At 39.1% G+C, this 139,437-nt stretch overlaps 15 protein-coding genes across 33 annotated transcripts in view; 8 read left to right on the top strand and 7 right to left on the bottom strand.

Annotated features, from left to right (window-relative positions):
- LOC116267911 (tRNA wybutosine-synthesizing protein 2/3/4) overlaps window positions 1–6,334 on the top strand; it is a 10,728-nt gene extending 4,394 nt beyond the window's left edge. Inside the window, exons 5-11 of the mRNA XM_031649846.2 lie at window positions 1–198; window positions 328–457; window positions 2,307–2,542; window positions 2,681–2,816; window positions 4,470–4,546; window positions 5,423–5,529; window positions 5,870–6,334. The exon at window positions 1–198 is cut by the window's left edge and continues 1,020 nt beyond it. Coding sequence (XP_031505706.1) covers window positions 1–198; window positions 328–457; window positions 2,307–2,542; window positions 2,681–2,816; window positions 4,470–4,546; window positions 5,423–5,529; window positions 5,870–5,976 — 991 coding nt within the window. The 3' untranslated portion in view covers window positions 5,977–6,334. The remainder of the gene's footprint in view (window positions 199–327; window positions 458–2,306; window positions 2,543–2,680; window positions 2,817–4,469; window positions 4,547–5,422; window positions 5,530–5,869) is intronic.
- A 5,630-nt stretch (window positions 6,335–11,964) lies between these two features.
- On the top strand, window positions 11,965–13,947 carry LOC116246339 (peroxidase 42). The gene is made up of 4 exons (XM_031618170.2): window positions 11,965–12,257; window positions 12,370–12,558; window positions 12,988–13,153; window positions 13,265–13,947. The coding sequence occupies exons 1-4, from the start codon at window positions 12,027–12,029 to the stop codon at window positions 13,675–13,677; spliced, it is 999 nt and encodes a 332-aa protein (XP_031474030.1). The 5' UTR covers window positions 11,965–12,026; the 3' UTR covers window positions 13,678–13,947.
- A 1,298-nt stretch (window positions 13,948–15,245) lies between these two features.
- Window positions 15,246–25,980, top strand: LOC116246282 (membrane-bound O-acyltransferase gup1). Of its 7 annotated transcripts, none has more exons than XM_031618071.2 (20): window positions 15,252–15,642; window positions 15,773–15,975; window positions 16,090–16,160; window positions 17,515–17,696; window positions 17,789–17,837; window positions 18,717–18,820; window positions 18,917–18,981; window positions 19,360–19,427; window positions 19,571–19,684; window positions 19,850–19,974; window positions 20,055–20,106; window positions 21,297–21,359; window positions 21,960–22,069; window positions 22,161–22,253; window positions 22,528–22,609; window positions 23,670–23,747; window positions 24,904–24,979; window positions 25,053–25,102; window positions 25,211–25,282; window positions 25,385–25,980. In XM_031618071.2, exons 2-19 carry the CDS (start codon window positions 15,864–15,866, stop codon window positions 25,250–25,252), a joined length of 1,536 nt encoding a protein of 511 aa, XP_031473931.1. In that variant the 5' UTR covers window positions 15,252–15,642; window positions 15,773–15,863; the 3' UTR covers window positions 25,253–25,282; window positions 25,385–25,980. The 7 variants fall into 7 exon arrangements, with proteins under 7 accessions (XP_031473935.1, XP_031473933.1, XP_031473932.1 ...); XM_050075644.1 differs by having other exon boundaries at window positions 15,252–15,691; XM_031618075.2 differs by having other exon boundaries at window positions 15,246–15,975; window positions 16,099–16,160.
- Window positions 25,981–29,160: 3,180 nt separating this feature from the next.
- LOC116257957 (pentatricopeptide repeat-containing protein At4g20090) lies at window positions 29,161–32,321 on the top strand. Its single transcript, XM_031634987.2, has 2 exons — window positions 29,161–29,246; window positions 29,884–32,321. Exon 2 carries the CDS (start codon window positions 30,302–30,304, stop codon window positions 32,222–32,224), a length of 1,923 nt encoding a protein of 640 aa, XP_031490847.1. The 5' UTR covers window positions 29,161–29,246; window positions 29,884–30,301; the 3' UTR covers window positions 32,225–32,321.
- Window positions 32,322–35,657: 3,336 nt separating this feature from the next.
- Window positions 35,658–37,997, bottom strand: LOC116257974 (protein FAR1-RELATED SEQUENCE 6-like). 2 transcript variants are annotated; one of them, XM_050080631.1, is made up of 2 exons: window positions 37,791–37,997; window positions 35,658–36,785 (listed from the first exon to the last, which is right to left on the bottom strand). In XM_050080631.1, the coding sequence occupies exons 1-2, from the start codon at window positions 37,870–37,872 to the stop codon at window positions 35,839–35,841; spliced, it is 1,029 nt and encodes a 342-aa protein (XP_049936588.1). In that variant the 5' UTR covers window positions 37,873–37,997; the 3' UTR covers window positions 35,658–35,838. The 2 variants fall into 2 exon arrangements, with proteins under 2 accessions (XP_049936588.1, XP_031490879.1); XM_031635019.2 differs by having other exon boundaries at window positions 37,726–37,927.
- Window positions 37,998–39,762: 1,765 nt separating this feature from the next.
- On the bottom strand, window positions 39,763–45,200 carry LOC116257969 (calcium-dependent protein kinase 2-like). Its single transcript, XM_031635005.2, has 8 exons — window positions 43,626–45,200; window positions 41,803–41,946; window positions 41,543–41,695; window positions 41,338–41,450; window positions 40,685–40,852; window positions 40,484–40,611; window positions 40,249–40,348; window positions 39,763–40,175 (listed from the first exon to the last, which is right to left on the bottom strand). The coding sequence occupies exons 1-8, from the start codon at window positions 44,395–44,397 to the stop codon at window positions 40,092–40,094; spliced, it is 1,662 nt and encodes a 553-aa protein (XP_031490865.1). The 5' UTR covers window positions 44,398–45,200; the 3' UTR covers window positions 39,763–40,091.
- Window positions 45,201–52,955: 7,755 nt separating this feature from the next.
- Window positions 52,956–57,152, bottom strand: LOC116266203 (uncharacterized). 2 transcript variants are annotated; one of them, XM_031647330.2, is made up of 4 exons: window positions 57,032–57,152; window positions 55,156–56,421; window positions 54,834–55,064; window positions 52,956–53,406 (listed from the first exon to the last, which is right to left on the bottom strand). In XM_031647330.2, exons 2-3 carry the CDS (start codon window positions 56,417–56,419, stop codon window positions 55,045–55,047), a joined length of 1,284 nt encoding a protein of 427 aa, XP_031503190.1. In that variant the 5' UTR covers window positions 56,420–56,421; window positions 57,032–57,152; the 3' UTR covers window positions 52,956–53,406; window positions 54,834–55,044. The 2 variants fall into 2 exon arrangements, with proteins under 2 accessions (XP_031503190.1, XP_031503182.1); XM_031647322.2 differs by having other exon boundaries at window positions 56,952–57,116.
- A 5,443-nt stretch (window positions 57,153–62,595) lies between these two features.
- LOC116252833 (NEP1-interacting protein 2-like) lies at window positions 62,596–66,838 on the top strand. Of its 2 annotated transcripts, none has more exons than XM_031627402.2 (5): window positions 62,596–63,129; window positions 64,128–64,279; window positions 65,065–65,148; window positions 66,143–66,322; window positions 66,418–66,838. In XM_031627402.2, exons 1-5 carry the CDS (start codon window positions 63,048–63,050, stop codon window positions 66,541–66,543), a joined length of 624 nt encoding a protein of 207 aa, XP_031483262.1. In that variant the 5' UTR covers window positions 62,596–63,047; the 3' UTR covers window positions 66,544–66,838. The 2 variants fall into 2 exon arrangements, with proteins under 2 accessions (XP_031483262.1, XP_031483271.1); XM_031627411.2 differs by having other exon boundaries at window positions 62,599–63,129; window positions 66,155–66,322; window positions 66,418–66,837.
- Window positions 66,839–74,659: 7,821 nt separating this feature from the next.
- Window positions 74,660–78,770, top strand: LOC116251313 (NEP1-interacting protein 2-like). Its single transcript, XM_031625505.2, has 5 exons — window positions 74,660–75,071; window positions 75,944–76,095; window positions 76,597–76,680; window positions 77,468–77,635; window positions 78,068–78,770. Exons 1-5 carry the CDS (start codon window positions 74,966–74,968, stop codon window positions 78,191–78,193), a joined length of 636 nt encoding a protein of 211 aa, XP_031481365.1. The 5' UTR covers window positions 74,660–74,965; the 3' UTR covers window positions 78,194–78,770.
- A 1,383-nt stretch (window positions 78,771–80,153) lies between these two features.
- LOC116247371 (reactive Intermediate Deaminase A, chloroplastic) lies at window positions 80,154–83,736 on the top strand. The gene is made up of 6 exons (XM_031619540.2): window positions 80,154–80,464; window positions 80,940–81,055; window positions 81,170–81,214; window positions 81,794–81,867; window positions 81,944–81,993; window positions 83,462–83,736. The coding sequence occupies exons 1-6, from the start codon at window positions 80,260–80,262 to the stop codon at window positions 83,554–83,556; spliced, it is 585 nt and encodes a 194-aa protein (XP_031475400.1). The 5' UTR covers window positions 80,154–80,259; the 3' UTR covers window positions 83,557–83,736.
- A 2,598-nt stretch (window positions 83,737–86,334) lies between these two features.
- LOC116267394 (uncharacterized) lies at window positions 86,335–89,310 on the bottom strand. Of its 3 annotated transcripts, none has more exons than XM_031649080.2 (7): window positions 88,827–89,310; window positions 88,561–88,659; window positions 88,234–88,363; window positions 87,997–88,068; window positions 87,637–87,706; window positions 87,434–87,528; window positions 86,337–86,635 (listed from the first exon to the last, which is right to left on the bottom strand). In XM_031649080.2, exons 1-7 carry the CDS (start codon window positions 88,867–88,869, stop codon window positions 86,608–86,610), a joined length of 537 nt encoding a protein of 178 aa, XP_031504940.1. In that variant the 5' UTR covers window positions 88,870–89,310; the 3' UTR covers window positions 86,337–86,607. The 3 variants fall into 3 exon arrangements, with proteins under 3 accessions (XP_031504957.1, XP_031504940.1, XP_031504948.1); XM_031649088.2 differs by having other exon boundaries at window positions 86,340–86,635; window positions 87,441–87,528; XM_031649097.2 differs by lacking the exon at window positions 88,561–88,659 and having other exon boundaries at window positions 86,335–86,635.
- Window positions 89,311–92,343: 3,033 nt separating this feature from the next.
- LOC116248336 (uncharacterized) lies at window positions 92,344–106,551 on the bottom strand. Of its 7 annotated transcripts, XM_031621088.2 has the most exons (12): window positions 101,000–101,285; window positions 100,665–100,800; window positions 100,429–100,500; window positions 100,103–100,169; window positions 99,918–99,994; window positions 98,652–98,767; window positions 94,294–94,407; window positions 93,958–94,093; window positions 93,722–93,793; window positions 93,401–93,461; window positions 93,220–93,293; window positions 92,347–92,715 (listed from the first exon to the last, which is right to left on the bottom strand). In XM_031621088.2, exons 6-11 carry the CDS (start codon window positions 98,734–98,736, stop codon window positions 93,249–93,251), a joined length of 513 nt encoding a protein of 170 aa, XP_031476948.1. In that variant the 5' UTR covers window positions 98,737–98,767; window positions 99,918–99,994; window positions 100,103–100,169; window positions 100,429–100,500; window positions 100,665–100,800; window positions 101,000–101,285; the 3' UTR covers window positions 92,347–92,715; window positions 93,220–93,248. The 7 variants fall into 7 exon arrangements, with proteins under 7 accessions (XP_031476936.1, XP_031476948.1, XP_049931608.1 ...); XM_050075651.1 differs by having other exon boundaries at window positions 100,103–100,500; window positions 101,000–101,287; XM_031621076.2 differs by lacking the exons at window positions 98,652–98,767; window positions 99,918–99,994; window positions 100,103–100,169; ... (1 more) ...; window positions 100,665–100,800; window positions 101,000–101,285 and adding an exon at window positions 94,578–95,278 and having other exon boundaries at window positions 92,344–92,715.
- Window positions 106,552–107,691: 1,140 nt separating this feature from the next.
- Window positions 107,692–110,653, bottom strand: LOC116246402 (uncharacterized). The gene is made up of 7 exons (XM_031618269.2): window positions 110,537–110,653; window positions 110,347–110,433; window positions 109,813–109,936; window positions 109,646–109,717; window positions 109,107–109,167; window positions 108,789–109,005; window positions 107,692–107,802 (listed from the first exon to the last, which is right to left on the bottom strand). The coding sequence occupies exons 1-7, from the start codon at window positions 110,568–110,570 to the stop codon at window positions 107,771–107,773; spliced, it is 627 nt and encodes a 208-aa protein (XP_031474129.2). The 5' UTR covers window positions 110,571–110,653; the 3' UTR covers window positions 107,692–107,770.
- A 2,566-nt stretch (window positions 110,654–113,219) lies between these two features.
- On the bottom strand, window positions 113,220–116,252 carry LOC116246464 (formin-like protein 7). Of its 2 annotated transcripts, none has more exons than XM_031618354.1 (8): window positions 116,093–116,252; window positions 115,834–115,941; window positions 115,451–115,577; window positions 115,273–115,341; window positions 115,112–115,157; window positions 114,554–114,977; window positions 113,907–113,945; window positions 113,220–113,813 (listed from the first exon to the last, which is right to left on the bottom strand). In XM_031618354.1, exons 1-8 carry the CDS (start codon window positions 116,133–116,135, stop codon window positions 113,521–113,523), a joined length of 1,149 nt encoding a protein of 382 aa, XP_031474214.1. In that variant the 5' UTR covers window positions 116,136–116,252; the 3' UTR covers window positions 113,220–113,520. The 2 variants fall into 2 exon arrangements, with proteins under 2 accessions (XP_031474214.1, XP_031474215.1); XM_031618355.1 differs by having other exon boundaries at window positions 113,220–113,810.
- Window positions 116,253–135,770: 19,518 nt separating this feature from the next.
- Window positions 135,771–136,394, top strand: LOC116267835 (uncharacterized). Its single transcript, XM_031649793.1, has one exon. It carries the CDS (start codon window positions 135,771–135,773, stop codon window positions 136,392–136,394), a length of 624 nt encoding a protein of 207 aa, XP_031505653.1.
- Window positions 136,395–139,437: the final 3,043 nt, after the last annotated feature.

Here is a 139,437-nt window from a genome sequence, read left to right as displayed (position 1 = left end):
GGGTTTTTCACTTGATGGGGCTTCTTTACCTGAGCTGCAGAATCTTCTGCTAGCTTGTGGTGCTTCTTTGGTAGAGGATGACATTGCGCTGATGAGAAGGCAACCAAGGTCCCCACAGAAGATACTGAGGGAAGCAGTAATGTCATTGATACACCAGAAAGGCTTGCCTACAAACCTTCTAGAACAGTTGCCAAGTAGGTGTGCACTTTTTATTTTCTTTCTAAATCTTTCTTGCTGTGGTTTGGACACTTTCACATACGTGATTTAGTTGGTTTTGTTCTTGATACCAGCTGACAAGAAAACTCGTAACTAAACATTGTGATCCAGGTGGGAGCGGCTTGGTAATATAGTTGTACTTCCATCCTTGGCTTTTAATCACAAGATCTGGGATTCTGTTAGTGCTGAGCTTTGGCCCATAGTTGCAAGTTCTCTAGGTGCTGTGCGCCTTGCTCGTCAGGTTTCTATTTCTATATGATCTCTTTTGTTGTCCTTCCTTAGAGGCAAGATTTTGTGGATTATAGTGGTCAGTTGCTCTTGTTGCGTAGTCATATATACAAACAAATAGAAACACAACAGAACAATATTGACAGACATATGTTTGTGTATGTTTATAATTTTGTTCATGTATATTATGCATAACTATGCAATGAAGTAGACACTTCCGAAGTATGTCAATACACATTCATGTGTAGTTTTTTGCTTTCATAGGAAAGTCTATGTAGTAACCTTGTCTATGATGATTTGCTGACTATGGTCGACGTGGTTCTACTAATGTCTTTCAACACTAAGTTGTATCTTTTCGTTCTATATGAGCCTGAAGGTGCACTTGCGATCTGTTTGTATTGCAGGGAATATGAATTCCTGATTGACAGTATCAGAACAAGCAATAGCACATGCAATAACACTTTCTGCTTAATTGTCAGAACTGATTTTGGTCAAGAATCTGGAGCTTGTATGAGTAGAAAGACTGGATTCATGGTTTTATCTTTCAATTTGACTGCATTTAGGCAGATTCTTCACTAATGAAACATAAACAAATATATGCTTGTATGTATTAGGTTATACAGCTGGATGTTTTTATTTCGCTTGATTACTTAATTTACCTTACCTTTTGTCGTTACTTGTTTGGATGAGTCGTTAAGGAATTAACACATGATGTTCTCAAACTATATGTAGATTATGATCTGAGAAGCAAATGCTTCTGGTTTTTTTGGAAGTGCATCCAGCTTCTAGTGTTGTGGTGCATTGCTAGGAATTCATTTAGGTAGTGTTTGATGGCCAGAAACATATTTCTGGAAACAAGTTTCCAGAAATATGTTTCTGGAATTGGTTTTCTAGAAATAAAATTCTAGATTTTCAAATGTGTGTTGTGTTTGATAACTTAGAATTATTTTTCTGGAATTAAATTTCTGCGTTTGATTGCAAGAAAGGAAGAATCGATGGAAATGGGAAAGAAGCGGCCTCCTTCCCTTCTTCCGCCTCCGCCCCTTTCTTCCTCCTCCCTCCTTCCCTTCTTCCGCCTCCGCCCCTTTCTTCCTCCTCCCTCCTTCCCTTCTTCCGCCTCCGCCTCCTTTCCTCCTCCCTCCTTCCCCTTTCCTCCTCCCCTCCTCCTCCTCCTCCTCCTTCGGCCTCTGCCTCCTTCCCTTTCTTCCTCATCCCCTCTTCCTCCTCCCTCCTTCCCCCTTTCCTCCTCCCTCTGTTCTTCCCCTCTTTCTCCTCCCTCTGTTCTTCCCCTTTCCTCCTCCCTCCGTTCTTCCCCTTTCCTCCTCCCCTCTTTCGCTTCCCTCCTTCCCCTTTCCTCCTCCCTCCTTCCACTATCCCTCCTTCCCCTCTTCCTCCTCCCTCCTTCCCCTCTCCTCCTTCCGTTCTTCCTCCTCCCTCCTTCCCCTCTCCTCCTTCCGTTCTTCCCCTTTCCTTCCCTCTTTCTCCTCCCTCCTCCTTCCTCCTTCCGTTCTTCCCCTTTCCTCCTCCCCTCTTTCTCCTCCCTCCTTCCCCTCTCCTCACGTCCGCCTCCTTCCCTCCCCCCCTCCTTCCACGATCGAGCCCAACGGCTCCAAAAAAAATTCCGGAAATATGTTTCCACCCCTCCGGGTGGAAACATGGGTGGAAACATATTTCCGGAAATATGTTTCCGGTTTTCATGTTAACGGTAAAAAAAAAATTCTATGTTTGATAAACAAGAAATGTTTTGAAAATTTGAAATATGTTTCCACTGCTACAGTAAAATACCTGCCCATCAAACACTACCTTAAGATTTTAGGCAATTGAAAAATCCCATTTTTACAATCCTTTCTAATGATATGCAGGGGAAAGTTGCAGCAACTGGAACAAGAGATAGTACCTTAGAGATCCTGGTGGGTGCCAATGGCTGGGTCGATCATCATGAGAATGGAATATTCTATTCTTTTGATTCAACACAATGTATGTTTTCATGGGGAAATTTGTCAGAAAAGCTTCGCATGTCTAAGTTAGACTGCAGGAATGAAATCATTGTTGATTTGTTTGCTGGAATTGGATATTTTGTGCTGCCTTTCCTGGTGAAGTAAGCATCATGTTTGTTGACATTATGGCCTTTCATGTTGTCATTTTCTCTTTGCAATCATTTCAGTTATCTACTTTTCCTTATTTATAAGGAATTTTGCGTGCTTTGGGTACTACTGACAACTTGCTTCTCAACTAGAGCTGGTGCAAAACTGGTTTATGCATGTGAATGGAACCCTCATGCTTTGAATGCTCTGCGGAAGAATGTTGCAGCAAATTTTGTTTCAGACAGATGTATAATCCTTGATGGAGATAACCGTATTGTGGCACCACAAGTAGGCAAATCAATCCTCTTCCAAACATTAATATCGTTGATTGAGCTGCTAAATCATTGTAAATTCTTAACCTAGGCAAGGCATGGCATCATAGCAATGTGAAATTATTCTTGATTATTTGGTAAAGTTTAGTTTTCAAAGTTTCCATTCTGTCTTTTATGATATTTGTAGACATCCAGGAGTGCCCTATAAGCACCTTCCCTGTTTTGCTGGTTTCCAAAAATGAAACATACACATGTCTTGCTTATTTGGTCATGCTGGAAAAAGTTCCTTTGAACAATTAAACTTAACATGATATGGAAGAAAATAATGGGGAAGGATCTGTTCTTCATGGCTGTGAAGGTCCTTGAGCAGTCAGATTCCTAGGGATCTAAGAATGGCACTAGATTTGGTTTCCAAAAATGAAACATACACATGTCTTGCTTATTTGGTCATGCTTCCAAAAATGAAACATACACTTGTCTTGCTTATTTGGTCATGCTGGAAAAAGTTCCTTTGAACAATTAAACTTAACATGATATGGAAGAAAATAATGGAGAAGGATCTGTTCTTCATGGCTGTGAAGGTCCTTGAGCAGTCAGATTCGTAAGGATCGAAGAATGGCACTAGATTTGGTACTTACTTTCTGAAATTGTTTTACTAGCATGCTTGAAGGCCTGCCTTTGTGCTTAGAATTTTCATGTGTTTGGGAATCCCAATGCAAAGTCCACTGGGGCATTAGTCCCCTTCCTTTGCTTGTTAGTGACAAACACTCCGTACAACTTTACAGAGAACCAATTGGGATTTTATGGGGATGGGAATCATGAGATAGGCATTTGGTAATTACACTACTAGTTCTGGACCTATGTCACATAGGTACGGGTACGGGTGTTGGTACGGGTATGGAGAAGCGGGTACAGGTACGGCGTTTTTGCCAACCTTGGTACGGCGGTACAGCGAGAGTTATATATTTTTAATTAATTATATACATGAAATCAGCAAAAAAGGTAACATAAATATAAGAAATTGATGCCATTTTTTGCTGTAGATATGTTGTGCGAAGGTAAGGAAGAAGGAGGAAGAGGCGTCAAGCGAAAATAGGTTCATTTAAAGTGACATAGGTATTATGTATGAGAAAGAAGGAGGAAGTGCTGTACCGCCCTACCGGTACCGCTGTACCGGGGCCATCCCCACGTACCACTGAGAGTCTGAGACATTGTTCCGGACAAAATAACATTGTCCATGCATTGGGAGAACTAGTAGAGACCCCACTTGTACAGAGTTGCAGCATTTCTGAAAGGAAAACTGACTTTGTTAACAGTAGGCTATGGAGATAGGCTACTGTACTTTCCATGGACATAATTGTGCATCTTCTGATCCAAGCTTCAAAGTTAGAAACAATAGTGTGCACATACACAAACACACACATACACACACAAATACACAAACATACACTTGCTAGCAGCTAATACATGAGATAGTTTGTCATAACATGATGTAACAAGAGAATCTATATTTGGCAGTAACAGATTCTCTTGTTCCATCATGTTATGGCAGACTACTTCATGTATTAGCTGCTTGCAAGTGTGTACTTTGCAGTTTGCACAAATGCATTAGCAGTCAGGCTATACATGCATCAGCCAGATTAACTGTTAAAGTATGTATTGCTCTCAGGGTGTTGCTGATCGTGTCTGCCTTGGTTTGCTCCCAACCAGTGAGGATAGTTGGCCTACTGCTGTTCGAGCTTTAAAGTAATTCGACTGACTTAAGATGCCTTTGATTCCTGACACAACACTGCATGCTTTGGATACTGTTCTATTTCCAGTTTGGATGTGTTTAGTTCATTTTGTTTTTAATACCTTCATGGCTTCTTCTTCTTCTCTCTCTCTCTCTCTCTGTCTGTCTGTGTCTCTGTCTCTCTTTTGATACTGTTCCATTTCCAGTTTGGCTGTGTTTTGTTGGTTTTGTTTTTGATATCTTCATGGCCCCTCTCTCTCTCTCCCCCCCCCCCTTTCCACCCTGTCATATATATGTATGTATGTATTTATATTGCTTGTTTATATGGTGCATGTAGGCATACTGATGTCTATCAATTATTTATTTATATTAATTCAGTATTCTTTTGCACATTATCATGACATAAATGATGCTGAAAATGGCACCACAGCAGGAATTTTGAGAGCTCCACATGGTTCAATATTGAAATCATAGCACTTAAAGTTTATTCAACTACTTGATCATTATCTTTTACAAAAACTTGGACAAACATTGGATTCTGATAATTCAAGAATTAACTCCTATTGATTTGAGTATGTAAATCATCTGCATCCAGTTAAATATTCTAGAGAAACATGAAAAAAAAGAAAGAGAAGTCGTATGCTACTGTATACACCAGTCTCATGCTCTATGTAGATATAAAGGGCTAAAAATTTTGTTACTGTTGATTGTCATGATTGAAACATAAAGGAAAAAAATCTTTGAGGCAGTTGTCAGTATTACCAGTTTTCGTTGTGAATATTACTTTTACCTTTGGTGTAGCTCTGAAATGGCTCACTGTCTTAAATTACATTAGTATTTAGTACAATACTCACATGCTTCTCTATTTTTTGTGGAAATTTGGCCGGTAGGCCTCAGGGTGGTGTACTGCATGTGCATGGAAATGTGAAGGACTCAGAAGAGGATTCGTGGTCACTCTATGTGGTTCAGTCAATACAGGAAATTGCAAAATCTGAAGGTACGATTATCCTTGGGTTTTAATTTTAAAAATAATTTTGCTGTTGGCTCCTGAGATTTACATATTCTCGAATCACTCAGCATTCTCATAATCACTGGGACTTATGTTCATTGGTTTGGTCGTTTCTTTCTCCTGCTGCTGGTCATTGTTGTTACATTCCTATTCTGGACAAGTTGTTATCTGACTATGACTTCATGATTTATACATGTTAGACCCAATGCTGCCGTAGCAGCTGATTTATCGTCTCACAACTTGATGCTGTCATGGCAATTGCATTCGTCTTGTTTGAACTTGCCTTCTCATAAACGTCCAGTTCATAGTATGTTCATCTTTCTTTCAGGCCGTCAGTGGCAGGTACAGCTGGAACATTTAGAACGTGTAAAATGGTATGCTCCACATATACGCCATCTTGTTGCAGACATAAAGTGTAGCCTGGCTTTGTGCTGAGGGGGGCTATACCTCTCAATCTGAACTGGCTCAAGGCTCAAGAGGAAACTGAAGCTGAGGTTGAACTAGCATGTCAAGCTTGTTCCGAAACAACCGATTTTTCACTGTCATGGTCATCTTACTGTGCGAAAATGTGTCTGTTCTTATGCCCTAAGAAGGTTGTCTGCTGTACTTAAGGTCCATATAATCTGTTGGGAACGTCTCTCTGTTGGAAGATTAATTGAAGATTTTGAATCTTCCATTTTGGGTAGGTTGCACATTTAGGAGTAGCTGGATAATGGAATGTTATCAAATTAGAATATGAAAAATGTATTTATGTGGTTTCCTCAATAATGAAATGTTTAGTAGATTAATGGTACTTGCACTTATTCCATAGTGGCATTGTAATTTTGCTTCTCTTATCATGCAGCTACATGAGACATGGTGCTCGAAATTGGCGTGCAAACAATTGAGAATTTTCGGCTATAAGATGGAGCCAGTAAGTATGGACTGGAGGTCTAAAAATGGCCTAGCTTTTTGTCAGCCTTTTTTTTTTTTTTTTCCTCCAGCGAGGGACCGATATCAGCTGGCAGCACCAAATTTGACAACGTTATAGGGCGTTGGTAACAGGAACGCTGTATTCTGTGGAGTGTTCTATGAATTTGTTGAAAAAAAAAACGGGAGCATTCATGAAACACTGTGTTCCAAAAAATGTAACGTTTTGTTACCGAACGCTCTTTGGGGCTGTTTGGTGAAGTGTAACTGCTCTATGAATCTACCAAAAAATTGGGACAGATTTATAAAACACCTAAAAAAATGTTCATTAATCTATCCCAAATTTTGTGGTATATTCTCATTATCAAACGGCCCCTTGGGGTACATAGCTTGGTGAGGCTAGGATGCTGAGGAGGAAATTATTTTTCTTTTAAATTTTACTTTTCTTACTGCTCCGGATCTTAGACCAACCTGAACCTCTTGATCCATCAACATTTGTGTCGATTTAATTCGAGGATACTAATTAAAACATCTAAGCACATTTTAAGGTCACGGCCCGATAGCTTGGGTCTTGGCCCGGGTTCGGCTCGTTTAAAAATAAAAAACAAATTTTTAATCATAAAATATTTTTAAAATATAAAATATATTTATTAATAATAAATATATATTATTAAAACAAAAAAAATTAAAAAAATATATTTTTTAAACTTAAACAGGCTGGCCTATCAGTCTCGGGCCCGGCCCAGGCCCGAAAAATTTTGGCCCAAGCCTAGGCCCAACCGGGCTGGCTCGACATCCACCCTTATTTGGATTCATTGTCTCCACATTTTTAGTTAGATTTGGATGTTGATCTTTATCTTTGGATTTGGATATGTCGTGTGGGCATTTCTGACTTGTGATTTGACCCCTGGGTCCTATGACTTAATACTTTATTAGTGTCATTATTGTCAGTCTATATCAGCCGATACACATTGCCCATACAGTTATAATAATGTTCTTTGCATCAATTTGAAAATATTTTTCAATTCACAAGAAAAAAAGAGAGAGGATAAAATAGGGCAATACAGGCCTATATGGCGGATCGGTGATCAAACTGCATGGTTAAGATATGAGGAACCAGCTTGACTAGAGGACGTTTGAACGAAAAGGAAGTGAAAACGTCAAACTTGAGAGAGCACGACTTTTTTTAGCGTGAGAAGTTATCCGAGACGGAGGCACCTTGGGTAATTTTTCCAGACATTCTAGAGTGCTTTCAGAGGTCGTTTGTCACCGGTCATTGAATAAACCTGTAACATAATATTATTGTATGAGCTAGAATCACTGGACGATAACAATAAATGGGTGCTGACATTCCCTTCAGTCTGTCTTTAAACGGTTCAAAAGCCAACATTTTATGCATATAAAAACCAAGAGCGGCCCCAAGTGGAGAGAAAACTGGGGTCATGCTTGCCTTTCTCGTTGAGTTCCTTTTTTTTTTTTTTTTCTTCATAGATAAGCAAGTTGTTCTTACGAAACATTCTTATTAATATATTTCAAAAAAGTGTTCTTACCATTTGTTTCAAATGGGCGGATCGATCAGTATCGAAACTTGGAGCATCTGTTTCATCCCACATTTTAACGAGTATTAAATCTAACTATTTTGTAACGTTAATTGCATGAATATGGCTACAAAACCATGAATAGGGAAGTCACATGAACAAAAATTCTATACCTATTTATTCAATCAAAATCATGCTGATCTTATGAGTGTCAACATATAATTTGATGTTAGATTGGAATCGGAATCCAAATATTTGAAATCAGTGAGAATCATATTTCGAAGTGTTCGGATTTCAACCAGATATAAGATCCTAACGTAATCCAATTACAAGCAAACATTTGCTTTTTGCATCCCCCCACATTAGGGTCCAACTCCGAGTCAGATCGATCCGGATCTGGATTCATCCAGGACCCGACTCTTGGACTTAAAATGAAGCGGCCAAGTTGCGCAAGACACGTGTACGGTTGATGCTAAAGGCGATGAATCTAATGGTTGAGATGGGCGGAACTCCGCGTTCGATGGGGTTCGGCAATCTGTCGTATTCTTTAGTTGGCTCACGTGATTCTGTAGTCAATGACGAAAATGGCCTCCAGGAAGTCAAGGTAAAATCTCGCCACTTTGACGATATTAGCCCTCTCTTTTCACTCGAAGTCGTCGAGCACGCGGCCCCTGTCTTTTCGGAACAAGATGGAGATGGACGGCCTAGACACTTCACCTGCCACGTGGAAGGCTAGAAGATGCCAAAAGAATTCTGAGAGCAGGGTTAACCGTGGTTAAGTTAAGGATGGGGATGAGCGATGACGTGGACGGTTGCATGATTTTCCTTGGGTGTCAGAGTCAGAGCTGTCGGTGGTCACACCGATCGTGGAAGCCAACCAAGCTCGGCTCGGCTCGGCTCGGCTCGGCTCTGCTCTGGCGGAGGCAGAGTTCAAATGAATGGGTTGGGACCCATTATGTTGTGTTGCCGTCTTTGGGTAGGTAGCTACTGCAAGGTGAAATATGTAGACATCTGATATATCAATACAGCTCTTGATTTGAATGCAACAAAAAGAAAAAGAAAAAAGAAAGAATGATAAAGAGAGAATGATCTTGAATGTAAGAAGAACAAAGAAAAAGAAAAAAGAGAAAAGAAAAAAAACTTCGAATGTAAATAATTATAAGAAATCTATATAAGACTATGTAAAAGCAAATAAACAATCCACCTCTATTAAGAGGGATCTGAAACCCCTATTTCTTTCCTTATGCCTATAAGTTCAAGATCGGTTTAGAGCATGAAATACAGTCGGTGTACCATTTGTCACCAACAAATACACTTAATTGCTTTTCAACGAAATTTTTTGTTTGATTATGATCTTAGCGTTTGTGGGCACTCTACAACTACCACTTAGCCGACATTATATGAATTCCTTGCGGACAATAATAGATGTGGCTTTATCCATGGTAGATAGAGTTGGTCTTGTTGCCTTTCATCTTTATTGGCCTTGGGTACAGGCACTTGGGTAGCCAGAACACGTGTTATCTGAACTTGAGTCGAACAGACGCGAAAATTAAGTGAGTTTCTTATCAACTCCAATTAATTGATCGAACAGCGAGAGAAATGCTCGGTGCTGCATTGTGTGGACATGATGTTCTGTTTCTCACATCAAACGCCCTCCCTTCTGAAAAATGCCAAAGGCCTGCTGACACCCTTATCACCCACAATAATGGCATCTATCTAATTGGTCCTCTCAATGGTCACGGTGGTCTCCACCAATAGTCTGGTTGCCTAAACAAAAACACAGTTTGGCCTTCTTGGATTTTAGACGCTCCTTCCCAGTTTGAAAGAGCAAAATCTAGTGATCTATTGCGTCAGCTTGTTCAAATCAAGTTGATTCTCGACAGTGGATCTAGAATATTGGTCATGTCGTCTAGTGAGTGGTAGGGCCATGGGGCTGTACATGAGCCCGAGTCGAGCTCGACTTGATTTCATACCTTCCTCGGCTCGAGCTCGAGTTGTATAAGGTCGGCTCGAGCTCGATTGATAGACTGAGTGGCAGCTCAGGCTGAACTCATTTAAGTTTGTTTACCAACTTTCCATTTAACTTGGTCTCTTTCCTTTGTTATATAAACCTAGATTATTCGAGTTTAATCGAATAGAGTTCATGTAACTCGAACTCGACTCATTTATAAGCTTGATTTTCAGTTAAACTTGAACTCAACTCGTTTAACCGAGCCAGTTTAAGGAAGAGAGTCTCTTTATACAGCCCTAGGTAGGTAGGGTTGCATGAGGTGGAGTCTCTTTCGTGTCCTATGTTCATTAATGTGATCAATGGCATCCAAAGTGCTGTTCCTGATGTTCTGTCGACCGTCACAGTTCGTCCGGCGCCATTCCCGTGCCTCCTAAAATGGCCTTTCAAGCCCCATAACCATTGCTTCGGTTCCGTTTCCGTCAACTCATCCTCTGTGGTTTACGTGTCATTGGTATTTTGGTGTCCTCTAAGCGAGGAATCCAGTCATACAACACTTGAATGAAATTGAGTAATTCAGTCGTATTGCGTTTGCAATCTCACCCTGTTTTAAGGACCAAGTTAATCTTTTCTTTCTGTGGTTCCTATTTTGTGATGTTTTGAAATAGACATGACGTTCGAAATGTCATTTGTCACAATAACTATAGTAATGAGAGAGAAATTTCATACACTAATGTAGAACCATAGAAAAATTATGTCAAATGACATTGAAATGCCATTTAGCAAAGTTGCCACATTAAAAAAAAATCTTGCGGACTACTATAAATGGAGAGAGAGACTGAACAATATGAATGGTAACAATATGTTCATAATATGAATGGTAACAATATGTTCATGTTTCATGTATCTACCTAAAAAAATGAGGTATATTCATGAAACACTTTTTAAAATGTTTGATGCATGAAATAATAACATAATGTTTTTATTCGCAAACGGCCTCTAAGGTCTCAAGTTGACAGAATATAATGTAGGAGTTCTGTCATTTTTTTTGGCTTTTTATCGTGTTTGAATGTGAATTGCAACCTTGCTGAGCACTGAACAACCGCTGTTGGGGCCTTGCAGTCGGCCATCCATTGCATCGGCAATGGATGGCATTCATCCAAAACATAAACGGTCGCCGAACTCTACAAGAGCAGTCTCCTGTTCCCCGTTCTTACAAGAGATGGGTTACAGCCCATTCAAGGGAATAAGGTTCACCTAAGGACTAGTTTGGCAATTGAAACAGTTAACAACTTGATCCCAGATACCAAAGCTTTATATTCACGCAAAGATATGATTAAAGAAAGAAAACTATGAATATAAAACCATAAACAAGCAGATGAAGACGGCAGTGGAGTGCAACTACAGCCGGTTAATAGGACGGCAGTGGAGTGCAACTACAGCCGGTTAATAGAAGATATTATTTCTTCCGCAACTTACAAACTTCACCAACTTCAAGTTTGTATCATCAATTAGGAAACAAAACTGTACAAATTTAAGCCGTACCTATTGGCCTAAATATTGGCTTGGCATGTGCAGTTGAGGATCATTTATGGAGTAAGCCGATCGAGCCTTCTTCTTCAGCTCAAGTAGGTCTCAGTAGCCGCAGAGGGAAAATAGTGCAGTGATGCTGACAAGAAAAGGACATCGTTTTCCGCTGAGGAGGAATCTCGTTTTCTCTGTAACTTAAAAAATGAGCCTCATATTTCTGAATTATTTGATGTGAACTCAACTTCAAGCGACCACTACAGATAAGGATCGTAGATGGTGTTTTGCCAAGTTGAAAGTATTTGTTCATTTCTTCAGCGGATGTTACGGTCATTTACTCACTTGCTGTCTCAGTTTTTAACCTAAGGGGAAATGGTTGGATTCCATTGAACTCGACCTGAGGATAAAATTCCATAAAAGATGGATGGGTATTGAAACTTTCCTTTTCTTTATATTTTAATGCCCATGTGCTCCCTTTAACATCCTTTCTCTTTATTTAAGAGGGGAGGGTGAACACTTCTGAGCACCCCAACATCTTGGCACTGTGAATTGGAGTAGCCAAGATGGGTTGTAGGGTACTCTTCTTTCTCTGCTTCCTCTTCATCGTTTCCACCCTTTCGCCATCATCACTCAGCCTTGCAGATGGGGACTCAGGCCTGGTCATGAACTTCTACAAGGATTCCTGCCCTCAGGCAGAGGAGATCATCACCGAGCAGGTCAAGCTGCTGTATAAGCGCCACAAGAACACTGCGTTCTCATGGCTGAGGAACATTTTCCATGACTGTGCTGTTCAGGTGATTCTGCTTTTTCTTCTTTCTTCTCTGTTTTCGTAGCATTGCTTCTCTGCATGTTGATGAAGCTGATGGTTTTCTGTTTTTCTTTGGTTGGTGGGTTTGTGGCATGTAGTCATGTGATGCCTCCCTGCTGTTGGACTCAACAAGGAGGACTCTTTCAGAGAAAGAGGCAGACAAGAGCTTCGGAATGAGAAACTTCAGGTACATTGAGGACATTAAGGCAGCAGTAGAGAGGGAGTGCCCCGGTGTGGTGTCTTGTGCTGATATCTTGGTCTTGTCTGGAAGAGATGGGATTGTGGCGGTAATACAAGCTCTATTCATTTTTTCACTATTAATGTTACCCTTTTTGCTCTATATTAGATGTTAAGTGCCCAATCTTTCAGTTCACCATTATCTTATTTTTCTTAAACCTTTTCTTAAAGTTCTGGTGTTTTCAGCAGCATCACCATTTCGTAGGCCGGGTTGCTGTCAAAGTCTTTTCTTGTTCATCTTCCTGTTTGGTTTTTCTCATCTTCTGAGGTCAAATGAAATTTCATTTCCGATCTGCGCCTAAGCTTGGCTATTCTTAATCATTTTCCAAATGATGATATTATCACTTTCTCTATGTAGATCCCTGCTTTTTTGTGCATGGCTTCAGTAGACTAGTTACTGTACATACTGTAGAGTAAGAATCTAAATTACCAATGACGATTTGTCTGAATCTGACAAACTTGTTGGCTTTCTCCCTTAGTTGGGTGGACCTTACATCCCTCTCAAAACAGGAAGGAGAGACGGTAGAAAGAGCAGGGTCGATGTGTTGGACGAGTACCTTCCTGAGCACAATGATAGCATTTCTTCTGTGCTTGAGAAGTTTCAGGCCATTGGCATCGACACCCCTGGGGTTGTCGCCCTACTTGGTACGTTTTCACACATTACACTTAGCAGCAGACCAAATTCAAAGAGAGAAAAAGGAAACAAGCTCACCCATTTTCCATGACCACTAATCTTCCATCTCTTGTCTTGTGCAGGTGCTCACAGTGTAGGGAGGACACACTGTGTGAAACTGGTTGACAGGCTCTACCCTGAGGTTGATCCAAGGCTGAACCCAGACCATGTCCCTCACATGCTCAAGAAGTGCCCTGACCAAATTCCAAACCCGAAGGCTGTACAGTATGTAAGAAACGACAGAGGAACACCCATGAAGTTAGACAACAACTATTACAGAAACATTCTGGACAACAAGGGTCTGATGCTCGTTGATCACCAACTTGCTCATGACAAGAGGACCAAGCCCTATGTGAAGAAGATGGCGAAGAGCCAGGACTACTTCTTCCAGGAATTCTCAAGGGCAATCACAATCCTTTCTGAGAACAACCCTCTCACTGGCAGCAAGGGGGAGATCAGAAGGCAATGCAACTTGGCCAACAAGCATCATGATTAGAACCTCCATGAAAGTGATCACGAGAAAAAGGAAAAGAAGGTGTTGGTGTTGCGTGCTCTTTGTTTTTGTTTTCTTTTTCCCTTTCTTAGTGAGAAAGTGCTGTGGCAGTGGGATATGATGGGGGTGGTTGTTGATGATGATGATGTCCTGTGCATTATGCATGATGATGATGTAGTAGTAGTTTTTGTGAATGATGTGGCATGGCCCAGCTTTGCTTTCCCATGTACTGCTTCACATAATAATACATAGATGGGCGTCCTCTCGTGACCATGTACAGCCATGCATCTCTTTCTCATGCTCTGTGATCTCAAAATTTGGGCCAACAAGACGAACGATGCGGGACGTTCCATGCATAGGGAACAGAAGCCATGAATTTCAACGGCAAATTCAAGAAATAAGTGCGACGATTAAACAAATGGCTTCATAATTCAATGGCCAGAATCGAAGATATTTTTTTCGTATCAATTATTTCATGAGTAGGCATAAAAATAATCCCCAAGAAATTTCGCAACCAAGTTAACTGTGACGTACGCAACTGTGCGTCCTGCTTCTCGCCAGAGTTGTATGGTTTTGAGTTCAAACACGAGGATACTAATGAACCCCGGCTACCTTCAGACCGTGCCGGGCTGGTTAGGCTCATATCTCTGAAAGCCATGCCAAAATCAAATTATGTGAATCTAAGGTGCTCTTTTTTTGTGATGATATATGGATCCAAGTTGTGTTCACAATATAAATAGCAGGTATTTGTTTCAAATCGAGATTGACAGTGGTATATCACCTAAAAGAGCCCCATAAAAATTATTTATTTTATATTGATACATTCAAATTTTTACTTACTTATATATAGTGGTGTCTTTAAACATACTATGTTTTTTGTGTTTAGGGAGTAGCGCAGCTGTTCAATTGGTGGGCCGGTGAAAGTCTAATTGTTAGTTCAATGCTTGATGAACTAGATGTGTGATACTCTAATTAATGAATGTACTATTCTTTACCTAAATCTCAAAGCAACCATAAACCACGACCTTCATTCCGTGTCCTCAAAAGAGACTAATGTTCTTGAATTAGTGCCCCCTCAACCTAAGTTTCTTGGCTCCACACATGGATTCAAATGCTGCCAATGAAGCATGGATCGGTGGTTTGACGAGCCTTGTAGTTTATGGTCTTCAAACATGAGATTTAAAATCCTTGTTAAAAAAACATGAATGTAACTGCTGCTGCACAATGAATGGAGTCAATTGGCGCTAACTTGCTCGAAAAAGCTTGAGTGAAACTTATGACCAAAATGTCAAACTAAGTCGAGTTCGAGTTAATTGGGCTCATTTAAACTCAGTTTAATTCAACTACTGACCAATTCGTCGTAATTGAATTAATTAAACGAGCGAACAAGTTAAATGATTTAAACTAAATGAGACAAGTAAACATAAACGCGTTATAGGATTTAAGCAAGTCGAGCTTGAGCTTGTTGATACTGTTGAATTGATTTTGAGCCTATGGAACTCAGACTCGAGTTGTTACCGTGTTACCTGAAGTGGGCGAAGTTTAGCACGGTGGTGCCACCAGTGGACTCTACGTCTAGAAGGACACAAAATTTTGAGGTTTCGTTTGTTTCTACCACTTTCTCGTGGAAATGCTGGACTTTCCCAGGAAAATAGCTGTTTTTTCCCAGGCCGTGTGCTGAAGCTAAATTCTTCCCGAAGGCAGGTCATTTTGATGAGAGAGTAGGGTTACAGTTTCCTACGTTCCAACTATATTCCCTCCGTGAATATTAGGAACAATAGTAATAGGTGTTGTTCGTCAAAGCAGATCATTTCCGTCCTGCAGCATTGTTCGTCAAAGCATTCTCAATTTCTTACTCGTCTGTAGCGACGTATTCCGTTGGGGATAGGCAGGAGAAGACCCGGTCCGCCGGAAGCCGCTTCAGATTGGATTCATAACCTTGCGCCAACCATTTGATGAAATGTCAAGGCAGGCATCGAGTCCCTTTTTCAATCTTGTCCTGAGCCCCATGGATTTGGTAATGACAGATCCGAATGCAATCCAACTCGTTGGCAGAGGTAACTGATTTCTCTTGCTCCATTTTCTTGAATCTGGTCAGAACCGATTCATCGAAACTTGGGAAGGTAAGGTGTAACCAGCGGAGGAATTGAGAACGAACGAACACGAAGATTTCATAATTTGGAGAGAAGATGGCAATTGACGGTTGGGTTTCTTGGAAGTTCGTGGAACCGACGGGCCTTGTACTCTATGCTGTTGCGTTCTACATAGTGATCATCCAACGGTCGTTGAGACTCTCTCATGGTGGGTCCCTTCCCTTCCTACCCTGTTCTTTATCCTTTATTTCTTAGTTGAGCATACTGGCTACTTTAATGGTCTTTCCCATTCTCGTTGTGACTTCATCTTAGTTTTTGTCAGATTATACAGATTATTCGAGCTCAAGAAGACTTGTTGGTCTTCGAGAAGGATGGATGGGACATCGATTGAATGTACTTCAACTACCCTTCTTTCTTCCTTGTTTTTCTTTTTGGTTCTTTCCGTTCTTTTTGTGAGTCAGAGGATATCTGAATGTCATGGAATAGGGTAAAAGAAAGGCACGAGACCTTAAGTTTAACTCGTTACATGTCTGGACTTCGTTTTCTTTGCTTGAAAGATGAATAGTTTGATTTGGGCTGTGCCTCTTATGTATTTTATAAGGATATAGGTCAAGAATAACGCTATCGAAAATGTGGGTTACTCAGAATAGATGGTTGCTCCATAATTAGGATGCTGATTTCTTGTTCGTTGCTCGATATTTATGCGTGGAGGAACGGAGCTATGGTGTGCTCCAGACATCATATGACTGCATGCTGATGTAAAGATGAGTTGCTACCTTGCAGTTCTTACATGCTGACGAGTATTTCAACTTGCAAATTTATACCCTTCCTGTTTGACATCAAATGTCATTTAAATCTAAGGAAGATATGTATAATTGAATAATCTGGAAACGTTGGACAAGTAAAATAAAGAACTTTGGGTGTTGATTGATTTGCAAAGTTCCAGAATGTGTTTCTCTTTCAAGTTTCAACCTTGTTGTCTACTATGTCACATGGGCACGAGTGCGGGTTCGGGTGGGGTTGCGGGTATGGGTGCAGATAAAATTCAAAATCATGGGTACACAGGTACGGCTGGCCTTACATAATACACACACACACACACACACTGACACAAAAAATATGGAAAAAGACATTCATTAATATTACAATCCAATACAATGCATATAATTATATTGTAATGTATTGAATATATAAATTCTATGTTGTATATTGAACATATAATTACAGATACAACAATACACGGGTGAGCCTGTGCCCCTGAAGTGTCGGAGGCATGTCCGTACCCGCACCCGTGTTCAGGCGAGTCGACATCGACACTTCAGGTGCACAGGTGCACCTGTGTATCAGAGGTTGTCTGTGTCTATCTCATCTTCCTCTTGGACAGCTTTGCACTTATGCCATCTGCATCAATGTAATCGATGCCCTGGCACTGAGACATGTACCAAACATAGGAATGGGTTTGATTGAACTATCACAAGTTATCATTGTCTCTAAGGCTCTAAGCATATCAGTAGAAGGTCAAACTTGAAACTGAATGTTATGGAACTGCCAGAATTATCTGTCTCTGAGCATATCACTGATTCACTAGAAGTTCAAACTCCAGAATGAATGTTACATGCTAATATGTGAAAAAACTAAAGGCATGTTGGTAGGCTGTCTTCTGCTGTTCTTTCATGAAATTGTCGAACTTGGCTAGGTTGTATGCACTTTAAGTTAGTAAATTTACCTAAGTTCATTACTTTTGTAGGACCTTTCTGATAGCCAATGGAGGAATTTTCGTGAGAATTTGGCTATTCTTACAATTGTATTTGGAGTGTTTACGCTTCTGGCATATCTCTTGAGAAAGAAGCTGCACCTAAAATGGAGAGGCATGTCAATTGTTTGGCTCTTACTCTCCTTGAGTTATATATCTTATCTACATGGTGCTTGGTATGAAGTTACTTTTGTGGTACTTGTCTTCAAGTAAGTTCTCATTTTCTTGTTACTCATAATTGGTCTAAACTTTCTTTGTCAATTTGCAGTGTCATATTTATCCTTGCTATTGCAACATTGAACTTCTTGTTGGTAAAGGTGTGTTAGTCTCTTCCATTGTAGGGACAGCTTTTTTATTCTTCTGCAGTTGAATGGTGAAGTTACCAATAAAAGGATGTGAAAAATAGATGAAGAGGGCAACAATGCCATCTTAAAATGTAAATTTTTTGATGGCTTTCACAAAAAGGAGGTTCTGATGTACTTATTTGAGGTTTTCTATTGTGGCCAAAATCTTCATGTTATGGCCTCAAATTTTTGGTGGTGTGTGTTTCTTTTTCAATCGATTTATATAATTACAAGTTTTTGGAAAAGCTCTTAATCTTCCATATGGGTGCATCATACTTAAATATTACTTATGTCATGAGATTGTTATCTACAAATTTGGTGTGCTTAACTATGTTTCTTGTACATTATAGCGTATCAATTGCATAAGTTTTATAGGTGGACAGATTCAGATTAAACCTTAGTATTTCAAACTTTTGAATTTTGACATTGCAATACAGATAAAACTTTAAAAAGTATGATGCTACACATCTTCCTCCTACTCTTTTGTCTGCTTGCAAATAATATATTCTTATTTTTGTCCTAAATGAGAATCTATGACCCACCATTTTTTACTCCTTTCCATCTTCACCAAGTCAGCAATAATATCATTACTTAAAAAGTAAACTAGGATATTTTATTTTTCAGCTGATTTCAAACGTTTATAAAGAAAAGAATGTCATAGTGATTTTGGACTTTGTAATTTCTCTAGAATACACCATTAGTATATCACTAGATTTTCGTGTATCAATTAGCTAGTAAACAAATTAATCTAGCCAAGGAAGTGCCCCACCTTCCCTTCCCATCTTTGAAACAAAAAAAAAAAAAAGCTTAGGATTTAATTTTCTAATTAGTTAACTTTGTTCTTTTTTGCAGATATTTTTGAAATCTGTGTACTTTTCATTTGTAATTTGGTCATTCAACATTTTGGTTCTTCTTTGTAATCGCGTTTACGAAGGATATTCATTTTCCTGGTTTGGGTAAGTCAACTGAAGCCTTTATATTCCTATCTTTTAGTTTCCATGAGTGGATTTTGTTTTACTGGACCAATTATATATTGCAATGAATTTTGTCAGAGAAGGTTTGGCATTCTTGGATGGCTATCGTGGTACATTCAGGTGGCAAATTTGCTTCAATCTTGGTAATCCATTCATCTCTTCAGAATAATTATATGTTCCTCTATTCACTTTACGATTTGTATATCTTGTAACGGCATGTGTCTGTATGTCACTTTCCATCACCATGACACTGTTCTTGCTGTTCTGTTGGGTACAAATTTACATTTTATGCTCATTCATATTTTCTAGTTTGTTACAGTTCTGTGGGAAATACCTCTCTTCCAATCAGTATCATTTGTTTTCCAAAAAAATGTCTGTTTTCATTTTAAGAAGGAAAATTTGATACATGTGCATGTAAGTGTCTGTGTATCATAATGAACGTATCTCTTGATCAATGTAATGAAAAAATTATTAAACTTAAACTTTTTGTGTGTATTTTCATTTTTATATAATTATTGCAGTGATCTTGCGAATGATCAGCTTTGCATACGATCATTACTGGGCTCACACTAGTTGTGTTGATCAAAAGGTAAATGTCAATGTTATATTCGGTACTTCTGTCTTACTCTTGCTGCCTTAAAAGATATGCAAATATGCTGATCTACTTAGATTCCTTTTACTTGGCTGGATATGTTTAACTTCTAAGTCTTCTTCTTTTCTGTTATATAATAGGAGAAGAGTGTCTATGGAGAGAGATTCTCATTCGAGACATATCTATGTTATTTGATATATGCACCCCTCTACATTGCTGGTCCGATTATAAGCTTCAATTCTTTCTCGTCACAGGTTGTTTGTGATCCTTTTTTTCTATCGTTGTCTCTAAATATCTCAATATCATGTATTGATCCGTTCAGAAGATGGTGCAGTTTGGTTCTTTTTGAGACTTAATGTAAAAGTCATTGAATAGACCATCTCTTTGATTTTTAAACCAATGCTCCATTTTCTTGGCAGTTGGATGTCCCTAACAAGAATTATTCAGCTGGCAGAGTGGCTTGGTACTGTATCCGTTGGATACTCAGTCTGTTCCTTATGGAGTTGATGACACATTTTTTCTATTACAATGCCTTTGCAATTAGGTAATATCTGGATTCAATGATGAACTTCTTCTCTTCATTATTGATAAAAACTTAAGTCATTTTCTTTTTGTAATCTTCAGTGGCTTGTGGACGTACCTCTCACCATTGGAAGTTTTCATTGTTGGATATGGGGTAAGTAGATCTCTGTTGTATAAATGATTTTGTATATCTAGGTTCCAGAGGACCAAACAGCAAAGTCCCTGATGCATGGAGACTTTTGTTAGCTTAAGTGCTAGGCATGATGGGGATTTCATGTTTTATCACTTCTATTTGATAATGCATGCTAAATACAAAGAATTCATTGAATAAACGATTATGTGTAAATAATTGTTATCTTGTGAACACTAAGATACTTGTTTGTTATTTTACGTTTTGTGAGCTTTATAGCAGCTGACATCTTAAGATCAACATAAGGGGCAATACATATTTTAAAACCCAGGGCTCAACTCAGAGTTGATTGACACGTGACTTGCCCAGTTAACTTGGTGACTGCTGTGGTTTTGACAAATTCATTTTTCACAGTGTATATATATATATATATATATATATATATATATATATATATATATGTATGTATATATGTATGTATATGTATAATGTGTAAATGACTTTGGCAATGCTTGTCTTGTGAATGTGGTTTCTATATTGTTCCTTTCTTCTGTCAATACAAACATTTTGATGGAACGTGAGAATGCATAAATAGTGTTAGAGCACGACTGTTGTAACCTACCAGATCATTTAAAACTGTGCCTCTCTCAGCCTTGTTTCCAATTTCCTGTCTGACTTTATATGAAAAGCGATTCATTAAAGAATGCCAAAGTTGGGTTTGATGCCACTTTCTGAAGACTAGGAACTTGAAAGTTGAAATATATGGCAAGAGCAAACTTGTACAATATGGCTGCTACATGGTACAATGAAATACAGGAGCCATGCTACATGACAATCTTGATTACACACCTTTCTAACATGGATTATCTTAGCATATGGCCTGGTAGCTGATATAATGAACGTGGTGTGTGAGACGGAACACCTTCTAGAGCATGTAAAGATGTTCACATTTTACCTTTCTGGATTTGATGACTTTGTTTTAATTGACTGCCTACTTTCGTTGCTTATTAAGCTGTTGAGTTTTTTTTTCCGCTTATATTTTTGTGTTTTCAATTTTCTCCTTTCAATTTTTTATTTTAAAGAGCCTCTTCTGTAAGTTGAAACATGTAGACATAGCAATCAAATGCCCGTGTGTATCTATTTGATAATCACTTTTGTGCTTTTTCTGCACCATGTTTGCATTGCTGATTTGTCTGTTTCTACTCACAATGCAGGTCTTGAACTTCATGTGGTTGAAATTCTTTCTTATTTGGCGCTATTTCCGATTTTGGGCATTGGTATGATTAACACTACTGTTTTATGCCTTTTACAGTATCTTGTACAGTAATATGCTTACTTCTGTTGGGGGGAAATGCCGTGATCATGCATTTGACCATTCCATCAACCCACTTAAATGCAAATATGGGTGACTTGGTGAAACAAAGTGGTTGTGAAGCATGTTTATTTTCATGGCATTGCAGGGTCCTGATAGGGAAATACTCATAGTACATGAATAAGCATGTCCTATATAGAATGCTTACTTTCGCATCCAATGTGCATGTTGAAGTCGGAAACAACTCCATCAAATTTGTCCCCATTGAGCGCTGATACTCCTTTCTGCACCTTCTCTGTCTTGCTTTGTGAGTAATATTATTAATATTGCATTCACACACACACGTTATGCAACCCACATGCAACAATGGTGCACATGCATGCAGCCACAGCACACACACACACACACACGCACATACACACACACACACATCATATGAAGATGATAGGATATTTGTGGATGCAGAACATCGGTCTAACTATAAGCTTTATGTTTTATGTTTTGACTTTAACAAATAAACCTTAAAGCTCCTAATAACTAATCCAATTATTTTTCTTGATTGCAGGTAGGAGGCATTGAAGCTCCTGAGAATATGCCTAGGTGTATCAATAACTGCTACAGTTTGGAAACATTTTGGAAATCTTGGCATGCATCTTTTAATAAATGGCTAGTTAGGTGCAAACCTATATCTCTGGTTATTAAGATTCTAGTCTCTGTCATTTTAAAGTATCCTTATAATTCATGTTGACATATTTTAACTTTGTAGATATATGTACATTCCCCTTGGTGGATCAAAAAGAAAGTTGCTGAATGTGTGGGTTATTTTCACATTTGTTGCAATATGGCATGACCTGGAATGGTAGGTTTTTTTAGTTGTTACCAATCCCCATGTCAAAATTTCATGCTTTGTCCTTTCTTTTATATGTTTATTGTGCTTCTGAAATCAATGTACCATTTATGAACCTACACAACTAAAGTGTGTGTATCAGGAAATTCATCGGATGCTGTTGTTAGGTGACATCAGCATCCACATGCTGTGAAATATAGAAGAATTTGTGGTGCTTTGTCCATTTTGAATTGAAACATTTTCTGATATTGCTTTGTTGTTTGCTTGGCTTTTCATTTCTTGCCAGGAAGCTGATTTCTTGGGCATGGTTAACGTGTCTGTTTTTTGTGCCTGAGATCATAGCAAAGTCAGTGCTGAATTCTTTCCAGGTAGACATTTTTTTCTTCACCTTTCGTTCTATTTGTGTGGCTTATTCTTTCCTCTGAATTTGACATACCAACCAATATTAGTTAGTTATTTCTTGGCAAGGAATATCTTATATTTTAGTAGATTTTTTGATGTAAGACAAATGCAGATCGGCAGTAAACTTTAGCAACCTTTTTGTTGCAAAAATATAAACAGTAAAATTTTCTCTAAATAATGAAAGAAATAATAAAAGTTTCTCTATGTAACGATTTCTGTTGAAACATCATAATGTTGTCATGCTTCTAGTTATTGTACTGACATCATGTTAATGTTATGCAACTCTGCACTTTTAGAGGTTGTTACAAGGTTTAATGTTGCAGTGTTTTCAGCATGTTTGTCATATTGGGAACTGTTCATAGTATAGCAGATTGGCCTATATAGTTAGACTTGAATGTATGAAAAATAACAGTTGAGCATATCAGAGAACAAAAAAAATCATGTAAATAGGACTGTGTTATAGGATCAACCATATTTACCTGATATAAGTTCATATCTTATATCATATGTGAGAAGATACACTACCTAAGTGCATAGCCAGAAAACATAAGAAAGATATCCTGCATGTCTTTGCAGAATGTATAGGGTTGTTGAGTAGATTAAATTCATTCTCAGAATAGGATCTGTTAAAAGATTAAAGAAATTAGGGAGAATGGAGAAGATAATAAACCAACAGCAGTGGGCAAAGGAATAAATGTTTTCAGGATGAGCAGCTGTCAAACCTTCTGGTATCCTACAACCTGTATTAAAAGGTCAACAGCGTGTAAAAGAATTGCCCCACATAAATGAGTTTTATATGATCAATCCAGTACGTCCGGTTAGCTCAGCTAAGAAGAAAATGTCCTTAGAACATTTTATTGATGATTTATTTCAGTTTATGATGTTATTTCCTGAAACGGTGATGTGACTACATTTATAAGTCTGCAGTTGAATGCTTTGTTTTCTCAGTTGGACTTCTTATTTTTCCCTTGGTTTAAAATGCAAGTTTTCTTGAAGGCTAATTGTGCTTATTTCTGCAACTGTTAGCCAAGGGATGCTTTTGGCCAGTTCATCCTACGAGAAATCAGTGCAATTTGTGGTGCTGTTACAATTTCTTGCCTTATGGTATGCCTTCTCATGTGATGCTTTACTGGAAATGTACTTTCAAAAGATTATGAAGTTGCTACTGTAAACAAGGAAATATTTAGGTAGCGTGGCAAGTTCTGATAGTTTTTTCATCAATCAATTATTCTTGTGGAAGCATGCCTGGTTAAATTTGTCCAGTAAATTGTCTTTATCAAATCTCTTCGTCATATGTCCTTGAGCAATCACAATCATAATTTCTGGAATGTCTGGAATTTAAATTTTTAACTGATATACAAGCAGGTCTTTCAAGCCTTGGACAATTTAGTGCATTTGGACTATCTAGCTTAAAACTTTTTAACTTTTGGGATGCAAAAACCTCCTTTTAAGATAAATTATTCAAAACCTTGAGATTTAGACAATTAGCAATATGCTCCTCCAAAATTAAGGGTGGGCATCGGGCCGGGCCGGTGAGCCCGGGTCTCGGCCCGGCCCGGCCCATTTAAAATTTAAAAATAAAATTTTAATTATATTTTTTAAATATAAAATATATTTATTAATAATAAATATATATTATTAAAACAAAAAAATAAAAAAAATCATTTTTTTAATCTAAACAGGCCGGGCCGGTCTATTGGGCCAGGGCCAGGTTTTTCCATGCCCAGGCCCGGCGGCGGCCCGGCCCGACGCCCACCCTTATTTATGATCCACGGTTGGATTGCTCTATCCTTGTTATATTATAATAATGAACCAATCAATATTTAGATTAAAAAGTCAAGAAGCTTTTTTTTTTAGTGATGCGGATTAAGTTGATTAGTTGATATATGACGCCATAGAGCAGGCAAGACAGCCTGGATGTTCCCCTCTCTGGTCTCCTTGCTCTTGTGGTGTATTCATGATTATAGATGACCTTAAGTATGGTATACTTCGTTTGTAAGCAAGGTCAACTTTGTACTTAATTTTGGAGGAGCATATTGCTAATTGTCTGCAAAAAAAGATATGAGGAAAAAGGGCTTGTTTTATTTTGACATTTTGTATTTTCTTCTACTGTTGAAATTTTATGTCACTGATACCCAGAAATTCCTATTGGTAGTGCTCTCAATTGTCCCAGTAATGTTTCCATTATTATGATTTATAAGAGATGTCTAAAGACTGTAGTTCAACTTTGGCCTTTCCGCTGAACTGCTGAAAATTGTAGATTGCAAACCTCGTTGGTTATGTCATTGGGCCATCTGGAGTGGACTGGTTGATTTCTAGAATGCTGAGGAAAGATGGTATGGCAACTTACTTTCTTAATTTCATTAAGTGGATGCAGCATTAACTCATATTATGCTCATCATTTTGCAGGGCTGCCTACAGTTTTTGGCATTTTCCTGTCATTTTACGTAGGGACAAAGGTATGATCTATGGCTTTCGTGCGATTGCGTAAATGTTACAGTTTCTCTTGCCATCATACGCATGACTTTCAGCTATTTTTATTTCTCAACATGCTTGTCCTTTTGCAGCTTATGTTCTATATCCGTGATGCAAGGAGTAACCATCCATGAATATGGTAGGACAAGATGCTTGCTAACACGGTATCTTTGCTTTTGAAACCACACATAATTTCTTTGTTATGTACGTGACTGTTCTTTAGTTTTAAATCTAAGTCTTGGCTGTTTTGTTTATTTTTCGGTCAGTCAAAATGGAAGAATGTTTTCAGTTAATTCTTCTGTGGCGCGAAGTAGAAGTTTCCGCTGTGACAGATTTTTTAGATGCATGCAACTATGTCTATGATCTTATGGAAGGCTGTGACAGCATGTGGGGATCTACCAGAGCTATGGGAGCTTGAGGCACAATTGCGGTTGGTATAGTTTCTTTATCTCCAAGGAAAACTTCATAATAGCAACTGAGAGATGAAAACCAAAAGCGGGGAGGAGAGCTTTTGACTCATGACAATCGATGCCATCCTTTATTTTGTTGGAATAAGACAGCTGATAGTGGGACTCCATCATGCAGCTTAAAGAAATCAGAGTGATTCAAACTTTATTGCGGCATTAGTTGTAGATATGTTTTGTAAGAGCATGCTTTTATAAACAACAGGTGCAACTTCTGTCTTTGTTGGACATGTTGCCTGTTTCTTGTGGAATGTCGTCAACGTTATTCACTTTCTTGACAAGATTGTAATCGGGCAGCAACTTGACAAGGAAAACGATCATTTCTTTTTCCTTTTGAAGTACTTTAGACTACCTGCCCAGCTTATTAGCAATTGCAAACCTGCGGTCTTAGTTGTTAATTGATACTTTGTTTAATCAGCGTAAACATAATTTTCGATTCTAATTCAGAGAAGGGAATGACTTCCTTGTCGAGTAATAAATGCAAAACCAATCAAGGAGCAGGAAAACCTTGTTCTTAAAATTGACTTGAATAGGCCAATTAGAATTGGACTCGATACAGATCAATTCAATTGCGTTGCCATCTCTATGGCTTCACATGTCATGTTTTGTTACACTATTTTTTTTATTATCCTCAATAATTTTTTCTTACTTTTCAAACAAATGTTCGCCTTCTGATGTTGGAAGATACAAATATATTACGATGAATTTATACGGAATCGAAAGTGATTTTGCAATGGTTTTGTTTGACCGATCCATTGAACAGTCCTGCTACCTTATTCGGTCCAGAACCAATTCTAATATCACTAAGTAAAAGCTTACAATGCTTTGCAGTAAATGAAGGAAAAATAATAAGAGAGAGAGAGAGAGAGAGAGAGAGAGAGAGAGAGAGAGAGAGAGAGAGAGAGAGAGGCGTTATTTTCACATGCAACTAATAGTTTAATAGCACAATCAAACCGTTAGGCTTTGCCAATTACAACCCACCGGGTTCTTTTTTGTAGATTGTGATATGCAGAGAGAAACAGCAACACAGATGCACACATCGTGCTTCGCAACAGTTTGGTAAGTGATTTGCTGAAATTTTTAGATAAAAGTTATCCCACGATGCTCGTAACATTCTTTTGAAGATCCTTGCCACTTGGCTGTCCACATTAAGGCTGAGACTGATCATCATATTTTGCAACGCTAGGGGCTTTATGATATCCAAGTGCAGTCTGGTAAAGCCAAGCACAAAGCAGTTGGATTATGGTAAACAGAAGATGGAAAATGTTGGTTTGGTGCACATGGAGGGAAGGCAGTGTAACGAGCAAAGTGGCCAACAAGGACTGGAAAGTGTGAAGCTCTGGCTGCATCATAACCACATGAGAGTCGTGATTTATGACCCACTGGATTGTGGATCGGCATATGTTGCGCCGTAGAAATAACGTTCAGAGGGTTACAAGAATACCGATATCGAAAAGTGGAGACAGAGGAGCTTGAAGGATGAATTTATGGCTTATGTGTATCTTGAATTTTAGTGATCAGGACTCTTCGTCTTTCTGAAGTCGTTTTCATTGCTGAAGTCCTTCTACGCCATTGTCATCCTGTGTAGAATCATTGATGCAGTCATGCGTGTCCTGACATTCATTCTCAACAACATCATAATCCATAATTCTATCTATATCCGTTGGCATCTCACCCCTACACATCTAATTTACAATTGTATGATCTTCTTCCATTGTTTTAACTGCATTGATAGGAGCATGTTGCTTCCTGGAATCTGGGGCCATGTGCATTTTTTTCTTGTAATGTTCAACGTCAGCAATCTTCGCCTCTGTTTTCTGTCTGTTGATCATTTTAGCAGCGACAAGACCTAGAAAAGTTTTATAATTAATATTTAATACCATTAAGACAAAGACACATAATGAACATTGTACAAGTAATATACTGCAGGGACAGAAAAATTCATTTAAGACAGTTCCAACATTTGCTTTCACGTTTTTCATCATAGCGGTCGTTGGCATGAATGGTGCTGTTAACAAGCTACTTACCCAATGAGTTACGGAGGAAGAAAGACTCTCCATTTTTTGCAATTGAGCTTGCCATAAAGATATACGCTACAAACTTCTGCAACGCTAAGTTCGTTTCTGTTTTCATCACTTTGTCTTGCATTAGTTGATCCATCGGGTGGATGATTCGGAGGAAGTATAGAACTGGCACCCCATCGAAAAGTTTGGCAATTTTTGGCAAGGGAAGTTGACTCTTTGACATGAGTTTCCCAAGATTGTTGCATTCAATAGAGTATAGACAAAGGAAAAGCACCAATCAAGCCACTCTCAGAGTGGAGTTCTACCATCTCAGGTTTACCAGATGCACTTGGTGCAGGGCAAGTATCCTTTGCTTCTTCCTCCTGTCTTCCTACTGGTAAAAAAGATGGAACCTGGATTCGGGAGAAAACGGCACTTTCTAGTTTCTTCAAAACCAGGAAAAAAATGCGTAGGCATTTCGTATGAATGCTAGATGAAGAGAAGAAGCTATTGGATTTCACCCAACGATGCACACGCTCATATTTACGCCATGGCAAAAGAAAGTTTTTTGAACGACCTGTTGGAAATAAAAAGTGCCATTAAAGCAATTCAAGGAATGCAGTATGAGGGAGGGAATGAAGGGAGAGGATCAACTGAATATGGGTAGAGAGATTTGTTTCAGTATTCGAAGTATGAAATGAAAATATATTAATTATGTACTTAGAGAGTGGTAATTATGTTTTCATTTCGTCCGTAGAATGGCTAGTCTTACATTCTAAAAGAGTTACCTTTATTAAAGAATGTACATATACACTCAAATTTTTAAAGCAAATCAGTTCTGAATCTATCCTGAGTTTCTCCCACCTATAACTTGATTTCATGATAAGCCACACTGAGGTATTTGGATAAATTAATGAACCAGCTTGGTCTTTTTCAGTACATAATCAGATGACCCGGATGGGTTTGCAGCAAGTATCAAGTTAAATTCATGCTGAAGCCATGCCCATGATATCAAATTTCAGGAATATTGGAAAATGTGATGCAGGTTTTGAGAAGAAAGTTTGGCCGAAGGAGTGTAATTGGAGTGACTGGTAGGCAATTAGTCTCTGTTTTGAGTGTGTGCATATTTATCTTATATGTGAAGAGAAGGGGTGATATCTTAAAGTGCATTACTAAAATGCATTACTAATTTTAAAATGTATCAAATTTAAAGTTAATTGGATTTTGTGCAAATTTAGTTGGTTCGTGTAGCATGCTCAATTTTGATTTCTAACTAGAATGGGTTTCAAACCTGTTAAGCCCAATAAGAGGTGGGGATTGGGCCGGCCCTAAATAAATAAAATATAATATATAAAAAATATAATGTAACATATAAATATAGTGAATTATAATATATATATATATATATATTCAATTAAATTGATATTTTAAATAAATTATCGAGTCGAACCCCAACTCCAAGCCTCAATCAAACCGGGCACCGGGTACCCTACCCATCGGTACCTGGGCCAGTGCCCACCTTACTGCTACCCGATCCGTTTACATTCCCTCCCCGGTCTCCCCGCTTCTACCTCCTCTTCCTCTTCTTCTTTGCCCTCCAATCTCTCCATTTCGATGGGCTACTCCGGGCTGTTTGCCGTCGTCTACTCGTCTTCCGGAAGGTTCTCTCTCTCTCTCTCTCTCTTCTTTTTTTCACGTTTGTTCATACTGTTTGAACTTTTGGAGACCCCCTATTCTACAACTCTGTATCTCTTTCATGCATGTTGGACAAAGATCATGTTTTTTCATTTGATGTCAACCATCGGACTATCATGTCGGAATCGCGAGAGTTGCTTTATGTTCTCTTGAGAAAAAGTACCACAGCCCAAGTTTCTTTCGTCATTTCTAGGAACGGCATGTTTCACCAGGGTGACTTAACGATTGGCTTTTTAGCAAACCCTCCAAACCGATAACTGAGCACCTTCATCGGCAAGCTGTTTGCTTGACGAGCTCTGAATTTGAAGCGGAAGGCGATATTTTCATAAGTCTAGGCGTGCTCGTGTCATTACAGGACCTGCTAGTGTCCTACACAGATTTTTGAATTTATGTTCTTTCCTTTCTCTTTCTGGTGGTGCCTTGCAATCTTTTATTTTCCTTACGTGCTTCTTGTTTAAGTAGTTGGAAACAATAAAAGAACGGTGAATCCGGCTTTTTGAGTTCTTCCTACTATGTGGAGTCATATTTGTCGTAGGGTTGTTTCCTTTGTGAATTGTGTGATGGACATAATTTGCGTTTCTTTAATTCTTTTATTCTTTACAGTGGCAAAAATGCATATAGTGCGGACTGGATAAACCAAGAATTTTTTCACTGGCTTCATGTACAATTCTCATTTAGGAGTACTCTGGTTAGGTAGGACATCAAGAAGCCGTCCTGTCATGTCTAGTATCAATATCCTGTCCGACCGAGAGAGGGAGAAAACATTGCTATCTTCCTCTAGTGCAGCCTCAAGGACTCAGCAGTATCAGCAAAAATGGGGAGGGGGAGATGGAGTCTCTGCAAGCCTTTTTATTCATTGTCGGTAATCATGCAGCAAGGAAGCTTTCCAGTATTATCCTTTCTTCACTGCACAGTTTTTTTCGTGACAGAATAGAAAACCTGATTTAGAAGAACTGTCCTAAGCGACTTCATCCTCCTAAAGAGCCGAGAAGCACAACCTCACGTTGGAAGAAGAATTCCTATGTGGATATTGATAACAAGGAACAATAGCTTGTCTCATGCGTTGAAGCGCTGGTGTTCCTCCCTTTCCCGGCATTCCCTGTCTTGGTTCTCATCACATCTGTCAGAAAACTTTGAAAGGAATGAGGAACATGAAAGTCAAATTGCATATGATATTTTTAAGGCTTCCCCTAGATGGGGCTCTTACACAAGAGGGGATTCTTCCTACTATCTGATTGTTGAGAAGTATGCGAGTTCAGGAGATTTCATTTCATTAGGGCAGGTTTTTGATCGCATGAAGAAGGAGAATCGTGTTTTCTCAGAGAAGATCTTCATACTTGTTTTCAGAGCGTATGGGCATGCTCACCTTCCCAATGAAGCCATCTATTTATTCAATTCAATGTATCATAAATACAAGTGCAGACCAACCATACGATCATTCAACTCAGTTCTGAATGTCATTGTAAAATCAGGTCTGTTCGAGCAGGCATACCAGTTTTATTGCCGGTGCTTGAGAAACGGTTTTTCACCAAATGTGCTTACTTTTAATCTGGTTATTAAAGCTTTGTGTAAAAAGGGTTCAACTGACTTGGCTATCGAGTTATTTAGGGAGATGCCTGTCAGGAAATGCAAGCCTGATGCATTTACATACAGTACATTGATGGATGGATTGTGCAAAGAGGATAGGATAGAGGAGGCGATTGCATTGTTGGATGAAATGCAGGTGGAGGGTTGCTTTCCTACATCAGTCAACTATAATGTGCTTATCAATGGTCTTTGCAAAAATGGTGATTTGAACAGGGCATCCAATCTTATTGAAAATATGCTGCTTAAAGGGTGTGTTCCAAATGAGGTCACTTATAATACACTTGTCCATGGTCTATGCATTCAGGGGAAGATAGAGAAAGCGGTTCACCTGTTGCAAAAGATGGTTTCAAGCAACTATGTGCCTAATATCGTGACTTATAGCACAATAGTGAATGGTCTTGTGAAGATTAGGAGGTCTATGGATGCACTACATATTTTGTCGCTCATGCTGGAGAAGGGATGCCAACCAAATGTATTTACGTACTCAGTCCTTGTTAGTGGATTGTTTAAGGAGGGCAATGCAGAAGAAGCATTGAAATTGTGGAGGGTGATGATGGATCAAGGATGCAATCCAAATGTCGTTCTGTACAGCACTCTAATTGATGGGCTCTGTAGGGAAGGTAAACTGTTTGAAGCTAAGGGGGTTTTGATGGAGATGACAGAAAATGGTTGTCCACCTAATGTTACGACATATAGCTCATTAATACAAGGGTGTTTTAAGACTGGGAACAGCGAGGAAGCAAATCTTTTATGGAAGGAAATGATGGCAAATGGTTGTTCTCCTAATGCTGTTAGTTACAGCATACTGATTGATGGTCTCTGTGGGGAAGGAAAGATAGATGAGGCACTTACAGTGTGGAAATACATGATTGATGATGGAGTTAAGCTGGATGTTGTTGCATATGGTACGCTTATGCATGGCCTTTGCAGTGGTGGTCGGGTTGAAGAGGCTCTCAAACTACTAAATCAAATGCTATGTGAAGGTTGTGGACCGGATGTCGTTACTTATAATATCTTGTTTAATGCTTTGTGCAAACAAAACAAACTACCCCATGCTATCAACTTGCTAAATGCAATGATCGACAGAGGTGTCGACCCAGACATGGTTACATGTAATACCTTCCTGCGGAGTCTCTGGAATGTTGAAGCACTAAATGTTGCTTCCAAGTTTATGGATGAACTAATCTGTAAATTATATTATAGAGGAAGGTTGATCGCTGCTAGTAAAGTACTAGAAATAATGTTGCAAAAAGTGCTTGTTCCAAATGCTCATACATGGGAGATAATACAGGGCATTTGCAAGCATAAAAGAGTGCAAATTGCCATTGATAGGTGTTGGAAAGAACTTTTTGCTTGATTCTTTCCATGTAATCCATTATTTGTTGTCAAATAGTTTGGCTTCATAATTCATTGTGATATCTGATTCATTGTCTCTTCTGAGATATCCGATATTTGATTCAAATTTTTAATATATTTGTCATATTTTATGACTTGGATCTTTTTATTCCTCCTGCGTGAGTTTTTTATTTAGTCAGTTAACTCACTTCTTTTACGTTCTCCCTAGCTGTGATAGAATCAGGTGACTGGGGCAGTGTAGTCTTTAGTTGAGATACGTGCATCCACTTCTTATAAGCACATCGCTGTGCTAATGATTTGCATGCTTTCCGTTCTTCGGGCAGTTTACTCGTTTGCTTTTTATTATTTATCTTGTGAAGGATCCTTGTGCCTTCGCCTCTGTATGTGTATGCATCTGGGTTTGGCTGTTTGTTGCGTCTGTGTACTTGGATGTATTCTTTCTAGTACTTAGTTCTAGTCTTCTAGGCTTTTGAACTAAAATGAACACAAATTCGTGTTCTCGAAATTTGTGCACTTGCTGCTGCTCTGACCTGTTTATGAAAATATATCGTTTCGTCAATATATTATCTAGGCTGGTGCAATGTTGAGAAGGTTGACTCCAAATACTATCACGACATGTTGCAGAGAATATTCACATATTTCCTCTAAAGAATACGATTTGGCCATCATCGCTGGTATGATATTGAGGGAATTGTCAAAATTTCAGGGAATGTTTAATTTTTAAATTGTATCATTTTCTCGGACATCTCCAAACTAAGTCCCTTTTCTTAGCTTGTATTGTTATTCTGGCATTTGCATTTATTTTATATGCACCAATTTTTCTCCAAAAAAACGTGGCAATCTTGAGATAACGGGAAAAATTCCTAATTCCAGATTTCTTCGAAACCGAACGTGAAGTTAATCGGGTTTAAACAAAGTTCTCTCTGTGTGTGTCCATGTGAGGATATAGAAAGGTGTTAACTTTTTTTTCTGTTAGGAAGGCGAAGGAAATAACTTACAAAATGACTACAAAGCAGACGTGATAAACCCAAAACCCCTGTCCACATCAAGTTGACGACCATTGATGAGAGAGGCAATATCACATAAAATCCACTTGGCAAGCCTCAGAGGGTCCACCCTAATGCCTCGATTAAAAAAAAGTCGTTACAAGCGCACAAAACCAACCTCCCACCAGGTGGTAGAAAGCCAAATTTGTCACCGTAAGCGGCCAACCTTGGAAAATTGGCAGCATGCCAGCCCGAAGAGGACTTCTTGAGTGATGAATGCGGCCGAGGAGCGATCGCAGGAGAATGCCCGAGGAACTGCTAGAGGTGCTGCATGATAGGACATTGCCAGAAGAGATGCTCAATGGTTTTCTTCCTCGTTGCATCAGATTACTTGTTCGGAGAACAGCCCAATCAGCTGTCTGGCCAAAAGTTGTGGTCTCAAAACTTGATGAAAGAGCAAAGGATCTGATTTTCTTTATAGGCGTGAAAATTAGCCACCGGAGGTTGCAGTTGATACAATTAAGGGTGCGTTGAGTCAATAACTGGACGAACATCCACATCAAAGCAGATTTTATACCCAAACATCTCAACTGGCATAAGGGGGTGGCTCTCAATTCAACGGGCATTCACACATCTTAGCTTGATTGCAGCAAAAGCAAGGTTCTGATGAAATAATCAATAGAAATACATCAACTGCCCCCTGACTGGCTCTGCATTATCGAGTGGTTGTTGTCATGGAAGGTGTTTGAGTTGCTATTTAAAAAATACAACTGATTTGTTTATGGCAACTTTAGAGATTTGTTCACCGAAGCCGCCAACCTTGCAGGAGCAAATTGTATTAAAAGAACTCGCAATAGTTTGCATGTTTTCGTCAGCCTCTTGGCATGTACTTGTAACAGTGCTGAGAATCAGCTGGTCTTTTAAAAGAGAAGAAATATGACGCGTACACTAGCAAGGATCTGTTCAACACCAGCCAGTCTAGTGAAAAGAGAAAACTGTTTGCATCAGAAAGTACCATTGAAATTTTGAGATTTCCATTTTTGGGCTGCTTTTTACTCTTCGAAGAATGCTTAATGTTGATGGACGTGGAGTGACTGTAAACATTATGATGATGGACAGGGTCACACTATGATGATGGGCATGGTGTGACACTGTAAACATTGTTCAACATGCTGTTTCTTTTATGAAGCAGAGCAAGAAGGGCAATCTCAACGTGCTCTCCCGCGTTTTCAACTGCCTCCACAGAGTATGAAATATCTTAAAAAAGGTACCACAGTTTTTAAAAATTTAATAATTAATATCAAGTTATCAACATTCAACACAGTATTTCGCAGTTGCTGGAGTGAGAATGAATTTGCTTCTAATCTTGCACGTTTCAGACATGTTTTCATTTAATTTGCTTAAAGGTTACCTCGTCTCCATCTGTAAGTTCGTCATTTTAGTGCATACGCAATTGTACCGTGCAGGTAAATAGAAAAAAGCTATTCTAGGCTGCAAAGATAAAAACAGCGAAAGTTATTTCCATTGGAATTTAGGAAAGCCACAATTTGCATAACCTTTGTGCAGATACTTAAACGATTTCCACATTTTTCGTGTTGCAACAGAACTAAAACTGAATCAACTGAAGCTGAAAGAAAATTTCATGTCTACATCCATCTGAACAAGAAAAAAAAAATGAAACAAAGTAGAGCTCAACATCAATAACACTAACAAAGATGAGCAGTTGGGAGACCTTTTTGGAGGTTGAGTCAGAGTCTAGGGAGTGTGATAAAGGATAGCTTAGTTAGAATGCCACTGACAATGTTCAGATGAACTAAGTGCAAAAGCCAGAGGACTCAAGACAAGAACCAGAAAGACTGGAAGGACTTTGTATGTGAATAGTATTCCAAAAAAAGGAGCATAAAGTGGACGACGACTAAATGTGATACCTCAGTACTGTTGGGTACCACGCAAACCTCTGTTCCTCATATTGTTCTGTTCATGTTAGATGATTAAACACCACGTTAAAAAAAAAGGAATGAAGATTCGTTCATTAACAGTGCTAGATGGAGTACCAAAATCATAAGTGTAGCGCTCAAAGAACAATATTCAGAAAGCCAAATAAAAACACTTTCATTATAAAAGGCAGGATCCATGTCAGAACTGCTTTGGATCGTATGAGATTTTGACACATCACTATAAATGGCTGATACCTCAACAATTTTTGTCGATATTTTCATCATGGCTTGTGAATTTTATCTTCACACTCCAGTTTCTTTAATGAGGTAACCTAAGGTGTGTGTCAGTAGTAGTTATTGTTACATCCTGATAAACTTGGAAGCCACGACGTATCCTTTGTGTCTGTGCTAAGTGAGAGAGGCTATCGGAGACTTTTAAAAAGGAGTAACGTAAGAGAGTAACTCAATCGCAGTCATTACGAGGGTGCAAACTAATATTTGAGAATCAAACTCAAGAATAATAATCAAGATTCAGATGTAATGGAGAAAGCTTACATTTCTTAAAAATTTCATTACAAAGAAGGAGAAGAACATTAAGGACCAGGAGAAAGAAAAAAAAAGAAAAAGAAAAAAAGAAGTGTTGAGACACAAAAAATAGAACCCCTACAACAAGACAGTACAACTGAAAAATTTCAGCCAACCTTAACCTCTATGACCTTAGGTCTTTTAGGTTCAGGAGGAGGAATTTTGGCTACTGTTATAGTGACTACAGCATCTCTACAAACGGCTGAGATGGAATCGACATTAGCATTGGCAGGAAGTGTGAATCTCCTCATGAACTTCCCCACCCGCTCGATTCTAATAAATTTGGCTTCTGGATCCTCCCTCTCGTTCTTCTTCCTCTCCCCACATACACTGAGAATATTGTTATCCTCAACCTGCACCTTGATGTCATCTGATTTAAGTCCAGGCATGTCAATGATGTAGATGTACGAACCAGGTAACTCCTTGATATCAGCAGGTGTGCACACCGTGCCCTCTGCCTCTCGTAAATAGGAAATAGGTTGAATATCCAAAAGTTTATTCATCTCACTGGGGATGTTGTTCATGTGATTCTGGGTGGACAGAGGTTGACAAACAAGCCTCTTTTTTAACTTCCTCCTGACTCCAGAGCTTATGCACCGGTTGGGTCTATATAGATCTACGCTTGAAGGGACGAGCTCGTGATTGTGATCAAGTACAACTTCGGTCACTTTCCACTTCATGGTGTCCATTCTCTTAACTCTCATTTCTGCTTTGCAATCTGTCAATGAAGTCCCTCTTTCAAATTGAGTGTTCTTGTTCTCATGTTTACTACCGGCTTTAGAACATGAATACAATATTGCAGACAACTCATCACTACGTCCCCTCTTCCACGAGCGTTTTATTTTGGTAGAGAACCCTTTATGTCTAGCATATTGATCGTAAAACAGTCTTGCAGCTTCATGTGTTTCAAACTGCATTCCCACTTCAGGCGTTATACTGGTGTCCACTGCATCACCATGACGAACTGTACTTTTACCAGGTTCACTTTCGTTACAAGCTCCTATGGACTTTCCGGTGGAGCAGTTCTCCTCCATCCCTGAGTTGCAGATACAACCTAGAGAAGGTCATAAACGAAGAAATAGTTCCGCTGTTAGCATGCAGGAAAGCGTCTAGAAGTCATTCAACCAAAAAACTGACACAGCATGTAAATACATTGAGCAACATAGCAGCACTAAAGCATATCGTTCATCACTACTTTTTGTAAATAAGGAAAACCATAAACTCAGGTTTCACTTGTAGAACTAGGCACATGCGGGTATGTATGGCATCAAATTGTTCTTCAAACATAAATGCACATCAGCGACATCGCCACCAAGACTCATCACAGCTACATGGAACCTGTTTTGCACGTCCTGTTTCTCTATTTTTCTAGCATTATGCATCATAAACCGTCCTTCATAAAGCACAATCACATCTAAAATCAAAATCTAAGAATTCATGCTCGACGAACAACATATTCGCTTTCTGTCGGGTGCAAATTAAAAATTTCTAGCCAAGCAAAAGCAATTATCTCCCAGAACCCCAACCAAGTGACCCAGAATCTCGTTAACCTTCTAGAAATGCTTAAACATGACTCCATTCTGCTCAATTTTTTCATTCATTCTGTTGCAATACCACAATGCAGGTAGGCCTAGTTAGATTCGGGGAAATCCAAATCCCCTTCTCAACATAATTCCTTTTTTCCTCGTGGAAAGAATCAAATTCCCTATGATTTCTTAAGGGGAAAAGCTAGTTTTACCTCTTCTGATTCCTCAATTTGCTTCCCGAAAATCCAGCCGATCTTAGAGGTCTAATGGGACATGATTCAAACTAAGAAAAGAACCGACCAACATAAATTGGACCCACACTGTTGCGGTGTGCTTCTCCGCTCTAATTTAAACGAAACCCACAGGGTCTACGTTGGTGTTGACTTCAAAGATGATTCAGCTTAGGTGATCGTTGGGTTGGGATTGGGTGGGTGTGGGGAGCGAGAGAGAGAGAGAGAGAGAGAGCACCTTGTAGATTATTGCAGAACACCACTCTCGATTTAATCCATGGCGGAGGATCTTCTCGTGCTTACCTACAGAGAGAGAATCAGAGACAGCGAGAGATGCAGAGACTTCTTGGTCTTCCCTTTTCACCTCTTCGCAAGTCGCAACCATCAATCTTTCATTAACGTCCCCGTACTTTTGTTTGTAATACTCGGATAGCACCTGATTCTTCCCTGTTTAGACTTTGATGGTCAATCTTCACAGCTTGTGGTTCGTCACTCGCGTCTCCACTCTCCCGGCTCATCGACTTCAATTTAGAAACGGTCAGGCTGTCTCTTGAACAGTCGTGAGTTCGAATTTCGTAGGTGCCAACTCTTTTTACAAACGGAATTAAGGGTAGACAAAAGAAGGGGCCACAACGTCACTTAGACCTCAAACAAAGCATTTGATTAGAAATGTTTGTTTTTGAAATATATTGTGATTATGCGTAAATTGAACGACCAAACACTGAAAAGGTTTTAAAAGAAAAATATAATATTTTAAAAATATCTATTGCAAAAACATCATGTTTTCCTTATCAGACGTCCTTTAATGACATGCAAACAGAACACAAGTTTCTTACTTGGACTCTTGGAGTGAGCTACTGAATTTCCTGACTAGAGGAGGAGTTATCATGTTGTCTCAATTTTTAAATGATAAATATTGTTTAGTCTTTTTTTTTTTTTGCTCATAACATTGGGCAGTAAAATTTGGGACCGGTAAAATATCTGGTAACGATTTCCTCGTCAGAATATTATTAATCGTCCGTCATTCTAATATGTTAACTTTAATTGTCGACATGTGAGTTGATCTGATCATTGTGATTCAAGTGGTTTGGTTCTTTGCTGCCCACTCTTATCTTGTTCTCTGGGTCTTTCAATTCGTGAGCGAAATGCTTTCACAAATCTAACAATATAAACAAATGTTAAATGCCAATTGCGTAGGACAAAAAGAAACTCTAAACTGAATTTTGTGAAAGTTCTAGTGAATACCGAAAATTGTCAGACAAAAAAAAAAACCGTGAATCTATTTTTACGAAGGTTTCAGCATCAACGGCCCTGACAGAAGCTCATAAAGACAATTGAAACCTTAAGAACCAAATTGCTTCTTACATTTAATGATCCATACGAATCAACTACTAGTATCATGGTTATTCTTTTGTTTTGGTTGCAGAATCGATGGCTCCCTCAGCGACCAACCGCTTATAGAAGGTCTGATATGCATGCCGCATTCACATTTACCTTCCTTGGCAGTGAAAGAAGCCACATTTAGAGATGGTTTGAAGATGGATAAACAGTTCACTGATTTGTCAGCGTTGGCATCGAGCGTTTCAATCTCCGCTTCTGACAATTGACAACGCCATTGTGCTGTTCTAACCTTGCTGCAGGTATTGAATTCTTCATGTCATTCAAGTTGAATGCCTTGAGAAAAATCACCTGCCGCAAAGGGATCCATCATTCAGCAAAGTTGTTTCCAAGCACCTGATGTTCAGGCAGACTTTCTTATAGAGTAATAAAGCAAGGGTCCTACATGGACAGACACTCAGAAGAAGACATGGTAAACAGGCACCTCTAGGTGTTCAAGTCCGAGGCGTTCAAGACAATTTGGTGATTTCTGTTGCATTTTGAAAAAAATAAAAACGCACCTTCGAATATAAAGTCACAAAGAACAGAGTAATTCCATAGACCAAACGTATTTTACGGGAAATGTGCTTCTTCTTTCAGCTGTTTCAAGGTATGGCAACACGAAAGAATTTTTCCATGAGAAACTTCCTTTGCTTCATAGAAAAGGGCAACAGATAGCTCAAGAATTGCTGAACTAGACCATTCTGAACATGGCAGATAATAAACTACCAAGTCCTTCGATATTGATTTCTTTATAGCTTTCAATGCTTGTTCGTGGAAATGCTATTCATGGAATCCAAAAACAAAAATATTGAAGCATCACACAAGTTGGTCCAGCCATCCAGGTCTCAACTGCCGGAGCAATATTTGAGCGAGCAAACTGTTGAATACAACGACATAAACTCATTCACACCATTCAAATAAAACGAACAGCCAAAAAAGAATACAAAGGAATGTTCTGAATACAGGCACCGTTGAAACTGCCAGTGCAACATCTTGCTTCAGATCCAGATGTACAATACCGAGAGGATTACACAGCTTAATCTCCATAACATGAAAAATGTTTGACTAATGGAACAACACCAGGATATCCATGTCTTGGATTGCATCAAGCAAAGCTGCCCATGAGTGTAGTACTGAGTCAATTGTGATCTTCAGGAAAAGATAAGCGGAAAGCAACTCAGGCATCTTATTTCCAACAACTCCAGCAACCTGCACATCCTCAAATTAGAAAAGTTTGCCTGCAATATTTTCCTGAGCACCTCCACTTCTCATCATTGTAGAAAATTCTTCATAGTTGATTCTTCCATCCTGAAAATAATAAGATAATCATAAGTCGGGTAGCAATTGTCAGAAAATAAATTTTCAATATAAGAGAGCTTACATTATCCGTGTCCACCTCTGCTATTATTTCCTTTATAGTTGCCTCATCCCCCATACCATAGTCCTTCATGGCAAGTTCCAGTTCATCTTTTGTTATATACCTTTTAAGGGGGACAAAGGAACAAATAAGCATCCATAAAAGAATAAATAGAACAATGGCACCATCATACTTCCAGTTAGAGAGACAAATATGCAGTTAGAATTTCACCAACTCTGGAGGAGTGCACTCAACTTACCCACTCTTATCTTTGTCAAAATATTCAAAAGCTTTGAACAAATTCTCTTCCCTTTCTAGTTTGTGCCGATGCATTGTGGCAGTGATGAATTCAATGTAATCAATAGACCCATTCCCATCTACGTCAGCCTGACAGAAAGCAAGTTGAATAAGCATAGGCATTAGACAAACATATCACTGCACAGGATATTTTGCATCTTACTGCATCCATGAGTTGCCTGACTTCTGCCTCTGACAGCCTTGATCCTAGACGTGCTAGTCCAGATTTCAGCTCTTCATAAGTAATTGTGCCACTTTTATCAGTATCCATGTTAGTAAACATTGCTTTCAATCCTTTAATTTCCTCTTCCGACATATTTTCAGCAATTACCTGGGGGAAAGATCAAGCAAGTCCATCACTAATGCAATCTGAAATGTAGCAGATAATTATCTCTGCATCCTCAACCAAACAAGTGGGAAGTTGTTTCATATATTTTCAACTTGACAAGGTAGTTTGAGACAAATATGAAGTTATCATCTCGGACCAGCTGAAACTAAATCACCGTTCCCATTAAGATTTAAGAAGATGTTCTATCTCATCGCTAAAGCAAGCATGACTGGAGAATTACAGGTTTGATATATACGTCAAAAACAAACACAAACTTCCTGAATGATATATCTCAGTTTCATGTGACCCCTAAAGCTGGAGAGGTTCAGGAGTTACTTTCGAGCCAAGCTGGGTTGGAAGAGTACTGGATTATGCCAAGGGGAACTCCGTGGTTAATGAACTACTAATGCAAAACCATACTAAACATATACCAATGCCTGCAATACTATTGCAAAGGATTGCTGAAGAAAACTCAGACAGCACACTACCTTTAATGCAAGTTTCTTTAGCTTGTTCATTGCTCGGAATTGCTTCATCCTGGAAAGGACTGCACTATCTATAGGTTTGTCAGATGCTCCTCCTTCTTTAATCCAGGGATGTTCTGGTTCATTAGTCATAAAGAACATCAGAATTCCAATCAATATGCTTCAAAGTGTTGAAAATGGATTTCAGAAGTTATTAGTTATTACCCACCAAGGACTTGTGCTGAAGTAATCCGCCTTTTAGGATCCTGAGTCAACATTCTTCTAACCAAGTCTTTGGCACTGTTTGATATGGATGGCCAAGGTTGACTTTCAAAGTCAATATTTCCTTGCAGGATGGCATCAAATATGCCCTTCTCCGTTTCTGCAAATCAATTGTTCATACAATGGAAAGAAATATAGTGAGCAATCATCAGAAAAACATTTTCCCACTCATTGTCAAGCTATAGTTCACCACTTTTTCGTCCTTACCAGCCCAAAATGGAGGCACACCACTAAGCAAAATATACAATATTACTCCTGCACTCCAAATATCTATTTCTTTTCCATAATGTCGCCGAAGGACTTCTGGAGCAACATAATAAGCACTCCCAACAATATCTCTGTATACTCTTCCTGCAAGGGATTCAAAAAGGACCCGTCAGAAGACACTGGAATAAAGTCATATAGCTCACATGTTTTAAACAGATGTTCTCATTCCAATGTCATGTATGTCGTATATTGATTTTGTTCTAACAATTCCCTTTAAGGAATGGTCATTCCAGGGATAAGTCATATTTACTGAAAAATGCCACTTTGAGAATTGTACAGCATTAATGGGTAAAGACTCATTTATGAGAGAGCCATACTGTCACTTCAATTGAAGACTTTGTTCTCAGTCTTGCATGATACCGATTTTCGTAAAGATTGCCAGTTAATTCACTTGCACACTCAGGAACTGGAAAATATCTAAGGAGATGATCCCTCAAAAAATGAGATCAACAACACTAATCTCCACTTAGCTGGTTCTCTTTGTAGTTTTATGTGTGAGTAAGAGGACAGTAACCTATTGTCCATGGATAGAGTCTTAGAGTGTTGGTTAAAACATAAAGCGATTGAGGACATTAATAATTGACTAAAACAGGCCTCAGTACACAAATGGTGTCGGAGGCACCAGTTCACTTCTTGACTTCTTAGTTCTTGCTTGCTTTTCTCAAGCGAAAATGTCTCCAGACCTAGGTTATCTACATATCCAGGCTCTTAGAAAGTGAGAGCCAGATATCGTTGACGACAAGCACAGTATAGCTTTTTCCTTGATATTGGTCAACAATTTCAAGAGAACATGCCAATTGCCATATTAGGTTCTTCCAGCATATCAGCTTATCGTGGTAACTTCCAGGCTTTACACAGAAAAAACCATCACTCTCGCCAATATTTTTTTCCTGACTAAATGATGAGGGTTTCTTGCCACCATCACCAGCCTCAAATCCTCTAACATGCTGTAGAATCAATAACAGATAGAATTTTGATGTCCACACCGTGTTGCTGGAAAGATAAAGCGCCAACTTAGAAAAGTATCAACTAAATCCATCGACATAAGTAGCCACATAATAACATCGAATAGCATCTGCCTATCCAAAAAATGTGAAAATATTGCCACATTTCTCTCCTTATTTCAGTAATCCATCCGAACATAACACTTAATTAGATTAGTTAGCTACAAAAGTAGTTCAATATTCAAGCCAAGTCTACTTCTTCTCCAAGTGAGAGGAAAGATACAAGCAGTAAAACATCATAAAAGTACTAAAGCCCATCCATGACTACATAAAAAAGAAAGGCCATTGACTATCATGGTTAGACCAAGACAACGGGAAACTGCATGCGAGTTACTTGTGGATACTGCTATATGTGGATACAACAATACGAAACAGAAGTTACCAACTTTTTGCTGTACATACACTATTATGCGGAAAACAGACAGCAAGTAAATCATTCAAATTGTGATTAAAGAAAACCAGTGGAAAACACATGAATACAGATCCATTATCTCATCAACTTCCATAATATAATAAGAATTCTGGAGATGACCAAGAGGCAGCATTTATATGCAGCAATGTATCCTCTGAGAGAATCAGCTCAGTGGACATAAAAGGAAACCAAACTTAGTAATCCAAGCAGAAAACTTTTCAGCAGACCATCCAGCTTCAGGAAGAACTTAAATTCAGAGGAGGTTCAACTAAAAGGAGATGTACCCAAATGCATATATAGTCCCTGTACCTAAAAAAGAAATAACGACACCATGTTCAGATGCATACCCTCCTCGATGAAAACCGATAGCCCAAAATCCGTGGCCTTCAACATCGAATTTTCATCCTTGCTTGCCAGCAAGAAGTTCTCAGGCTTGAGATCCCTATGCATTACACCCATGAAATGGCAAATGTGAACAACATTCACAATTGCCCTGCAAATTGAAGCGGCTGCCAGCTCAGAGTAATGGCCTTTCGCAATGATCCTGTCGAAGAGTTCCCCACCAGCACATAACTCCATCACAAGATGCACAGAATGCCTATCCTCATACGCACCCTTGAATTCTACAATATTGGGCTGACCAGAAAGGTGCTGCAATATCTGAATCTCACGCTTGATATCCTCCTTATCATTTTTATTGACAAGCTTCCTCTTCGATATGGACTTACAAGCATAAGATTTCCCAGTTGAGATCTCAGTACAGAGATAGGTGACACCAAACTGACCCCTCCCCAACTCCTTCCCCAAACTGTACAAGGACTTCACTTCAGTGAAAGGCTTACCCAGTATAGTATCTGCATAAGGAGCAGCCCTTGGCTCCAGAGTACCGGGCGGAGGCAACGGTGAAGGTGACAACACTGGCCTTGCTGGCGGAGGAACTGGCACCTGGACCGGCTGTGTCACCGGCCTTTCGGGCACGGGAATCTTAGGTTGGCTTGGGACTGCAGACTGATAATATTGGGGATGACCTGTGCCTCTGTGGACTACTTCCTTCCTTGCCATTCCGTCTTGCATTCCATTGGTACCTGAAGTTCCATGTTTACTGCAACAGAGACCCATCTCCAACACCCAGTCTTCTTAATCCCCACAAAGCAAATCTCAAGTGCCAGAAAGGAAGCAAAAAAGAGAACCCAGATCGGATTTGGTAGGAAAGAAGTGAATCCTGGACTCTGAAGAAAGATAGCCAAGGTATCTTCCGTGTCAAAGAAGGCAGCCAGATTTGAACAAGGGAACCTAATAAGGACTTTGATGGAAAGTAGGCTTCTTCTAGCGTTTGACTGGGAAAACTGATCACTGAAAAGGTGGTCTCTGATTCGCTTAGCAAGAGAATTGTATTACCTCAATATACACCAAATCTCTGTGAGTTCTTCGCCCTCCCTTCCCTGTTCCAAATCTAAGCAGTGGTAAAACAATAAACCAAGAGCCAAAGGTGAGAGACGGAACCGAATTAGAGCTAAAGTCCTACCATGGTGGGGGGCTGATGCTTGAGATGGTGATCAGATGTTTTGGCTAAAAAGGAAGTTCTATCAAGTCAGTATCTGAAGGTGGTGCGTAGAAGAGGGATGACGGAGGGACCCTGCCTTTTCAGGGACAGAGGGGCACCACCACCAATATGTTCTTCTCAAGCCAGGAAGGAGCCAAGAAGAAGCAGAAAAAGGGAGGATTCCTCGCTCATGCATACTGAACTTAGAAGGGAAGGGTGTCATGACTCATGAATCGCAGACTTTTTTTTTTTTCCCTCGAATGGTTATAGAAGATTAATCCAGGAGAAGTCAAATACGCGGTTGCAGTCGCCTGCAAGATAAGGATCGACCCCTCTCTCCTGCATGAGAAATGAGAATCTACTGGCATAAAATAGCAGATTTCCTCAAACCGAGGGCATTTTCTTGGTCGAGGACAAAGAAAGTCTCCGGATTTTAAATGCCCACATAGCCTTCCCCTCATTTACGCGCTTTATTTTGATTGATCTTAATTCATAAAAATTAGCCTTGATTCAGTTGCTCCGATGGTGACAGATTTTTACTACCAGCCGCAGAATAAGGTGTTACATTAAAGCTTATGATTTAAACAATTAAAGTTGTACTACTGTATATTGTCCTTTCAAATTGAAAACTATCAGCCATTTACATTAGTACTAAAAAAATCATGGTAAGAATGAGTTCTCATTTGGCCGTCTTTTATATTATATATATAAGAAATTTAATTTTGATAACCATCAAATCAAATGATCCTCTATATTTCTAGAGAGACGAGAGAGATGAGATGAAAATTGGCTACTCATCATTGTCGCGGTTGCTAGTTGTAATAATATATCGTCTGTGGCCGTTATTTGTTGGTATATTGCATAAATCAACCGGAAAAATTGTATACGAGAAGCCTTCAACAGAAAAAAAGAAGGAACTCTTTTTCTTTGTAATAAAGAATATTTGTGTTCGTTTATATTTTCATAACAGGTATCTCACGGACAGATTTTTTATCACTTGTTTAGGACTGCCTGATAAAATTGAGACCATCAAAATAATTGTCATAATTTGTTTTTATATATATATATATATATATAATTGTGTATAAAATGTTGTCGGATGGTTAAAAATTAAAAACTTGTAATTAATCAAATTAATTTTATATAAATATTAGTAATTATTTATGATACAACAATGGTTCATGGTGCTCTTAACGATTGATTCTTAACTTTTAACCACATAACAACATCCATAAAAAATCGCGTGTACTCTACGATGGGTAGGATACTTTGAACAATTAGGTCGAGAGTTTAGTTCTGGGATATAACATAATATTCTTGGATGTCGGCCGATCGAGTCATTGTCTTGGTAGGTCCCGTTTGATTGAGAGATTCTCAATTGATCAGGCCCGATTTGAGACTTTTCTTCAACCTAATCGGTATATATCCAAAGCCCAGTTTGGCCTTCCCCCTTGATCCTAGTAATACTAAGTTTGTGTCAAGCTCGACAGCTCTGCCCAAGTGGGTTCGATGAATGTTGTTAACACGACTTCAGTTTATTGAAACTCAAATGGGTTGACATAGTGGGTTTAAACTCAGGCAGTTGAGTCTCGACACAGTCGAGTCGATTGAGTTTCGGAGGTGAATGAAAAATGGTTAATCTCACCATTGGAGTGAAAACCGAAGCCTTTCCTTTTCTCCATCCCTCAAAGTCCAATGCCGCTTTCGGTGTTTTGAGATGATTAGTTGATGCGGCCAGCGAGAATGGAACCAGGGACTAGTTTTAAAAGCTAAATAAACATATAGGAAAAACTGGAACTGAACTTATCCAAACGCATTTAAATAATTGCTTCCGTGTGAAGACAAGAGAGGTGCGCCTTCCAGAAAACATCCACCTCTTTGCAAAGGCTGCCATTGCAGGAGCTGGTCAGGGTCAACGGGTCTGGATTTTGGATATTCGAATCTCTTTGCTTCCAGAATTGCATCTCAAAGAAGTCACCTCTCAGAGATAAAGATGACTGGCATGGTGGTGTGAAATTTCATTGTGTAATCTTTTTTTTTTTTTTAAGGAGAACTTATCTGCTTTGAATTCATTTGGTCGGATTTGGTAAGATGCTTTCTTACTAAATTTGGATCTAAGCCTGATATAAAAATTCAGTATGTGGGATTTGGGGACAAATGGGTTAGATGTAATAGATTACCAATCAGGTTTTAGATTCATTTAGTCGAATTTGGTTAGAAGCTTTACAACCGAGTTTGGATCTGAGCCAGATATCCGATTGATATCCAATAAAAATACAAACCAAGTGTATATAAACATCGAAATCTTATGTTACGCGGATTTGAGTTGAATTCGACCTGAAATCTTTGGAGTTTACATCTTGAAGAACAAAGGCAGGAAATAGAAAATGGACCAAAATGAAAATGACGAGGAACTTAATGATCTCATTTGGCATGTCAATCACGCACTTTGGTTGTGAAAAGGGGAGGAAAGTTCCCAGTTTGGGGACCTCAAGAGCATGCGTCAATATCAATTTGCTCGTTTCCGCTCTTTTTTTTTCCTAAGAAATTTTCACTTGGCTATACTTTCAAAAGCAAGCCTTATTCTATCACCTTCATTTCTTTTGTATGTTATCCTTTCAAATCTAAAATATGTGATTGGTGCCCATAAAAAGAGTATCACTATCATTTTATTCCAACTACTTTTTAATTTTTTTATCTGGGTTAGTGAGAGAAAGTAGATGCAGGCATATATATATATACTTTCAAACCGGTTCAAAGATGTAACCTTCTTGACTGTAAGCAGTAAGAAATTGCTTGAAAGATGAAAAGAAGAAAAAATTGAAGTTGTAATAAATGGGAACCAGATCCACCAAGTGGCGTGGTCCTAAAAGGGTCCAATTTTCTTTTCTGAGAGGCAAAACTTTTGCTGTGTTTATAATTACTGAGCTACAGATCCAACGGCTGTGTATCGAATACTTCAAATGAATTGGTAATTTAGAAGCTTTGATTGTTCGATCTCCTACTGCAGTTTTGAAGATCTTATTTTTTTTATTATATCGGTCACTGGTCAAGGCGTAGGAGTGCACGCCCATTTAGTGCTCCCTTAAAAGAGAAAAATAAAAGTTCAATAAAATAATCTCACCCCGCTAAGAGTGTTTATGACTAAAAAGATATTTTAGAAACAAGTAAACCGCTTAGAGAGGAGAATGGGCGTCACCTAGGTCACTTAGGTCATGGACAAGAAGTAAACCGCCTAAAAAACATGCTAAAAGATATTTTATACATAGTTTCAATCCCCTAGAGTGTTGATGACTATTGATTTAGTATAAAAACATTGTTTGGTTCAAGTTGATCTTGTGAAAAGAATTTTTTTTTTTTAGTATAAAAATTTTGGTGATATAAGGGTAGTTGATTTTTTTTATTTGGAGAGGGTTGATGCAACAGATGAGAGTGAGACGAGGGCTCAAAAGCAATCAGTCTTTGTTTCGAGCTCCCATAGCGTTAACATCTTATGTTGTTTATGTTGTATAAGAAGGACAACAATATGCAAGGTGAAACATATTTGTTTCGAGTTCCTATAGCGTTAACTTCTTATGCTGCATAAGAAGGACAACAATATGCAATTTGAAACATAGTAAGAGCAGAAGCAAAGCCAAAACTTTTTTTTATGGAACATTAAATATACAATTAACAACCAAATCCACCCAAGTTCATGGAGCAGTGACTCCCGTCTCCTGGGGATGCCACATATAACTAAACCCAGGTCTACTTATCAAATTAAGGTTTCAAAGTGGTTCTGCATAGTACATGCCCCATGGATACCCTACTTATCTCTGCCCCTAAGACATCGAAAGTAAGGCTATTGGTTTGAGGAGACGAAAAAACTCGAAGCTTCGGCTTTCAGTAGAACGGTAAGCAATACTCCTCTTCACTCACTCATAAGGGTGGCTGATATTTTTATGAATTAAAATTAAAAAAGCAATCAACTTAAAACATGTTTGTTAATTAAAAATTACACCTACCAACTAATGTAAAAGAAAAAAAAACATTTTCTATATAAATTTTGAAAAGAATTACAAAAAGCAGTTCTGCTCATCTTCATCAAACGGCCGCTCAACTTTTCATTTTATTTCTCAGAAAGCCGTCTACGATTTTAAAACATTCGATATGGATGGTTAACTTACGTAAATGACCCTTTACCAACAATTATTTAGAAACATAAAAGAAAACATCGCAATCGCCCGTTTGCCGGACGGCAACTCTCCTCGGCGTATTGGATGAAAAACGTTTCCTTTGGGCCATTCTTCCTGTCTTGTCTGCTCCGTCGCGTTGCATGGGTCCATCTGCACGACCTGTTTGCTGGTTAATTCAGCCTTTTTGTGGTAGGCTCGAGGAATTTACCTGGAAGATTTTCCAGCCTAAGATTCAACACAGAAAAAATCAATTGCTATCAAAATCTTGCGTCAGACGGACGGTACTCTTTTCTTTAGTTTGAATATTTTATCCCAAAACTATCAGTACTCATATTATAGAAGTTTGTCTGCACGAAATTTTCTTAACTAGAGGAAGTGGAAAAGCATTTAAAGATGAGTTACATCACTACCTAACTACACCATGAAAGTGATTAGGAAGTCTTAGAACTATTGGTTCACCAAACTTATACTGATGGCTTTGCTCCAACTTGAATTATTCCTTGGTGGCGACGTGGTGGGTGGGTGGAGTCAAAGAAAGGGATCTTTTGGTATGAGTTAGCCTACATGAAGTAGGATCTACAAGTTGAGTTGGTTAACACAAGATCACTAAAGGAAAAGTTTGGCCTGGTTCATGGTTAGCACAGAAGAAGGTCTCTCCGAGACTGAGATCATAGATAGTTAACGTGTTCACGGAACTCGAAATCTATGAATTGAGCGCTAATTGAACATCTAATGAATAGAAATTTTTCCAACAAATGTATGGTATTAGAAGAATGATGCCAGGTTAATATGGCTGGTGCTGTTCTTTTTTCTTTCCTTTTCTCTGGTAGACAAGCCGGGGTTAGGTAAACTCTTACATCGTTATGTGGATAAATAGGCCATGATTGTTGCTTTGGCTTTATTCGTCTTCAAAGACTAAAGTTCAACCTTCCAGAAAAGTAGATCAAATTCTGGTTTTCACCTTGAGAAAACTGCAACTGAGATAAAAGACTGTCACTCTCTTGGGTAGTGTTAAACTCCTAGGCTAGTACGGTTGGTGTCCATATGAACCAAACTAATGACTAGCCTTGTAGCAGCCACTGGCTCAACCGTTTGGGTGTTTCAAGCATGTCTCCTTTGTCTTTATCAGGAGAATGTCTCCATCGATGCTTCAGCCTTACAATAGCGTCGTGAATACATCGACGTCGAGATTTCAAGTTAGGTGCTGGAGGGAATTGAGCTTGGAAATGAGTTATTGATGGTGTTGACAAATGATAAGCACTTCGAAAGGTTGAAGATGCAACGTTGCAACTTGCACTTTACATAAGGATGGTTTCTGACTTTTGGGTGCCATTAAATTTCAAACTTGGATGCTCCTCGCCGTAAAACATGAGAAGGTATTGCCAGTTTGTTTTCTACTCAACGAGGAGTAACTTTGTTTCTTTTTCTTCCATAAAATAATGTTGCAATTTATGGGATACCACAGTAACATCTTTCAGTAACCAAATCGCCGATCTCTTCTTACTAAATTTCAATTAACACCTTATTAAGGGGCAAATGTTTGCTGAATTAGATGACTCCTGCGGCCCTGCGGGACTATTCAGGAGAGATTCACCCCCGTGCATCATTTTACGAAGAGCCAATATTAAGATGCTTATCAGTCTCCAGATCAATGCCAAATAAGGGCTATGATGTACATCATTGTTTAGAAAAAACAAACTTTACTCAACGGAATTTGACACAGGTGATAGGACCACCAGCAGCAGATGATTTGATAATCGGAAGCCTAACAAACACAAGCCATGAGGATGAGTAAAGGTTCCTCGGCGTTTTACGCTGCCGAGCGGGCGACAGTCGTGAGATTCAATGGAGACCCAAACACAACGAAAATGACGCTAAGAAACATTGCGTTGTAACAGATATTACAGTTGCCAGAACCTCAAAACGCATCGTGAAAGAGTCAGAACCCTGAAACCTGCCTTTGAGATTCGAATAAAGGGTGGGTTCCCTAGATGCAAATTTCCATTCATAGTCCCCCCAAAATGAAATTCTCAAAGGTCACTCAATGAATGATCTTGAAATGTGGTATGGGTTACCAAGTCCGTCCACAGTATTTTGACAACATTCCGAACATCGAAAGGTGGCAGGGAATAATTCATACCACACAATTCTGTAAACACGGGATTTTGGGAAGGCAACACACAATTCTTTAGCACATACATTAATAACAATGGTTAAAATATCTAAACGTCTGCTAATATTACACTAGAACAGTTGCCCCTGCATCCACCTATCTGAATTTGATTAGAGAAAAATAACAAGCAAAGAGGCAGGTCTCAGCGACATCATAGCTCCATAATTGCAATTTGCAGATACTGCGGAGAACATGCAGCAATGGAACAAGAAAGACGCCACCCATAAGAAAGTAATTCCTTATACAGCTCCAAAAGAACACTCACAATGTGAAACAGTAGTTTTTGGTGCATAATAACTAAACCAAACTCATGGTCCCTGGGGCGGTTTAGCGATAAAGCGAGAAAGCATTATCACTTTCATGTTAATATGCATACATGCCAACTGGTAACTAAGAATAGATAAGAACTCCGTAAATTTTGTCAAATAATTCCATTATTAAGCCAACATACATCTTTAAAAAATGGTATGTTAAAGCAACTTTTTGGTGTACTCTACATAATAAGTAATGTGTATGTATAAGGGAAAACAATGTAAGCACAATATATGCTTCCAAATACTATGGCTCATCAGAAACGAACATTTTGCAGATATCAGTTCTGTGAACATCCGCATAATATTAATTTATAAGCGCACAGGCTTTTCCAAATGAACAGGTGACTTTGGACAAGACATGGACGGTTGACCAGAGGTCCAGAGTCACCTCTGGCTTAGTCAAGAAATAGTCAGCTTCCAGGTTCGCCCACAGGGTTGGCCTAACATATTGACGATCAAAGACAATTGAGATAAATAGGTTGACCAGATAGCTTAAGGTCTAGTGCATAATGGATGGTATGGGTCTGCCTAAACCCGGCTTACCTATCAACGTCAACAATAAAAACAAAGTAGACATCCTCTAGTTTTTAAGAAAAAGAGACTTGCTATAGGTTCAAAATTTGACTGACTCGGCTCACCTCACTAAGCCTCTTATCACATGCTTGGATCAGCAGAATAAGGAAATGCAGATGAAAAGTTGCCCACACTATTCTACTAATTAATCTGCAATGCTTCATGAAGACCATATACAAGTATTGCTGTCACCTGTTTGCAGCAGAGTACCAGCATGACAGACACATCCAACTGAACCACGGTAAGAAGGAGGAACACATCCGGAGGGTTGTCACAAAGAAGTGATCAGCATTCTGAATAGGGTTAGCAGTGAGAGCTTGGCATTCCATTGCACCCAATCTTAAATCAGCCTTGCTTCTGGGTCTTAAACCATGTAATATACTCCCAAGCTTCAAGCTTTCAGTAACCACTTTACAAAATTAAGAAAGCAGACATGAAGTAGCCAAGATGATAAACAGATGGAGCAAGGATCACAGGCCATAAGCAATTTCATAACAAGAGAGACAGAATCTTATGTTTGAGCTGTGCTTTACCTTTAAATGCATATTCAGGTTACCGGCACGATAGATCTACACAGAACAACAGAGGCTGGTAATGTATGCTGAACAAAAGAATCTAGGTTCACCGTGCACTCATCCAATCAAGTTACTCGATGTTGCAGATTGCCTGCTTTCGGGTACCAAGTTGAGAACTGGCAAACGCACGCGAGCTCCATAAGAAACATTTGACAAATGCAAATCGCATTATGTTCATGTTGAAATTTCCAGGTACAGAAGGTGCTCGAACAAAATTAAGGCAGAGGCCCTCACGCAGTAAAATAAGGTACACAACTCTCATTTAGCCGCTGGTAGGCCCTGAAAGATTTATGCAAGGGTCATTCAGTTGAACAAGTCAAAATGTAAAATAGACAACTAATCAGACAATTTGTTTAAGTATCTGGCACAGTGTATCTCAGCAAAAAAGTCATTTTTTCAGAATCTACTCTACTCCATAGTCCAAATGGATGATGATTTAGTAAAAGGACATTGGCACGTTCAGTTTTAGAGTACCAAAGTATGACTTGAACTGATTACAGTGTCAGGATTCTAGTTTTATGTAGTACTTGCCCTATATTAAACTGTGGTGACTATATGGCAGGAAACAAGACAGAAAATGGAAAGCCACAGCCTCTCCGCCAGAGGCTAGACTTCCCAAGCTAAACACAAGAACACTCAGTGAGCACGAGTCTTTGATTTTTCAACCAGGACAATCCGCCCATTCCATTCGGTCTGGTCTAAAGCTCGAATTGCGGCATCAGCATCCTCATCTCGATCCAAGGACAAAAAGCCAAAACCTCTTGAATCACCAGATCTTGGTACATTAGAGAAGAAAAATGGCCAGCGTTAGAATTATGGTAGATGTAATACTAAAATAGATTAAAACATGATAAACAAGAGTAAGGCAATTAGATGATACAATAAAACAAGAGTAAGGCAATTAGATGATACAATAAAACAAGTTACATGACCACAAAAACATGCCTGATCACCAACATTACAAACCATAAACTAGACACATCCTTAATAGACGTTATTAAAGTTTTAGATTAGGTTCCATTCTTCCACCTGTCAAATCACTAAACAGAATCGCTCAGTTCGGCATATAGTGGCTTCAAAGTACAGACTAAATCATCAAAGTATAATATTAAGATAGAGGTATGACAACCACGAAATAATTCATTTTCAGAGAGTTCTTTTGTTTAGTCTTAAGACTCCTAACCATCATGTTGACCTTTTCATGAAGCTGGCTACAACTTATAATACATAAAGAAACACAATCCTATGAGTATATTTTTTTTTTCCAATCAACTCCAAAAGCTCAAGCAATATTAAATTTAGTCTTTGATCATACAATGTCACCGCCACAAAAATGCCATCAGACTACCGGATCATTGCTTTTGCCCTGATGCCTAGAAACATTACAACGTCTTGAAGGTCTACAGACAGAAGGTAAATATAGCACATAACTGGTCACGATAACCAGGATCATTATGTGCAACATAGACCTCAAGAACAGTGGTGGTATTTTTAGCCGTAACATTATATGATCAAACATACACACCACAAACTACAAATATTTGAATCTTTTTTCAGCTACAGATAGGTAAATGTCATACTGATAAAAAGAAAAACTTTCAACCATATAAGTTATAGTACATGTACCAACTGCCACAAGGGAAAGTACAGCCTAACCTGGAGAAGGTCACCAAATTTTTTCATTGATATGTGAGTTTAGAACTTTAATAAAGTAAAATTAGACTCCTTATGTCAGATTGGTTCAGAGGTTAGCTTGAAAGTCAAATAGTAAAATTTGATCCTTTTGTGAGAGACAAGAACAAAAAGAAGCAGGCAACCGCCACACATACAAATAGCAGGCTACCGTTGTTTGGGCTGGCTGTCTAGCACAACGGCAACATCCTTTATTGGACGATACATTCTTAAGTATGTAATAAATGTGTGTGTGACATAACCTTTTCATATTTGAATGACTCAGATGTAATGCGTGTTTATGTTGATACTGATCTCATTATATATGTAAAACATGGAAAAGAATCTTTTTCAAATATAAATTCCAGCCTATTCATCGGAAGAATTACATATTACTTAGCAAGCATGTACAATTTTCAGATACAAAATGCATCATACGCACATTTACAACTTGGCATTGCATTACTTTGATATCTCGAAGGTACGCATACATGTGCTACTAAATGAAATTCTCGTAGAATTTGTTCATACCTCCTGTCACGAACAATGCGAACATCTGTCACTCGGCCAAATCTAGAGAACTTCCTCTCTAAATCTCTCTCAGTGGTGGCAAAGCTGAAACCAGCAACAAATAAACTATTCCCAGGTTTCCCCACTCCAGTACTCCGATTTGGAGGAGGTGACCAAGGTCTCCTCCTTGGAGATCGGCGGTGAGAATGATAAGCTGATGGAGGGGACCTCCTCATTGGAGAATATCTCCTCCTGACAAATCAAACAAACAAACCAAATCAAAACACTTAATTGAACCTAAAAATATTCAGGGTACGCCATCAGATTTCCAAGCATGTCCTACCTTGGGGATCTCCTGGAATGTTCCCTTGCATGGGGGACCTTGACCGCGACCTATAGCGGTAGTCTCTTCTTGAACCAGAAGGAGCATCCTTCTGTTCCCTCCGCCTGCTGGGCGATCTAGATAATGAACGATCATGTCTTTTGTGCCTTCCTGGTGAAGAGTGCCTTCTTTTTGGTGAAGTAGATTGGCAACCTTTAGAGGAATCTTCCTGTTTTGGGGAGTCTTGCTGCTGAAATCTTCGAGGAGAACGAGATCCCTTATCTGTGCGAGCAGACTTTCTAGGGGAAAACTCCTGCTGAATATTGTCATGAGAAGTTGTTCCTTTCTGTTCAGAATGACCCTTTGGCGATTGCATACGGGAAGGACTACACTTGAGTGATGATGAGTGCGGAGTTTCGCACTGAGGAACCGGAACTTCTTGATTTTCAGATAATGGTGATACATGAGAATTTGGTTCCATTCCTGCAGATGGGAATCTGTGAGGAGATTGTGTACAGGAGTCTGCTGTTGCCGTAACCGGTGAAACAGATCCTAAGACACGCTCTTGGGGAAAATGGTGGGAGTAACTTCCTTGCATGTCCTTGGTATTAGGTTGTGCGTCCAAATTGCTGGAGCTATAGGATTCATACTTCTGCATATCACCGGCAACATATTCCATTTGGTTTTCTTCCTTGTCTAACCTGTCAACGGGGTGGTTCTTATAAACAGCATCTGAAAGATCACCATCTTCGTCATCATGGTCCTTACTTCGAATTTCATCACTCGACTTACCAGCATAACTATAAAAATCATTTCCGGTTTCTCCAGCTGAAATGCCTGAATTCTGCTTTCCATGAACATCAATTTCATCGTTTAGCTTTTCAGTAGGCAAAGATGCAATCTTCGTCGGCGAGGAACAACATCTTCTCTCAAAATCATCAACAGCCTCCATATCCCTGTCCCTTCCAATACAATCTCCAGCGATTCCATCTTCCCCTGGAATATTTGATCTCTCCAACTGATCACCGTCTTCCATTTCATGAATATAATTTCCGTTCACCACAGGCAACGAATTAGCCTCACCATGCAATTGCTGCTGATTCAAGTCCATCTCCATCCGGCCATTCCGAACATCATTCTCATGGCCACAGCCCTCTTCGTCCTTACCTGCCGCTAGGTTCAGATCTAATGCAGCTGACCATTTACCCCCGGCAGGGATCTCACCGTCAATCTCAGCAACACCCATTGAAGCATCGACCTCTTTATCAGGTGAACCAGAATTCATCACTTTCATATCCCCAAATGAACATAAAACAAGAAAACAAGAATAAGGACGAGAACGATAAGTTGTTAACGCAGAACAGGAAAAAATTGAACCATTTTACTAAGAACCAATATCTAGTGCACAACATAACCATATGAGATTCCAAACCACAATGCAGGCCAGATGAACCTCACAAGACTAAAGCGAACTCAAGCCAGAAAAAGAAACAAGAAAAAGGTATTGAAAAAAAAATTAAAGAACCCAATACGACGACCACACTCAACACCACCCAAATTCTAAAAAAAAAAAAATCCAAACCCAAAGCCCCAGGCCCTCAACGCGCTTTCTGCTGGAGCAGAAGAAAACCAAAATGAGACAAGCATAATTGAATAAACCAGCAAGCGTCTTCTCCGAATACCCAAAAAACCAAATTTGACGATGAAGCAACCCAAGAGCCGCCATTTCAGGTGATGCCCAAAAGCGAAAACAACGCCAAAATGGAGAAAAAGAATATAAAAAGGAAAAGAAAGCGAAACAAAGATCATTGACACACCTTCAACAACGAAAGAAAGCTTCAAGCTCTCTAAAATCAGAAGAAACCAAGCGCAGGGAAAGAACAAGCAATCAAAGAACCTCAGAGGAAGCTGAGAACCCTAATGGGGTTCGATCTTCAAACAAGCTATCGGTGGGGTCTCCGCGGGAGAGCGCGCCAATTGGGGGTTTGCTCGTATATAGCGGTTGACCAACCTCTCCCCTTAAGACCTGGGCTGTGTTTGGAAGAAACGGATCTCCATTTCCCAGGTTTCGGCTCTCCTTCACTGGGCTCGGTCAATACTTGAAACAAGTCGGGATCTACGAAAATCCAGATTTTGCCCGTCCATGACCCTAAATCCTAATGAGTTGGATAGGCAAATTATTTATCATAATGAAATTGATCAGAATATAACAGTTTTAAGCATTGTATTTAAGAAGGAACAAAGAACAGCGGTGGGCAGTTGTTTATAAGTTCTTCAAATGGATTTTATGAGCCAAGAAGTTTAAATGAATGTCAATCTAAAATATTTATCATCTAATTCATGCATTCAAGTAGATTTTATAAATGAATGTTACTTTAAAATTTTTATGATCTAATTCATGCATCAAAAACATTCATAATCTTTGGAGCATATTCATACAACAGTTAATTATTACAATTTTCATTACGAATATGTATATGTGGCATACTAATGAAACAATTTATTACAATTCTTGTTGCCAAATGATAGTTAATATATCGATAGCACTATTAACATAATCAACACCCATTCAGTGGCAAACCATCTCAGAAAGATTTGGAGTTTTTAGGAATATTTTAAGAGTTTTTCTATTCAAATTAATTTTATTTTTTTCACAAATAATCAAGTTTTTAGTAAGTTAAATTGCTAATTAAAGCCTTGTACTGGATAACCCCATCTTTTCTGACCTGTATGGGTTCAAAGTAATGGACAGAGGGATTAAGGACATGGTGGATCAGGTTTCCATTGGATATATGTTTTACCGTATCCAATTTCTTGGATGTTCACATGTTCGGGTTCCGATTCAAATTTGAATGTGAATGAAGAAAACTCCAACCCAAGTTTGAAATTCACAAACGAATCTGATCCGAGATCCACTTTAAGATTCATAATCAAATCTGATCTGAAATCCAATTTAGATGCTAATCTTTCATATGCATCGCACTTACTTAAAGCAAGTTGATCAGATATTCAATTCAAATATGGTCAAGTGTTTTTTTTTTTTTTTAAAAAAAAAAAAAATCAGGACTAACCCAACCTTTTAGTTAATGACAACGAGTCGTTTACAGACAGCCAGGGACGGAGGCAGTTATTCATATAATCAAAAAAAAATAAAAGCTTATTTTTAAATTGATACTTTGGGACAATTTTTCTCAATTATATATTGGCATTGCTTAAAAAATTTAAATTTTATAACTCTCTAGAGATGCGAATATCAATAAACTTAGGTGTATAGGACTGATAACCTAACTTTACGTAGAGGAATGTCATTAAATGAAATGATCATTTTGTTCATGGAATTGATTTGAATTACAGATGGCAAAAAGATTTTGAATTGAAGCTTCAGAAATCGGAAAAATGATAAACTTAGGTATACGTAACACATAACGTAAGTTTATGCAAAAAAAATGTTATCTAAACATTAAGTGACCATTTTACCCCTAATATGGGTTTGATGAGTTTGATCGATCTGACTGGACCATCATGTACGCCTACTTCTATATCGGCTCTAAGATAAAATTTCACTAGAATTTTGATAGCTTTGTGGCCATATTTTCTGACTGGGCCAGCCTCTCTTGTGGGTGGATAGATAAAAGCTTGTCACATGGAATGTAGCCCGTTTCAATGATGGGGAACGTGCAAGGATGTGGTCTTCCATTCAAACACGGTGGAAGCTGTCTGGATGCACCTTTCATAATAATTAAACGCAAACAAATTGTTTAGCTTACCTTATTTTCTTGTCACATCTTTGGGTGTTTCCAGTGCTCGGTTTTGCAACTTAACTCCAGCTTCAAAAAGAAAAGGAAAAAGAAACTTTACTTCATTTTGTATTGTTTTCGAACTTATTAGTTTCTAACTATCGTCTATCACATGCAGTGTGTGATATATTAAATATCTCAAAAGGTCAATGGAATTCTCTAATCAAAAGCGCAATTCAATCCCAACTAGGCAAGGATGGACTTGTAAGATCAAGTGTGTATGAATTATAAATGAATCTTAAAAAACCCCAAAATTTCAAAAAATATTTCCAAAAGAAGAGCAATTAAGTCACAAACTCTTGTGTATAGTTGGTGCAGCGCCATAGTAAATCAGTCCACATCCAAGGAATTCAAGGTTTGAATTGTCATGTTTTGGTGTTATTCATTTGGACTGCAAAGGATAAAAATACGATACAAGGGTAATGAAATCAGACTTCCCTTCATTCCACGTCAAAACGTGGGGGTCGCTCTCCCCCAAGCACACAATTTATGAAGCCATGGAGTACCACGCTGCTCTCATGGCGACCTCTAGTAGTAATGGCCTGCTTCAGTTCAGTTTCAGACCCTCGCCGCCCTCTTTGAGCGGTCAATTGACATCATTGCCAATGTAAATTAGAGAGGTCCAACACGTCGTTTGCGGCATGGAGATGTTTTTCGATACTTGGCCTTTCAGCCTTCCAAAGGTCAGCAAACTAGAGTTTGAAAGGAAGCCGGAAATTCAATTATTCTTGCAAGGCATGATAATGGTCATACATTCAGGTGAAATATCGTCTCTTTCTCATATCTTTTTTCATTTATGTATTAGGACATCAATGTTTTGGGATATAATATATATATATATATATATATATATATATATATATATATATATATATATATATATGCAATAACGTTGAGATATATATGCAATAAAATTCAGAGGTCTATCTCAAGGTTATTCAAGGACCTAGTTATTCAAGGACCTAATGTAATAGGAAAGTGTTTGGCAGTTCATGAGAAGTGAAACCATATTGGCTTCCTCTTGCCCCCATGGTTTTGGGCATTGGGCTGGGCTCGGCCTGATAACGAGCCGGGCCCAACAGGCCCAACATCCAAAAACTAGGCCTGAGTCCGGCCCGACTCAAAAAACTTGAGCCGGACCCAATTAAATTTAAAAATATTTTAAATATAAATATAATTAATTATAATAAAATAATATATATATATATATATATATATATATTAATAAAAATTTTAAAAATAATATCGGGCCCGAATAAGACTTATTGGGCCCACCAGGGCTGACCTAATAACGAGTTGGGCCGGCCCAGCTTGATTCCCTTTTTCTTGGGCCCGGGCCCAAAGCCGAGTAGGGACGATTACTGGGTACCAAGCGGCAGCCCAGCCGAGTGTGCAGCCTTACACATAGTCACCGTGCTGTCGGGCCTAGTACGCAGCCTTACCCGTAGTCACGGTGTGTAATTCAGATAAATAGTACCCACATGAATTGAATTGAAGACACATTGTGAGCATGTTTCTTCCATCATTCATTCAGCTATGTTGTAACCCTTACAATACGGAAAGAATTTTAATGAAGGTGGAAAGGTATAAATGAAACCAGACAGCAACAAAAAAAAAAAAAATCAGATACCCATTGAAAAAAAAAAAAAAAAGACAACCCAGCCATGTCTGAATACGGTCTAAACAGAGTGCATGTCTGTCTCAGACCATTCTTGCAAACAAACACTCAACCATGCCCTAAATAGCCGTTGTGGTCATTAGAAAAAGAGAATTGCATGACCATTTCTTTGTCAGTCAAGAAGATTACTACGTGAAAAGAGAGTTGCGTGTTGATAGACCATGTTGCTGTTGTTTTCTTCGTGTGAAACCAAAAGGCGTCTCAGCAATCTATCGTGGCAGGCAGAGGTCCAGACGTAAGAACCCGTGAAGGAGACGCCGGAAAATATTTATGATTGATGTCTTATCCCGATTATTGGATGTGTTAAACTCGTAACATGTTCAGTTTGTGGCCGTATACATGGTAACTGGATCATTTTAACAGAACTGTGACAACTGAAGCAGAGGATTTCTATCTTTGTTTTTCAAACACAGATTCACTGTTGCATTGGGAGATTATTTGAGAGAACTGGGATGGCAGGATGAAACCACCGTAAGAACTGCAAGCGTCTCTTGAAGACTATATCTTTTACGTTTCCTTTTTTCTATTACGCTTTCATCTGCTCTTTCTATAAAATAGACATAAAATCTGCACAGAAGAGTGTAGATAATAAAGACAATTTAACTAAAAACCATATATGGAAGTCATTAATCTTACACATCTTCACCATAACCGAGGAATGTGCACATCATCCAACTGTCAGCATGTCCTTAGCCTCTTCTGGCACCTATGGCCAACCCAGGTATAACTCATCCATATATATATATATATATATATACTTGGCGGTCTAAAATGTTTTCCAAAGAGATGAATATGGACAGAGCTGCTGTTCTGTCAGGGCAACCGAAGTGGGCATACTCGTGCATGCATTTACGATTGGGTTTTGAATGTTGCGTTAAAGAGCACGAGCTCCTCCTCTGGCAATCTCTATCTAGTCGTTCCCCAAGTGGACGAACTTCACGTAGGGGAGAGAAAGCTAGGCAGTACCTTTAATTTTGTGGACAGCTTGTAATCGAAGTTTTGTCACATCGAATGGGGATTCAAACGCGATCGACATTGAAAACCGCATAGAAACTGACACGACATTTTATCCTTCTTCCTTCACAATCGAACATAGTCAGTTCTTTAGCTAGCTTTCAATTTAGGGACTAGATGCCGATGAATATAAAGCCTATACTGATGTAGCCAAAAATGTGCTCATATAGCTAGCATTCCAAAATGAACATGGATATTATTATGAGAGTACAAGGGCAGATCTAGAGCACATATTTTAAATGGCATATATTATGCTTTTATTTGGACGTTTACCCCGTTCCCAAAGCAGTAGTTGTTTGTTTTTCTTCATTGTTCATATGACTTTATGATTTGCATTTTCTGAGATATATATCTTACCTTTTTCTGCAAAATGATCTTTACGTGGAGGATTTCTTTTCTTTTCTTTTTTCTTTTTCCCCTGATTGATTACTAAAGAATGTACACAACATTATGCTACGGAGGCCGTATCTGGCCTGTTGGTCTGTTTCTGCAAAAGAAAATGTTTCTGAGCTTCTTCCTTTTTCTTTTTCAGCAACTTTGGTGTCCAAAACGCATTTACCTATGTTCGAAGATTAAACTTTGAGCACGACAAAACTAGATGAACATTTTACCAAAGTTCACTTTCACTCCTAAAGAGGCAGGATTTCTTTTTCTCTCGATTAATGGACCGTCTTTTTCACCAATTTTTCTTCCTGAAAGAATTTCTCCTCTCCTCTCAAAGTGTACCCAAGAAAAATCAATGGACTGCATTGTCCGACCCTACCCTTTCGATGGTCCCCAGCTCCGAATCTAAGTTCTAAAGGAGATAAAAGTACCGTTTCTCTTGGCATCGATCCTAGCGAGTTCCTTCTTTCTTTGGATATTCTTCCTCAACAACATCAGATTTTACCGAGAATGCAACTTGTTGATGTTCTAGATGTCGATAAGGGTGAAGGAGGTTAACTACAGGAGCACAGAGTCGGACTGGATCTCCTAATCAAGCTATTAAATGATCATTTACAGTCTTCCAACTCATAGAGGATGGACGCCCATACACCCAAGTTGATAAAATGATGGATCTATTATCAAGTGGCACCATCCACTAAGCAGGGGACCATTAATTCCCCACCATACTAATCTTCCTGTAAGAAAGCTACTTCTTCATGTGAGGCTTCTGCAAGGGGAGAAGATCAGACCAGTTTAGCTATAAATGCAAGACTTCACCCTTGCCACAGCACCACTCTCTCCCATAAGCCCAAAACCAGCAACTTCCCCCTCCCATCTCTCTCCCCTCCATGTTCTTCCTCTTCCTGCCCCTTTACTTGTAAGGGACTCCGCATCAACTCTTTCCATTGAATTGCAGCTCCCAACCAGCATTCTTCTCTTGATCGGTGGGCCTACAAGGGGAAAAGATTGTTGCAGCTGTGGTGCTGCGGCTGGTGTTCATGGAGAGTGTGACCGTGCGAGTTGCATGGAAGATACTCAAGGGCTTCACTTTGGCGGCACTGACCTCTGCGTTTGCTTTAGGTAAGCATCATCTCTTTGTGTCTGACAGTGGTGTTTGATCATCTCGGAAAAGCTGTGCAGATTCAAAATAGTTGAACTAGAAAGGGCCTTCTGAACATTTCAGAGGTGAAAACAGGGCTGCCCATTAAGCTGTTTCAACTATGAGCAATTGTTGAATACCATTGCAGCAATTGCTGAATATGCCGCATAGAGTCGCATCCCCTGTACGCTAAGTTGTGTTATAGAGTATGAACATGCAATAAAATGCAGTGCGATTCCGTAAGTGGCAGTGCTTGAGCATTAACTCAAGTATCTAACAAGGTTATGCCGCCGTGTTTGCAGAAACTCTTTGAGATACAGTAACGATTGGAGCCGCGTTCTCCTGTCATTCCCATAAGCCGTCCTTTGTAGTGTTGGTCCATATTACACATGCCATGTTCCGAGGACAATTAAGAAGAGAAAGAGACTGTCCCTGCCTCTCTGTATGCTTTTTTTTGTGTGAGTAAAAAAATTAAATGGTAACTCTGACTTTTTAGACTCATACAACCATTTAATTAAAGTCGTTCGATTCATGATGGATGACTAAGAAAAAATAATAAGAAAAAGGTGATGAGTATTTTCATCTTTGTAGAGCAAGGAGTGGGCAGAGTCTTGACTCTTCTTAAAACTTTTATTAAAAAAGTTTACATATAAATTTTTAATAAATATGCATTCTATATACATATTTTGAAAAACGATATTTTAGCTTGTATCAAAATTTTGAATATATAATTCGAGTTGTCATCGTTAAAAATTCCAAACTCCGTCCCTGCATCCATCCACTTTGGATTGACAAACTTGGTTAGATAACCTGTCTGAATGGGCAGAATCATCGTTAGTAGACCACTAAAAGGAAGCAAGTGGTACAAAAAAAATGAATTGAACGTGACACAAAGTGACAGCATTAACAAATCCCAATTAATGTTGGGAGCAAGCGATGCATGTATTAAACAAAAGCTGCAAATGTGCGTGTACCGCAGTTGGTGCGATCGTGGGGCTGGGGGTTGGTGCGGTGCGCGGCCAAACTGCAGAGATTGGGTGCGCTCAAGGTGCAAAAGTTGGAGCCTTCAATGGCGTGATTGTGTCCATCGAGATTCTCGACTCCACCATCTCCGGCGGACCATTTTCCTTGGTAATTAATTTTCCAATCACTATCAATCTTCTTATTCATCTGGTTATTTATCAATTAGATTTACGACGCAAGCTTTTAAGTTGAAGAACGTTAAAAGTGTAATGCTTCAACCCAAACAAACTGACCAAAAGTTCAAGGTGGGCTCATGTTTATGATAGTGCCAACCCAAGCCCAGCCCGTTGGTCATCATCCTAGCTTGTTCGTGCTTGCTTCATCAGCTATTCAAGATTGATGTTGTGAATGCAATTTAACGATCGCAAGATCGTATGCACAATTTAGTCATGAAATTTTTAAGTTCAATTTTTTTTTAATTGAATCTATATGGTAGACTTAAGTTTAAAAAATGAAGTAAATATGACATAGAAGGACAACCACGTTCATTTTTGGTTTTTAAGGTCTCTTTTGCTCCTTAGGATCCACCAATTTTAGGGTGGGGAAGAAGGTTTGTATAAAAGAAAAAAAAAAGAAAAAACAAAGAAACAAAGAAAGGAAAAGTAAGAATGATAAAGAAAAGAAGCAAGAAACCAATCCCAAAATAGCATACAAATCATTCTGGCTTTCTTTCCACTTACTAGTCCCAAGGCTTAGTACAATTCCCAAGGCTTAGTTCAATTCCCAAGGCGAAGCATAAGATTGCCCAGTAAACGAGGAAGAGAAAATTCAGCAAGAACATCAAACGCTGGCTGGGTGGTCGTGGTCATGTCTCACTAGATGGTTAGTATTTTCATATAAAAAAGCATATGTATAGACGCTAATTATATCATACTTTGTTGTGGATGATGCAGATGGCCATCTTTAGTAGCTTGCTCAGTGGCAAATTCTTCCAAGAACGAATGAGACGGGTGATCGTAGCAGCATATAGACGGCAGGTAAATAAGTTTTCACCGTCTACTGATCTTTTTTTGATAAATCTAACTACTTCGTGTAAAGAAACTCATACTACTGATCATACTAAATTAAAGAGTAAATAATATGATTATTCAATTAAGCCAACAAAAAGGGAAGAAAATTAAAAGACAAGAAATAAACTTTGATCAGTTGGTGCCCAATAAATTACTAGAAGTTGCAGGACTACTAAAAGCCATGATGGTGGTTTCTGCTATACCACTTTTCCTCCATGAACAGAAGATGCATCCAATAGAGCAGCACCATAATAAACTCACGAGCATGATCTTTATGCCCTGAGGAACGAACCTTTCCGCCCCCTGAGGAAGGTACCTTTTCCAAGACATCGCCCTTTCAAAAGGCATGCATCCTAATTAATATGATGAAAGCTACTGTCTCCTAATTATTGTTGTGAAAGCTGCTCCCAATTAACATGTTGAAAGCTACTCCTAAAAGAAAAAAACTATGGAAGCCAGTGTTTCTAAGTTTAAACTAAAATTTATTAGTAACACCAAATCGGGCAAGATTGGGCTTTCGGATGAATGAGGTTTGACCCACCACCCGAAGAAGGCCGAAACTTCCACCGAACCTCTCATCCCTTAAGGTATAGGGTCTGTTTTGGTGCTTGGAGATGCTACCTCCATTACGCTTCAACTTGAATGTCAGCCCATCATTTGCAGCACAATCATGAGTTGGCACCCCGAGGATTCAAAACGTTGATTGACAGCACCTACCCAATCTCATAGCCAACCCCCTTGGGCATGGCAAGGTCGGCCTTTGTAGTGACCGAAACACATACACCACCTGAATTCCACTGTTCAGGGGAAAAACTTCCCGGCGAATGCTGGAATCCGGCCCGTCAAACTGGCACTTAGAATATGGTTTTAGGTTTTGATTGCGTTGAAGCTTATTAATTTGTGAAGTGTTTAAATTATACCTATATGTCTACTGAGGGACAAAGATTGAGAAGAGTCATAGACATTGTTGCAGGCCAGCGCGGTGGACATGAGTTATGAGGATCTCACCAGTCTCTTTGATGTAAGCGCAACAAAGGGGATGTCTTCTGATTCCATCACCAGGCTGCCGGAATTTGTTGTTGGCAGGAAGAGAAACGCCGGCGCCGGAGAGAACCAGGCCCCTTGCAGTATCTGTCTCCAGGTTAGTCTTCCTTAACAAAACGTAAAAGCATTTATATATATATGATCTTCTTCACTTCATAGTTACATTGGGTAGTATTCCTAATTTTTGAGCAGGAACTGAGTGAAGGGGACAGCGCTCGGAGTTTGCCTAAATGCAGGCACCATTTCCATGTGGGCTGCATAGATCGGTGGCTCATATTAGAAGGCTCCTGCCCAATTTGCAGACAAGATGTCAGATGAATATATATATACAGATATACCAAAAATATAAGAAATCTCTCTCAATTAATACTTTGATGTGGATGTCTGGATTGGCCTGTTGATATACCCATTACTGTATATATAAATGCGTGGGATCTTAATGGAGCTATATATGTCTATAGCTGCATTAAAATTAGGGGATGTTTAGGGACATATTAAGTGGTAGGAAGAGTGAGGGTATTGCTTGTATTCACTGTACAATCGTTTTTGTATTTTCGTATACAATCAAAATAACATTTTTGCTTGTGGGGAATACAAATGCGAAGCTAATGAAGAAAATAGCCCGTCCTGAGCTCAGTTTTGGATTTTCTTGTGTGAAATGGGGTGACATGATTTGATGAACATCCTTTTGTAATTTGATGAAAAATCGGATTGGACTCGGATTTAAAAAAATGACATCCCCTCCATATTCGGATTCAGAAATTGTTTTAAATAAGTACACAATTGTCCGATTCAAATTTGAAATAGGATTCAGTTTCAAATAAATATCCTGTAACATCCAATGTCCATACACTTTAAAGTTACAGTTCGTAGCATATCATAACGTGGTTTAGGCTTTAGATTCAGTTGTTTATTAAAAGTCCAATTAACGTTAAATAAAAATCGGAATTGGATCATAAATTTATGAAAATGGTATAAGTTTTTCTATCACAAAAATCATAAAAGTAATCGAATATATTGACATCCCTATTCACACCTTTCTTAATTCACACTTGAACAAAGAAATTCACACTTGAACAAAAAGTTCACAAGTTAGAGAGAGACGGAGAGATTACTTCGATGGATAAGATTCAGAGCTTTCGATCCTGCTGTATTTAATGGGCCAGTGGGCTTGAGATTCGCGTTACAGGTTAACAATCTCAGAATCGTCGGTTGGAAAGCAGATACATGTGTTGCATTCTTGCTCTTACAAGTGTAGCACGAATCTTAATTTCTTTGAGAACCATAGAGTTTTACTGCACTTAATTCGCTGTGAGAGGTGGATGCTTCATTTATTATGCAGCTACTGTTGTAGTTGCCTGTCTATGTGAAAATTAATCTTCACGGCCCGTCTCTCTCGTTCACGAACGGTGTCCTACTGCTCGATTAATTGGCCTTGCGACAAAGTTAACCGATCCAAATGAACCAAGTTAGCCAACTATCTTAAGATTCACGATCCGAACCCTGCTTTTTTCTTCTTTTTTGATGCAACTTATTGATGCTACAGATCAAGAAGGCCAAACGAACTTGAACGAATCAGAAATTGATTGCTAATTCAAGCCCACCGGTGTTGCCGATGCTTTTTATGTCTTGACGACGTCTTTGCAGAAGGCCATATGATCGTAGATCATTGCATTCCAAAGGATGTCTGCAAAAGCCATAGCATAGCTGGTTGGATTGAGTGTTGTATCGATAATGTGTCTTTAGTTACATTCTTAATGCTCTTTTTTTTGAACCGCAAACAATAGTATGTGCGACATTTCCTTCGCTATAGTATGTGTTTTTCTTAACTAAACAAGGGTGTGAACGGATTTCCATTTGCATCTTATGTTCTTGACCACGTCCTGCTTCCTCAATGTCGACATGCAAGACATTCCACAAACAGGAACCCTATAGTGCATCTTAAGCTAGTCATAGGCATATCATGTAAAGGCAATTCCTATTTGATATAGCTATTTGTGCAAGTATTTTACGATTAAGAAGGAGCTGCTTCTTGCGCAGATAGTGTATTAATCGACTATAGGGTACCCCATTCTCGCGGGTTACTGCATTTATCCGAGTGATCCACAAACGATGAAAATCTCGCTTTTGCCTTCCTCTACCCCTATGGCTGGAAACCGAAGCCCTTATTTTCTGTTGAGTAGCAGTTCAAGTAAGTCTTGAATGAGATCCTCGAAAGCTTAATGCAAAATATATACCCTCGTCTAGTTTGATATATTGATTTCGATGACAGGTTGGGTGGGAGCTTTGGCCGATTTCAAAATCCCATATAAAAACTCGGTTGAATTTTTAGTATTTTGATTGGTGCAGCACAAAGTAGGAGTAACCCAACGCAAAAAAATGAAATTGAGAAGAAGATGGACAAAGAATGACTTTCCCAGGTGCACTCAAATATTATTTTATTGAATTCGTAGAGCAGCCAATCGATTTTCTGTTCCTTTGTTTGTTGATGAGAAAAATCTCTGGGGATGGAGAAGTGAAAACGAGCTCCGAAGCCGATCAAGCCATCTAGGACAGTCAGAATCTTGCGGTTCGATCTCGTGAGCATCTATTCATTTGCTTCTTCCTTTCTGTAAGCTCTGATTGATCGTTCGGTGCGGATCTTTGGTTTCTCTCCCTCCCTTTGAAACTCTAGATGGTAGTTGAGAGTTTGCTAAAACCCTAGATTGATTGGCTATCAAACCTAACCATAAGGGTTAGGTCGAAATCGAATTGTCCCTCATTATAAGGACAAGGCCAGTAGCTATCTCGCCATCATGCTTGACATAGGACTCAAATTTTTTTCCTTCCTTCTTATTATTGGTTCTCACAGAAGCCGTGCCATTGTCAAGAACCAAGTACAAAGTAAGACCACTAAAGAAGAGAAAGAGACTCTCCCTCTCCTGCTCATGAACACATGAGTTCATGTGCATCAGGGCGCTGGTCCACCAAAGATCCACAAGCAGTAAAATAATACCATTAAATATGAGAGTAGCAAGGGACCATCACTAGTAAGTTAGCCATCCATGTCCCATTTACTGCTATTAATTGCGAGCCATAGATACATACGAATGTCAACCTGGTGCATGTATGTGTGTGGCGGTTGGTGCGCACCTTTTGGCTCTCAATACTAAGTCTGTGTTCTACACTCAAGTGAAAGAAAATCTCAGATTTTATTTTCTAAACAATACAGCAACAGCAACAAGAATTTTTCGACAGTGCTGCTTCTGGATTTCGGTGAGGAGCAAGATACCTTTCAATTAGAGTGCCGTGCATCTACCATTTACAGTTTAGTAGAATAGCGCTCCTCACGAGAATTAAACTAATGATCAGACTTTCACGAGTCTTCTCATTCGACCAACTATGATATGTCTCTTGAGATTGTCTCTAACCATCGAGAATGGGCGGTTGAACGACAGGTTAATCAGCTGATTTGAATCACATGAGTCGCATTCTAATTTGATTTGATCTAGTGTCACACATAGATTTTTAATTTTTAAAATATTTTAGTTTTTTAAAAACTTTAAATGCTCTTTGATGAATATGATATTTTTAGTTCCTGCCTTGAATATGCATATGTAGGGTAGAATTGGACCACGTGTATGTGCCCTTCTTTTTTCACATATGGTTTTCCTTCTTGAAAAAGGCATTTACTGGATGGATATATTGGACCTCCTCGAGCAATAAAGGCACCTGCGAAATGGAATAAAATACACAGAAAAAGATCAAAAAATAAAAAGTGCAAAAAGAGAAAAAGTGGGTCGGCCTGCCCAAACTTTTGGAGAAATTAAAATGTAAGTTGGAACGAGTAGTCCGTCTCTGCTAGAGCACACGTTGGGTGCTTCCTGCATACATGGGTTCAAATGCACTTGCGGTCTCGTGTGGGACAGAGTTGTTCTTAAATTATTAAGTAGAAAAGGTGGCTCTGCCCGGAAAAGTGGTCACAAATACTTCAATGATACACTGTGAGGCTGTTTAGTGAGAAGAACATTTGTGTTCTTGCCACAAGCAAACACTATGTTCTAGGTACTCCAGGCATCATAGTGTACTTCGCAATCACATATTCGTAATTTGAGAACACAAATTGTTTGCTTATAAATACTATATATTTAACGTTAGGTGTTATTGAGTATTTTTATTCAATTATTATTATTATTATTTGGTGAGAATAATCAACTGGCGAAGGAATGTGTATTTGTATGGAAGGTGGTAAACAATATCGGATCAACTTTGAAACACATAATCTAATTCCAGCCACATTACGATATGTTAAGAACTGACTTTTGAATATATGGACATTGAATATAAAATATTAATCTAAAATCTATTCTGAATACAAATTCGAATCGAATTTGATATTCATCTAAGATCGAATCCAAATGTGATAAGATATCATATGCACATTCAATATGGTGTGTGTGTGTCAGTAAAACCTCGTTCATGTAGGTGAGACGGCCGTGGGCAGTGGTGTTAACATGCTTTTCCCATTCCTCTGCCCCCATGTGGGCGTATTTATTCGGCCCCCCTCAATCCGCCTTCAATTCAGCCCACAGTTTCTGAAACCAACTGCATGTTCCAGTTTCCCTGCCAGTTTCCTTTATAAATTTATAAGGACTACGTATATCATCATCGCCGTTGCTATTTTGATATAAAACAAGATTGAATTAAAAGCGAAAGTTCTTATTAGTTCAAATTTGTAGGTGAGATCCTTTATTGCATGGTCAAAGTTATCTATACTCGTTAATGATAAGTAGGGACCTCTAGTTCTAACTGTTCATTTCAATTTGTCCGTAGAGAAAATGAAAAGACAGTAGACTTTTTACATGTAATTGGGTCGAATCTTCGTTGGATCTCAGTCAGATATGTATTGGAGTCGAACATGAATGAAACTGCCCATCAGGACGCATGTTAAAAGATATATTAAAAGAAAGCGTCGTACAAATACAGTTGATTTGGTTTCTGCAGTGACGCGGCCCTTAACCATGGTTGAGAACTTGAGCTTCCCCGAGGACACTGCGCTATGCATGCACCTTTCATGTCCTTATCATGGCAAATATCATCAGGAGGTAGTGGGGCATGAGAGTTGTCTTTCATGGGATGTCGCTTCCCATGACATGCACATGGCCACGCTGCTCTTCATGGACCTCGACCGCCATTACTCACGACGATGATCTTGGTAGCAACACATAACTTGCTTCATCTACTACCTTGGATTTAATTCACAATAGATTGATTTGCAAATGTAATTTCTGTTCTTCATTTCGTTTCTTTTTTACTTCTGTCTGGATTTTATTCATTTCTGCAAATTTTCATCTCTGAATCTCTGATCTTCATTTCTTAGAGTTTCTTTTTACTTCTGCCTGGATTTTATTCATTTCTGCAAAACTTTCATCTCTGAATCTCTGATCTTCAATTCTTAAATAATGCATGTTTATCTGGAGTGCTGTCTGCTATGGATCAGTTTACTGCTGCTTTCATGAAGAGGGTGGAACCCAAGTCTTGTTGCAACTCATTGTAAGGAAAATATATGGTACTATGTGAATCCCAATCTTGTGGGCACCCACAAGTTGCTGACTTCCATTTATTCTATGGATTATATTTGCAGACTGCTGACTTCCATTTATTCATGAATTATATTTGCTGACCCTTATCTAATAATACATGTAATACTTCATCATCTTATCATCTTTTCAATATTCGATGACGAATTAACATGTGCTTTCCCCATCATTTTAAATGTTGAAGCCGGAGAATCTTCATCAAATCGAGTAACAATATGCTCTTCTCTTATTTCCTTTTCACCGTTGGTTCTTTTTCTAAACGTTTTATACTTTCTGAAGTACTGAAAAGTCTCTCCCTTTTAACGATTACAAAGGTACAGAAACCCAAAACCAGAAAGGTCGTCGAGATTGTGATGTGGAGTATAGAACCACATTTTTTACAAGAAATTTTGATTTTTGGATACACTGGCATCGACGGAAAACTATGCTGTACAAAATTTTCTCTGAAAACTCGGTTTAATGTGAAGAAGCTGATCAGGTAACTGCTCCAGAAGAAACCCCCCTCCTCTTCTTCTTTCACTTCAGAGAAAGCTCCGTCATAATCCAGCTACTTGCGTTGGCTGGAAATAGGCTGGCTTATGCCAATCTAACCAGATACCGGCCGGAAAAAAGAATGAATTTTATGTTCTTATTTTACTAATTTTTCAGTTACATACCAGCAAAGGAATGAATGCCCTTACCATGGGCGACTTAAGCGGCGCCACTTTCCCGTCGACATACATCACCAGTTTCTTTAATTTCGTGATTCCGGTGCAGATCATGGAACTTGGTGCTTTTAATTTCTTATAAATTCGATAGCAAACGGTTTTGAATCTTAAAGGGCATTTAGAATCTTGCTGAATTAAAAAAGAAAAGAGAAGCTGGGCCTCTGAGTTGATGCTGTCGAACATTTCTGCCGCGCCAAGAAAATCTCCTTCGTCGATCATCTTGGCAAGAGAACTGCTGCTGTAAAATCTACTGTTCAAACAAACAGTAGATTTCAGTAAGGTGGATTTCAAATCTGCGGGTGAAAACAGAGACTGTCGATCTATAATCCGACAGGAGAGGTTAGAGGTCAGATTTACGAATCTGAGATCCTGTCACCTCCGATCACGTCCCACTTCACGTGTATTGAAAAATGATGAAGATATCCAAAAAAAATTTAAAACTATATTAGCAATAAATTATATAAATAGGCGACGACTTCAACATAAAGGTGAGCATGGCCATGTAGTGGCTAGCCACTCAAATTTGATCGCGACAATATCAGCGACAATTCATGCATTCGTGGAGTCTCAAGAGGACACATTCCTTTCACCTTTTCTTCTTCTTTCTCTTCTCCTTGATCCTTTTTTTTTTTTGTTTTTTTGTCCAGACAAGGAAGTAGACCGCTCAGAGGAATCATTAAGCATTTCCAAGACCTTAGCAATGTCAATGTCAACGACAATAGAGAAATTTATACTGATGGTCGTCTGGCAAAGTCCAAAGGCCAATAAAAAGGTTCTTTAATATCAGTTTGTCTTCGTTCCCGCTAGACTGAGCCTTCCAAACAGTGTTTGCAGGCAAAGTGGTAAGAAGGCAGATAACATGAAGAGAAAAGAATGGGTGTCTTTAGGCCCCCTTTGATGCATGGTAAAATTAAAAAAATTATAGAAAAATGTAGTTTGATGGCTTACAATTTTTTTCAAGACAAAAACTTCACTGTTTGATGAACATGAAAAACCTACCGTGGAAAATTTTTTGAACCGTTGCATATATAGCCCAACAGCATATAATGTCAATGAAACATTGTAAAACAGTATACCAACATCTTGAGTCTTAAAAAAAAAAAAAAATACTGTAACAACATAAAGAGTTTAAGGACTAGCTAATGCATCTTCGATTTTTCAGTATAAAGAAATCCCAACTAATGGTAGTAGCAGTCTTCCCAGAAACCTCAATTGTCAATGAACCCAAACGAACGAAACAGTAAAAGACCCTCCAAATATAAAATTAAATCCCTAAAATCAAACCCATACTGAATCTCCAGATTACAGTAACGAGAACCTTTCTACCGTGAATCTACGGCAAAGAGAGGGAGGTGTAGAAAGAAAAAGATAGAGAGCTACTATTCTCTGATTGTCACCTGCTCAAGTAATTGATCGTCAGGTACACGAAAACGATGGTGGAAGTACTAGTGAAGTGCCGGTGCTTCTGCCAGAAAACAAAGACAGGAGGGGGACGAGGGAAAGGCTCTACTGAATGTGATCTACGAAACCAGCGAACTTGAATTGTTGAGGAGCCGCTGCTGAGGAAGAACCCACTGCTATAGAGGCAGGAGAAACAGCGACAGCAAGAGGAAAAATGCCCAACGAGAGAGGTGTACAGGATGAAGAAACGGGCAAAAAAGTTTTTGATGGAAAAAAGTCGAACCTAGGGAGGTGACTTTTTTGCGTGGGAAGTTTTTTCAAATCCACGGAAAAGCACATGGTAAAATTTTCTTTGTTCGAGGTTGCAAAAAAAAATTATACAAACTTCAAATTCAAAAATTCCACGTTGCATAGTGTTTTTCCTGTGCATGAAAGGGGCCTTAATGTCACGGAAATGGGACCAGTACAAGTTGCTTACTATGATGATGTGCTTTTATTGTGAGATTTGTCACTGTTTAACGCTGGGGTTATTGGCTGATGTTGCAGACCCTACCACGCGACAAGATCTGAACGCTACAAAGAATCAAAACAAGAAATCAATTTTTTAATGGTAAAAGTTCAGTACGTTTTTTCCCCTTTCTTCATAGTAAATCATGTGTTCCGTCGTACTTATCCACTTTGCAAAGCTTTTGCAGAGCAGTCATTTTTTGGACCAAACCATTGATGAGGTGTCCTTTCTTCGGGCCTATAAATGCAACATTCTTCCGTCTTCAAAGGCCAACGGCCAGCCCAGATTCTTCTTTCTGCCTTCAACTTCTCCCCTCTCTGTTCTTCCATGGCTATCTTTGCCTTCCATTTTTGTTTCCCAACCCTCCCCTGAACGATTTACTGCGTGCCCGATTGTTCTAGTTTCAGCAGCTTTCTTCTCCATCGCTCTGCAATTTCTGCTGATACGCTGGTACATAGGTAAGACGGAATCCAATCTGAACCGGACCAACCAGGCAAGGAGTGGCGAGTAGAACTGGTATTGCGTTCTTTATTATACTAGAGAAGATGATTCTGCTGATAAATGGCTCTTCCGGGTTGAGAATGTGCCTTGTGGTGTCCAGAATTCTCAAGGGAACTGCCTTTGCAGCACTCACTTGCGTCTTTGCTGCGGGTAATTCACTTTTCGCTTTTTCCCCATAAGTTTCTTTCTCTTGCTTTCATATATGTGGATCCGAAATACTTGGACCAAATTATCAATTTCAGAGTTTGTAGTTGCCAAGATACATATTACATTCTCAGAGTCTGCAGCTTTCTGAATCTGATGTTCGTATTAAGCTGATGTACATTCCTCTTCTTGTTTTCTAAGTCTCTCTCCATCTCTCTCTTCTCTGCCTCAATGTAAAAGAGGACAATAACATGTTAGGAACCCGGCCGGTCTTCTGCTATAAATGGGGGATATAGTGCAATGCCCACAGTGTTAATAGGGAGTAGGAAAGTAAGGCAAATAAAAGGCGGTAGACCCGCCGACGACGCGATATAGAGGCCTAAACAGGCGACTTTACTTGTCTCCAACCTAATACGCGTCTGGCGAGTCCGCCATCAATAGTTTGACTTGGCCCCCGCAAGTATGAACTCTCTCTGGCCATGATCAATAAAAGGTGCATCGATCAGGTCCCGTGGTTGCTTATATGCATGATCTTATGTCTCAAATGGCTTCCAATATTCTATTCCTACCAGCAGAAAATATAGTAGCACAGCCAAGAGGACTCCCCTCGGCTGATAAGAGCTACCCATAAACATTACCAAGTTGCCTGCGTCGGTTTAACTAGCCACCTTCTTCGCAGTATAAAATTGTATACTGTATAGTGCAGAAGAGCTTCGTCAGCTTAGATCATAAAATAATAACCACAACAACTTGAAAAGTGAATGAGCTGCTTCATTTTATGTTCATATAGCCACAAATATCTTTCTATTGATGAAAAAACAGAGGCTTCCTTTCTGGTTTGATCAAGTACTCACCCATAGAATTCTGGTAATATGCAGTCGGTGCTCTTGTGGGTTGTGCTGCCGGAGCTTTAATTGGCCAAACAAAAGAAATTGGATGCGCTCGTGGTGCTAGAATTGGAGCTTTCAGTGGCGCTGTGCTATCAATTGAAATGCTTGAATCAACAGCTGTTGGTGGACAGTGGTCCTTGGTTAGTCTAGTCTGTCTTCTCAAATTCACAATACTTACTACTCAGTTTCCACCTAAAACTAGACCAAGTTCACCATTTCAGACTCTGTTTCTGCTGTAGGAACTAAATGGTTAAGACCAAGTTCACGATTTCAGACTCTGGTTCTGCTGTAGGAACTAAATGGTTAAGTTGTGATCGTGAAATCGGTCACTAGGATTTACCACCGAACGGTTAGGAATGATGAAAGAGGCATGCATCTGTCCATTACTGCATGATGCTGCTTCCAATACATCCATGGCCGCTGGATTTTGCCGCTTCCCGTATCAGTGGCTACGAATTTACCAAGACTGCTTCTGAAGATGTGAACTTCAGAGTGTCTTTATGCCTGTTAAAAGCGTTCCCTTTACAAAAAGCTAGTGACTTTTGGGCCCAAACAACGACAAATAGTGACATTCTTAAATAGAGAAAAAAGAATGAAGCGGCACCACTGACCTCTCTTTCTCTGTCTCTCTCAAATATCAGATGGACATCTTCGTGAGCTTGGTCAATGGGAAGATTTTCCAGGAATGGGTTGGTGAAGCGATGCTGGCTGCAAATCAACCACAGGTAACTTGGATTCAGTTTTGTCCACATCTTTCAGGTCAATACAGTAAGTAGGTTCAGGCTATGTCAGATTAAGAAAGTGTGTCAGGACCGTCCGAGTCCCTCGAGCCAACCGAAGTCTTCTGCCATTCGAGATATCTTCGGTGACCTCCTTTAAGTTGATGGTTTCTGCATTTACTGCTGCTTGTGATCAGGGAACTCATGGTTGGAAGAGTTCTCCGGGCACCCAGATTGGCCAACTCTGCAAGCCATGGATCATTTAAAACTTGGTCTTTTGCTAAGTTCGGGTAGTGTTTCTGCCATGATATCTGCTTCGACCCACTTAAGATATACAGCCAAAATCATACCAGTTATGAATCAGCTAAGGACATTGGGCCCATTCATCTTGACCCAATAATGAGGCCCCAACAGGAACCCTGTCCAAAACTTGACCCAACACATTTATTAGGTCAGGCTCGAATAATTCGTCGCCCCTTAAATTTTTTATTTTGGGCAAGTTCACCATTAATGATCAGCTGACTTTGGAACTATTCACGAATAGTTTCCTGACTTTTGGTTTAATCAGGAAAACAAATCATAGACTGCTGGGGTCATAAGATTATCGAAGCCTTCAATCAATTTGGCACATCATGTTTCACAACTCTAAAAAATATTCAGATTAAATTCCATGGTTGATTCAATTTGTGTCTTCGGGGTTTCATCCTTGATTGCATCGACTTGTTAGAGCCCTCGTTCACATTGTTGCTGCTGATCGCATTAAGCTTCAATCTTTATGCTTGATACTGTGCAGGGTAGCATGGTCCGCCCGATATTGGACGAACACCTAAGCATATTTGACATAGGCAACACAAGAGGGATGCTGCCGGACTCTGTTAAGAAGCTGCCAACGTTTGTCTTCAGTTACCAAGAGAAGAAAAAGATTTCAGGAGATGAGGTCCCTTGTGCTATCTGTCTACAGGTTCTCATCCCTAAACTTTTCTTGATTTCCCCGCTAATGAATCATCAAATGAAAGCCAACAAAGCAGAAAGCTCGATGGCAAATTTAAAATTTTCGTTGACCCGTTCACTGGGTTACACTTCTTTGGCCCATACCACGACTATATCTGATCTCCTTGCAGCAAATGTAACCTTCTCATACAAAGTTAGCTGAATGAAGACTAGCATGCCCAGATGATCTGAATCACCATGATGTCATATTTTGAGCTAGTCTTTTCTGAAGTGAAACAAATCACGATATTTCGAAGTTGATAAAAACCAAAGTTATTTACTTAGAGTAGCACGGTAAAAATGTCCAAACGATGGTGTCACTGAAAGTTATCACAGAACATCTAAATTACGTAGAGAAGTCATGGTCATGGCTAACCTTTTCTCTTCCCTTTTGTCCTGACAGGAATTTGGTGAAGGTGACACTGTCAGGAGATTGCCCAAGTGCAGGCATCACTTTCACATGGCCTGCATAGATAGGTGGCTGACAATAGATGCTTCTTGCCCAACTTGCAGACAACATGTTGGCTAAGTTCTTCCTACTTCCAGATCTAGAGAAAGGTGAACCAGCTCCTTCCATTCAGGTGCATCGACAGTGTTGATCCCATATGTTTCTGCAGCCTTTGTTTGGAGAGGGTAGATCAGTTGCATCACAACCTTTGTGTAGTGTTGTAGATGTCAAATTTTCCTTCCTTTCTTGTCAGTAAAAGAAAAAAAAAATTTTCCACGGATGCCCAAAGGAAAGTTGATCACTTTAATGGATTATGACAGTCGTGTGTGAAAAGAAAACTACTATTGGAAAGGGTTTTTTTGTGTCCATGGTGAATTTTACTGGAAAGGGTGTCCGAGATCAGCATGAAACTTCTTTTCCTTACTGCATCATCTGCTGCAGAGCTCTCATGATCAAATGGGAACACAAAGAGAGTATTTTCTATGGAAAAGAACAGATTTATTGACAAGTTTGCAGCAACAGCTGATGTTTAATGGTTTAGTACTTTCTACTGCCCCATTGTAAAGTCAGGTTGGAGAATGTTGCTTTCTGGTGCAATACCTGTAAATATATACTGTTTTACTTCATTCCCAAGCTTCTTTCCCCTTGCTGCTCATAACTGTCTTTTACGGTGTTGAAAGTAAATTCATGAACTGAATTGACTTCCACTTGTCTAAGTGGCGCTGTTTGTGAATGTTGCCAAGTCTTTAACGGTCAGGAGCTTGGAAACCTGAAACCTTGATGAGGCATCCTTGGGAGCGTGGTCAAATTTCTGTAAACTTCTCAAACTTCAACCGTTCAATTAATTCTGTTCAAATCTGCGGTCAGCAGTGAGTCATGCTTAAGGTATAATTATTTTAAATATCAACACTTTGGGAAAGCAACCGTAGGTATGACTGGATAATCTAAGGCAATGAGGTCTTCCTATACGTGTTGTACGTGTTCAGTAGTAAAGATAAAAGAGTTTGAGGTTTATTTATGGCTGTAAATGGGCTTCATGAGCGGTTCTGATGTTTGTGACTGCCTAATATGTGAATTTTCTAAACAAATCAATAGAAAATATATAAAAGTTTAAACAAATTTTGTAAAACATATTTAAAATAAATTAAAAGCTAACACATGGCACTCTTGAATTGGCCATATAATCGAATCAATTCAACCGATTTAGGCCGATCATATCACTGGTTTTGCTGGCACTCCCTAAGGGTGAGCATCGGGCCGGCCCGACGCCCAGGCCTAGCACTCCCCACCTCAATGTGGAGCCAAAGTAGACCGACTCTCATTGGTAACTTCCTGTTGTTCAAAAAAAGATCTCATCTTCGTCCAGAAGAGAGGATTTTCTCCCCCAAAATTTGCCCACTTCTAATTTTTTGAAGTGAATTCAAAGCGAAAGCAAAAGCTATACTCTCCTTGAAGCAAAATAACTGACTGCCCCATTAATTGGTGAAAATTTTATTTGAAGTTATCCCAAATAAAAAAAAAATAAGGGGGAAAATGGGGCCACCCAGAAAAAAGAGTCCAAGATTTCCAGAGAAAAAAATTCCCCTGCTTTCATAAACAAACATAGTGAAGTGCTAAAATTTCATACTTGCCGTACGTAGGTGCAAATAAAGCTAGCTGGTCAGCTTTCTCAGTGGTTTTTCTGCCAAGAAAAAAGTGTCGCAGATTCTTAACTATGAAAAACTGGAATGGGAATTCCGGCGATATATTAAACCCGTCGTTAACAAGGAAAGCATATCGTTTTTCTGTGCATGTATATGCCGCAAACCTACTGAGAAAAGATGTAAAATTGTAAAAATACTGTGCAACTGCAATAAAAAAGGTGTCTTCAGTAAGTATCGTGATAAAAACGAGACGCTTTTACAAAGGCGATACGTGAACACGACTAATAGAATCGGTAAAAAAATCGGCCGACAATTTGTCAGCTGGGGATCAGCCAGAGAGGGCGTGGTCGTTTTTTCTTCCCCTTTTGCATCACGGGCGAGTTAAGAATTCTTAATGGGTGGGTGGTGGTGGGGTGCGTGCTTCCGGGAAGAGTGAGAGAGAAGAGCGACAGAGGGAGATATCAACGCCAGAGTAGGGGAAAGGTGAGAGTGAGTGAGTGGGTCATGGCGTTGTGGTGTGTGGGAAAGTCCATGGTGGCGATGCCTGCGGTCGACCTGCGGGGGCTTTGCCAGAGGTCGCCCCTCGCCGTTGCTCGTTGTGCGGGGCTCTGCTGCGCCTCCGTCGCCGGTGGCAGGTTCATGTCCAAATCTCCTTCGCGGGTGGGATGGGTGGCCCCGTTCGCTTCTCTCAGTACTTCTGTCGATTGCGGTATCTCTCTCTCTCTCTCCACCCATTTTTATTGAACGCGTATGCACTAGATCGTGTTTATCCACATTCTTCTGAAATTGGTATAGGATGATTTTGATGATATTTACTGTTTGCAACCTTTTCTCACGAGCTAACCTCTCGCCATGTATAGTAGAGGGAGATGCAATAGTTTTTTCTGTTGCTTGCTGTTTACATGGTGTTTGTTACTTTCGGAGAAAACCACATAAACATCATGATCTGGTTGCCTTTGATCGAATCTCCTGGAAGGTTTATCTGGTTGAGCATCAAGCATTGGTTAATAATGAAATTTTTTTTCGAGAGTTAGATTTTAATTAACTGTCCAATACTCTCAATACACTTAGTCTTGACGCAGGTTGTGCTGCATCATATTTACCAACCATTTTTACTTCCCTTTGTTTGACAAGAAGTTTGTGCTTCCATTGCTACTAAATCTCCACGATAATCTCGCTGGCAGGTAAGAAGGAGGCTATTCAAACGGAAAAGGCACCTGCAGCCCTTGGCCCATATTCTCAAGCTATCAAGGCTAATAACCTTCTGTTTGTCTCTGGGGTTTTAGGACTTGTACCTGAGGTGTGCTCCTCACAACTTATGTTTGTACTTGCCTTGATTGGGGAATTGTAAAAGGCAAGTTACTCTAGTCTACATCTTTTAATTACATTATTGAGTTTGGCTTCATGAATGCAGACTGGGAAGTTTGTGTCTGATAGCATTGAAGATCAAACGGAACAGGTGAATAATCGCCAACAAACTCATTGATGGAATTCAATCTGGCAGTGCTCTCATAGCAGTTGATTTATAATTTCTATTATAACTTAAGGCATAGTTCAGGTCTGCTATTGGTTTCAGTATTCGACATTTATTTTGTTTGGGCAATTTTTCATTTATTTCACGAATTACCTGAAATATGATTAGGGCTTTTAGCCTTTGATTGGGAACCCTCCTATCCAACAAGCGTCAGTAGAGTAATGTATGAGACTCCTTTGAAGTTCTACTTCCTGTGTCTTGATTCTTTCGTTAGTCCATTATGGGTGAAAACATGCTGCTAAAGCATTTCGTATTTCATTAATTATGTACACTTGAATCGGATTGATGTTTTACTGCTTATAAACTGGAATCAGGTGTTGATTAATGATTGTTTTTATGTTTTTTCTAACAGAAGACAAGATTTTTTTTTTTTAATAGCGGAAGAAAGAAGAATTGATGTTTCACAGAAGAAGTGCTTTAGTATTCTTTTTCTAGGATACCGTGTTTTCTCCCATTTTCCTTATACAGTTGGAACCATAATATTGCAAACTCTATACTTTGTAGGTACTGAAGAACATGGGTGCAATACTGGAAGCTAGCGGACTCAGCTATTCTTCTGTTGTTAAGACAACAATCATGTGCGTTTATGTAAAAGTTATTTCTTAGTTAGGGAAGACAAAATTCAAATTTAACTTTGAATAATCTGCTTCGCAGGTTGGCTGATTTGAAGGACTTTAAGAAAGTTAATGAGATCTATGGAAAATGTAAGTAAATTGGTCAATATCAAATTTGTGCTCTTTGTTTTCAGTTTAATATGATTTATCCCATGGTGTAGTTTGCAATTTAGACGGTAGTTCAAATTTTTTATTTTCTCGTGGACCGAATAAATATATGGAACTGGGAGGCCTGCCAAGAATTTTTTTTTGTTTTCCTTTTAAAGCTTGGATCTAGTTCTATTTTTTTTCTTCTATTGTAAGAATATTTGGACTCTCACTGCTTTTCGGACAGCCAAAATCCAATCCACTGCAGTAACCCCATTGAGGCTTGCAGATATGCATAAATGAAGCAACTTTCATGTTGTGTATCTGTTTTTCGTTTCAAATCCTTGTCCATTTTCATCAATGCAAGCTTTCAAATTGTATGTGCCATATCTTGTACGCTTAAATGGAGAACTATCTTCAACTTGATTATGTTTTGTGGTCTCATTTGAAGTTTTGAATCGTTGATTATGCTTTTATGAGATCATTAATGTCCTCTTCTGTATGAAAAAAAAAGTTATATACAAAGTTCTGATAACTTGAGAACTCAGTGCATTAACAAAGTTAAAAACCATTAAAAATTTTAACACGCATACCAGCATTGAATTTTTGCCTTGGTTACCTAATTAGGATAACTTTTTAGACATCAGTGGGAAAAATATCCAGCAGGTGAACCAGGAATATAAAAGACATCTGATTCGCCTAATTTGTGTATACGGTCTTGCATGCCACAGTAGGCAGGTCCTGGAATGAAGTTGTGCTGCTTTTCTGTCCCATTGGTTGTAAATCCTTGTTTTAGTTCTTTAGGCAGTAAAATTGCTATCAAAGTCGAGGGCAGGCTGCTTTCGCTTTTTCATTTGGCAGTGCCTTGACCGTTGGATTTATGGTTCATTGTTTGTCAATGGGGTTTTCCCTCATTGGAAGTAGGGGTGTCTCTTCTCAACTAGAAACTTACATATTAGCGGCCCCTCACAATTTCCTTTTGGGCTTATAGTCATTGATTCTTTTTTTGCCTTTCTAATTTCTTTTTGTCTTCTTAACATGGTTCTGTTTCATTATCACTACAAAAAATGGTTTTGTTCTATCCATTCCCTGAATAATTTATAGTCATGGGCTTATGCAATTGTAATTGTGTGATGTATTTCTAGTGATTTCTCAATAAGTTGGAATCATCAGAAACTATATTTGTATAATGTACTTCGTGATCTTTCAATAAGTTAGAATCATATGAAATAGTCACACTTCAGAATACCGTTCCATCCAAAAGTTTCTTACCCTTCTTCCGTAAGGTTCTGCAATTCTTTGGGAACCAGTGCCATTGTCACTTGGCAGAGTGCACTAGCCCACTAGGAATATTGGGCGACTCAACCATGGCTGTCACTTGGCAGAGTGCACTAACCGTGCTATTACTTTGAATCATGTTTAGGTTTATCTTGATGGCTAAGAAAGTTAGTTGTTGATTTCATGTACGCAGATTTCCCATCACCTGCACCTGCCCGTTCCACATATCAGGTTGCAGCTTTGCCGTTGGATGCCAAGGTTGAGATTGAGTGCATCGCTGCACTCTAGAGCCATGCTTTAAATTTGGGTCCCAGCGGCTTATGTGAGGCGCTATGAGTTCTGTGACTTCATTTATGGAACTTTACATGAAGGTCTAACTTCCGGGCCAATCGTCGCCATTACACTGTCCGTGTCAAAGCTTTTGTCTTTCAATGAGAAAATAAATCCACAAGCGCTTCATATGAATCATTCTGAGATTGCTTGCGATGGACTGTGTGTGGTGTTGGTGAAGAAATGCAACTCATTTGATTGGAGCTACGGGTACGCCGGCGTTCCAACTTCCAAGGGATCTTACTGGTCGTGCATTTTCTTTTGATGAACACCCTTTTCTGTTTTTTCTTTAATTTAAATGATTGGTGCAGTTTCGGATCATAAATTTGTCCAAATTTAGATCCATTTACACAGAATTGGTCAATGTGACATACCCACTTAATAGCCAGGTTCGTGTTCCACCGTTGAATTTTGAATCTGGACCATAAGTGAGCCCAAGTATGACTCTGAGAACGTTCGAGAAGTTACGATGCAGATTTAGTTTTTAGATTAAGTGACTATAAATGTGAACCTGAATCTGAATTTTATTACATCCAGTTAGTTTGACTTTGCTATTATCTGGATTTGCCTGACCACAATAATCAATTTAGGCTACCAAATTCAAGTCAAACGTAATTAGGCTACTGAATCTAATGTTTCATGTATGTAGATTATCCTAATATTTACATCCTCTCACATGCGTGCTAATTTAGAACTCCAAAAAGAAGGTCCTTCAGGCTCCATCAGAAAAAATGTAACTACATCGTCACCTCAGGCGAGTCTTTGAGCAACTTCGCGATGCATTTGAAGGCCAGGTTGACTTCACATCAAGGAGGAGGTGGGGAACATAATAGATTTTTCATAAAGCAACATCTTTAAAAGTGATCTATCCTTTCAAAATTCAATCCATCGTATGTGGTTTCCAAGAAGATCCCTACCATCCTACTCCTTTAAGAGGACGAACGTGAAGTAAAAGAAACAAGGCAATCATCCCAAATATCTTAAGCCTAATATGTACTTCCTTAAAAGAACATTGCAACAATCAAGAATGCAGCTTCTTTCGCCGCTACTTGTTTCCACCAACTTTGACATGAAAGGAGCACTTACGAGTTAACCGGCCAAACTGATTAGCCGCCGGCTTTGGCAAGAGTGCGCAGAGGTTATACCATCTTGTCCTTCACAGCAACAAGTCCTATGGTGGTATTTCATTAGAACAGCACCTGACGACCCTTCTCAACTCCATGCAATTGCTGCAATTAAGAACTACATACCAAAATCAAAAGCTGTGGATGATTTTCCATCCATTGTTATCACAAAATTAGAGTTGAACGCCTGGAGCTCGGGCCATTAGAGCTCAATGCTTATTGTTTGTGGGCATATGATACCGTACAAGCATTAGCTTTGGCGATTGACAGCACAGAAATTGGAAAAAGTGGTGTCTGGGCTGCGGATGGACCACGCCAAATCGTGTGAACAATTACTCTTCCCATCGAGTTTCTTTGGCGGGGCCAAAGCTTTTAAAAGATATTTCAGGAAGCAATTTCCGGGAATTGACCTGTGAATTCAATCTCCACAACAGAGAATCGCAACCTGCACCTTCTGCGTTAGAGATTGTGAACATCGCTGAAGGTGGAGAAATAGTTCCCCCTGTGGCTTGGCCGGGAGGATCCATGGAAATTCCTGGAGGATGGGCGGTACCAAATAGTGAAAGAAAGATGAGGGCTCGTTTGATATGGTAGTTGCCCCTTCTATAATCCCTTCAAGATAGAACTAATCTTATGGGAGCGATTTCCCGTTCCAAAGACACTTTGGCGCATGAAATTTCTCCTTGTGCGTGTCGCATTTTTTGTAGAAAAATTATGCCTTGAAAATTTCATGATAAATTCTCGAGACAAGCTTCTCTACTTTGGTGTTCGTGCACAGTAACCACCGAGGAAATTGAGGGGACTCCATGGAAAGGATTCTCGCGTAGATTTTGCTACCTCTTGTTTGTTCTTTGTGCAAAGAGAATTCCTTAAACTGGCTGAACTCTAACAATGAAAGAAACGTCTACTTGACCTCCAAACTTATTAACAATTTTTTTTTTATGCAAATCTGGTAATATAACACGATCATCTGTTGACAATTGAACAGTACATTTTTTTATAAAAAGTTATATTTTTTTGAAACTGGGATCTTGATTTTAAATACTTAACGAAGAACCTCACGGAGGGGCCGACATATCTCTCGAATGCACACAGTGCAGGAAGGTTCAACTTTCGAAAACCCCTTTATTTTGACAAGGTATAAGAAAAACAAAAAAATAACGCCTCCATTTAAGAATATAGAGCAAGAAGGTTAGCCTCAAACGAAAATTTGGATGTGAATCTATGGATTTTAAATGGGGTCCCAGCCACAAGCTGTCATCTTGGGTCCTTCCCGAATGGCTAGCAATAGGTTGACAAACCTTTTTTTTTTTTTTTTGCTTTTTTTTGTTTTTAAATCCAACTTTAGAGATATGCCCTTAAGAATGAATTGGTAAACGAATATTTATTGAATTTAAATGAGTTTTCTATTCATCAAGAAAGCAATCGCTCTTATAACCTCAAATTTTTCACAGTAGAAAATCAACAATTTCCATTGAATTAGTTTTAGTAAACATGTTGTCATATGTTTCTACTTTTTTTTTTAAATAACTTTTCCCCATACTAGTTGTCTATAGCAAAACACCAAATTCTTCGTGAAGATCCACCTTATAGAACTTGTATACTTGAGACAAACATTTAAATACTACAACTTGGAACATAATTACCTAAGTTCTATATTGTACACTTCAACGATAAAGAAATATACATGACAATAATCAACATAATGCAATGAGCTTCAAACTTATCGTACAAATATTTAAACGTGTGACGGATTAATAATGCAACAGCAATGTGAAAACCATATACAAAACTATTTAATCAGTAACCACAGTCATGCCTTCAACTTAAGGTGCGGCATCCAAAGCAACGGCATACATACTGATCAAGCCACCAGCTTTCAGATTCATCCTCCTTTGGTTCCCATTAACAACCTAAAATATTGAACTTAAACTGTAAGTGGGCAGCAGTTTCCACAGAATTTCACCAACCTTCTGAATGTCACCAATTTCATTGGCGTTCATCAGGAGAAGAAAAAAATGATCAGAGGTTTAACTCAAAAATCGCAATTAACTAAAACCTTAAATTAAAATTAACTCGAGTCATCTGACTACTAGGTAACGTGTTAACGAGTTGATAATCGGTGGTTCATTTGGGTCAGGTCACAAAATTTTCTTACAAAAAGTTGAAAGAGTATTCAACATATGCATATAGAAAATAAGAAATAGCTACCAAGTTGACAGAATAAAATATCTATAGTTTATGAGCACAACCATGAAAAAATATTAACAACCAGTTATAAGTAAGTGTTGTTAGATTATTTATTTTCAATCAGTTACTACTGATCGTAATTTCCTTTACATTGATCATGAGTAAATATGGGTGTTGAATGGTTCAGTCTATGTCTAGAGACTTATTGTTTCTAAATTTTGTTATGCATTCGGCTAAATACATGTGATCTCCAACCAACCCAGAGTTGACTCTTTTAAATATGAGCACTTAGGTCAATAATTCTCCGTTGACCCATTCCCTTGGTGCCGATTGGACAGGAATCTACACAGTCTCATTTACTCACGAAGTACATTTTATTACAGCTTCAAGAAACCTGATAGAAGTTTTATTATACATCAAAACATGAAATTCTCTCTCTCTCTCTCTATATATAGATCTCTCTCTCTCTCTCACTCTCTCTCTCTCTCTCCAAATTTGTAACTTGAAATGCTAAAACTTACAGTTTACCTGGAGGCCTTTCTGTAGGATAATTAGAAGATCGACCATAAATAGAGATTGGATAGTCATACGGTGCAGAAGGAGGCGGCAGAACGTTCTGTGGCCGTTTGGTTATATATAGAAGGGAAAAGAGAAGAGGGTCAGTCTAACCAGCAAAAGAATTTGTAAACAGACAAAATCCAAGTTCAGTTCTAAAAGAATTTACCTGAACTAACGGACAGTTTAAGTTTATTTCCAAATATATTTCGCCTGCAGTCTTTATATCTGCTCCACGCCTGTCTCCACAAAGATTTTGTCAGTTGACAAGGTATAAACAGCAGATACGTAACCAGGAGACTCAAAATGATCTACAGGAAATATGTTGTAAGGTTGGCTAAAATCACAATAGGTAGATTCATATAGATTAATAAGATTGAACAATTAATAAGATTGAACATGGTTCCGACAAAAAAACAGTGGAATAATTGATCTGTAGTTAATGCTAAAGGACTTCCATGTGCCATTTAAGATCAGCTTGAACCATCGAATGATAACTAAGATCAAACTATGGGGAATTCGTATATACTTGGGCGGAGAGTGCAGCTGCCACGCCTTTTTGCTTGTGCAACCATGAAGAACCTGATCATCCAAATCAATCCTATACACAAAAAGCACAAACCAAATGTAAACAAAATTAAGCTCAGGTATTCTCAATTCGGGACTTGCTATTCTTTTCTTGGACCGCTCGGGTTTCTCAAATACTCTTTCCTTGCATCGGGAAACTGAAAAGGTCAACCGAAATTGGATTATACAGAATACATACTTTCTGAAGCCAATAAGCTTGTCTTCGTCCCAGCTATTCTTCTTCTTCCAGACAGCAATATCTACCTCATGGGCACTTTCAATGAATTGAAATTTGAAGTTGCCGCTGAGTGTTGAGTCCGTCCGTCCACCTGTAACAATCAAGAGGTTAATCTTCACCGTCACATTTTATTTCATTTCCTGTCTTTGGGGCTCTACATGTGATACAATAGAAACACAAGAACATCTGAAATCTGTAAGCCAAAGTGCAGAGCAGAAGGGAATCTGAGAGTTTAATTCTGAAACCCATCAACCTTTTCTCAAGATCTCCTGTTCTAAGGCCGCTTACCTTTGATTGCCCTCGTGCTGCAGCTTTTGTTGCAATATCCAACTACGGCGTAAAGCTGTTGGCCATGTGTGTCAGCTGATATGTCCCTCCAGCCGATGACTGGAAGGTTCATGTTTATATAACGAAAAATACACCCTCAAATGATGATTATGGTAACGAAGAAGGGATTGACATGAGGAATATGAAGAAAAAAAGAATGGAAGAACAAGAAAAATTTGCTGCGTGAACATTAAGATGCGAACTGTAAAAATTAAAAGCAGTTACACCTGAGACCTCGAGCGTTCGGCCTTGAACATCTGCCGTCGCCATTAACGACAGAAAGAGGCTTTCCGAAACAGATTTTGAATCCTTGTTTTTTTGTAGGTGGCGCTGCAGGAGAACAGAGATGTATAAAAGGCGATTTGATTCTCTGGGAAGTTTCGTATATCATGGACTGCTTCGTGGAAGGAGACTCCCGCGAAGGATTTCGAGAGTGTTCTCCCGTTTCGCGTTTCAGTAGAGAGGGGAAAGTTCTTAAGCTTGTGCATTTTGGCTGAGATTTTAAGTTAAATAAATGCGAGGAAATTTTCCGAGACCTTGAAGTTTTTGAAAAATCTTGCCATCGCCAGTCTTAAAACCTTTTAAAGGAAAAGGCAGAGGGTTTTGATCATAACCCATGAAAAGGACTGAACCCAATCCTTTACCAAGTTCCACCCATTTCCTTACGCTTCACCGTCTCTTCTCTGTCTCCTTCCCCTTCCCCTTCTCTTCTGTTCCCTTTCCCTTCCCCTTCCTCGTCCTTTCCCTGTCTCCTCCCACTTCCCCTCCCTCCCTTCCACATCTCTTTCCCCTTCAGGAGTTTAGGGCCATTTACAACCATGACCCACCTCCGGCGATGCGTGGGAGCGACAACGACACTTTCGACTTTCAGCAGAAGTGCCAGGAAGAAACTTCCAGCAGCTTAACCTCTTGCTTGTTGATCTAAAACACATCACGCAGACGCAGCATGCATATCAATGTTGTTTACTTCTGCAAAGCAGATAAAAAGAAGAGAGAAATTCACGCTTATTATAATAGAGAATTATAATGCTGTTTACTTCTGGAGAGAAGCTAAAAAAAAGAGAAATTCACGCTCATTATAATAGAGAAATATAAGGAGACGTGTACTCTTAGTCACTCTAAGCCATGCAATCAGATTTATATTCAAATATAAATAAATATATGAATGAGACTCTGATTTGAATTAGCTTTAGTTTTAAATAAATATCCTATATCAACTACTCATATATTTTGAAAATTGGTGAATTAAGATTTGGATGCAAATATGATTGTAAAAAAATCAGATTCAAATTATGAAATCTGATTTCAGTTTTCAGTGTATGACTTTTCTTTATTCATATTCGAATTCAAATATGTAAACATTTGAAAAATAAATATATTTAAAGGTATTTTTAATTTAAATGTGATAAATTAACATTCCTATCCATATGCTGATCTAGATATATTTGGTAGGCTTTAGCTTTAACGGTAGCATAATGCCAAACTTGTAACCAAAATTTAGTCAGATCCATTTAGGAGAATTTTTTTACTGTTAAAAAATAGTTCATTAGGGGATTTACTCCACCTTAATTTTTTTTTTAAAAGTTTTATATGTAAATTTTAAAAAATTTTACTTGTTTTATATAAAAATTTTAAAACATAACTATTTGAATCCATGTCAAAATTTAAAAACTTTAATTCGACTCCCTTAATCAGAAATTTCTAACTTTACTTCTTGCCAGCACCTTCACCATCAGTGAGCCCTTGAACATTAATATTAAAATTTTGTAATTTCTAAGAGGTTGTGTGCTCGCTTGAACATTAACATTAAAATTTTGTAATTTCTAAGAGGTTGTGTCAATTTCAGGGCTGAGCCACCTGACAGCTGTATCATCGTTCTCTAGAAGGTTGGGAGCTGGATGTGTAATCACAAGTTGCAGCTGGCACAATTTATTCAGGCAAAAATATTATATAAAACAAGACTTGGTCATTTGACCACTTCTTTCTTGTGTTTTGATTCAGACATCCAACCGAAGTTATTTAGACGTAAACATGAGTCTATGTTACTCATTCAAAGTTGAATATATTTATGCAATTTTTTCTTAAAATAATAAAAACGTTTTCCCTCACTTTCATGGATTGAAGCTACGAATTATTGTTTCGCATTCCTGGCCGAACCTAAAACTGGGAAGAGAAAAATAGTGAAGAAGGTGACTCAGTATCACAGTAAAAACAAATTTCTCTTCTGCTCTTCTCCTTGATCTGCTCAGGCATTAGACGTCTCACCACCTGGTTGGCCGACCTGAGCCTGTAGCAGTCGCTTGGGTTGGAGGACTGTCCATTTTTTAGTGGGAGGATTGCTGATTGTTCTCTCTGTGTTTCAACATCTCACAAGAGCCTCCAGCCTCCTGTTCTTCTTTTTCAGCATTCAAGCTAGTTCAAAACATTATGTAACTTCTATCCTTCTGATGTCGTGCTCAAGCCCTCTCACAAAGAGTGCCACGGACGCAGTGTTGGGTGGTGCTCATGATGATGCCCATTCAAGCCCACTGGAAGAACCACACCCTTCTCTTCTTCACGCCCCAGGTTGACGAGCACCGCCGTCTTCTTTTCTTCTTCACGCCCCTGGTTGACGAGCACGGCCGTCTTCTTCCACTGAAAATCGTGTTTTAACCTGTAAAAAATTTTGAGCATTCTCGCGTAGATTTTCCTATCTCCTGTTTCTCATTTGTGCAAAGAGAAAATTTTTTAGTCGTATGCGTTTTGGCTGACATCTTACAACAAAAGAAGCGCCAGCTTGATCCTCAAACGTTTTGACATTTTGTTTTTTGCAAATTATCAATCATAACACGACCACACTGAACAGTTCATTTTTCATAAAAACTAGTTTGAAACTAGGATAATTAATTAGTTTGAGTTTAAATTTTATGAAAGAACCTTGTATAAGCAGACATCAAGTTTGGGCCATCTTATTACAAACTAGGCTGTTAAATTTTGTTATATATTTCCATTTTATCGGCTCCCCTCTCTTCTTCTCTCTCCTAATGAACTCCTCCCACCCTCTCTCATCTTCTTGCAACAGAGAGCATCGGTGGGTTCTCCTCAATCAATGCCGATCAGGAGCTGTCAGGGGTTTTCTTTGCAAAAACAAAGATTTGAGAGAGATCTGAATAGTTCGATTCAAAATCAAACAGCCCAGACTTGAGGTTTTCAAATCCGTGCATATTATATATATATATATATCAAACTTTCCCTCCTTGACAAAGGAATGAGACGACACGCATTACAGGGGAAAGAGTCGGTGTTCATATAAACGTTCAACTATTAAAAGCCCTTTTATTTTGACAAGGTATAAGAAAAACAAAAAGTAAGGCCTCCATTTAAGAATATATACCAAGAAAGTTAGCCCGGACGAAAATTTAGATGCGGTGGATCCCTGGCTATTAAATGGGGTCCCCAGCCCCTCAAGCTGTCATCTTGAGTCTCTCCCGAATGGCTAGCAATAGGCTCACAGTTTTTTTTTTTTTTAATCCAACTTTAAGATGTTCTCTTAAGAATGAATTAGTAAAGAACATTTAATGAGCTTTCTATTCATCATGAAATCGCTCTTATAACCTTAAAATTTTAATAGTAAAAAAAAAAAATCAGTAGTTTTCATTGAAAGAACTTAAATATCTTTCATTAAATTAGTTTAAGTAAAGATGTTGGCACATGTTTCTACATTAAATAACTTTTCCCTGTACTAGCTCTCTATACTAATACACCAAATTCTACGTGGAGATCCACTTTGTAGAACTTGTATACATGAGACAAACAATTCAACACTGCAGCTTGGAACATAATTACATAAGTTCTATACAGCACACTTCAACCACGATGTAGAAACATACATGGAAAAAATCATTACAATACCATGAACTTGAAACTTATCGCACAAATATTCAAATTGACGGATTATTTAGAAACTAACATTGTGAAAGCCATTTACAAAAATACATAGTCAACAAACTACAGAGTCTTGGTAACTGAACAGCGGGGACGACTCCAACATAAGGTGCACCATCCAAAGCAACGGCATTCGTAGTGACCAAACCATCGGCTTCCATGATTCATCCACCTTCAGTTCCCATCAACGACCTAAAATGAATTAAACTGTAAGTGGGCAGTTTCCACAGAATCTCACCAACCTTCTTAAACACCCAATGATATCCATGGGACAGTGACAAGCATTTGTAAGAAGGCAGTTCAAGTTTCATGGTCACACTTTAGTATGTATAAACCTAGAGAGAGGCTAGAGTTATGTTGCACTTAGGGGTCCTGTGTGGCAACAGGAACACAGTGTTCTATGTGCCTACACCCCATAAAGTTATATGCTGCTGGATGCAACTAGGTTGTGGTTTTCTCGTGTCAGAAACAAAAGCCGAAGGTCCATTTACTTGAGAATCTTGGAGGTCGGACACAGTTTCATTTACTCACGGTTTTACTTCGGTGTAGTAATTCTATTACAGCTTCACGAAATCTGAAAGATGGAGGTTTGGTTATACATCACAACATGAGAGCCTCTCTCTGTCTCTCCTCTCTAGATCGCTTACTCTATCTCTCTCTGAATTTGTAACTTGAAAGGTTAAAATTACAGTTTACCTGGAGGTTTTTCTGTAGGATTAAGAAGATTAACCATGACGATAGCCATACGGTGCAGGAGGCGGCAGAGCGTTCTGTGGGTATTTGGTTATAAAGGAGAAAAGAGAAGAAGATGATCAGTATGAGCAGCAGAAAAAATTTGTAAACAGACAAATCCAAGTTCAGTTCTAGAAGGATTTACCTGAACGAACGGACAGTTTATTTCCAAAGTTACTTCACCTGCATTTATATCTGCTCCATGCCTGTCTCCACAAAGATAGGGTCAGCTGACAATGTATGTATAGCACATACGCAATTATGTGATTCGGAATGATCCACAGGAAATATACATCACAATAGGCAGATTCATATATATTAAAATTGAACATGGTTTTGACTGAATACAGTTCAGAGTTCCACGATTGATCTGTAGTTAATGCTGAAGGACTTCCATATGCCATCTAAGATCAGATTGAACAAGAGAACGCTAACTAAAATCGAGCTATGGGGAATTCGTACATACTCGGGCGGATGGTGCAGGTGCCATGTCCTTCTGCTTGGCCTACCACCCAGAACCTGATCATCCAAACGAATCCTATACACAAAAAGCACAAAACCAAATGTAAACAAAATTAGCCTCAGATGTTGTCAATTCAGGACTTGTTATTCTTTTCTTGGACTGCGGGTCTCTCAAATACTCCTTCGTTGCATTTAGAAACCCAAAAGGTCAACCGAAATTAGATTACAAAGAATGCATACTTTCCGAAAGCAATAAGCTTGTCCTTCCCGATCTTCCCCAATCTACTCTTCCTCCAGACGGCAACATCAAACTCGTGGCGATCTTCAATGAATTGAAATGTGAGTTCGTCGTTGAATGGTGCAGTCCCCGTTCCACCTGCAACAATCAAGAGGTTAATCTTCACCTTCACATTTTATTTCGTTTCCTGTGTCTTTGCGATTGTCCATATGATACAATAGAATCACAATAACATCTGAAATGTGTAAGCCAAAGTGCAGAGCAAAAGGGGACCCGAGAGTTCGATTCAGAAACCCATCAACCTTTTCTCAAGATCTCCAGTTCTAAGGTTTGCTTACCTTTGCATGTCCCCGTTGTGCAACTTTTGTCGCCATATCGAACTACGGCGTAGAGATGGTGGCCATGTGTATGGTGGCTATGTGTATTAGCTGTTGTGTCCCTCCAACCGATGACTGAAAGATTCATGTTTATAATTTATAAAAACATAAAAAGTAAAATACAGCCTAAAATGATAGTTATGGTAATGAAGAAAGGCCTAATATGAGGAATATGAAGAAGGAAAAACAAGAAAAGTTTGCTGCATGAACATGAAGGTGCGAACTGCAAACAATAGCAGTTTCACCTGAGATCTTGAGTGTTCGGCCCTGAAGCCCTGCCGTCGTCATTAACGATTGAAAGGGGACTTGTGATACAGATTTTGAATCCGTGTTTTTTCGTAGGTGGTGCTGCAGGAGACTGGAGATATATAAAGAGTCGATTTGATTCTCTGTGAAGTTTCCATAAACTTCTCCCGTTTCGCGTTTGAGCAGAGAAGGGGAAAATGTCACTAAATCGTCGCTAAAGTGCATTTAATTGAGAGAGCAAGTTGGAACTGCATTATTTTGTTCCTGCTGATTAATAATACACGGAATGAATGCATTCCTCGCGTTGACAAGTCTTCACACTCAAAGCATACTGAACTAATTTGGAGATTGAAATGAAAAAAGGTTCGTAAGTTTGCTTTATGTGATAAACAACTTGAACGTTGGAGAGGCGCCGTTTAGTAGGATGTTGTCAAGAAAGTAAGTTCCAATTAACAAGACGATCTGGTTTGCTACATTAGTTTGCATGATTGGGAGCTCGCCAAGGATTTTGACAGGCGACATATACTGATGGGTGTAATTATCCAATAGGTGGAACTGTTTTCCCTTCCCCTTCCTTATCTCTTCTGCCCCCTTTCCCTGTCTCTTCTGTCCCCTTTCCCTTCCTCATCTCTTCTTTGAGTCTTTCCTCCTTTCAGGAGCAAAGCCCATAACTTTTTGTTACGAGGACCGACCGACCTATAGTTTATAATAAAAACCGAAATAAAGTTTTTTACAAATTTTATATAGGTCAAACTATTTTTTTTTTAATTTAAATGTTAAAATGTTGAATTTCTGAAACTTTGAAGAGGGGCCATGGCCATACCGCCCCCCTGCCAGCTCTGCCCCTCCTCCCTTCCACACGCCTTCGGCAGTTTATGTTGATTAAAGTTCCACCTACCCAAACAAGTGGAACTTTAATGCTGGGACAATTTTTGTGGTTTCTAAGCGGTTCTGAAATTAGTCAGTTGTATCCTCTTTCTCTAGAAGGTTGGGAGCTGCATGTGCAATCACAAGTTGCAGCTGCCACAATTTTCTCTCACTTTCATGGATTGAAGATACGAATTATTGTTTCGCTTGGCCTATTCGAAAAATGGTTCAATGAAATCATAATCAGACCATCACGAGGAATAGATGAGAACCAGTTTAGCAAAAAATTTTGTTACCAAATCACTAGATTGTGAAAAGAAAAAGAGAAAAATGTAACTGTTACAAGTCGAGCAGCAAGAAGAAAGGAAAGTTTGCGATGATAATGAAAAGATTTATTTTTATTTTTATTTTATTTACCTTTTTGAAAATGCTTACAAAATAATACATGCACATAACGACTACAAATAATTCAGAATGGTAACCATACAGCAGGCAATAATTCCTTTCCATTATCAATGATTTCCATGCGGAAGAGAGTTACACATGCTCAAGGAAATTGTACAACATTTTGATAGAGTAGATTACGCGTGTCCAATGTTATGCAATGTCTCTCATGCAAACGGTCATCATGTCATGAACGAGTGTAGAGATCATGTGTAATGCTTGTCTCCTGACTCTACCCCTCAAACTGGAGTGTGGAGATTTTCAATGCTCTTAGAGATTTAGTTGAAGAGCTTTAGTAAACAATTTAGTTGAAAAGCTTTAGTAAACAAATCAGCCAACTAATCTTTGCTTCTAACATAGCATGTTCGAATTGTGCCTTGTAGAAGTTTTCCTCGTATAACATGACAATTCAGTTCAATAAGCTTTGTGGGCTCATAAAAAATTGGTTTGCGGCAATATATAAGGCTGCCTGATTATGCAATAAACTGTAACGGTGGAAGGATGAATTACTTGGAAATCATCCAACAAGTTTCTTAACAATGTTGCTTCACATACTACATTTGCCATTGCCCTGTATTCAGCTTTTGCAGAAGACCTAGAGATTGTTTGCTGTTTCTTAGTTTTCCAAGAAATTGGAATTAAACCGGAGGAACACACAGTAGCCAGTGACTAAATGTTGTGTTTGTTACATGCCTCCTAATCGGAGTCACAAAATATGCTTAGCTGCTATGAACTTGAGATAGCAAACAAGTACGAGAACTGCATGGAGATGTGGGAGACATGGCTGCTGCATGAAGGCGAAGCAGCTCAACACATGGACTGCAAATTGTATGTTGGGCCATGTAATACTAAGATAAATTAAACTCTCAACTAAATAGCGATAAGATGTAGGATTTTTAATGAGCTCTTCCTGATCAACTTCCAACCTGTGTCACTGCTCCATTAGAAATTCCATCGATTTTGCTCCAAGTAAGTCTGTCTCATGTATAATATCCAATGTATATTTCTATTGAGATAAATAAATATCTTTGTTAGATGGTACAATTTCAATCCCAAAAAATACTTCGGCTTGCCTAAGTCTTTCATGTGAAATTTTTATCTTCTTTGTTCCCTGCAACAATTAAATCATCAACATCTCCTAGAACAAAAAGAAATATAATTTTTATTTTATATGTAAATAGAGAATGATCTGCTTTCAATTGAATGAATCTGAATTCTTTTAAGGGCCGCTGACAATTTATGGAACCAATTTCTTGGGAACTGTTTTAGTCCATATAAAAACTTATGTAACTTGCATACACTTGTATATATACTTCTTCATGTAGATTCTCATGTAGGAATGCATTGTTCACATCCATCTGGCACATAATCCAATCACGGCTAGCAGCAATGGAAAACAGTGTACGAACCATTACCATTTTTGCACTTGAGGCAAAAGTCCTGTTCAAGTCTAGACCCTCTTATTGTGAATAACCTTTGGCAACCAACCTGACCTTGCAATGTTCTATAAATCCATTAGACTTGTTCTTTATTTTGTATACACATTTGCATCTAATTGACTTGGCTTCTTTTGATAAAACAGTTGTAGTCTATATTTTATTTTCTTGTAAAACTTGAAACTAGGATAATTAATTCGTTTGAGTTTAAATACTTATGGAAGAACCTTGTATAAGCAGACATTAAATTTGGGCCATCCTATTACAAATCACACCAAGGATCTCCCCTCTCTTCCTCTCTCTCTCCTAGTGAAATCCTCTCACCCATCTTCTTAAAAGAGAGAGCTTCCCCTGTCAACACCGATCAGGAGGCCCTAAGCAATGGCAGGAGAGGAGCTATCTGGGTTTCTCTTTGCAAAAAAGAAAGATTTGAGAAATATCTGAGTAGTTCGAATCGAAATCGAACGGCCCAGATTTGAGGTTCCTAAATCGGTGCAGATTAGATGCGTGTGTATATATATAAAGTAGATGCCTGTGTATATATATATATAACTTTCGCTCCTTGACAAAGGAAAGCAACGCAGCATTAGAAGGAAAGAGTCGATGTTCATATAGACGTCGTTCAACTCTTGAAAACCTTTTTATTTTGACAAGGTGTGAGAAAAACAAAAAAAAGGCCTCCATTTAAGAATATGTACCAAGAAAGTTAGCCCCCCACCACAATTTGGATGTGGAACCATTGGTATTAAATGGGGTCCCCAGCCCCTCTAGCTGTTATCATGAGTCCCTCCCAAATGGCTAGAAACAGTTTCACAATTTTTTTTTTTTTTAAATCCAATTTTAGAGATATGCTCTTAAGAATGAATTGGTAAAGAACATTTATTGAATTTAAATGAGTTTTCTGTTCATCAAGAAATCACTCTTATAACCTCAAAATTTTAATAGTAAAAAATCAATAATTTTCTTTGAAAGAGCTTGAATATATTTCATTAAATTAGTGTTAGCAAACAACATGTTGGCATATGTTTCTACATTAAATAACTTTCCCCTATACTAGTTGTCTATACTAAAACACCAAATTCTACGTGGAGATCCACTTTATAGAACTTGTATACGTGAGATAAACAATTCTACACTGCAGCTTGGAACATAATTACATAAGTTCAATATAGCACATTTCAACGATGTAGAAATATACATGAAAACAATCATTACAATACCATGACCTTGAAACTTATCTTACAAATATTTAAATTGACGGATTAATAAGAAACCAACAATGTGAAAGCCATATACAGAAATACGTAGTCAACAAACTACACATACGTACTGAACTGCGGGGACGACTCCAACATAAGGTGCACCATCCGAATGCAACGGCATACGTGGTGATCAAGCCTTGAGCTTCCATGATTCATCCACCTTCGGTTCCCATCAACGACCTAACATTGAATTTAAACTATAAGTGGGCAGTTTCCACAGAATTCCAGCAACCTTCTTAAACACCCAATGGTATCCATGGAACAGGGACAAACTTTTACAAGAAGGCAGTTCAAGTTCCATGGTCACACTTTAGTAGGTATTAACCTAGAGAGGGGCTAGAGTTATGCTGCGCTTAGGGGTCTTGTGTGGCAACAGGAACACTGCGTTCTATGTACCTATCCTAATTTTTGTGACATATTCATAGAACACTATTTCTTTGGACATTGTTCCTGTTACCAAACACAACCCTTGAAGTTATATGCTGCCGGGTGCAACCAGGTTATGGTTTGCAACTGGGTCATGGTTTTCTAGTGTTAGAAACAAAAGCTGAATGTCCTTTTTTGACAGCCAAATTGATCTAATAAACTTATGGTACCTAGAAATGGAATTAAGTACAACTTTCTTGAAAATGTTGCCAATTTCATAGTAATGCATCACGAGAAAAAATAGTGATCAGTATTTTGACTCAAAATTGGCAATTAATTAAACCCGTAAATCAAAATAAACTTGAGTCATATAACTACTAGGTAGCGTGTTAAAGAGTTGACAATTGGGTGTGGGTCAGGTCATAAAAATTTCTAGTAGTTGAAAGAGTATCCAACAAATGTATATAGAAAATAACAAATAGCTGACAAGCAGATAGAATAACATATCTGTAGTTTATGAGCACAACCATGAAAAAGATATTTTAACAACCAGTTATAAGTATGTGTCAAATTAGTTAATTTCCAATCAGTTACTACTAAATGTAATTTCTTTTTACATTGATAATGAGTAAATACTGGTGTTGAATTGGCCAGGCTAATGCAGGTGATCTTCAGCCGATTAGACCAATTCGATCAGCCTCCAGAATTGACTCTTTTAATTCACCGTTGACACGTTCCCTTGGTGATCCAATTCGACTTGGGAATCTTGGAGGTCAGACACAGTTTCATTTACTCACGGCTTTACTTGGGTGTTGTAATTTCGTTACAGTTTCACGAAATCTGATAGATAGAGGTTTTCTTATATACATCAAAACATGAGAGCCTCTCTCTGTCTCTCCTCTCCAGATCGCTTACTCTATCTCTCTCTGAATTTGCAACTTGAAATGCCAAAATTACAGTTTACCTGGAGGCTTTTCTGTAGGATTCAGAAGATTAACGATGAGGATAGCCATACGGTGCAGAAGGAGACGGCGGAACGTTCTGTGGGGGTTTGGTTACAAGGGGGAAAAGAGAAGAAGAGCATCGGTATGAGCAGAAGAAAAAATTTGTACAACAGACAAGTCCAGGTTCACTTCTAAAAGAATTTACCTGAACAGGCTGAACTAACGGACAGCTTATTACCAAGTTTACTTCACCTGCAATATCTGCTCCTTTGCTGTCTCCACAAAGATAGGGTCAGTTGACAATGTATGTATAGCAGATACGTAATTTTGTGACTTAAAGAGTGATCCACAGGAAATATAAATCACAATAGGCAGATTCATATAGATTAAAATTGAACATGGTTCTGACTGAACACAGTTCAGAGTTACACGATTGATCTGTAGTTAATGAAGGACTTCCATGTGTTATCTAAGATCAGCTTGAACAATAGAAAGCTAACTAAGATCGAGCTATGGGGAATTTGTATATACTGGGGCGGACGTTGCAGTTGCCACGTTTTTATGCTTTGCCTGCCGCCAAGAACCTGATCATCCAAACGAATCCTATACACAAAAAAGCACAAAACCAAATGTAAACAAAATTAGTCTCAGATGTCGTCAATTCAGGACTTATTATTCTTTTCTTGGACTGCGGGTCTCTCAAATACTATTTCCTTGTATTTAGAAACCGAGAGGTCAACCGAAATTGGATTATAACGAATACATACCTTCCGAAAGCAATAAGCTTGTCCTTCCGGACACTCCCCAATCTGCTCTTCCTCCAGATGTTAATATCAAACTCGTGGAGATCTTCAATCATTTGAAATATGAGGTCGCCGTTGATCGGTGCGTCCCTCGTTCCACCTGCAACAATCAAGAGGTTAATCTTCACCTTCACATTTTATTTCGTTTCCTGTCTCTTTGTGATTGTAGGTGTGATACAATAGAATCACAATAACATCTGAAATGTGTAAGCCAAAGTGCAGAGCCAAAGGGGAGCCGAGGGTTCAATTCTGAAACCCATCAACCTTTTCTCAAGATCTCCTGTTCTAAGGCCGCTTACCTTGGCATGTTCTCGTTCTTTTTTGATTGTTGTGGCCATATCGAACTTGGGCGTAGAGACGGAAGTGCTGTGCGATAGGTGATGCGTACCTCCAACCGGTGACTGAAAGATTCATGTTTATAAAAACTTAAAAAGTAAAATAGAGCCTCAAATAATAGAGCCTAAAATAGAGCCTTTTCTATGTCCTTTCCCTTCCCTTTCCTTATCTCTTCTCTTCTGTCCCCCTTCCCTGTCTCTTCTGTCCCCTTTCCCTTCCTCATCTCTTCTTTGACTCCTTCCTCTTTTCAGGAGCAAAGCTCGGAATTTGAGGACCGAACTATAGTTTCAAATGGTCAATTTTAATAGAAGCTGAAGTATAATTTTTATACAAATCTTATATAGATCAAACTGATGATTTTTTTTTTAATTTAAATGTAAAATGTTGAATTTCTAAAGCTTTGAAGAGGAGAGGGGCCATGGCCATACCGGCCCCCTGCCAGCTCTGCCCCTCCTCCCTTCCACACGCCTTCGGCAGGCAGATGATTAAAGATCCACCTACCTAAACAAGCGGAACTTTAATGCTGGGACAATTTTTTTTTTTTTTTACTGTTAAAACATTACCTATGAAATTTTTGTAGTTTCTAAGCGGTTCTGAAATTATTCACCTGTATCATCTTTCTCTAGACGGCTGGGAAATGGATGTGCAATCACAAGTGCAGTTAGGACCATTTCTTCAGGGAAAAACATTAGATGAAGGAAGACTGGTCATTTGACCACTTCTTTCTTGTTTTGATTCAAGCATTTAAACGAAAGTTATTTAGATGTAAATGTGTTTACGTTACCCATTCAAAGTTGAATATATTTATGCAAATTTTTCTTAAAATAATAAAAACGTTTTCTCTCAGTTTTATGGATTGAAAATACGAATTATTGTTTCGCTTGGCTAACCTAAGATTGATTCGACAACAACGGGTTAATTCATAATTGTTTATAGTACATTTTTTCTGTAAATAGATGAAAAAAAGTAGGTTGGTTGGAATTTCATATTTGATTTTCTTTTTTTCACCAACTAAAACTGAATAACAGGTAATATGAGTGAGTATTCTTGTGCCTTTAGGGCGCCATGATCCTTTTCTCTCTCTGGAACAATCCATCAAGCGCACTGACTGACTGATTTAAGAAGTGAAGACACTTGAGTTACTTGATATTTGTCCCTCTGTTTGAATTAGATGCCCAAATTCTTCGGCTCGTAGGTGACCATTACGTGATGCAGAAGAAGGCATGGCAGGGTCGACACGTTCGAGTCAATCAAGTCTTCGGCATGGGCCGAACCAAAAAACATGAATTAACAGCAGGCTGGCTCTTAAACGGACTGTTGACCAAGTCGGCCCTGAGCAGTGGCGTAGTAGCCACATTGTGGTTGGTGTGGGCAGTCGCTAGGGATGTCAACGGATCGGATTCGGATCGGATACATCTTTAACCATATCCGCTTTTTCAGATATTCATATATCTGGATTTGGATTCGGATTCGAATTCAAATAAAGCAAAGTCATATCTGAATCCGAATCCGATTTTACAATCTGAATCCGATCCGAATCTGATTTTTATATTTATATTCCAATCCGAATCCGAATTTTGAACCAGATTTTGCCATTTTTCAAGTATTAGATAGAGGATATTTGTCTAAAAATGAATCCGATCCGAATCCGTATCCGATCCGATATTCATGTATATCTGAATCCGTATCCGAATCCGATCGGATGTCATTTATTAAATCCGAATCCGATCCGATTTCTTAATCGGATATTAAATTTTTATCCATATCCGATTTTTTCGGATCGGATCGATCGGATATCCGATTCAAATCGAATAAATTGACATCCCTAGCAGTCGCCCACATCAGCCTGTTGGTGTATGGAACTTGATCCATACTGGACACTCTTATGCAATACCGCGGATCCAAATGCGGGTTTTGCCTTAATCCTTATGTTGTGAGGGGGGGCCATAGTTTCTTCTTTGGTCTTTTCTCTGAGAGTGTCTGTGTTCATCTGAAAGTGAATAGTGAAAAATCTGTGCGACCGTTGACGTAAAAAATTACTGCTCCGTACCACGTAGATCTTTGTCTTCTTTCTTGTTGCTTCTATCCCCCTCTTGAGAGTGCGAGAGGAGAGTTTTGTGTGTTGTTCCTAACACAACCTCACAAAATTAGTTTAATACGTTACATTGGATTATTCTTAAGACCATATCATGGTTACATTGCAAAAAAAAACACACACACACACACACGGTTTAAGCATTGCATTTAAATGATTTGGTTTTTTGTTCAACTGGTTTCCACCAATTTTACTAGATTTAGAAATGAACATATCTCACAAATGCACGCAATTTAGGAGAAGAGTCGATGTTCATGCATGTTTGAACACGACGTGGTTCAACTATTGAAAACCCTTTTTATTTCGACCAGGTATAAGAAAAACAAAAAATAAGGCCTTCGTTTAAGAATATATAGCAAGAAGGTGAACCCAGAAGAAAATTTGTACGTTGATTTTGGGTGGGGTCCCCGGCCCCTCTAGCTGTTACATCCCTCCCGAATGAGGAATAATAGGTTGACAAAGTTTTTTTTACAAAAAAAAAAAAAATCCAACTTTAGAGTTATGCTCTTAATAATAAATTGGTAAAGAACATTTATTAAATTTAAATGAGGTTTCTGTTCAAGAAGAAACCAAAACTCAACAGTTTTCATAGAAACAACTTAAACTAAATACGTTTCATATTAAATTAGTTGTAGTGAGCATTTGGCAAATGCTTCTAGTCTATACTAACACGCCAAATTCGAAGCGGAGATCCACCAGTTAGAACTTGCATACATGAGACAAACACTTAAATACTTCAACTTGGAACATAAGTTCTACAAAGTACACTTCAGCGATGCAAAAAAATATACACGAAAACAATCCTTATAATACCATGAGCTTGAAACTCAGTGTACAAATATTTAAACTGATGGATTAATAATGAACCAACAATGTGCAAGCCATATACGAAAAAATATCTAGTCAATCACATAGCCGCACACTGTCTTGGTAACTGATATGCGGAGATGACGCCAACTTAAGGTGCATCATCAAAAGCAACGTTATACATACTAGTCAAGCCTCGAGCTTTGATTATTCATCCGCATCAACAACCTAACATTGAATTCAAATTCAAACTGTAAGTCGGCAGTTTTTACAGAATTTCACTGACCTTGTTAAATTCAAGCTTATGGTTCCTACAAATCGAATGCCAATTCCACAGGAGTACATCATGAGAATAAAAAGTGGTCAGTGATTTAATTTAAAATTGGCAATTAATTAAACCTGCAAATCAAGATTAACTCGAGTCATATGACTACCTGGTGTTTAACCACTTGACAATCGGTGATTCAATTGGGTCAGGTCATAAAAATTGCTGACAACAAGTTGAAAAAGTATTCAACATATGTACATAGAAAATAAGAAACAGATACCAAGTTGATCCAATAAAATATCTATACTATATAAGCGCTACTATGAAAAAATATTAACAACCGGTTATAAGTATGTGTCGTTAGATTAGTTTATTGCCAATAAGTTATTATTGTAATTTCTTTTATATCTATAAGGAGTAAATACAGGTAAATATTGTCTGTGATCTCCAGCAGATTAGAACAATGCAATCAGCCAATACAGAATTGACTCTTTCAATAATCAGTTGCATGCACTTGGGGTCAATAAGTCACCATTGACCCCCCGATTCGACTTGGGAATTTGGGAGGTCGGATACAATCTCATTTACTCACCGTTTTCCTTCTGTCATGTAATTCTATTACAGTTTCAAGAAATCTGATTGATAGAGGTTTTGTTATACATCAAAGCATGGGACTCTCTCTCTCTCTCTCTCTCTAGATCTCTTTCTCTCTCTCTTTGAATTTGTAACTTGAATGATAAAATTACAGTTTACCTGGAGGCTTTTCTGTAGAATAAGAAGATTGCCCATAAGGATAGCCATACGGTGCAGAAGGAGACAGCATGACGTTCTGTGTCTGTTTGGTTAAAGGGGAAAAGAGAAGAAGAGGGTCAGTCTGACCAGCAGAAAAAATAGTAAACAGACAAATCCAAATTCAGTTCTAAAAGAGTTTACCTGAGCTAATGGACAGTTTATTTCCAAATATACTTCCCCTGCATTCTTGATATCTGCTCCATGCCTGTCTTCCCAAAGATGGCGTCAGTTGACAAGGTATATATATATAGCAGATGCGTAACTATGTGATTGAAAATGATCCACAGGAAATATGTTGCAGGGTTGGCTTAAATCACAATAGGCAGATCTATAGACATTAAGATCGAACATGTTTGTGACTAGACACAGTTCCGATTTCACACGATTGTTCTGTAATTAATGCTGAAGAACAAGATCAGCTTGAACAATAGAATGCTAACAAGGATCAAGCTATGGTAAATTCGTATATACTTGGGCTGATAATGCAGCTGCCACATCTTTCTGCTTTTCCAACCACCAAGCATTTGATCTTCCAAATCGATCCTATACACAAGAAGCACAAAACCAAACTTTTTAAATCTCAGATATTCTCAATTCAGGACTTGTTATTCTTTTCTTCAAGTACTTTTTCTTGCATGTAGAAACTGAAAAAATCAACCGAAGTTGGACTCTACATACTTTCTAAAGGCAACAAGCCTATCCTTCCCCCATGTACTCTTCTTCCAGACTGCAATATCAACCTCATGGACACCTTCAATGAATTGAAATTTTAAGTTGTCGTTGAATGCCGCGTCCGTCCGTCCACCTGTAACAATCAAGAGGCTAATCTTCACCTTCACATTTTATTTAGTTTCCTGTGTCCTTGTGGCTGTACATGTGATCCAATAGAATCATAAGATCATCTGAAATCTATAAGCCAAAATGCAGAGCAAAAGGGCACCAGAGAGTTCAATTCTGAAACGCATCAACCTTTTCTCAAGATCTCCAGTTCTATGGCCACTTACCTTTGCAAGTCCTCGTGCTGCAACTTTTGTTGCCGTATCGAACTACGGCGTAAAGATGGTAGCCATGTGTGTTAGCTGATGTGTCTCTCCAACCGATGACTGAAAGATTCATGTTTACAAAAAGAAAAACAGAGCCTCAAATGATGATTATGGTAAGAGGAAGGGGATGATATGAGGAATCTGAAGAAAAAAAAAGTAAGACAAGAAAATTTTGCTGCATGAAAAGGAAGATGTGAACTGTAAAGAATTAATAGCAGTTTCACCTGAGACCTCGAGCGTTCGGCCTTGAACATCTGCCATCGCCATTAACGATGGAAAGGGGCTCCCTGAAACAGGTTTTGAATCTTTGTTTTTTCGAAGGTGGTGCTGCGGGAGAATAGAGATATATAAAGAGGCGATTTGATTCTCTGAGAAGTTATATATATCACGGCGACTGCTACGTGGAAGGAGACTCCAGCGGAGGATTTGCAGACTGTGCTCCTCCTGTTTCGCGTTTTAGCAGAGCAAAAATTCTTAAAACTGTGTGTTTCGGCTGAGATGTTATGTCAATGAGAGGGAAGTTTTCCTAGACCTTGAAATTTGACTAAAAGTTTTCCTTCTCAATAAGAGCTTCAAGAAGGTGGCTCAGAACTGAAATACCAAGGCCTTGATTCATCCGAGATCAAGCAAGGGTGCTGTTCACAAGGGTCAATGAAGTTGACGAGTTCAAATATATTTTAGAAAATTCAAGAAGCTTAACTTGGTATTGCCGAGAAGTTTAATGTGCTTGCTCAAATATTCAAGCCACTTTAATTAGCTCGATCAAGGTCAAAAACCTAGCTTACATCAGAAAATATGTATTGGGCAATTGACTTGAAGCAGTTGGAATTTTTAACGAACTATAGTTTTAAATTTTAGATAGAATTTTACAAATTTCTATATATGTTAAACTAAAATGTTTATAATTTAAATATAAATTTTTGAATGTCTAAAAATCTGAGTAGGGGCAAGGGTATGGTGGTGGATTTCCTCATACGACTTTGAGAACCGCGGATTTATGACCAATCCTCCCGTGAACATATATTAGACTGTTGGGGATGTCAACATTCGAATTAGATGCATGTGCCCCTTAGTATATCTGGTTCATCAGGTGACCACATATTTAGATCGAAATATGAAGGAAGAAAAGTCCATGCCATATCTGAATTCGATTTTTAAATTTTCAATATGAATCCGATCCAAATCTGCCTTTTATTTTCACATCTGAATCTATATCCGACCTTTGAATCTTTGATACGCAACCAAGTCCTAACCCCATTATGAAATGTTAATAACCGATTCTTAACTTGTATGCACGTTAGATATAGGATACTGAGTTCCAATCTAAATCCTGTGGGATATTTGTTTAAAATTGAATCTGAGTCTTATTAGATATCAAGTCTTAAATTCTAATGGCTATACCACTCGAACCGAGCAATTTAAGTGCCTTTCTCTCCCCATCTGATATTAAGAACAGTTAGAGGAATACTGTATCTGTTAGCATGATTTATACATAGTCCAAATAATTCTTTTCGAAGAAAACTGCACTATGAAAGATAGAGAAAGAACAAATCCATTATCAATTCATTCTGAAAAAAAAAAACAGACGATTGTGGACATACAGACAAACACTCCACATCCTTGAAGGGGAGGGTCTCATTTTACACGTAGTTTGATAAATATTGGTACCCAAGAAATGGATAACCAAAAAAAAAAAGGTAAATATCGAAAGAAACCAGGACACAGGTCATCATCCTTGGCGGCAGTGGCCATAGTAATATCCTGCATTTTACGAAAACAAAGAGTTAGATTCCACGATCTTCGATATATATATATATATATATATATATATATATATATATAGAGAGAGAGAGAGAGAGAGAGAGAGAGAGAGAGGCTTGGACATCGGGTCAAGCTGCAGCTCGTAACGGTGGCTTGATAAAAATTTAAAAATATATATATTTAATATAAAATTATATATAAATGGAATTAATTATAATACATTATTATAATTATATATAATCAATAAAAATAGTATTAAAAATATCCCGGTGCCCATTTTTCAGGCTCGAGTCTAAACCCCAATCGAGTCAGGTACTGGGTACCCATCGAGTATCCGACCTGTTCAGGTTTATATATATATATATATATATATATATAAAAGGTAAATTTTCAAAAAATTAAAAATTAACAAAAATTAGAAATAAGGAAAAATAAAATAACTGAGAAACTAATAGCATAAATGTCAAAATATAAGAAGATTTACAACAAATAAAAAAATTAGAAATAAAAAAAAAATAGTTTGGTATTTTTTTAAAGGAATGCATTTTTTCTGACTATATATATATATATATATATATATATATATATCCCCAAACTCTGTAGCTAACACTTCGTGTAGAGTAATACTTGTATATATCATTAAGAGTTACCATAGAGATATATATTGATAAGAGTAAATACTTGTGTATATGATTGGAGTATTCATACATGTACATATATGATAAGGGCATATACTTGTATCTGTCACCAAATTGAAGTTGATGACATTTGACAAATTCAAATCAGTGGGCTCTCCTCATCCCTTATTTTCATACCCTAAAACGTCACACCCATTTTAAAATTCCTTCTTGTATGTATTGGTCCAAGCAAATCATGACCAGACCATCACGTCGAATAGATCATAATCAGTTTAGCAACAATTTTGTGACCAATCACTAGATTCGAAGAAAGAAAAGAGAAAATGTAACAGTATGAAAGGAAATTACCTGAATATGCAGAGGAACCAGGGGCTGAGGGAGGCTGCGGGCTAGGTGGTGCATGATATGAATAATGGTAATCAGGATGACTGTGAAATGATGGGTGTACATATCTTGGAGGAGGAGTTGGTGGAGGAAACTCCGTTGACGGATAAAAATCAGGTCGGCCATGAGGATGGAAGCCTGATCCTGCTGCTGGCGCTTGAGGGCATGGAGTTGCAGTTACCTGCAAGAGTTCACAATATTAAAGTTATTGATGCTTTCATAGAAGAGGAAAAGAAGAAAGAAAAAGAAACTTTTAACAAGCAAAGGGATAAACTAAATTACTCTGGGCCTTTCGTATTCCATTGCCAGCTTTATCTGACCTCCTGATCTAGTGGCACCGGTTCTGTTCAATGAGAGGAGAAGAAAATGAATTCATCAGACCTTCTGCTGCAAAATAGGCGAGAATAATTTTGACAAAAGCTGCACAATTAAGTAGAAGGCCAAACTCCTCCATCTTCCTCTAAATGCAATGTAAGTGCTTACTGTTCAGTGAATTTTGTTGTTCCTCTAAATGCAATGTAAGTGCTTACTGTTCAGTGAATTTTGTTGCTAACAACTACTTCTTAACATCGTTTCAGCATTGATGAAACAAAAGCCTATGCCTATGATCTGTTTGCTAAATGGCTGGTGTAAGAGATGATCAAAATACTGGATCCAGAAACAGAGAGGCAACTTGAAATGGGTACCATCCAAGTTTAAGAGTTTCCATTACACTCCTGATATGAAGGCTGGAAGAGCCAAGGATGAATTCATGGCAATTCCCGTTCCAAGCTTCAGTAATTGAACCATTTACACAGTCTTTGAAACGAAAGATGATTTACCGTCTGCACTGATACTGTAGGGGCCAAAGTGAGTGATCCTTGCCTTCTCTTAGCACCTCATCTAGTTGAACCCTGATCAGCCAGGAAATTATTGAACTCACACTGTTATATCCGATCGAGCAAGTTAAGTTTGATGGAATTATTAGCTTTGAGGGGGTGAGAATTACTTTCCCGTTGCAATGACCTCTTCAGCAAAGTAACCTCTTCTGCGAACCACAATTGATAATTCCCGGAGGCCATCCACAAGAGGAATTCTGATGTTCTCGTGAAACCTCGGGCTGGTACCTCCATCTGTCAGATGATGAGATGGCACTGCATGAATTCTGCACATATCTATGAAATTTTGGCTGATCTAACCAGAGTGATGCTTACTACTTTATCCGCCTCTAAGAAATCATTTCTAGAGAATTGAGAAGTTGCTTAAAAGGATTATGAAAATAGAGCAAACAATGACTGAGAAAGCTCAATCAATTGGAAACAATAGACCGTTGTTTATCAGATGACAACAATACATCATCATGAAGAACAATATCAGCAACCCAAATTGGTGCATGCACCTGCTGCAACATATTTCTGTCGATTCGGGTCTGAGAAGCCCATTCAGGCCAATCCAGATAGATTTCAACTGACGCTTGTTAGGTGAAAAAAGTATGAACAGATGCAATTTGGTGCACAATGGGGTGGGAAAAGTAGTTTGCGACCTTTAGCTATGGAGGTCTGATATACTTCATTGTTGTAGATAATGCATACGTATGCTCCGCTCTGCTTGAAATTGACACCAAATTCAACTGCAAAACGTTCATAAATCAAATGGTTTACAGAGTAGCCAGATAGTGGAAGCCATCAGGATTTGATGAACGGAAGTTGGACAAATTAGATTGTTCATGGTACCTCTCACCTCCAGGATATGGCCTTGAATCGACATTTCCTGAGGCTGGGGCGGGCCGCTTGTTTAGAGAGGGAGATCGAGTATTTTCCCTTCTTTTCCTTTACATTTGTCAGGCAAGCTGAATTAAGGAGAGGCGGACCAGATTATGCCGAGACAGACATAGGACGTGGTTCATGCTTTTCACGATCAAGAGAAAAGGCGCACTTCCGGGCAACAAGAACACTGTTGAGCCTTCGGACAATACCTTAAACAGGAAGTTGACATCTACCATAAAATATCTTGTCAATTTTTCTTAAAACAGAAATGAATTGGGTTGGCATTTGTTTAGAACAACCGGAAACTATTTTATTGAAAAAACAAACCAAGTTGACAAATTCAACTTTGGAAAAGGGCCACGCTATTTTTTCCTATTATATAAATTCTAAAGTGTCTGAGGAGAAGGTCCTTTCATGAAGTCCTTTCATCAAGTCTTCGTTCTGTCACTTCGTAGTTGTCGCCAGTTTGTTCTCATCTTGAAGACCTTGACCAGGGTTTAATTTTTTCTTCTTCTGTGATGCAGAAACGAAAAAGAAAGTGGAACCAGAGAGATAAGAATCATGACGATCTCCACAATCAAGGGTCAAAGACAAAGAACAATGTGCAGGTTTTGCTATTCTCTGAAATTTGAAACAAGTTTTTTAGCGAGTGTTGGCACTTGTTCTCTTTTCAGTGTGCACCCGATTAACACCATTCTCTTCTGATGAATTGAAACCCGTTAATCTAGTGAATGAGTCCTCTGATTGCATCCCCATTTCTACAGTCTGATAGGAGACAGTACCCCCATTAACGGAGGACAAATTCAAGGTCAAAGCACGCTTTAAGAACTCCACTTGCTCCTAGTGACTGGATCTCCGACCGTCGGAAAGACATCAAGCTTCGGAGAGAAACAAGGAGGAGGAGCGGCTGCAAAGGGCACGAATGATGTCATTAGGGGAAGTTGCAAAAGAAATTTCCTCCTCCTTTCCTTGTGGGCAGACTGCACGAGAAAACTTGCCCAATCTAACACCATGATTCCTTGGCAGGCACGGATGGTAGAATACTTTTTCCCAATAAATAATTTAAGACGAAGAACGTTTCACTTCATCAGATTCAGAAGATACATGGGTGCAATATTTTTGAAGTTTCTTAGACACTTACATATTTGGTGAAGCCGGAAATATTGAATTATAGAATTAAAACGGTCAGTGGTGATAAAAAGAGAGTTGTATTATAAAACAAAGAATATTGACTCTCGTAATTTCATCTTATGGAATTGAATTATAATTTCAAAATTTTAGAATTTTTTCATCTCTCGTTAGAGCACAAGACATGAAGGCCTTAATTTCATGAGTTTTAGTATTTTAATTCATATTTTATCAAACACGTTAGAATTATGATTTTAACATTTTAGAATTTTTTCATCTCTCTATGACGCACAAGTCATGAAAGTTTTAATTCATGAGTTCTAGAATTTTAATTCATATTTTATCAAACACGTCATTTTACATTTTGTAATCAAGATTCCACACCATAAAAAGAAACTAAAGCTGAAAATTTTCATTTCAATTCTAATTTGAGGTGGAATTTTTCTTTTATAATTTTAGAATCAAAATTCAAGACCTTGAAGCACCTCCCATTAAAAATTGATATCTCCAGCCGATTCATAACTGATTCAGCTGAAACGCTAAATCGACAGCCAGGAAGGTAGGCATAAACCTGATTAAAGTTTTTGATTTTGGTCCAATCTAACAGTTCCAAGATTATATAAAATCATTTTGATCTTGATATTCTGGGTTGTCTTATAAGTTTATACCGATTTATGTCTACTTACTAATAAAGATAAATTGACTTGACAAGTAGAAATACATTTTAATTAGACATATGACAAGAGTATGTAATGTTTGATTCCACATAAACATCCCTATATATCACTTGAGCAGCTCACACGATAAAAGAAAGTAAGTCTATAGAAATGCAAAATTCAACACGTTATCAGACTACATGTTAAAATAATTTTTCAAAAATACTGTGTTCTTATTGCAAAAAACGTGCCGTCACCATTAAATTGTCATTAAACATCTAACAGTCGAACGTTAAAGTTGATCACTCTACCTTTCTCGAAACAAAAGCATAATGTTTTGAAAACATATATTCTAAATTTCAAAAAGCATGTATACCAATAATATAGCCAAATATCCTTTTAAAGAAAGAGTTTATGAACTTTTTAGCTCAACTGTCCTACTCATTAGAGTGGGTCAGTGTGGAGCTGTTATGGGCCCTTCCCAACTGTCTTATTTACTATGAGAGGGTCCCCAAGTAGGTATCACGGTCAGGGGTGCAGCCACATGTTGGCATGTGTGGGCAGTTGCCCACACAATCCCATAAAAACTACTAGTTGACCCTACATATTTGCCCACACAATCCCATAAAAACTACTAGTTGACCCTACATATTTGTGCACTTGACATGCTAGGGACCCTTAATTATTTAATTTTTACTAATTGGATTTCAATTTGGACTTGGAATCTAACTAATGCAACCAAATTCGGGTCTGATTACCAATGCAATCAAACAATTAGTATGATTCGATGTGATCAAACACACATTGATGCAGGCCATGGCAAAAGATGATTCTGGGTATAGGAAAATTATGGCCAGTAACAAATCTAAATCAGTTAAAACACTTCTTTCCATTGATACAGAATGGTTTGAGCACCATTTCTCAGCAACATTCAACATTCACCATGTTGCTAAACATTTTACATTAGCAGGAAGACAAGACAACCATCTTCAGGCTGAAATATGAACACCCTTTACAAACTCTAAGATGATATTTGACAAAATATATAACACATGTTCCAAGAAAAACAGCGCGTAATTGCACCATGTTTTCTCAAACAAGAATATGGTATTCTTGGAGCATGTATGTTAAGAACATGTATTTCACCATACACCCTCTAACTTCATGCTACGATCCTAACCAAGAAAGATTGGGGAATTGGAATCCCACTTTCAAGTATAACGTAAGAAGTAAACAGAAAACAAAGATACGCAGCCGGGCTTTGCCGCCTAGCGATGATGACGGCTTGGAAGGGGATTTGGTGGTCTCTGCAGCGCTGTATCTTTCCTCTGAGGTTCTCGTTCTTTTGGAGTTCCTTTGGCGCAAGCTGGTTGCAGATATCTGAGGTAGAGTTGTTTGAACTACGGGTTGGTTAGTAGAAGGATTCAAAGTTTCCACCTCCGTCCATTGGCTTCGATCTTCTGAAAGAGAACGAAGGAAAAAAACAAGTAAAAGGAGTTTCAGCATCAAAGGCGGTAGTAAAGCAAAGAAAGAAGAAAGAGACTGAATTGTACCTCCAACGGCGTCCACCTTTCTGTTCGCAACTCTGTCTTCTGCAAGCGAAAAGACGCTTAGAGAATAAGAACAAAAAAATTGGTCTTCCAAAATGGTTATTGGCAGTGGAAAGGAAGAGACAAAGAGAGACAGAGCAGCTTAGATATCCTAGAAACCCTATGTTGGTTGTTATTCCTTTGGAAAATGTGCTGCCCTCTGGCATCTGTAACTTTGACCACTTCAAACGAAACGGTCGCCATAGCCATAATCGGATGGTGCTACTGATGTGACTCCTGGGACGCCACGGGAGAAAGCTCCAACTCTTCCTTGAATATTACAGAAGCTTGACAATCTTTCTGGGAAGTTTCTTATCATGTCAATCTATTGAAGAAAATTATGTGTAGAGGATGAGAGCACGCAACCTTCCTCATTTGTAGACCACAAGACATACCAATTTCTTTTTCGTATAAGAAAAAGCAGGACAGGGAAAAAATCTCTCACCAATATTTGGCAAAGGAGATTAACCACAGAGAAAACTTTTATCACTAAAAAAGTTGATCATACAAAAGAGGACCACCTACCATACAATTTCCCTCCCAATCACTTCATGCCATTAAGAAGAAGAATTCACCAGCAGAAATCATCCTTTGAGAAGCAGAGGTCTTACCTAGATATCCTGGTGGAATCTGGGATGGAGGACTGACGGGAGCTGAGTGATTCTGCAAATCAGTAGATGGCAGGGAAAATGATGAAGGCACCACAATTGGCGGGGGAGGAGGCGGTGGATCGTAAGAGAAAGACTCCTCTGGTGCTGAAGGAGCTGAAGGGTTAAAGGGTATGGAATCTATGGATGCCTTTCTCGGAGAAACCAGCACAGTGTTTTGAGGAGGAGGAGGCACCGGCTGGGCTGTAATGAACGAAACTGATCTGCTTTCTGTTGAAGGAAGCAGAACAGGCTGTGGAATTGAGGGCAAGGGCTGGCTTGTAATAGGAAAAGAGGGCGGTGGATATGCCATATAGGGAACAGCAGCTTCTCGAGAAGAATGAAGTTCAGCTGGAACAGGTAGGGTATATCCCATACCATTATTCCTCTGCAATCACCAATTTTATGGCACTCGGTTATTCGAACAATCAGAAAGGAAAAAGGGAAAAACCAAATCAATAAACTCAGAGGCTACTGTAAAGAGAGAAAGCAACCAGACGAGACAATTGGTGAGAATATTACCTGAACTGCAAGCTTGTTCATAAGCAGATGTATTTGTCCTGCAGGTCTGAGTCCATAGACGTTCAAGGAAAATAAGGATCAAAAAATGGATTGGAGCCAAACTGAAAAAGAAAAGTTTCAACTTGAGCGGTAGCTTTAGCAGAATTCGTGAGATTTGGTACCTGTTCTCATACTGGAGTGGCCACCATGCCTCATCAAAGCCATTACAAAGTACCGTTGCCAGAGGAACCCTGCATTAGTAGCTTGATCTTAAACTGGAAATACATGATTATGACGATGAAGACGATGATGATAGTGATAAAGCTATGGTAAAAGAGGGAACCGAATCACGAAGCTCACCTCGTTGTACAAATGAGATAGTCCCTTTCCATGGTGTTCTTGTTCCAAACTGCAACTCCAATATCGTGACATCCCTCAGAAAGAACGAAAGTGAACTTCTGATTGAAGGTGGGTTCCTTAGCTTTTCCTGTATGAGGCAACAAGGAAGCACTAACATTATGGTCTATTCTGTGACCTGTTTTTTCAATAAATAGCTCTGCTTGTCGATTGGTTCTATGTCTGGGAAATTCGAGTGTGATAGTTGGCCCATAGCCGGCCTTGTTCTGATCTGCAGGATCTACTCTTTCAATCCAATCAATTACGGGTTGTATTTCCTGATTAACCTTCGGAATTGAATGAACGATTGGCACAAACTTTAACCGAAGAAAGAGAAGGTTGCTTACTTTTGCAGACTTGTGTCCTGACAGCAATGTTGGCATATTCAAGTCGTACATATGGGTCTTGGTCATGGAACTTAGTTGATGAATCCCTCAAGTCCCAGCAGCCAACAACTGAAGGAAACAACCATGAACAGAGTTTAAGCACCACAATCAGTAACCTTTCACAAAAAACAAGCGGCATGGCTATTGTTAACCACGACCACAGAGATGAGGATGAAGATGATGACGATGGTGGTGGTGGTAGGGATGGTGCTCATGGTACCTGTTATCTCAAGCTGGTATCCATGGATGGCAGTTCGAGACATGGCGGTCCTGAGGTAGGAGAAGCGCTGCCTCGCATTTGTGTGCTATTGCTCGAGGCAAATGGAATCCTTTTTATATATGGAACGCCCGTAGACGAAGCTTTATCCAAGTCAATACACTGAATTTCCAAGAAAATTGATCTTGATGAAGATATGGATGCCCGGAAAGAGGCTTCACCAATCAAATCAGCGAAAACGACACAGTGAATTATCATATCGTTTTCAAATTAAAAAAGGGATGGCTCTAGGTGGCTTCTCATACTGGTCCGAAGTTGTGTGGTTAGTAGCTGCCTCCAGTCATTCATCTATGCAAGAAAGAAAGATATTTCCCCGCAAAAGGCTGTTTGCTGACCAACATAGCTGACGCATGCATATAAAAGCGGAACTGGAAATTTTTCAAGACCTAAATATAGTTTTAAAATTTAACCGATTTTTCAAAATCTTTTATATAGCATAAATAAAGTGTTTTAAAATTTACATATTAATTTAAAAAAAAAAATTTGAGAGGGGGCCAAAGCCCCCAATTGCTCCACCCTTTTATATATACATATACATATACGCACACGAAAATCCTTCAAAATTATTACGTGCAAGAGGCTGAAGCATCCAAACATCCTATCACAAATGCATATCCATTTACTAAATGTCGACAGTAATGACAAGTTGTCCTCGCATACAAACTTTCATGTCAACGCCGCAAGTTTTGCTTGGGAAAATTGTACTTGTGAACTTTTCAAGGGCCATTTGTTTGGACCTCTTTGGCAGGAAACTGCCTTTTCTTTTCTTCCTATCAAAAAGGATCTTTTTTATGTAATGTTAAAAGTGAAGCAAAAACTACTTTTTGATAAAAAGGGTTGAGAAGGGTTAATTAAAGTTTCTAAATTTTGGTATGAACTCAAATATCAATTTTTAAATATTTTTTTGTAAAACACTTAAAAGTTTTTATGTCAACGTAAAAACAATTGAGTTGGTTCTCTCTACTAGCCTACAAGATGAGGCTCCCACACAATAAAACATGACTCCCATAATCTGCCAATTCGAATCGAAACGGTGGCAAACCGATTCAATTTGAGGCTGAGGGTGCCGCAAGTCGGTTTTTAGCTATTTTTTATGGTTTTTCGATTTGTATATTATTCACTTTTGAAATGATCTTTTAGATATTTTTAAGTGATTGGCGACGGATTAAGCTGAATGGATGAACCGGCTGATTCCTTCTACCGATTCAAGGTAGAACTGATTTTTTGTAACGTTGACCTTGAGTTGTGGGAGTTGGCGGCTTCACTTTTCTTGGAAGCTTCTTTCTAGTAGTGATCTATCAATGTTCAACTCAACCATTGATACGGGCCTCCTCTTAGGAGCGAGCATGAACACGGCGAGAGTAGTCGAGCCAGGGTTGAAGGACTGGAACTACAAGATGAGCAAGGCATTGTGACAGCCAGGGAGACTAAACCAGGACTTAGTGCACGAGCAGAGGGTGGCGAGGGCGGAGATGCAAAGGCTCTAGGTCCGGAAACATCTAGGGATGACCAGCAGTTGGGAGCAGATTCAACTAAGGAAGGCCAAATTGAAAGTCTCAGCTCCGGTTTAGGTCTAGCTCATCCTAGTGTCGGTCTTGATCCAGGTCCTTAGTGGTGGTCTAGAATGAACCTAGGTAGATAGGGGCAATAGGCCCAATTCCATATTCATTTGTTTATGCATTTTACTTCAAGTTGTGTGGACCGAGATAGTTTGTATCTGAGTTAAAGTGAATCGGTTCGATCCATCTGTGAACTGAGTCACTTAGATTAGTATTTAAACTTTGTGTAATTTGGATTTCACATGCAATCAAGAGAATTGAATTTCATTTGCCAAGTTTCTCTCTCTCTCTACACGTCCCTCTCCCCTCACCTCTCTTTCTCCTCACGTCTCTCTTCCCCTCTCTCTCTCTCGTGTGCCCCCTTCTTCACCTTCACCTCCCTCAAGTGTCAGCCTTGGCTGGCTACTTCCCTCACGCAAGCCTCTCCATAACCGGCAGTCAATCTTCTTCCTCTCCTTAGTTTCTTGTTCTTTTCCTCAACCCCTCGACCGGCGGCTTGGTGGCTGAAGAATCCAAAGTGTGCATCGGCCCTTGCGTCTTCAACAGCTCACGGTTTCCCCACCCCAAATCCAGCATTCAAAGGTGCATTCTTCCTTGAACATCAAAGGAGAATAGAGGCCTGCATTGCTTTCGGGAAGGCTGCAACTTCCCTTGGTGGGCAGCATACGTCCATGTCAGCAATCTAAAGGTTAGTGCGTGAGATTTTAGAATTGAACTTGTGCAATGCCGTTGGACTATTTTGGGTTAAGATTCGACCAAAGGAGTGGCCTGATTCCCTCGAGTCACAACCGAGAGTCTCAGACCAATTTCACGGTGGAAGCTTTCCCTAAACTAGTTCTTACGAGTCACAAGGGATTTCTCAGATTTCCTGAATTATTCCTTGAAGCTTGCTTTCAATTGGTTGAAAAAGAAAGAAGAAAATTCAGTGAAAAAGGCAGAAAAAGAAAAAGAAAAGATAGAAAAGAATCGCCCGCAAAAAAAAAAAAAAAGAAAAAAAAGAAGAAAGAAATCCGTGCAATTCTGGCGTGCTTTGAGCAAGATTTGAGCCTGAATTAAGCTTGCCGGAAAACCTGCAAATTCCAGCCACCTTTGGGCGTCTTCCAACAGTGGACTAATTCGCCCTTGTGCCAGCAATTGGGTGGGCAACTATGTCATTACGTGTGGCACATTTGGTGACCACCCAAGTTTCATCTTCAAGAGCAGCTGGCCCACATTTGGGAAAATCTTCAGCCTTAAGCCGTTGGAGGAGGAGATCTCTTTCTAGGTCGTCCTCCATCCACTACCCTACATCTGGAACACGTGGCAACATCCCAGCTCGTGGGCCAAGTCCAAGAGAGAGAGAGAATCTCCCACATCTGGGTGGAAATCATCAAGAAGCGCCACCTCGTCACATTTGGGCAAGGAGTGAGGCGATCTTCTTTATCACCTCCACATTTGGTGGAACCAACCTTCGTTCACACTCTCTCACCAATCCCAATCCCCCCTACATTTGCTCCAATCCCTGACCCATCTAGAAGCCACCTAAGCCGAGTGTGAGGAGGTCTACAATTGGACTCCACCTCACCCTAGCGGGTCCCCTTACCCCACCTTAGGTCAACACTCACTAGGAGTGCCGAACAGCCACATTTGATCCCAATCCCGCGTCCGAAATCATTCTCTAAACCTCATTACCATGTATCTAGTCGATCCATACCCGTGCCTCCCCATCTTGACCTAGACCTAGTCAACTAGACCCAAGTTACTTAAACCTAGTCAAACCTACCAAGCCCACCACTATCTAGACCTACCCTAGCCAACCACACATAGGATTAAGTCCGGGCTCTAGACCGAGCCTATCATCACTGACTGTAGCTAGGTTCAATCCGGCTCTAGACCGAGCCCAGTTCGTGTGCAAGCCCAGCCAGCATCCGGTGAAGCCTTCATCTCCTACCAGTGATTCCGTCGGCGACACAGACCGCACCACGTGCCTGTGCCTTCAGCTAGGTGTTGTATGCAGCAGGGAACATTGGCACTCTGTTGGACTTCAGACAGGCGATTCTTACATCTGCACAATTCAACCTTCACCAGCATCAGTCCTCTCATCCTCTGTAGCTGGAGTACCTGGGAAGTAGTCTTCATCCCGTGGTCTCGGTGCAGGAACACCAAGCTAACCTTGGTTGGGTACGTGTTCATCTTAGTTTAGTACTTGCATTTTCATCCAAGTTTTCTTGTAGTTTTCCGGTGGCCAGTGGCCTAAGATCCGGCTGCAAGATACTAGTATGTGAATTAGCTTGTTTTTAGTGCTTGAATTATTGTCTTGTTATTCCAATTGAGTTAGAATAGATTGTTCCTCTTGTGCTTGTTTAGCCTCGCTTCCATTAGTAATCCTTGTAGTAAGTTCGTTTTAGTCTCCCTCAAGCGATCTTGGGGATAGGACCTGCTGTAGGAAGGGGTCTAGGCCTACTCCGGAGCGAGGTCCTATCGATGGTTCATTAGATCCATATTTTATACTTATTATTTAGTTTTTCACGTTAGCATTTATTTTTTCGATCTTGGATCTGATGTGCCATCTATATTTGACTAGGGTTTATTTTTTCTCCTCCATTATATTCTTATTTACGAGACTCCCCAACGCCTTTAGAGAGATTAATGAAAATCGAGTTTTGGCTTCTGTTTTCTCGCCATAAATCTTCATCTGTCTCTCATGGACGTTTTTCATAGAGATTGGGCAAGACAAATCTCTTGTTTGTGCAAAAAGAATTTGCATCTATCGATCCTAAAATCAGAATAGTGAAGCTCGCGGTCTTCACTACCGATAATTAACACGAACGGTCGTGGGCTTTCAGCTTTGTTTGGAATGAGAGAAAGGGAAAGGAAAGGAAAGATGTGATTATATCATTATAAAACTTGTTTAGATAAAATTGAAGAATTGCTAAAACCATGTTTGTTTGGACGACATAGGAAAAAGGAAGGAAATGAACGGCTAAAATTTATAATACTTTATAATAATATCCCTAACATTCAAAAATTTATCATTCAAATAAAAATATTTTTAATTTGATTTCCTGATTCAATAAAAAAAAAGACCCTACTTACACTTGACTTTTCATTTTATAGTAATAAATATGATAAAAATTTATATCAATCAAACAAAACACCATTTTCATGTGCACTAATTGAATGACATAAAAATGACAAAAACTTGATTTTGGCAAAGGGGTGGTTGTGAAATGCCATTCAAGTCTCCGCGGAAAGAAAGAAAGAAACAAAGCTGGAGTTCGTCGGAGTATTGACCAATGGCAAGAAGGGAGAAAAAGAACCATGCATGGTCGGTTGATGTCTCTTCTGCGGGTGGGTGGAAAGGGTATACACGGTAAAAAGTGGTAGACTTTTCCTTTTTATTAGAATTCCATTCCATTTCTCTCCCTATGAAACCAAACAAACTTTCTCCTTTTTTTTTCATTTTTCTTCTTTTTAATTAATCAACCAAACAAATGATTGATTGTTCTTTCTTTTCCTTTCCCTCCAACCAAATAGGGTGTTAGAGCTGGGCAGCGGACCAGGAACCTAGCCTGATCGGACCTGCGTTCATGCCCGAAAAATAATATTTTTTCTGAAATCCACTTCAGAACAAAACGCTCTCGACTATCAAGTGCACCCTGTTTCCACGGAGATTTGAGATCGTGATGGGATTTGAAATCCTTGTTATGTGATAATCGGGTCTCTATAGTAACTAGAAACATGGATTTCAAATTTTGAACCCCCACCCCACTCTTAAAACCCCCTCTAATATATGATTTGATGGGATGTTAGACTTCAAATCTCTGGATTTGAAATTTCCTCCGTGTAAGAAACACACCTTAATTAAGCTTGTGCCAGTGGCTAGTAGACCGCTGGCTCTGTTATAAACGCAATTCTCATTTCATCTTCGATGAGAACTTTAATTTTAAAATTTTGACTTCGTCAAACGCCCTTGCGGTCTACATTAAAAATATGTATAAAACACGCAACTTCTATAACGCTAAATTTTAAAAATAATAATTTTTCCACTTAAAAAAGACAAAGCAAATTTTGAAAAATGGACGAGCTGTGATGAGGACGTTTCCATGCCATTAAATGTGGAAGGCCCCAGACTGCTCCACAAGAGAAAAAAAAAAAAAAAAAACTAGAGAAAATGAGAATAGTGGGTCTGCTTTTTCACTAGGACAACATCCCATGGACCTAGTCAAGTCAATGCCAGGCCCACAAGGGACTGGGCCCAGCAGCTCATTAAATCGACTAGGCTCATCAACCTTGTCTTCACTCGCCTACACATTGTCCTTGATCGTTTGAAACAAAAACCGTATGCGTCATAAGATTGGTCAAACTCAAATTCACTTTTATCAATTTCTTTACTCAGAATTCTCTGGACATTAAAGCCTGGAACATGTTTTCTTACCTTTTTTTTTTTTATTTCATCATTTCTGAGCTTCTTTGGTAGGTGAAACAGTCACACTTGTTTCTTTGGTAGGGGAACAGCACGTCCTTAGTTCGACGCAAAGGGTTTACGCTTGTGTACAAAAAGAGGGTAGGTTTTACATACAAGTTATAGATTAGAGCGACGCAATTTTAGACTCACTGGTCAAACCTCTAAAAGTCTAACTCGCACTTATTTATTCCTCTTTGAACAAATCAACTGTAGTATAGTTTAGTGCGTAGTTGGCTAACTCATCAAGTTGGCTTAGGATTCGTTCGAGTCAGCCCGAACCGCTAGAAAACATGGGCACTAGTTAAGGTTGGTCTGGCTTGCCCCTGACTCACCTTTGACTCGGCCCGACTCGCTCTTGACACAGCCTAACTCGCTGATTCAAGTTATTTTAAAACTCGATGACAATTCACTGACCCGGTGACTCAATCGTCTCATCTACGGATGCAAATTTGAGTCTCGAATTTGCCAACTATGGTCTAACGAATTCAACGCATCAAACATTTTCCGACCGACAAAATGGGTTGTCCTCAGTGTTCGCCATTGTTTGATAGAGATCGAGGCCCGCACCACATGCAAGGATGCACCCACCAGGTGTTCGTCCTTTCGAAGGGTCCAGTTTAGTTGGGTCCGTTTTGCATGGCATGTACAGTGCAACTGGGTTAATGTGTCCGACGAGACACCTTGGACCACGGGAGTCGGTCACCGGTCCGTTGAGGAACCCGCCTGCTGCTGTTATTTAAAGCTTTTTGGTTCGGCCATTGACCAGACTTGACTGACTCACACATGCGTGGACTGACTGTGCCATGCCTTCAGCTGCATAACGTGATGGCAGCTAGAAGGCTTATCATTGGAAATATATCAAGTGTCTTCACCTCACCTATTAAATTTGCATCAACATTGTCTCAGTTTATCAAAGGGGGTGTAGAGGTCACTGATGTGTTTGGTTTTGATGTGTCTGGTTTGGGGTCAATGTCAAGCACCACCAGAGCCACATGTTCCTGCATTTTGCACTTTATCGCGGCATAGTTGACAAACTCGACGATTCAAGTTGCAAGTCCCTCGAATCGGTTAGGATCGTCTATTTACTGGGCCACAAGTTAGATCAGCTGTGATTGTCAATTAATTACATGTTCTTTTTTGTCTTGTACTGCAGAATTCTAAAGTTTGTTGTCTTCTAAATTGTGAAATATAAAAAACTTTACCAAGTATATACATATACTCGTATTACATGCTATTCGGTTTTAGTCGATGAAATGAAAAATTAAGTATGAAATCTTAGCAGACTTTAACTTTTTCATCTATTTATAGATAAGATGCATTATAAAGATTTATGACTTCACCCCGCCGAATCAACTCGTTTATCTGATGTCTGAGTCACGGTTTGCCAACTATGTATGGCAGTTGTATATGTTCCTCCTGCTCCTAAAACTCCCTGTTTCTCTAGAGTTGCCAAGAACAAGAATCGAACGCTCTCTAAGCAGGAAAATAAAAAATGACAGAGAACTTAGAAGACACTAATTTGGTAGACCTTGTCCTTATAAAAGTTTGGCCTTCGTGTGTAAGGGTAGAGCCATGCTGGATTTCACTCAAACACTAGTTTGGTGGTGCGAGACATTGCATCGCAAAGTAATTGAAGTTGGCGTTAAGGGAAACTCCCAAGCGTAAAGAGAGGGCGTGTGTTATTTTTACAAACACAGACTGAGACTGACCTGCAGCAAGATTGGCGAATCCTGTTCCTGGCGTTACCCTTTACAAGAACAAGGTGCTGTACCTTGTCAAACAAGGGGCGTCAAGCACAGCAAATTCGAGCACACTTTTTAGTCACTCCACTCCATAATCATGGAATGACAAGGAGCAGAAATGCTCTGAAGTAAGCATTCTGTCTAGCAGTCAAAGGACCTCGAAGGGTGGAGGTGTTTCTGACAAATCCTGTTTAGACAAGCTCGATAAGAACATAGCCTTTGGTGGAAATGAAAAAAGATTAAGGTAGACGAATAACTACCAATCAAGCAGCTAAACACTGGTATCAGGTGTATGAAGCAGGAAGCAAGCTGGAAACAAATTCTTTTGATGAAGGAAATTGATTTCCTAAAAACTTTCGTCACATTTCTGTTACCAAATTGCAAGGTTTGCTTCGTAGACGCACAAAAACTAAAGGAATGATTGAAAATTAACCTTAGGCTTTTGTTCTACTGTGTCGCCATAGATCCATGCGACCCCACTATAGCAAACAGCTCTCATCCTGTTGCAACCAAGAGGATTTTGGCATTGCTACGGTCTTCATATTATCTGATGAATCTCAAAGTTGAATGTAGCTTTGATCATATTGGACCTCATGAAAGTGATCCGCTTGTTTTGTTTCATGAAAATCACATCCCACCATTGGAACCCGACTGCATGCATCATAAAAACAACTGCTGCCGTAAATTTCTACAGTACAAAATATATTTTTCCTTTCCAATTACAATTTGAAGGATGTGTTGCTTTCAAAACAATTACATGGGGGGTAATACTTGAAGAATCTGATTTGATCAAAACATCTAGCAAGATTTCATAACAGATGGGGTTGATAATATAGCAAACCAGTTTTACACTATCATTACCACCATTTCATTGGGGTCTTTGTAAGTATATCTCGATCCGACACTCAACAGAAGAACAGTCAGATACCTTTTCATGCAAGCTAACTTTCAAAAGGTCGTCACTTGGTGAAGGACTCGACAGGGAGAACGACATTCACAATGGGAAACATCTTATAGTTTTCACAATCCAGTTTGTTATTAGGGCAAATGCACTCTTATTGAAGAACACCAGCACAGAATCACAACGGACATGGCGCACTCTCTTGTATGCACACAATTCTGTTCTTTAGTTCCCTCTTCTTACTGATTTTTTAGTTACATCGTTAATAACCACTTCACATGAAGTCGAACGGTAGTTGTTATCGCAAGTGCCCATGACTTAGTAGATCTGAATCCTACCCTTCATGGGGATCAGAGATCTACAAATCCAACACTCTCGAAAACAGGAAAATGATACACAGAAAGATCAAGCATGTCAGCTTTTCAAGTAAAGCTTATACGAATATTGGTGGGTGCACCTTGAAGCATTTTCGAAGGAAATATACTAACATTTTGTAGAATTTTAATGACAAATGTAGTTTGATTGATGCAAGTGGAACATACTTAACATGCCAGCAGATCATCTGTCAAATTAGAACTTCAAACTGCCCTAACATCTTTACCACAAATTTGAAGATCAACGGTCACCATGTTGATCAGTGGTTCTGTTGTCATGGGCATCTCCTTCGAGCCCCATGATCAATTCGGAAATCGTTAGACGAGACCAACCATCAAATGGAATATTCAAACACTTCAAGAGCGTGATTTTGCATTTCACCAAATTTCCGCTGATTCCTGAATCCAAGATAAACAGTTTCTGACATGCATGGCACAAGCAGATGCTCCTATTAAGAATTGTATTAGGGGAGATCAGATTATAGTAAGGCTGGCATCGGGCTGGGTTTGGGCGAGGAAAATCCCGGCCCGGGTCGGCCCGGTAAGCTAAATATATATATATATATATTTTAATTTTTTTGTTTTAATAATATTTTTATTCTTAATAAATACATTTTATATTAAAAAATATTATTTTCTAATTAAAAAATATTTTCCGGCCCGGCCAGATACCCACCCCTAGATTAAGATACCCACCCCTAGATTATAGCACCCGGTGCCGGTGGCGACCTTCTTAGGAAGAAACGCCACCAAGGTGGCAAGATTCATCTCCATCTCTGCACACTCGTGGTTTTTCACTTTAAGAAAGTAAGCCCCCGGAGTGACCTGATCAGCTCCTAGAGTTAGCTTGTCATGCTGCGGTTACTAAATCTTGATGTATGGTATCTGCAAATTTGTGTTCATCTCTTATAGTCCACATCTTGTAGGATGATCATTAACAAACTACTGCGTGTATACAAGCTATTTACGTAAAGGGACTATTTTCTGGACGATATTTACATCTTTCTGCTTTTTGCCATTCTGTATCAACTTTGAGAACATTATTTCTTCTTCCATTTCCAAGTACATTCGGTGCACAAGTGAAGAACATCAAGCAAGAAATGATACATAAATATTAGATACAGTATGTACAGTAGAAAAATGAAAGTCGTATTACACTAAAGAACAGAAGACGCAAAGATGAAGCAAATGAGGAGCAACTGGCAACTCAAAGTGCGCAAAGTGAATGACTGGTGCATCTATTGTCGCAAATGAAAGCACGTTTGTTAATATTTAGATGCACACACTATGGCAGTTCCCTTTTGAAGAAACAAAATGGATTATGGGAGACGAACTGTGATTCCACGAAGACGCATTTCCAAGAAATTTGCTTCAATCCGGCAAACAGCTTGAGAAGACGCTACTGGGCAACATCTAGTTTGTTATCTTGATTACTATGCTTATTGACATTAGACTGTGCCGAATTGCTTTAGCCAATAGAAGTTGCATATGAAATGGACTAATTGGATGACTCTTTACCAACTGTTCTCATGCCTTTTGGAGGAAAAGGCGTGGGTCACATGTTCGCCGATTAGATACACTGTTCTGTCCATTTGAATTTCAAAATTCACAGTGCCATGCTGCAGTGGAAACGATGAATCTGTGAGCATCTGAATTATTAAAAGATTCTGCCCTTTTTGCTCACATATTGACATTGAACACATTCAACTTCCGTACTTGTCTCACATGGCGTTGAGAAGAAGTCCAGGAAGTTCTAGCTGGAAACAAATTGTCTAATTTGGAATTTTTCATCCCAAAACAGAGGAACAGAGTCCGAAGATACTCTCTTTCTGTAATGCTCAGGTGACCAGCACTCTTTCAAGATTCATAAAGGGCATCTGCTTCTTTGTCCATGATGGAATTAAATAATGATATTGCCAGAGCCGACCGCAACGGGCATCCCAGCACCACAATGAGGAAAATGTGAATGGGGAACAAAGGAAAATTTTATTCCTGGAAAGTTTAGGTGTCACAAGGAGGCTCGTGCACCGACCATTCTCAGATTATGAAGGCTGCCAACTATACTTAGGTGTCAGCCGTGGGAGCTTTCTTGCGAAATCCTCCATGGTTTCGCATCTTCTTGTGTTAAGTTATTAGTGAGAAGAAACTTGTGCATCTTGCAGCAGAGAGTTTGCATATGTAGATTACAGATTCTGTAACATTCTCTCGACTTTATGAATGCTGCCAACTATACTTAGGTGTCAGCCGTGGCAGCTTTCTTGTGAAATCCTGCACTGTTCCGCATCTTCAAGTGTCAGATATTATTGAGAAGAAACCTGTGCATCTTGCAGCAGAGAGTTGCATCTGTAGGTTACAGATTCTGTAATACTCTGGACTTGCTGAACGTTCACTAAAGTTGCTGAGAACCTTTCACCATTGAGAATTGAGGCTCAAATCAAGGGGGAGTGGATTTTTCTCTAGTTCATTAAACAAGATTTATCATTGTCTTTAACCATTGACACTGAACTACAATCTCTATTTGTCGAAGAAGACTTATATAAGTAATCCATCCCAATACTGTTCTAGCCCAAGGACTAGTAGAGGGTATACTGTCAGCCCTTAAACTCTCTCTCCCTCTCTTTCTTGTGGCTTCCCAAGATATTTCTTGGTTTGGGTGATCTGTATTTTTTTAGTTGGGCCATGGAATTGGTTCACAAAAGGCAGAAGAATACTGCGGGCGGTGTATTGCGCAATGACATGTGCAGCTGTCGATATATGCAAATTCTAAGAGAACAAATTATTCATTTTTGTCCTCACTACTAATTTGTTAAAACTGAAAAAGAGCCCCCCTTTTGCACCACAAGCCCACCACCTCTTTCTGTCTTTATATTTATATAAATAGTTCTGGAAATGTGTCAAATAAGTATGGATGTTTGATGGATTTCATCAATAGTTTACTAGATCGATGCTACGCAACAAAAATTACCATTTCATGATATTTTTCCGTAACGAGTTATATTTATCTTTTCATATGATTCCTTCTAATTATCCACTAAATTTATTGGATAACTCATAAAACAGAATATATATATATATATATATATATATATATACACAACCCCACTTGACATTATTGAGTGGGAGGCAGTTCTGAAAGTGTATAATCTGTGCATGCAAAAATATAATTATAACAGCTGATAAATACAAGTGACAGAGTTAAAACTTTAAATGATGCCAAAGACTTAGTGGAAGACAATTTTTTGTCTATAGTCACGCCTTGTTTTTTCGGAAAAAAAAGGGGTTAAAAACGTGAAAATATGTGAGCTACAAAAATGGCAAGCCACTTTTCTCTTTTTAAAAAATGCCAAAACAAAAAAAAAATGCGAATATCTTTTTTCCCCTTTTTTTCATTTCTGGCTTTTTTTATACTTTTTAACGTCAAACTGTTTGTTTCTGTTTTGTAGTTTTTATTTGATTTTTATCTATTTATTTTTTTGACGTTGTCTTATTATTTTTTCATTTATTTTTTTCTAATTTTTAATGTTTTTTTAATTTTTAAAAATTTACCATGTTTTTCCCTTTTTTTCAAACTCATAGAATTATAACTTGAAACAACGTCGCTGTTTAAAACACGAAAACAATATTTGTGACTTCCCATTTGTGCATTATACTTCTCCCATCAACCCCTCGATTTTTAGGTTCCTAATCCACAATGCTCAATTATATGTAATATATTTGATGTGATTATCTTGAAGCCGAAAAAGTCAGGTATATCATCAATCCCACCACACCAACCACATATTTATAGGAAAAGCCATTGTTACTGAATCTGCCATTGTCCAAATTTTAGTGTTAAGCACTTCATCATGGTAATTAATCAAGGTTTTTTAGGGTTAGGAAATTTTTAGTTGCAAAGAAGTTGCCAGTCGAAGAGGTATCGTATATAACTGGTCCAGGCTCGACCTTAAAAGTCGGGATGTCAACGGATTGGATTCATCAGATCAGCTCGTCTTACATTGGAATTACTGGATATTCGCGTATTTGGATTCAAATATGGAGGAAGAAAAAGACATGCCATTTCGAGAACCAACTTTCGAAATGTATGGATATCAAATATATATATATATAAAAAAAAAAAAAAAAAACTGGTCATGTAGATAATATCCGATCGGACATTTATTTAGAACAGAATATCTAAGTCTTTTCTTGAAACCTAATCTGATTTGATTTCTTAATTAGATGTCAAGTCACAAAGCAAATCCTTTTAGTAATGACGTGTCCGTCTTCTTCTTCCTTCCTCTCAAACAAACATTTCCTATATTATCTTTCGTCTTCGTTTTCAACTAATTGATGGTGGACGACATATCATACATTTTGTCTGATTAAACCAAAGTCAACCTTCTGATCTAGAGGAACGCATTCCGGAACTCTATCAAATAAACTTGACTGTAAAAAAAAATTCAAGCAATCCACTGAGAAGATGAATACCGTAGAAAGGAAATCTCAAGACTTCCTCACTTTGATATCATTTTATTAGAAGACCAAATCCCACAAATGCTTTTCATCTTTGGAAATTTGGAACTACCAGCACCTTTTACTTTAGCCCCAAAGGGTTTGGCGCAATGGACGGGGTCAGTGGTTGATAGAGGGACAGTCGGTTTAATTCTCAGGAGCGTGAAACCCTTGTAGAAGCCGAAGCATGCATTACACCCCGATGCAGAAATACTAGCCTCAGGGTTTTATGCAGCGCAGCCGGGTAAGCGACCAAGTCTCTTAGCCCAAAAGGGATTTCCCCTTGTCAAATTAATACTAAAAAAAAAAAAAAAACAATGCCTTTACTTCTCATGGATTTTAACTTGTCAAAAAACCTAGAAAGGGGGAAAATGAAAAGCATTATGTTGGATCAGGCATCAATCTAGTTAGTGAAATAAATAAATGGGGCCAATCTGGGTCCCATTTGTTCACCAAAATTAAACCAGCATGATTGTGATATCAACATCTCCCTTTTTAATAATGGGTCTCATTCCACATAAAGCATGGTTTATTGTAGAAACTGGAATTAAAAGGAAAATTCCATATGAGGGCCAATAATATTTCCCTATTCTCAAACGTGCATGTCATTTCCCGATTTGTTCATAAGGGTTTTTTTTTTTTTTTCTGGAAATTGTTGCCATGAATTGTACGCTCTTATTTTCTATGAAAGCTGAATATATTTTCATTATCAGAAAGATAAATAATTAAATTTATGCACGTGGTTGTCTTGGGGTTGTTATTGTCGCATAAAAAAAGATAGGAGGGCCGTAGATTACTAAAATATCCATTTTATTTTGTGAATGAATTAATCTGGTTCTAGATCCAGATCTTCCAGTTGGATCTCATAGCGAAATTTCACATCCTGCTGACATAAATCCTACCGCTCTATTTCATCTGAAAACAAATAAAAGTCTCTTTGATTTCTTGTGTGCGTGCCCGGTCCTGACGTGATAGATCCCGGATTCAAAAATAGTTTCTAATCAGAATCTAGTAGATCCATCAATTTTTTCTCCCATACTAAGATGTAAATTTTCAGATCCATTTAATTAACGGGGCTGGAGTTGAGACTCGATCATAAGTGCTTGACCCAATATTGGTGGCTATTATCTCCACACCGTAACGGCTACGAAATTTCATTAAGTTTGATGCCACCCACTGCTAGGAAGATGGTTTCAGAGGAAGGTTATTTTTATTCTATAGTTTTATTCAAAGCATTTCTTCTAACTAGATTTACTCCCTTGGTTTTTGGTTTTTCTTTCCTGTCAGCTTACTTAATATTACATTTCATTTTTTAGAAAGAGAAAGAGTGATTCGCTGTTCGATGAGTAACAGTCCAAATTTATCGAGAGCCGATAAAACAATAAGATTAATGACCAACCGGTCTTTTTAATTCCCTGCATGTTTTTATCAACAATTACCACCTCCTAAAATGAAATGCAATGCCAATCACCCTGTTTGCCCTTATATTGCAAATTTGCAACACATGGGATGTCAAACACCTCTCATCTAATCAGCCCCGGCTCCATCGGTAACTCGTAGACATTTTCGTCTGATATTAGAAAAATAAGAGCGTACAATAAACGTTCTTTTATTCTTAATTTGTTGTTCACAATCAAGAAACCGATAACTCGTAGACATTTTCATCTGATATTAGAAAATAAATCTACATGAAACTTAAGTCAAAATTATGGAGTTTTTCTTTTTTTTTTTTGCAAAAGATAGCAACAATGCAAGGACTATGGTGGGCAGAGCTGATTGAGGCATGATTGGTGGGCACCAACATAATGGAGTATAAAAATGTATAATAAAATTTCCCGTGTTCTGTCATATGAGCATCATAAATAAGAACATTAGTTCAATATCATTATAGTTCATAAAAAGAGACACTAAGATTTATTACACACCTGCAAACTCTTTGTTAGAATATGCTTTCTGCTTAAGAAAGTATATATTTGTAACTTTTTATATACAAAATTCATCTATCATCATCACAGGGGTCGTTTGTGTTTTTGTTTAATATAATCTTATATGACTGGCTGGTGACATTTTGTTGTTACTGTCTCATGAACCTGCCCTAAAAAATGAGATAGGTTCATCAAACATTATAACAAGTGTTCCATGAACCTGATCTATTTTTTGGGATAGATAGATTCAAGAGACAATAACAATGTATTAATGTTGTCAAACTGCCTTCATAAAATATCTTACATGTTAACTTTTCTGCAAACTGCCCTAAATGCTAATTATGAATGCAACAATAACGAAAAAAAACATGACTATGGAAGAGCAGTAAAAGGAAGAGATGCAAATGAAAAAGAGGGAAAAGACAAGGTGGCACAAAACCAACACTCCAAACCTTTGATGCCCTTACATTCAATTGAAGAAAGAAGTGAGAATCTGATCCTTCACGCCCAGAAGAAGTCTTTGCGTTAGGACAAGTTCTTTCAATAATTTTACAAGGCGTGTGTTGTGGGCTTCAAAAGTGTGTGATTAAGACAAGACAACGCACCTTATCCAGTTGCTCCTTCAAATGGAGAGAGAGAGAGAGAGAGAAAGGGGATATTATGCAAAGGAACAAAGAGCCCACTAATTGGTGTAGGTTGATCCGTCCACTGCTCCCTCTTCAATCTCTTTCTTTGTATTGATTACGACATTGCTGTAACTATCCACATATATATATATATATATAAGTTGGCAATGCCACCAATAATTGGCCATATCTTCTCTTACATAATAGACTGTTAATTTTCGGGATATTGAAACTGCCAGAAAGAAAGAGATAATGCTAAGTTAGTCTAGAGAGCTACTGCCATCATGGAATTTGCAAGTTCTGCCAAACTTTATGTGATATATATATATATATATATATGTATATATATAAGTCTCTCATTATCGAACGCCAAAGTTTAAAGCCTGTTTTGGGACTTGGGCAGCTATGGTGCTACCATTTGTAATTCATAAAAGTAGCATTCATGACATCGTTTTCTTCATTCGACCAGCTATGTTATGCCCTATAAATAAGCCCCTTACAACACATTATCCGAACATGAACTTTTCCTCTTTTGTAAAAATAGGGTGTGCATGTTCACAGCAACAACGTGAATAAAAACTTTCAACATTATGAAAGAATACTGAGATGCAGATTTTAAGACCTATTGTCCTGTTTCCGTATAGAACTTGATCGTTGTTTCTTCTTTAGTAAATGCAGGTTCCAAACACGTCCCAGTGAAAATTTTAGCATCATCATTCAATAAAGTCAAAAGTTTATCTGTGTATATATAATATAATATATACATATGTATATATATCATAATAAAATTAAAAGGTCAATACACATGACGGCTTACTTTTCATCTGACTACTAGGAGGCTGCTAGGGTTTCAAATCTAAATCGGGGAATCTCTAGGGACGGCGAAAAGGTTAGCCGATTAGTTGGCTGGTTCACCTCCAGTCAGCATGATTGGTCTCACCGGTGGGGCCGCGAGAGGGGGTCCCACTCCCTGTGGTGCTCAGGAGCACAGTGGGGCCCCCACTCCATGTTTGTGGCTGTGCCTCTGCTGCGCCTAGCAGCTCGTTACTACCTAGTGTACAGGAAGCGAAACGAAGCTCGTAATTCTATTCATTGAAAGGAAGGACAGCAATTATTTGATATGGCTGGTGACTGCATATTTCTGCCTGTACAAAACAGGAACAAGGGCCGGCAGCAGTCACGCTGCAGCCAAATTGGCCAAAGAACAGCACCCAATAATTCTGCTCCTTGCTTTGCATGGGTACTTGTTCTTTCGGTTCCCCCTTCGCTTTCTGGTTGCTAAGAGTAGTCCGGAATTTGTTTCTGCAATCTTTCAGTTTCCGGCAGATGTTGAGAAATCAAAGCATCCCAAATTTTCGAATTACAACAAACTGAAATTCCATTTCAACATGGCAATGACGATTTCGTGGTTTTTTGAACTACAGTTTGGTGATGGCGGATTCTTCTTTTTGTGCAAAGTTCGGCAGTTGTAAATTCTAACAGAACGACAGGGAATTTTCGGAAATGAGTCGATTTCACTTGTGACTACAGATATGAAAGGATGGAGAACACAGGCAGAATTTATGGTTTATTCAACTTCGAGATATATATCCGATTGACGAGCAGATCTTTTAGCATTTCATTAGGTCCATCAGTGTGCGGCCAGCACTCTTTTCTTCTTTCTTTTTCTTTTTTTTTTTTCCCTTCTCTGTTTTTCCTCTTTCCGTTTTCCTTTTCTGATTACAGATAGTAGCTGCAGGAATAGAGCCAAAATGTAGGATTGTCTCATTACAAATCAAGCAAATGTAAGGATTTCAACGATTCAACCGGCTGCCACTGTATGGAAACTTCACAATCAAAGAAATTCACTTTTTGATGGATTCTTCCGAATTTTTGTCCCTCGTACTAGATATACATGCGGATGCTTTCGGTATCGTCAAATGCAGGGCTTAGATTGGTCGGGTAAATCTCGCAGCTAAGTTAATCCTTAACGGCTAAAGCTCACGGAGATTTGATTGTCACAGGCGAAATAAACGATCGCAAGCGACCAGAAAGCAGAAGCTGTGGCCGTTGCCGATAAGTTTTGCATGGTCCCCATCTGAAAAAGTTGTTGATGGCGACCAAGAACCATAAAATTTATGTGTTTCGAGATATCTCAAGCGAGAAGAGCCACAAACACAGCTGACGCTTTCTCACGGTCCGGTGAAGATTACGTGACCATGATTTTCCGATCATAATCCGAACGAGGCATTGAATCGAAGACAGTAGATGGGTACCTTTATCTATCAGTCCCCTTCAAATTTTTTGACTGTGTTTTTTCCCCAAATTTGTGGTCTCTGCACGTCGTCGTAACTTTTTATTTGCTCTAGAGATGAAAGCATATTCTTGGTAGTTCGTTCCCGATGCACCACGTGACGAGGCTTTCAGAAACTTCGAAAGAAGAAGCGGCTCGAAATGTAGCAACAGTTCATTAATCAAGAAGATAAACAGAGAAACATTGCATCTTTGGCCTAAAACCAAAGCCTAGGCAGCTTGCTTAAAAGAGCGTACGCTTAGGTAATAAATGCAGATTTAATGAGGGTGGTAGATCGGGGGCCTTCTCTTCCCCAAACAAGTACTGGTGTAAGGCCTGAGCCACCTTTGTCCCGGAGCAATCATGCATCAGATCTCTTTCTCTCTCTTCTGTAAAAATTTTGTTGGGGAGGGAGAGAGAGGGAGAAATTAATCCGAGGGTGAGCAGGTGAGCGTGAGGAGTAGGAGGAGACGTCGCTTTCCTAAAAAAGGCGAAGAAGTTGACAGCAAGGGTGGCCTGAATGATAAGGTTTTGTTGCCATCACTCGAGACAACGTTGCGTGAGACGAGGCGTTTCCTCCCCACTCTTGCATTGTTCTTTACACTTCGGTTCGAGGACAAAATATCGGCGATATTTTGAAATATTTAGAAGTTTTTTTTAATCCCAAAACACTTCACAGTTCACGATGTTTTTAGGGAGAACGGAAGATTTAAATTTTGTTCTTTGCTTTTCGGTTCGAGGACAAAATATCGGCGATATTTTGAAATATTCAGAGGTTTTTTTAATGCCAAAACGCTTCACAGTTCACGATGTTTTTAAGAGAAAATATCGGCTGAGCTTTCGAAAGAGAGAAGTCAGCCCCCGCAATCGACACGGGCTGGCCCGCCACTTGGCCGGGCTTTGAGCTGGGCCCACCAAGGCGCTGGTTTTGGCGCCACGTGTAATGGTTCTCCACGTGGAGGAGGGCCAGCCGAGAGGGAGTGGGCCCCGCCGTCAGGGAAGGAGATCCGACGTGGCCCGTCCGCTCGTCTTCCTCCTCCTTCCATCGTTTTGTCGGTAGCGCCGGAAGGTTGCTGACGTGGAGTGGAGGAAATCAAATGAGGGCGAGATTCAGGCGAAATGAAATGAAATGAAGACGGCAGCGATGTATAAAGGAAGGGGCCGAGGCGACCGGTGGAGTCGCCGTAATTTCTCGTGGGAGATGGCCGGGGAAGTCTCGCCGAGTGTCCAGTGAGTTCGATTTTTTTTCCCGGCTGTACGGTAATTATGCTGGAGGTATCCGGAATGAGTTTTGGGATGGGAAGGAGGGTCGGGCGGGAGAGGGTGACCGGGAACTTCGGGTATCCGGCGGCTGGCCCAGTCGGGAGCGGGGACGGCGAGCTAGCCGAGGACGAGGTCTGGTCGATAATTGACGAGACGGCGGCTTTCAAGGAGGAAAAGAAGCGGATGAACGCCGTCGCCGGAGGCGGCGGCACCAGCAGTGGGCGCAACCGTCGGTGGCCGATCGCCTCCTCCGATGGGCACCGCCAGGTTGGCGGGCTGTCACTGGCATTTCAGGAGGCAGTCGCCGGCGGAGGGAACCCCTCGACGGCCGCGATGATCATCCAGCAGTTCCGGCAGGTGGAAGATGGGCCAGCCGGCGCGGCGCGCCACTCGGCTCCAGTTAACGTGCCGGACTGGTCCAAGATCCTGCGCGACCCCTCGCCGGGGTCGCTGGCGGAGAACGAGGTGTCGCCGCTGGAGGAGGAGCGGGAGTGGGTCCCGCCGCACGAGTACCTGGCGCGGGAGAGCGCGAGGCAGCGCGGCTCGGCGACCTCCGTCTTGGAGGGGGCCGGCCGCACTCTCAAGGGTCGTGACATGAGCCGGGTCCGGAATGCGGTCTGGAGCCAGACCGGCTTCTTCGGCTGATCGGCCTGAGTTTGTGTCTTTCCGACGAATTTTGAGGGCTTTTATTGATCATTTGCAGTGATTTGGCGGCCCATGCCTCGCCATTGAGCCGTGTTACTCAAAAAAAAAAAAAAAACTCGTATGTCCATGGGGTGTAAAGATTCCGGCCAGTCTGTGCATAATTCCGGTCGCCGCTTTTGTGTGTAAAGGGAAAGAAAAAAAGGAAAAAAAAATTGATGGTGCGTGGCCCACCACTAGAAGGGGAGGGGAAAGCCAAGTAGTACATGTTTGTCATCTCTATAGCCTGGGGAGAGTAGCTATTCTGTATTTACTGGCCATGCTTTTTGAAAGAGCTCCATTTCTCTCTCTCTCTCTCTTTCCCTCTCCTTTCTTTTGCTGCCAGAAACAATCAAGACCCTCCATTCCATTTTTGATAAAAGATATGCCTTTCTTGTCATGCGAAAGAAAGGGACCAGCCATTTCTGCTGCCCAAAATGGGAATGGTGGTGGGGAATTGGAGGCATATTTCAACAGCAGTTTTACGACTTGCAGACGTACAATCCCTTTAAAAAACAAGAAAAGGAAAAACAGAAAGAAGAAAAGGAGCAAAAAGAATGCTATTTGCGTCTTGATTGAATTGCTGTTTCGATGTGAGGATGCATCGTCCATGGTTAACCGCTATATCTGTTCACAGGAATTACAGAAGGATTTCCTTTCGTTAATCCAAGTGTTTGTGTACCCAAATAGAAGATATGGCTGTGAAGAAAATGGGTCCCCTGCATCAAATGATAACACCTTGTTAAATCAATCCCAATGTTTCCTTCGCTAGTTGTTCTCGATAGGTACGCCTCGATGTCTCTCTCTCCATATTGAATAGTTAAAATAATTCTCCCTGATTAGGGCCCAGGTTGATTGGCCCCATGGGCCGGAACAGACAGTGAGGGCGCTCCTCCGTCTCCTCTCCAATGGCGGAAGCCAGCCAACGTTGATATGCATGAGGTCAATAATTCGTGCCATCCCCCGGGAACCATGACCATCAAAGGGGTGAAATAATTGTGTGGGCGTACACCAAAAAGAGAACAGTTTTAGAGAGAAAGCGGAGGGAGGTGGGATGTAAGATTCATCTACCAAGAACACCATCGATTGAGCCTTTATTTTAGGGAAGGAATCTTCTTCCTTTTTCACATTCATCCGTTTTCTTTTTTCCTCTTGTTTGTTGGGATTGCAGCCACTACTACTTTAATCTATGAGAGGAAGAGGAAAGGGATTTGGACTCTAACAAAATGGCAAAGTTTTCAACCCCTTCAACTACAGACAAATCAGTGAAAGAACGCCTGAGTCCTCTCACGCAGATGCAAACTGGCAGACCAAAAGTATGTACACACAAACAAGTACTAACAAAAAAATATCAACACATTGGGCCAACGGCTACGTAATCTTTGTATCCAATAGTTACAACATATCACAAGTTGTGATTTAGATACACGAACGGAAGGAGGAGGAAAAAAGAAAGAAAGAAATTAAATACTGAATGCATGTAACTTTAGACAAACCTAAGGGACTGTCGATACTGGTCGGCCTTGATTATTGTACTGGCACTCCATTTGAAGCCACTAATCTTGGGCATGAGCTTTGCTCGACCATCTAATGTATACACACTTCAACTCCAACATCTAAGGATACAAATCAGGATGATTTTGTTTGGATGCACATCTTGTGAAATTCCTGTCTCATCATATACGGCCAAAGAAGAGTGAATTGGATTTGCATTTCGGCGAATAATTGGCACCCAATAGCTTAAACAGTGAGCTTATCCTTAATCAATTATCAAGTTGGACACCCAACAAACAAGAATCATGGTATGCTTGTACTTTTATCCTTATAGCAAATTAACTTGAGTAAGGCAAACCCCTACCACCCTAATGAGGAGATGACTCACCCTCCCTTCTTTTCTTTTCATTTTTTCCCTTGTTCGCAAGGTTTAGAGCTGCATCAAGGCCTAATATGAAGGCAGTGTAGCTCTTCAACTGGAGCTATGTTATGTCCCTCAGAGCACCAAATTGATCTAAATTATGATATTGAACTCTTGATTTATTTCAAGCTCCAGGTTTTAGTCGAACTTGCAAGATCTAAAGAGCTCTTCCTAGTCTCTTGATTAATGCTATTAAGAGGTAAGAATTCATATTCAATGCTCGACCGGACCAATTAAGTTAGGGGAAAAGGTGCGATTATCACCAAGCATCCATCCTAATTACCAACCAAATCCTACTCCGATCACAAAAATTGACCAATTAGATTTTCTCTTTAATTGCATGTCCAACCCAAATAGATGGCAGCCATTGACATCGCCAGCAGATGCTCACATCACGACATCCATCGCCATCATCTTCAACATGACGAGCATTGAGGTACAAAGCTGTCAGCACCATGTCATCGGGATGAAATATAGAAACCACGACCGCTCGTGTCCCTTTCAAACACTAGCATCCATGAATCCCTCGTCTCAGAGCCGCACATATTTAACTTTTACTAACAGAAAACAAGTGCAACATTTGCAGATTTTCCTCAAAAAGAAGCCAAATTGCCTTGTTGGGCGAGGTATAGATGGTCAGACAATTTGATTCTTATGGGTGTTACTTTTTTAGATTGTAAAGATTGTAAACAGTAAATGTTGGACACTTAAAATTGATGGGTGTTCGTTCTTTACTCAAATCCTAAACACTCTATAAAAAAAATGACTGGATTAATTGACATTCACTGTGATTATTTATCACAAGGTGTTTTCGTCATAGAACAGAGGGTGCAATTCAGGTTGAAAGATAAGAACCAGTTTCTTGGTAAGGTGTGCGGAGATCCCGTGACTGCTTTCCGCTCGATTTCTGAAGGAGGGACGAGATTTTTCCTCTACACTCGCCATAATGAATGAAGGAAGCGGGGAATTTAGTGCTTGAGAGGGACGTGCGTTGGGTTTGTCGACCAACTTTTATGTCAATATCTAACGGTTACAGGGAGTTGCGTGTGTGCACAAAGCTTTCTGAATAAATTAAACACAAAAAAAAAAGAG

Source organism: Nymphaea colorata, chromosome 1 (assembly GCF_008831285.2).
Source record: "Nymphaea colorata isolate Beijing-Zhang1983 chromosome 1, ASM883128v2, whole genome shotgun sequence".
Classification (NCBI taxonomy): domain Eukaryota; kingdom Viridiplantae; phylum Streptophyta; class Magnoliopsida; order Nymphaeales; family Nymphaeaceae; genus Nymphaea; species Nymphaea colorata.
Note: the sequence above shows the minus strand (reverse complement) of the source record. Positions and strands in the feature narration are given on the sequence as shown.

Coding starts and splice junctions, on each gene's coding strand:
- LOC116246339 (XM_031618170.2), top strand. CDS start 12,027: ATGGGTTGTAGGGTACTCTTCTTTCTCTGCTTCCTCTTCATCGTTTCC. Junction 12,258..12,369: donor TCCATGACTGTGCTGTTCAG/GTGATTCTGCTT, acceptor TGTGGCATGTAG/TCATGTGATGCCTCCCTGCT. Junction 13,154..13,264: donor TGGGGTTGTCGCCCTACTTG/GTACGTTTTCAC, acceptor TGTCTTGTGCAG/GTGCTCACAGTGTAGGGAGG.
- LOC116246282 (XM_031618073.2), top strand. CDS start 15,864: ATGGCAATTGACGGTTGGGTTTCTTGGAAGTTCGTGGAACCGACGGGC. Junction 18,821..18,916: donor TATTCATTTTCCTGGTTTGG/GTAAGTCAACTG, acceptor GAATTTTGTCAG/AGAAGGTTTGGCATTCTTGG. Junction 22,254..22,527: donor ATATGGCATGACCTGGAATG/GTAGGTTTTTTT, acceptor ATTTCTTGCCAG/GAAGCTGATTTCTTGGGCAT.
- LOC116257957 (XM_031634987.2), top strand. CDS start 30,302: ATGTGGATATTGATAACAAGGAACAATAGCTTGTCTCATGCGTTGAAG.
- LOC116257974 (XM_050080631.1), bottom strand. CDS start 37,872: ATGGTTGCGACTTGCGAAGAGGTGAAAAGGGAAGACCAAGAAGTCTCT. Junction 36,786..37,790: donor CTCTGATTCTCTCTCTGTAG/GTAAGCACGAGA, acceptor GACCTTCTCTAG/GTTGTATCTGCAACTCAGGG.
- LOC116257969 (XM_031635005.2), bottom strand. CDS start 44,397: ATGGGTCTCTGTTGCAGTAAACATGGAACTTCAGGTACCAATGGAATG. Junction 41,451..41,542: donor TACTTCAGCACAAGTCCTTG/GTGGGTAATAAC, acceptor CTAATGAACCAG/AACATCCCTGGATTAAAGAA. Junction 40,349..40,483: donor TTTGACAAAGATAAGAGTGG/GTAAGTTGAGTG, acceptor CCCCCTTAAAAG/GTATATAACAAAAGATGAAC.
- LOC116266203 (XM_031647330.2), bottom strand. CDS start 56,419: ATGAATTCTGGTTCACCTGATAAAGAGGTCGATGCTTCAATGGGTGTT. Junction 55,065..55,155: donor CATTCCAGGAGATCCCCAAG/GTAGGACATGCT, acceptor TTGATTTGTCAG/GAGGAGATATTCTCCAATGA.
- LOC116252833 (XM_031627402.2), top strand. CDS start 63,048: ATGGAGAGTGTGACCGTGCGAGTTGCATGGAAGATACTCAAGGGCTTC. Junction 63,130..64,127: donor GACCTCTGCGTTTGCTTTAG/GTAAGCATCATC, acceptor CGTGTACCGCAG/TTGGTGCGATCGTGGGGCTG. Junction 66,323..66,417: donor CTTGCAGTATCTGTCTCCAG/GTTAGTCTTCCT, acceptor ATTTTTGAGCAG/GAACTGAGTGAAGGGGACAG.
- LOC116251313 (XM_031625505.2), top strand. CDS start 74,966: ATGATTCTGCTGATAAATGGCTCTTCCGGGTTGAGAATGTGCCTTGTG. Junction 75,072..75,943: donor CACTTGCGTCTTTGCTGCGG/GTAATTCACTTT, acceptor GGTAATATGCAG/TCGGTGCTCTTGTGGGTTGT. Junction 76,096..76,596: donor TTGGTGGACAGTGGTCCTTG/GTTAGTCTAGTC, acceptor CTCAAATATCAG/ATGGACATCTTCGTGAGCTT.
- LOC116247371 (XM_031619540.2), top strand. CDS start 80,260: ATGGCGTTGTGGTGTGTGGGAAAGTCCATGGTGGCGATGCCTGCGGTC. Junction 81,056..81,169: donor TTTTAGGACTTGTACCTGAG/GTGTGCTCCTCA, acceptor TCATGAATGCAG/ACTGGGAAGTTTGTGTCTGA. Junction 81,868..81,943: donor GTTGTTAAGACAACAATCAT/GTGCGTTTATGT, acceptor TCTGCTTCGCAG/GTTGGCTGATTTGAAGGACT.
- LOC116267394 (XM_031649080.2), bottom strand. CDS start 88,869: ATGGCGACGGCAGATGTTCAAGGCCGAACGCTCGAGGTCTCAG. Junction 88,364..88,560: donor CAGCACGAGGGCAATCAAAG/GTAAGCGGCCTT, acceptor TGATTGTTACAG/GTGGACGGACGGACTCAACA. Junction 88,069..88,233: donor AAGCTTATTGGCTTCAGAAA/GTATGTATTCTG, acceptor TTTTGTGTATAG/GATTGATTTGGATGATCAGG.
- LOC116248336 (XM_031621076.2), bottom strand. CDS start 94,803: ATGCACTTTAGCGACGATTTAGTGACATTTTCCCCTTCTCTGCTCAAA. Junction 94,094..94,293: donor CACAACGGGGACATGCAAAG/GTAAGCAAACCT, acceptor TGATTGTTGCAG/GTGGAACGGGGACTGCACCA. Junction 93,794..93,957: donor AAGCTTATTGCTTTCGGAAA/GTATGCATTCTT, acceptor TTTTGTGTATAG/GATTCGTTTGGATGATCAGG.
- LOC116246402 (XM_031618269.2), bottom strand. CDS start 110,570: ATGTCGATTCAAGGCCATATCCTGGAGGTGAGAG. Junction 109,937..110,346: donor TCAGACCTCCATAGCTAAAG/GTCGCAAACTAC, acceptor ATCATCTGACAG/ATGGAGGTACCAGCCCGAGG. Junction 109,006..109,106: donor TGGAATACGAAAGGCCCAGA/GTAATTTAGTTT, acceptor GAACTCTTGCAG/GTAACTGCAACTCCATGCCC.
- LOC116246464 (XM_031618354.1), bottom strand. CDS start 116,135: ATGTCTCGAACTGCCATCCATGGATACCAGCTTGAGATAACAG. Junction 115,942..116,092: donor ATACCAGCTTGAGATAACAG/GTACCATGAGCA, acceptor TGTTTCCTTCAG/TTGTTGGCTGCTGGGACTTG. Junction 113,814..113,906: donor AAAGGTGGACGCCGTTGGAG/GTACAATTCAGT, acceptor GTTCTCTTTCAG/AAGATCGAAGCCAATGGACG.
- LOC116267835 (XM_031649793.1), top strand. CDS start 135,771: ATGAGTTTTGGGATGGGAAGGAGGGTCGGGCGGGAGAGGGTGACCGGG.